Source organism: Taudactylus pleione, unplaced genomic scaffold (assembly GCF_031769625.1).
Source record: "Taudactylus pleione unplaced genomic scaffold, aTauple2 ptg000329l, whole genome shotgun sequence".
In the NCBI taxonomy this organism is placed as follows: domain Eukaryota; kingdom Metazoa; phylum Chordata; class Amphibia; order Anura; family Myobatrachidae; genus Taudactylus; species Taudactylus pleione.
In genome coordinates this window covers 5426761-5570939 of record NW_028284730.1, presented here as the reverse complement: position 1 = coordinate 5570939, position 144179 = coordinate 5426761, and the positions used below count along the sequence as shown (strand labels likewise).

General features: G+C 45.7%; 2 protein-coding genes across 5 annotated transcripts; both read right to left on the bottom strand.

Moving 5' to 3' along the window:
* Window positions 1-37608: 37608 nt before the first annotated feature.
* Window positions 37609-77349, bottom strand: IDO2 (indoleamine 2,3-dioxygenase 2). The gene is made up of 9 exons (XM_088443215.1): window positions 77260-77349; window positions 73032-73151; window positions 63619-63737; window positions 63355-63369; window positions 60117-60216; window positions 56932-57049; window positions 55714-55765; window positions 42905-43053; window positions 37609-38988 (listed from the first exon to the last, which is right to left on the bottom strand). Exons 1-9 carry the CDS (start codon window positions 77323-77325, stop codon window positions 38624-38626), a joined length of 1104 nt encoding a protein of 367 aa, XP_088299341.1. The 5' UTR covers window positions 77326-77349; the 3' UTR covers window positions 37609-38623.
* Window positions 77350-115502: 38153 nt separating this feature from the next.
* Window positions 115503-136969, bottom strand: STAMBP (STAM binding protein). 4 transcript variants are annotated; one of them, XM_088443359.1, is made up of 10 exons: window positions 136929-136969; window positions 130704-130928; window positions 124432-124507; window positions 124259-124354; window positions 123834-124176; window positions 122851-122975; window positions 121955-122092; window positions 120092-120204; window positions 118572-118671; window positions 115503-116147 (listed from the first exon to the last, which is right to left on the bottom strand). In XM_088443359.1, the coding sequence occupies exons 2-10, from the start codon at window positions 130904-130906 to the stop codon at window positions 116091-116093; spliced, it is 1251 nt and encodes a 416-aa protein (XP_088299485.1). In that variant the 5' UTR covers window positions 130907-130928; window positions 136929-136969; the 3' UTR covers window positions 115503-116090. The 4 variants fall into 4 exon arrangements, with proteins under 4 accessions (XP_088299485.1, XP_088299484.1, XP_088299486.1 ...); XM_088443358.1 differs by having other exon boundaries at window positions 136867-136945; XM_088443360.1 differs by lacking the exon at window positions 136929-136969 and adding an exon at window positions 136876-136906.
* Window positions 136970-144179: the final 7210 nt, after the last annotated feature.

Here is a 144179-nt window from a genome sequence, read left to right as displayed (position 1 = left end):
ATTCAGTAATTATTAATGTTGTGTAATAAAGGTTATTTGTTATCTAAGGTTTAGTACATGGTAAGTAGACCGTGTCTGGTGTTGTACTGATCCACTGTGTCTCCACAGATTTCCGGTACAATCGGTGAGAAGATCGAAAACCTGCGTCTGCAAACTATGGACTATAGAGAGTTAAAACATTAAAATGTACTCTGTAATGTTAGCAGCTTAAATTAGCATGCAGCGGGAAAAAGGACACAAAGGGCTGTTGGAGGCTGTTTGTGTCCATTTGAAATTGTCCTATAAACGATCCTGTAACAGAAATACCCTTAAGAAGAACCAATGGAATCATGCCAAACTTGTCTATTGAATTGCCAATCCCTGAAAGAGTATATAAGTGCACTCTCTGACCCCAATCGTGAGTCTTCTTGCTGTGCTGTTGACGGAGGTTTCTAATGCTGATGCTGGTATCTGGGCCCAGAGCGCGTGCTTATATAACAACTGTACCTTGGGTCTGTATGATTTATTTGCGCTAATTGTCTTTAGATCACAGCGTGTAACCATCTGTTTTTATGTTGAATAATAACTTTTTGTGCTTTGGAACCACATTCAAAGTCTGAAGGCATTTATTTACTGTGCTACTCCTTACGCTAAATTGCGACAATTCTAGAAGGTATAGGCAGAATTTAGAAGGTATAGGTAGGATTACATAGAGGTTTAAATTAGGTATCAATAGTTGGGGGCTCGCAGTGTTAATTACGCCACCGGTCACTCGGTAACACTCGGTAGCGATCTCTCAGCAAAAGGGTGGAGGCGCCTAACAGGAGAACACATTGTGCCTTCGAAATCTGTTACCACTGTTGTTGCTGAGAGTCTGCTACCTGTTATTGTGACTTTAGGAGCGCTGATTGAGAATCCAGAGACGAGGGAGGAAAAAGTTTGTTTTCCTTCATTGATAGATCTTTATGTTAAAAGGGGAAGTCGCACTATAGCATAAAAATCATAATACGTGTTGTGTAGTAGTCGCATTATTGTGTATGCAACTAGTCGCACAATAGCGTTATACGTATTTCCTGCATTGCTGCCACGTGTTTTAAACAAAGCCGTTGAGATTACATTATTAGTGTTGCCAATAGCTGGGTGAACGTGTATTCTTTTTCTGCGCAGGAAAAAAAAGTGTGTAGCAGTGAGCATTTGTTGGTTTAGGGTGTAACACGGTTCCTAAAATGTTAAGGGTATCGTAAGACCCTTAAGTGCTAGGCATATTAGACGGCCTAGTGACTCAGTAGTAGCTTACCATTTACTATACACATAGCAGGTGTATGGGTTGTTATTTTTGTTAGGGTTCGGCTCTCAGTGTGATTACAGTATTTAATAATCAGTTAGGCTTATTTGAGCACTGTAATTGAACCGCATAGTTTTGACTAAACTGTGATTGTGAACTGAAGAGAGGGTGGATGAAATCAACTGGAAAAGAAATGGTAAGTATTACCCCCTAGCAGTTGAAAGGTAGTCAAAAAGGGATTCTGCGTGGAAGCAGCTTCTTCCATAGGTGCGTGGAAGCATCTAGATATTCTTCCATAGGGTTTGTGGATACGCCCTGTTTCCAAGACGTCCACAGGTAAGTGAAAGTGTCTTGAGTGTCTTTCACTGGTTTAAATCTTTATTGAAAAACGTAGGGGTTTTCCCAGGATGGAAGCCATGCAAACAGTAGAGATGTTAGACAATGATGTGCTGCTGTAGGAGGCGCCGCTTGGGTCGGCACGCCATATTAATCATACGAAGTACGGTGCTTATGCAATTAGGTACTGTGATGTATGGTTTAAGATGACGATGAAGAGTGTTAGACAGTTTCCCAGAATTGGTAGCTTTGATAAGGATGTATTGAACAATGTCCGAGATAGCATCAGTATGGTGCGTTCTCAAGTGAAAAAGGTAAAATACAGTCAGGTGCATAAATATTGGGACATTGACAGAATTTTCATATTTTGGCCTCTATTCACCACCACAATGGCTTTGAAATGAAACAAACAAGATGTGCTTTAACTGCAGACGTTCAGATTTAATTTGAGGGTAATTACATCCAAATCAGGTGAACGGTGTAGGAATTACAACGGTTTCTATATGTGCCTCCCACTTTTTAAGGGGCCAAAAGTAATGGGACAAACTAAACAATCCTAAATCTAACTTTCACTTTTTAATACTTTGTTGCAAATCCTTTGCATGCAATTACAGCCTGAAGTCTGGAATGCATAGACATCACCAGATGCTGGGTTTCATCCCTGGTGATGCTCTGCCAGGCCTCTATTGCAAATGGCTTCAGTTCCTGATTGTTCTTGGGGCATTTTCCCTTCAGTTTTGTCTTCATCAAGTGAAATGCATGATCAATCGGATTCAGGTCAGGGGATTGACTTGGCCATTGCATAACATTCCACTTTTCAGCCTTAAAAACTCTTTGGTTGCTTTTGCAGTATGCTTTGGGTCATTGTCCATCTGCACTGTGAAGCGCCGTCCAATGAGTTCTGAAGCATATGACTGAATATGAGCATATATTACCCGAAACACTTCAGAATTAATTCTGCTGACAGTTCCATTGGCAGCCATACATGCCCACGCCATGGCACTACCACCACCATGCTTCACTGATGAGGTGGTATGTTTTGGATCATGAGCAGTTCCTTTCCTTCTCCATACTCTTCTCTTCCCATCACTCTGGTACAAGTTGATCTTTGTCTCATCTGTCCATAGGATGTTGTTCCAGAACTGTAATGGCTTTTTTAGATGTTGTTTGGCAAACTCTAATCTTGTCTTCCTGTTTTTGAGGCTCACCAATGGTTTACATCTTGTGGTGAACCCTCTATATTCACTCTTGTGATCTTCTCTTGATTGTTGACTTTGACACATATACACCTACCTCCTGGAGAGTGTTCTTGATTTGGCCAACTTTGTGAAGGTGTTTTTCTTCACCAGGGAAATAATTCTTCTGTCATCCACCACAGTTGTTTTCTGTGGTATTCCGGATCTTTTGGTGTTGCTGAGCTCTCCGGTGCATTCTTTCTTTTTAAGAATGTTCCAAACAGTTGATTTGGCCACACCTAATGTTTTTGCTATCTCTCTGATGGGTTTGTTTTGACTTTTCAGTCTAATGATGGCTTGCTTCACTGATAGTGACAGCTCTTTGGATCTTATATTGACAGCAACTGATTCCAAATGCAAATGTCACACCTAGAATCAACTCCAGACCTTTTACCTGCTTAATTGATAATGAAATAACAAGGGAATAGCCCACACCTGTATAACGAGTGTTTAAAATTATGGCAGCATGAAGGGGATGCGTGGGTTAAAGGTGTGCAAGCGACGCAAACTAGCATCGCGAGCACGTTACCGGAGAGTACACACGCAGCGCTAAACTGAGATAGCGTGCACATGCAGCAAGGTAGTGTTGTGGAAGGTATTGTCAGTGGTTCACGCGCACCACCGCCACCCTATGCGGACGGGGGTGCAGGTACAGTTGTTGAAAAACCCATAAAAATTTAACAAGTAACCTGTACCCTCTCTTAAGTAACCATAAGGAAAATGTTTATGATGTGGATGATGAGCCTATTGTTATGTCTGCCATTTCCCATGCTGTACACATGTTAGATGCTCCACCACGACAAGCACAAGTGGTGCCGCCATCTTCATCAGTAATAGTACATGAAGTGTTAACAACCACTGCACCTGTAGAGGAAGTTGGTAACCCTATACGTAGCAGTAATAGACTAAACCCCCAGCCAGGTAATAAGGTCAAAAGTAGCAGTGCGGCCGGTCTGCATCCTATCCGGACAATAACTGTTCCAAATGGGAATGCGGATGTGAATGGTGTAGTGTCCACAAGGTAGGTAGCTATGCATTGTCCTTGGACAAGAGCGGAGCTAAATTCCATAATGAATGATTTCCCTGATCCTAAAAAGGAATTAGCCAAATGTCAAAGATTTTTGAAAAATTTGGGTAGTTCTCACGAGCCAACCAATAAAGATTGGCGAGTGGTGTTAAGGGCTTGTCTTCCACGCAATACCGACGTGACAACATTTATCACGGATTGTGTATTGGATGGAGATGTTTCCTTAACAGATGAAGTTAACCAAGGTAACATTTCCTGCATTGTAACTCAATTGGGTGTATATTTTCCAGTAGTAGTTAACTGCAGCAAAATTTTCACCATAAAACAAAAAGAGAGTAAATCTGCAGAGGATTATTGTAACCGAGCTCTGCAGGCTATCACCCAGTACACTGGGTTAGAAGATATTAAAGATAGCACTCATCACAGGGGAACGATTGTCCCTGTACGTATGAATGGTCTAAAAGATAACCTAAAGACCCGAGTTCAGACCTCACAGCCTGGCTGGAGGGGAGTCACTGTAGACACCCTCATAGAATCCGCTATTGAACATGATAAGAACATCTCTAAAAAGAGAGAGACCCAGTGCGAGAAACTAATGGCTGTTAGTATTCAAGCTCTAGAAGGAATGACTGTAAGATCACAGCCAGCAGACACACCTGCACCTGTACCTGCACAGCTACACGTCCTCACCAATCCTGCACCACCGCAAACACAGCCCTACCCCACTTATCACACACAACCACAACACCCATACTATCCACAACCACCATATTTCCCTCACTATCCTTACCCATAACCACCACTTTTCCCTCCCGCTCAACCCACACAGCAATCCTTTCATCCACCCCACTCATGAAAGTGCTTTAATTGCAACCAACTGGGACATGTAAGTAGGAACTGTACGGTGAAGAGGGTAGGGCCCCCTAACCAGGGAGTACCTGGATATCTCCATAAGGGATATACACAGAGAACAGTAAATGTCCAACAGACACCAGCTCCAATTGTGGCTGTAAATGCTGTATTGGAGAGTGGGAGTCAACGCCAGTGGTCAGGTCATATCTGTAGTCTACAGATAGTCAGGTTAACGGAAAGTACTAGGGAAGAACCGGTAATGATGGTTGATGTAGCTGGTACTAAATATCCTTTTCTTGTAGATACAGGGGCGACCAGGTCAGTGATAAAATCTCCCATTAATTTACAGGTAACCAATGAGACAGTACCTGCAATGGGTGTAATGGGTAAAGTGCAACATTATCCTTTAACAAAATCCACAGAGGTCACTATCGGGCCATTGCATTCCAGGCATTCTTTTCTCCTGGCAGCAGCGGCTCCTACTAACCTACTGGGAAGGAATTTGTTATGTAAGATGGGATGTGTCATATATTGTACCCCTGATGGTGTATTTTTAGATATCCCAGAGAGAGTTGCACACGAGGTGAGGGATGCTCCCCAAAGGATAATGTATCACTCTATCGATTTAAGTGAAAATCCATCTCAGGTAGATCAAATGTTATCCCAAATTCCAGATTCACTTTGGAGCAAGGATGGACAGGACACTGGATTAATGGCAAACATAAGCCCTGTAATGGTAAATTTAAAAGGTGGTAGGCAAGCTCCAAAACTTCCCCAGTACCCACTGAAACAGGAGGTAGAATTAGGCGTTTATCCCATAATTCAGCGATTGTTACAGCAGGGACTTTTAGTTCGTACAGCTAGTGTAGCCAACAGTCCCATCTTTCCTGTAAAGAAGAGTGGTGGGAGGGGTTATAGGCTGGTACAAGACCTTAGAGGGGTTAATAAGGTGGTAGAGAGTCAATTTCCTGTAGTGCCAAATCCAGCTCTCATTCTCATGCAGATCCCACCAAATGCAACCCATTTCACTTTCATTGACCTCTGTTCTGCTTTCTTCTATGTGCCTCTTCATCCTGACTGTCAGTACCTATTCGCCTTTACATACAGGGGTGTACAATACACATGGACACAATTGCCCCAAGGTTTCATAGACAGCCCCAGTATCTTTTCCCAGGCCATACACGACTGTTTACAATCTTTTCAACCTGCCAATGGATCTGTTCTAATACAATATGTGGACGATTTATTGTTATGTTCTGATTTATATCATGTTTAAATGATACTAAACTTTTGTTGCTTCATCTCTCGTAAACAGGACACAAGGTTGCTAAGGACAAACTACAGCCATGCCAGTCCAGGGTTAAATATTTGGGACACTGCCTAACTCAAGGGTTACAACATCTCACAAACGACAGAATCCAGGCCATACAGAACATGACGCTGTGCAGAACCAACAGCAACAGGGGCGGATTGGGCCGCCGGAAAACTGGGGTACTTCCCGCTGGGCCGGACATCTCTCTCATTAGTAGCCCCTTCAGGGCCTTCACTCCTGTGGCCGCGCATGTGAGAAGCGGCAATGGAGAAAGCCGGAGATGTCATGCGGCTGGGCCATGCAGACTGCAGAGGCAGCTCAGTCTCTCACGGCTGCCAGTAACACTTCCTTGCAGTTACCTCTACCCACCACCAGGTGTCTCACTCCAGTGTGGCCTCCTCATTAGAAAGCACAGCTTGAGCGTCGTCGACTCTTCACTGGCTGAACTCCTGCACTTCGATCCAAACGCGGCGGCGGAGACATGGAGGAGTGTCTCACTGGCGGTTCCTGAAGCTTCAAAAAGAAACAGGCACCACTCCTCCTTCACCAAGGCCACGATGTGACTGTGGGAGCAGTGAGGCCAGCGTTGGAAAAAGGCTGGTAAGTGACCCTGGGGGGGGAGTGGAGGAGAGCGAGAGAGAGGTAGGGCGTGCTGAACACAGCTCCCAGCACACACTGCTATGTGGGAGAGGGAACAGTACAGTGACATGTTAGGGGGAATAATACAGCTCCCAGCACACTGATATGTAGTATTATATAGGGGACTATAGAGTGACATGTTAGGGGGAATAATACAGCTCCCAGCACACAGATATGTAGTATTATATAGGGGACTATAGAGTGACATATTAGGGGAAATAACGAAACTCCCAGCACACAGATATGTAGTATTATATAAGGGACTATAGAGTGACATATTAGGGGAAATAACAAAACTCCCAGCACACAGATATGTGGTATTATATAGGGGACTATAGAGTGACATATTAGGGGAAATAACAAAGCTCCCAGCACACAGATATGTGGTATTATATAGGGGACTATAGAGTGACATATTAGGGGAAATAACAAAACTCCCAGCACACAGATATGTGGTATTATATAGGGGACTATAGAGTGACATATTAGGGGAAATAACAAAACTCCCAGCACACAGATATGTGGTATTATATAGGGGACTATAGAGTGACATATTAGGGGAAATAACAAAACTCCCAGCACACAGATATGTGGTATTATATAGGAGACTATAGAGTGACATATTAGGGGGAATAACAAAGCTCCCAGCACACAGATATGTGGTATTATATAGGGGACTATAGAGTGACATATTAGGGGAAATAACAAAACTCCCAGCACACAGATATGTGGTATTATATAGGAGACTATAGAGTGACATATGAGGGGAAATAATACAGCTCCCAGCACACAGATATGTGGTATTATATAGGGGACTATAGAGTGACGTATTAGGGGAAATAACAAAACTCCCAGCACACAGATATGTGGTATTATATAGGGGACTATAGAGTGACATATGAGGGGAAATAATACAGCTCCCAGCACACAGATATGTGGTATTATATAGGGGACTATAGAGTGACGTATTAGGGGAAATAACAAAACTCCCAGCACACAGATATGTGGTATTATATAGGGGACTATAGAGTGACGTATTAGGGGAAATAACAAAACTCCCAGCACACAGATATGTAGTATTATATAGGAGACTATAGAGTGACATATGAAGGGGAATAATACAGCTCCCAGCAGACAGATATGTGGTATTATATAGGGGACTATAGAGTGACATGTTAGGGGGAATAACACAGCTCCCAGCACACAGATATGTGGTATTATATAGAGGACTATAGAGTGACATATTAGGGGGAATAATACAGCTCCCAGCACACAGATATGTGGTATTATATAGGAGACTATAGAGTGACATATTAGGGGAAATAACAAAACTCCCAGCACACAGATATGTGGTATTATATAGGGGACTATAGAGTGACATATTACGGGGAATAATACAGCTCCCAGCAGACAGATATGTGGTATTATATAGGGGACTATAGAGTGACATGTTAGGGGGAATAACACAGCTCCCAGCACACAGATATGTGGTATTATATAGAGGACTATAGAGTGACATATTAGGGGGAATAATACAGCTCCCAGCACACAGATATGTAGTATTATATAGGAGACTATAGAGTGACATATTAGTGGGAATAATACAGCTCCCAGCACACAGATATGTGGTATTATATAGGAGACTATAGAGTGACATATTAGGGGAAATAACAAAACTCCCAGCACACAGATATGTGGTATTATATAGGGGACTATAGAGTGACATATTAGTGGGAATAATACAGCTCCCAGCACACAGATATGTAGTATTATATAGGAGACTATAGAGTGACATATTAGTGGGAATAATACAGCTCCCAGCACACAGATATGTGGTATTATATAGGAGACTATAGAGTGACATATTAGGGGAAATAACAAAACTCCCAGCACACAGATATGTGGTATTATATAGGGGACTATAGAGTGACATATTAGTGGGAATAATACAGCTCCCAGCACACAGATATGTAGTATTATATAGGGGACTATAGAGTGACATATTAGGGGGAATAATACAGCTCCCAGCACACAGATATGTGGTATTATATAGGAGACTATAGAGTGACATATTAGGGGGAATAATACAGCGCCCAGCACACAGATATGTGGTATTATATAGGAGACTATAGAGTGACATATTAGGGGGAATAATACAGCTCCCAGCACACAGATATGTGGTATTATATAGGGGAAAGGGGACAATAAAGTTATATATGATGAGAGATAACACAACCCTGGCACACACTGATATGTGGTAATATTATTATATAGGGAAGAGGAAACAGTACAGTGATATATGAGGGGGAATAACATAGCTCCCTGCACACTGATATGTGGTACCTGTATTATTATTCTATTGGTGAGATGGGGCCGTACAGTAATATAGAAGGGGGAATAACACAACCACCAGCACACACTGATATGTAGTATTATTCTATAGGGGGGAGAGAAGAGTACAGTGATATATGAGGGGGAATAACACAGCTCCTAGCACACTGATATGTGGTAGTGTTATTATATAGAGGAGAGGAGATCGTACAGTGATATATTAGGAGGATTAACAGCTCACACTGATATGTGGTATTATTATTATATTGAGGTGAAGGCACTATACAGTGATATGAGGTTGAATAAAATAGCCCCCAGCACACACTGATATGTGGCATTATTATGATTATATAGAGGAGATGGGATTGCACATTGATAAGTGGATGAAGAAAAAAAACAGTTTTCAGCTCTCTCTATCTTACTATCTCTCTCTCGTTTGTTTCTCTCCCTCCCCCATCTCTCTCTTGAGATTTCTTGCTGTCTCTCCTCCACTTGCCACCTATATACCATCAGATCCTTTTAGATATGTCATCAGATCCTGCCCCCTTCGCAGACTCCACCTCCTCCCATTTAGGGCTGCTGCAGAAATTTCCCGGGCTGGTTTTCCATCCCAATCCGCCCCTGAACAGCAAAGTCATACCTTCTTGGGAATGTGTGGATACTGCAGAATGTGGATCCAAGGTTTTTCTATTTTGGCCTTGCCATTACAGGACTTGTCTCTTCCTCAAAGCCTGATCGTGTTATACACACAGAGGAATCAGAGCAGGCTCTCCTTAATCTTAAGGATAGTCTGACAAGAGCACCTGCATTGGGAATACCTGATTCTGAAAAACCTTTTGATTTGTATTGTATGGAAGCCGATGGTTGCGCAGCAGGTGTCCTCACACAAAAACATGGTGATGCCAGTAGGCCCGTAGCATACTACAGTGCACAATTGGACACTGTGGCAAGATCACTCCCAACGTGTTTAAGAAGTGAAACAGCCACTGCTCTATTGGTCAGTAAGAGTGAGGATGTGGTACTAGGCCATGAAATGATTGTCTATACTCCCCATGCTGTATCTGCTTTGCTAAACTCTGCCCAAACCAGGCATGTCTCCTCAGCTAGGTTCACAAAATGGGAACTCGCCTTAATAGCCCCTGCAAACATCACCATCAAAATGTGCAGTACATTAAATCCAGCTCCGTATTTACCATATGTGCAACATGATGCACAAAGGGTGGAGAGAGGTGAGCCACTGGCAACAGGTGAGTTCTGCAGGTATATTGATGCACCTGATTGTATGGAATATCTGAATCAAACCTTTACTGCAAGACCTGATATATGGGATACACCTTTAGAAAATGTAGATGTTACATTTTACACGGATGGGAGTTGTCATAGACAGACTGACACTGGAGAGTTATGTACAGGTTATGCTGTTGTAAATGACGAAGACATCATAGAAGCCGAACCTTTAGGATCACCACACTCGGCCCAAAGTGGCGGAACTGGTGGCACTAAAGAGAGCATGTGAACTAGCGAAAGGTAAATATGCTAATATCTACACTGACTCTAGGTACACCTTCAGGGTAGTACACAATTTTGGTGCCTTATGGCGTCTGAGAAAATTTATGACAGCAGCAGGCACACCAATTGCACATTCCAAACATATAAAAGGACTACTAACAGCAATCCAATTGCCAAAGGCAGTGGCAGTAATTAAGTGTAAAGCCCATACATGTGAAGATGATCTGGTGTCACTGGGCAACAACAGGGCAGACGAAGCCGCAAAATAGGCAGCAGGGTTAAAAATGAATGTACCAACTGAACAAATCATGACTTTCCAAACAACTAATATGCTGAAATTAATTGAGATGCAATTGTGTTCTATCCAATAAAAGTCAGTCTGAAGGACCAAGGGATGTTGGCAAGAGTCCTCTGGACTCTGGAGGGACAAACAAGGTAAGCCAGTGGCTCCCAAAGCATACTACCCCAGCCTGACTGAGGCAGCGCACGGTCTGACTCATTTGGGAAAGCAAGGTATGTGCAAATTGCTGAGAGTGTACTGGTGCACACCGGGTTTTTCTTCTCAAGAGGAAAAGAGAGCAATGTCCTGTCTGACCTGCTTAAGGAAAAACATTGGGAAAACGATCCCTACTGAACCATCCCACATTCTTCCGACTGACGGATCTTTCCAGGTAATACAAATTGATTTCATCCAATTACCACCCTGCAGGAATTTCAAGTATGTATTAGTGCACTGATGTGTTTTCCAATTGGGTTGAGGCATACCCAGCTGCCACTAATACTGCTGTGTTCACTGCCAAGAAAATTGTTCAGGAGTTTGTGTGCAGATACGGTATCCCTAAAATTATCGAGAGTGATAGGGGTGCCCATTTCACAGGCGATGTTTTTCAAAATATGTGTAAGCTGATAGGTATTAATAGTCGACTTCACAACCCCTAACAACAGCAAGCCAGTGCCAAGGTGAAAAGGATGAACAGAACTATTAAAAACATGGCAGAGACTGGACTAGGATGGCCAGAAGCATTAGCGTTGGTCCTACATAGCATAAGGACCACTCCCAGACCCCCTCTAAATCTGTCCCCCTTTGAAATACTGTTTGGTAGACAACCTCATTTGATTATAAGTCCGCAGGAAGATTTGAAAGGTAACAACGAGGTACCTGTAAGGTATCTTATAACAATGAGTAAACAGTTAAAACAGCAACAGCAGAAACTGAAATTGTTATCCCATGATATGCCTGAAACAAACTGTCATGATGTTGAACCTGGAGAATATGTTATGATCAGAAATTTCTTGAGTTCAGGTTGTTTGGCTGATCATTGGGAAGGTCCGTATCAGGTGTTGCTGATGAGAACCACATCTTTGAAGGTGGCCAAGAGAGATACCTGGGTCCATTCCACTCACTGCAAAAAGGTCAACCAACCGGTGGAGAAACAAGGCGGAGACGAGGCTGATAACGTGGACCTTTCGATCGCGAGCTTGTTCCGGGAGGATTAAACAGGTGGCAGTTAGATATCTGAGCTAAAGAAATTTGCAGGTCCTTGCTGCGGCAATGAACTGGTCTGCTGTGTTCATTTTTATATTCTCTTCCAGAGTTTCCATCATCCTGATATGTTCAGGGATTTCTGGTTTCTGTGACGGGGGCCAATAGAGAAGATGGGAGCTGATGGCAGTATTGATGGAGTGGAGTCGAGGAGTGCTATGCCAATCAGGGGAGTGTTTGACCAATCTTAGTACAGTAATTGTTAAGAGATCTTCTATTTTGGATACTTCGGGACAGTGTGAAGGTCTGCCGTCTGAGGATTATTGTATGTGTGAGTTCTGTGGGTCCGTAATTGATGAGGGATGCATCCAACGGTGTCAACCCAAGTATAATCAGTATTGGGGTGGGTATCCTTTAGAGCAGGGGTTCCCAACCACGGTCCTCAAGGCACACTAACGGTCCATGTTTTAAGGATAGCCACACTTGAGCACAGGTGACTCAATTAGTACCTCAGTTATTTTGATTTAACCACCTGTGCTGAAACATGGATATCACTAAAACCAGGACTGTTAGTGTGCATTGAGGACCGAGGTTGGGAATCACTGCTTTAGAGGATTATCACACCATGGTGGACAAAATTTTTAACCAAACCGACTGTTGGGTGTGCAAAAGAAATATGATACCTGGTGATGTGCACAAAGCCACACAGTTAATTAGTGAGACAACTGGCTTTCAAGTTTTGGTAGCACTGGATCCCACCAGGATCGCTCGGGGTACACTAAATTTTAGATATATCCAAGATCTTGCTAAACTAATAGATAATATCACCAAGATGTATGATGACACATTCAGGTATACAGGTAGGGAGTTGCAAGCGTACAAGAAAAAGAGTTGGTGCAACACAGACTAGTGTTAAATTATTTAACAGCTGTCACTGGAGGGTATTGCGTAACTTTGGCCACCCAATTTGGAGTAAAGTGTTGCACTTACATTGCAAATGATACCAGCGACCCCAAGGAGGTGATAGACCGGAAGATGGATGAAATTCTGCAGCTAAAATGGGAATTTCGAAAGAACCATAATGCTTCAGTGGCTGAAGTAGAGGAGAAGGTAGAGGAATGGGTTTCTTGGTTGAATCCAGTGAAATGGTTCTCAGGTCTAGGAGAGTGGGTCCAGGAAATGATTGCAAGCATAGGTAAACTCCTGATCCTCATACTGGTTGTCATCGTAGTAATTGGCATATGTGTCAGGTGTGTTCCTATTATGTTGAAGTGTGGAAAATGTAAAGATAAGGTAAACCGGAAGAACGAAATTATGATGGTGGTCAGTAGTGACAATATGAATACTGAGGTAAATGTAGAACTGCACTAGAACCCTGAACTAGGAAATACCATTGTATAATGTATTATATTTAGACATGCATAAAATGAATTATTAAAATTTTATTTTAAAACACTTTAAATAATATAAGTCCCTATTTCCCCTCAAGACTTCCTTTATAGGATTGGTGCATCCCCACATCTTTCCCATGATCTTCCAAGCTCTGCAGTGTGCGTATAAGGGTATTTTTTTGTCCCCTCCTAGAGACACATTATTGATGGATTAAGAACCACCTTGTGCCATCCCATAATATAACATTAAAATAATATGTCATAATGTAAGCCTAAAATTAATTTTAAAAATCAGAGTATGATAGCATGTTGTTTGCTATCAAAGGGTGGACTGTCGAAGCCGTATAATTGGCTGAGACAGGATCGGTTTAGAATCAGATCTGCGCTACGCCATTTTGCAAATGGCAATGAGACAACATTTTGCGACTGGCCACCCAGCGCCATTTTAGTGAAACTCTCCACTATAAGTACATACGGCGATGCTATTATTTAGCGTCATGCGATTCCCACGCAATAGAAAGAAGTTAAAAGTCCTCACAACATAAATACAGACAGTCGCTAAATCATATAAACTAATTATCCCTGCAAGACACGCACCATAGTGTACTACACAAAACACATAGTCGCACAACGCTAACTAGAGTCTTTTCCCAATTCCCCAATACTTACACACTTCACACTTACATGAAAGGTTCTCTAGTATTAAAGTATAATATTCAAGGTTTATTCAGTAATTATTAATGTTGTGTAATAAAGGTTATTTGTTATCTAAGGTTTAGTACATGGTAAGCAGACCGTGCCTGGTGTTGTACTGATCCACTGTGTCTCCACAGATTTCTGGTACCATTGGTGAGAAGATCAGAACCTGTGTCTGCAAACTATGGACTATAGAGATTTAAAACATTAAAATGTACTCTGTAATGTTAGCAGCTTAGATTAGCATGCAGCAGGAAAAAGGACACAAAGGGCTGTTGGAGGCTGTTTGTGTCCATTTGAAATTGTCCTATAAACGATCCTGTAACAGAAACACCTTTAAGAAGAACCAATGGAATCATGCCAAACTTGTCTATTGAATTGCCAATCCCTGAAAGAGTATATAAGTGCGCTCTCTGACCCCAATCGTGAGTCTTCTTGCTGTGCTGTTGACGGAGGTTTCTAATGCTGATGCTGGTATCTGGGCCCAGAGCGCGTGCGTATATAACAACTGTACCTTGGGTCTGTATGATTTATTTGCGCTAATTGTCTTTAGATCACAGCATGTAACCATCTGTTTTTATGTTGAATAATAACTTTTTGTGCTTTGGAACCACATTCAAAGTCTGAAGGCATTTATTTACTGTGCTACTCCTTACGCTAAATTGCGACAATTCTAGAAGGTATAGGCAGGATTTAGAAGGTATAGGTAGGATTACATAGAGGTTTAAATTAGGTATCAATAGTATACATCAGGAACATTGAGTAGCATCGGCCCGTCACACACAATGACCTTACTCAGAAATTGCTAACCTCATTGTATGCAGTGAGTACTCGAGTTTGCGTATGCCGTCACAGTGGCTGATTTATGCACGCCCATGCAATGGCTGCAGACAGGGATGTGATGAGAGCACTGGAACATCGCTGGTGGAACATTTGTGGAGTTAGGAGTAAGAGTGTGGTATGGGGATAAGGTGTATGCAAGAGAAGGATTAATTATTATGAGCAGCGATAAGTTTGGTTGTTGGCTGAAGTGTTTAGGGAAATATACAGTAGCTATTACTGAGTTCACCTACTGTTTTATTCTCCTTGAACCCTATCTCTCTTCTCTGTTGAGTTCCACACTATCCACCTTATGAAAGGTTTCCAACCATCCCTATCAAAAGGTGTCTCCGTGTGAGAATTGTTGGATGAGGAGCACTCTGTGCTGCCTCATATTGGACCATAGAGCAACAGAGGCTGTGGCCTCTAGGATCTGCTGCAGTTCAGCGGGAGGCCTGACCTCCGACATGCACTACTATGCATGTTGTGCACCCTGTTGGCGGCGTATGTCTTTCTGCAGCCTTGTAGGAGACTGGACATGCCCTCTGAGACTCCCAGCCATAAGAGCCATATAGAGCCCTACAGAGTACCGTAAGTACCCTATATCACCACTGCTAAGGGACAGCCCCACTAAGCACCAGGGCATACACCACCCTGCCGCCCAACACACTACAATGCCCAGCAGTACCCTTATGCTTCAGGCTATACCAGCATTGTTATTGTACCGGTTTATCCCGGTCTCTCTATGCCACCTTGTTAAACAAACCTAAGACCTGGATAAGCTGTACCACATGTGGACTAACAGCCACCAGCACCTCTGCTGCGCAGCTCACGTAATATCCTGCATACCCAGGGACCAGTGTACTGTCTGTGGTTATATACATATATTTACATCACACCATCTATCAAGTTACGGACCTCAGTGTCCTTCCCTGGTCATTCTGCCAATAGGTCATGTGCCCAGATCCAGTCCGCTATGCTCTGCTAATGGGGACACCTTTGATTGATGGACTACTGGGGAAAAGTGAAGGAGCACAGATGAGAGGATTTAGTTGACCACAGTCCACTGTGTAGCTTGCACGGGCCATCTTATCTATGTGCGGACCCATTGTTGGTCCCTCTAACTGCATTTCCTCATGGGACCTTCATGCCTCAAACTTACATAGTACTCTACTACTTATACCCTGTAACTAGACAGAGATTGGCAGAGGTGTTACTGTGTTATATGCTGCATACTTCTTCACAGAGCACACAGTACAATTTGTGATGTCAGCAATAGACTCCTTGTAATATAAAGTTATAGATGCTGAGAAGTGCTGTGTGTGTAAAGCCTTACCGTAACACGGCCACTGTGTATGCAGACTAAGATTCCTGGTGTGAGAAGTATCCAAGGCTCAGAGAACATACAGTATCAGTGTTGCGTGCTCAGACCTGCCAAGTCACCTGGCTATTCTGGGACATGGTAAACACATGGAACATGGCTACACATGCACCAGCCATAACAATACATCTATTTTCTATAGAGTTGATCAAATATTGATTAATATCGTATTATTTAACCTAAAACAATGATATATGCTAAAATGATATATAATCTGATGTAGCTTTAGTTTACTACTAATTATTACATCAGTAATCGCTTTGTAATCCTACAGGTGGGAATGCCAGAAATGCGTTTCTCATATGCACCAAGCTCCGGAATGCGATATATTCCGGGGTTTGATGCGGTGGGCAACGCCATGTTCAGATGGCGTTACCCAATAGAAGCCTTTGGAGTTTTTTTGGGAAGCCCCCCCTTGAGAGGGATCCAACTGGATTCCTCCCAGCACCCCCCACGGTGTGCGTTCTTCTGTCTTACCGAGACAGATGTCCTTTGCATTTTCCTTCATGCATACCGGCGTAAATAACACCGGCACGCATGTGAAGAGTGGTGGCTTGTATCGCATTATGCCTCCCGCCCCCTAAGATCTGCTGGACCTTGCCAGATCATTACTGTTATGCTGTGTTCTGCACAGCATCAAGTATGGAGAGCCAGGAACAGCCTAGAGCTACAGACGATTATACTAATGAGAAATGACATTACACTGTGTAGACTCACAAGTAAGTTCCAGTGTATTTCATGATCGCTTCCACATTGCATCAGAGCCGTGTACTGACCATGGTAACCTGTTATGATACATACTGACGGGGGACAACTCGCAGCATTTTCCCTGACACACCCCCGTGGATGAGAATTGGACATTCCTTGGCTCTATGCCTTTCTATTTTTAGAGCAAACCCCTAACACCGGGGACAATTTGGGGAGAAAAATATGCATCATGTTCCGGTTACACGAGCATACAACTTACACACCTGCAGATAATGTTTAATAGAAACAAATAAAAACTAGGAACAGTATATAAAACGTGTAAGAGTGCACCACTGTTTGCTCTTTATCAACTTTTATTTATTATTTATTTATTAACAGTTTCTTATATAGTACAGCATATTCCGTTGCGCTTTACAATTGTAAGCATTAATAGAACAAAACTGGGTAATAACAGACAGATATATAGGTAGGAAGGCCCTGCTCGCAAGCTTACAATCTTTATCAACTTTTATTTGACCAACTGTGAAACCCTTTTCCCCGTTGAAGTGGACGGAGCTTGTTTCACACCATATCATGTTATTGTGACCCGTCCTACTTCATAAAGCCACTTCATGCTTCATTCTGTGTGATGCAAAACAGCAGTAGGCAACATGATACTTTTTGAAGGCAGCTACCCGGAAGTAGTCCACAGATTACATTCTGCAGAAGAGTATCAGATCACATTATGATAGCCGAGCACATGGGAAACTCCTCACACAACCCAAACTGCTGGCTAGTCTAGTCTGTAATCAGGATCAATTATATACCGGTAGGAGGACCTCAAAAGAGATTAACACTGGTAATAAGGAATGTGGTCCTGATTCACTACGGATTGCTATTGCGATTACAGAGGTCTTCTACAAAAGTATGCTAATGGATGCAATCGCAAAGCCATTGCACAGCCAGCATAGAGACGCCCACTACCGCCATCTCACATCCGTAGTACCTTACAGTCCTGCCTATACATCAGGAACATCGAGTAGCATCGGCCCGTCACACACAATGACCTTACTCTGAAATTGCTAAGCTCATTGTAGGCAGTGAGTACTCGAGTTTGCGTATGCCGTCACAGTGGCTGATTTATGCACGCCCATGCAATGGCTGCAGACAGGGATGTGATGAGAGCACTGGAACATCGCTGGTGGAACATTTGTGGAGTTTAGGAGTAAGAGTGTGGTATGGGGATAAGGTGTATGCAAGAGAAGGATTAATTATTATGAGCAGGGATTAGTTTGGTTGTTGGCTGAAGGGTTTAGGGAAATCTACAGTAGCTATTACTGAGGTCACCTACTGTTTTATTCCCCTTGAACCCTCTCTCTCTTTCTTCTCTGTTGAGTTCCACACTATCCACCTTATGAAAGGTTCCCAACCATCCCTATCAAAAGGTGTCTCCATGTGAGAATTGTTGGATGAGGAGCGCTCTGTGCTGTCTCATATCGGACCATAGAGAAACAGAGGCTGTGGCCTCTAGGATCTGCTGCAGTTCAGCGGGAGGCCTGACCTCCGACATGCACTACTGTTGGCTGCGTGTGTCTTTCCTCAGCCTCGTAGGAGACTGGACATGTCCTCTGAGACTCCCAGCCATAAGAGCCATATAGAGTCCTACAGAGTACCGTAAGTACCCTATATCACCACTGCTATTACTAAGGGACAGCCCCACTAACCACCAGGGCATACACCATCTTGCCGCCCAACACACTACAACACCCAGCAGTACCCTTATGCTCCAGGCTGTACCAGCATTGTTATTGTACCTGTTTATCCCTGTGTCTCTATGCCACCTTGTTAAACAAACCTAAGACCTGGATAAGCTGTACCACATGTGGACTAACGGCCACCAGCATCTCTGCTGCGCAACTCACATTATATCCTGCATTCCCAGGGACCAGTGTACTGTCTGTGGTTATAAACATATATTTATATCACACCATCTATCAAGTTATGGACTCCTATGTCCTTCCTGGTCATTCTGCCAATAGGTCACGTGCCCAGATCCAGTCCGCTATGCTCTGCTAATGGGGACACCTTTGATTGATGGACTACTGGGGAAAATTGAAGGAGCACAGATGAGAGGATTTAGTTGACCACAGTCCACTGTGTAGCTTGCACGGGCCATCTTATTTATGTGAGGACCCATTGTTGGTCCCTCTAACTGCATTTCCTCATGGGACCTTCATGCCTCAAACTTACATAGTACTCTACTACTTATACCCTGTAACTAGACAGAGATTGGCAGAGGTGAGATGCCAGTTACTGTGTTATATGCTGCATGCTTCTTCACAGAGCACACAGTCCAATTTGTGATGTCAGCAATAGACTCCTTGTAATATAAAGTTATAGATGCTGAGAAGTGCTGTGTGTGTAAAGCCTTACCGTAACACGGCCACTGTGTATGCAGACTAAGATTCCTGGTGTGAGAAGTATCCAAGGCTCAGAGAACATATCAGTGCTGCGTGCTCAGACCTGCCAGGTCACCCGGCTATTCTGGGACATGGTAAACACATGGAACACGGCTACACATGCACCAGCCATTACAATACATCTATTTTCTATAGAGTTGATCAAATATTGATTAATATTGTATTATTTAACCTAAAACAATGATATATGCTAAAATTATATATAACACTGTACAACAAATAAATACTTTTAATTTGTTTCCTTTCTAAAAATAGTCATACATTACTAATTTGAGGTCAAGAAAAACTAAAATGATTTCAGAATGTTTTTACTAGCTTTATTTTTTGAGCTACACTACTTGCACTATACTGTATGTACATTAGTAATATAGTCATAGTGAAAAGCTATTTTAAAATAATCTGATATTTTCTTGATAGAAAATAAATAACAGTTTTTTTAATTCAATCAATCACAAATAAGAACACAAAACGAAACAAACATACAGCATATGAAACAAACATACAGCATATGAAAGTACTATCTAATATAGTGGCCTATTCATGGGGGTGCTTTCTCTTTGCTTGTCGCTTGTACTCTTCTGGGGCATCTCTTGTCACTGTCCAACAGTAGTGATCACCTACCCTGATATCTTTGTTCCATTGCTGAAATATCTTGGTGGAATCGCTCACTATGCTTGTCACTCAGTGCACCACAGTTATCTTGTGTGGGTAATCCCGTATATTGCATATTTTTGAATAGGGGAGGGGACAAATAACTGATTCATTTAATTGGGTCATTAGGCCCCGCCCCCTCTGCGTGGAACGCAGATTGCTGGTAAGATTCTCTCCATTCTGCCCCCCTCACTAGGAATACCCCTACATCATCATAAATGGGCTAGATCTCGGAACTCAGAGCTAACTGAGAGTTTTAAATGTAATTATTACATGAGTAATCGGTTTGTAATCCTATGGGTGGGAATGCCAGAAATGCGTTTCTCATATGCACCAAGCTCCGGAATTGATATATTCCGGGGTTTGATGCGGTGGCAACGCCATGTTCAGATGGCGTTGCCCAATAGAAGCCTTTTTTTTCTGGGGGGGGGGGGTTTGTGAAGTCCCCCCTTGGGAGGGATCCAACTGGACTCCTCCCAGCACCCCCCGCAGAAGGATGCAAGAGGGACTTCTGGGTCATGGACCCGGAAGTTCCTCACTCGCAAAGGTCAACTCTTACCAAGACAGCTGTCCTTTGCATTTTCCTTCATTCATACCGACGTAAATAACACCGGCACGCATGTGAAGAGTGGTGGGATGTATCGCATTATGTCTCCCGCCCCCTAAGATCTGCTGGACCTTGACAGATCATTACTGTTATGTTGTGTTCTGCACAGCATCAAGTATGGAGAGCCAGGGACAGCCTGGAGCTACAGATGATTATACTAATGAGAAATGACATTACATTGTGTAGACTCACAAGTAAATTCCAGTGTATTTCATGATCGCTTCCACATTGCATCAGAGCCGTGTTCTGACCATGGTAACCTGTTATGATACATACTGACGGGGGACAACTCGCAGCATTTTCCCATGACACACCCCCATGTATCGGAACTGGACATTCCTTGCCTCCATGCCATACTATTTTTAGAGCAAACCCCTAACCCTAATTTGGGGAGAAAATATCCATCATATTCCAGTTACATGAGCATACAACTTACATACCTGCAGATAATGTTTAATAGAAACAAATAAAAACTAGGAACAGTATATAAAATGTGAAGGAATGTACCACTGTTTGCTCTTTACAAACCCTTATATGAGAAAGAGTGAAACTGTAAAATATCATCTTAGGATTTTTGGGAATTCTCCACCCTGCTGGATACCCTCCTCTTCCTCAGTGAAACGGGTGGGGGATTGATTTGCAGTAAAATTGCACTATTGTGGCTCCAATGCCAATGGCATGATTCGTAGCATTGGGCAACAATGGCGCAAAGCAGGTCTCCAAATGCGCCACACTTCCCAGAGGGTAGGTATAAACAGTAGACATACAGTACCTCCAACCATCTGGATTTTGGTGGGACAGTTTAGCTTTTCAGTCTGTGGGCCTGATTTAGCAAGGATCGCAATTGCAAAGCTGCACGCAGGCAGCTTGCAATAATGCAAATGCATCAGGAGGTGTATGACACCCCCTGCCAGGGGCGGAACTAGCGGCGGTGTAGCTGGTGCTACAGCACCGCTACATCCGACAGCACCGCTGCCCGCCATCCTGGTCCCCTTTAATTAAATGGTTGGAGCCGGAGCGGGCCCGCTTTGGGTGCTCCCACTCCAACAAGACAGACAGCCGCCGCGGCCCGGCCCCTTATGACACAGTGCACGTGACATCATGACGTCTCGTGCGCTGTGTCATAACAAGGGGCCGGGCCGCTGGAAGGGATTGAGAGGAGCCGAAGAGGAAGAAGGAAATAAGGTAAGTGGTGGTGGTTTGGGTTGGGTTGGGATGGAAGAAGCTGACACGCTGGGGGTAGGGGGCAAGAAGCTGAGACATGCTGGGGGTTGGGGGGAAGAGGCTGAGACACACGCTAGGGGGGAGAGGCTGACACACTCTGGGGGGAAAGAGGCTGAGACACATGGGGGGAAAGAGGCTGAGACACATGCTGGGGCTGGGTGGGAAAGAGGCTGACACACGCTGGGGGTGGTGGGGAAGAGGCTGACACACATGCTGGGGGTGGGGGGGAAAGAGGCTGAGACATGCTGGGGCTGGGAGGGAAAGAGGCTGACACGCTGGGGCTGGGACACGCTAGGGGGAAGAACAAGGCAGAGACACGCTGTGGTTGGAGGGAAAATGAGACTGAGATGCTGGGGCTGGGACACGCACTGGGGCTGGGGGGAGCAGAGGATGACACGCTGGGGCTGGGGGGATCAGAGGATGACACGCTGGGGCTGGACAGACTGGATTTACTGACTGGGGAGAAGTGAGGGGTGGTGAAAAAGCAAGGCTGGGCAGCAGGACAGACACTGGATTTAATTACTGCAATTGAGTGAGGGGTGGTGAAAAAATGTTGTGGTGTGGGGTGCCAGGAAAGGGGGGGCCCAAAGCATATTCTTGCACCTGGGCCCACCACTCTCTTGTTCCGCCACTGCCCCCTGCTGCATTTGCGATACCAGCACGGCGACCATCATGACCATCAACTACCGCTGGCATCACCATCGGTGGTTGATGGTCATGATGGTCGGTAGTTGATGGTCATGATGGTGGACGACGCCGGGCGGCCGGACAGCTAAGGGTGACCAGCTTGTGAGCCCAGAAGACTGCGTACGTCCACGCAGTCACTGGGCTAGCCACTCCCGGAAAATGGGGCGGACACGCCCCGTTTCTGGAAACGCTGGCCACCCCCACACCGCCCCTTAAATGCCTCTGCCTGTCAATCAGACAAAGGCATTCAAGGGTTTGAGTGTGATTGAGCAGGATCCACTCTACACACTCGCAAAATGGATCCTGCACACGTTCAGATTCCTGATTATTGGGAATCTGCATTCAGCAGTGCACTTGCGTGCACTGCTGAATCAAGTCCTATGTCCTGTATTGGGGACAAGTTGGAAGGACTCTTTGAACTGCTGTTCTGTATAGAGCTTCGGTGAATATCGCATCAGCTGTCACCGCACCGGAGCAATGATGAATTGCTTCGGTAGCCGCGGCAAGTCAGAATGTTAATTATCGAGGTCCGTTCGGACCCTGATAATTAACATCATGAACATCATGAATAGGCCCCTAATATAGCAGAAATACTCTTTGTTGCTTTGAACACTCAGTTAATCTGATTGTCCACAGCTTCACCCCTCCTGGCACCTGCATTGACAGGGGCACTACAAGTTGATGGATCTGGTGACTTGTGATGTGCCTAGTCTCCTGGAATGTCCGGGAGGTTACTGAAAATTGGCCATATGACCGCATACTCCCGGACCTTCCCCCGCACTCCCACATACGCCACCACTGCGGGGAGGACGATGTTGTGATTTGCTCTGAATCGTGTCATTGTGGTCTCCTGTTTAATAATGCCAGTAATACTTGGTGGGGGCAGGCTCATGAGGACACGATTGTGCAGTCACACACCCCCATCCCGCCCCTAATGCTGTGTAATGTCCCCAGCCACGCCCCCATATGCCACATCACTCCCCGCTGTCCCGGAGGGGGCAGCCAGAATTTCAGCAAGTATGGGCAAGATAAGAAGTCCAACCAGGGAGCCAGGAGGATATGACCACTGCTTAGTGTGAGCACTGCCATTAAATATAACCAATGGATGTCCTCACAATCGGCCCCTGAGACAGCAGATTTTGTTGAAGCCTGATCTCTGGCCCCACTGCCATGTTTAGTAGCCAGGGGAGTAAGGAGGGCGGGGCACCTGTAGCAGGTGCTCCAGGCACCATCCACATTGGAGGGCACCGTTTACATTGTCCGGGGCGGCTGCGGACTACACACGCACACTGACTGCTGTCAGTATTTGTCACTGAAGAGTCATGTGACTTGTGCCACTGTGATCCTAGCAGGTGGCGTCAGGTCATATATACACTGACAGAAGTTACTGTGTTTGTGTTTCTGCTCTACTTCCTGGGGGTGGGGCACAGTCTGTGAGCGATCACACTTACCCCTCCTTTTCTAGCTGATCATGGCTCACATGCTGCTGGCTGCACCCCCCCGGTTCACCCCAAAAATAAGACTTCCTTGCACAGGGGCTCAGTGTCTACACAGTGGATGCACATTGCTGAAATTAAAGAAGGGGGCACTGCAGTGCAGGACTGCAGCAGACAGGAGCGCAAATCCGAGGGGGAATTCAATTAGGCTAATTACCGTGCCATGTAGGGAAAAGCTATTGAATGAAATAACCTTTTCCCCACGTCGCAAATCAGGGGTTAAGGCACAGAAAGCCACCGATTCCATGTAACCTGCAGAATCAATGGGTTTCCCTGCACTTTAAACCCTGTTGGTGCCTTTTTCTTGCAGACTTTTCCCTGCAGCTTCTGAAGCTGCGAGGTAAAGTCCATCTCTGCAGAATAACCAGGGCCGGCAACAGAAATTGCGGGGCCCGGCACACACATTGTTTTAGCCCCCCCCTCCCCCATCCCTGGGTGAAGCAGAAGAGGGTAAGTGTGGGCTGTAGCGCACACAAAAATGTGGATGTATGCTTTATTAACACACATAGAAAGCTAGATCCACACTAAAGTTACACAAAAATCCGGATACATACAAAATAAACTCACAAATTACCTTTCACTCTGCCGGGGCTGGTGTCACCACACAGTGACGTCAGCGACGTCACAGGGAGAGAGAGGGAGTGTATTTTTTAGCAGCCCATCCTTAGCACATGCTTGACCCACAGAAAGACCCTGGGAGGAAAAGGTCAACAGTATACACCTTGCTTTTAATAGACATCTTGAAAAAAGAGTGATTAACAGAACCCAGCTAGGCTCAGCCTCAGGCTAAAGATGACATAACACCTCCCTCAGGTGTTACCACTAACCTCCAGTACCATCATGCAGGGAATTACCCATCAGCCAGTTACTCCTCAGTGCCTGAGTATCAATTGTGTTCAGGGCCGGATTAAGGCTTGTGGGGGCCCCGGGGCAATGAAGTTGTGGGTGCCCCATCAATAAAATTGAAAACAGCCTCATGCTGATAAATTTGGTAGCATCACATAACCCATAGAAATCTGTGAGGGATGAGGCTGCCTGTGGGAATGGAGGGATCGCAACAGGTATTGGAGATACCTGCTGCGGCCCCTCCTTAATACATCCGGGGGAAACGTAATATTTGTGGATAACCCGTTTTCGGAGATTATACCTCGAATATACAATGATAAATGGGCCCATAGAGAGGAAGGGAGGAGAGCAAAATAGAGGGAGGGAGAGAGGGAAAACAAGAGAGGGAGGGGAAGAAAGAGGGGAGAGAGAAAGGGATATAGAGATAAGTCATGAAGTAGAGAGAGTCAGAGAGGGGAGAAAGGGAGGGGGAGAGAGAGAGAGAGAGAGAGAATGTGTGAGGGCCCCTGGACGACCTCCCCGTCTATAATCAGGCCCTGATTGTGTTCTACATAGATGCTCCTGCTCAAGAACTGTACTCTCCAGTATATTTTCTTCCAGTGTTTAACTACAGTGTTCGGTTTCCTAGACAGCAGCACATCCATACATTTTCATCGGAATCAGTATGAATGACCGCCAGCACACTGTTCCCACAGTGGCAACACATCCGTGCCTCTCATTGCACACAACATGCTGTTCCCACAGTGCCAACACATACATGTTTCTAGTTACAACAAGCTATGTGCTGTCCAAACAGTGCATTGTGGCACACTGCCAAAAACCCACACTTTGTGTACTCAGCTGTACCTTCGTCATTTGTGCATATTGTGTTAAACACCTCATGGTATTCTGTGTCTAGCACCTCTCGGAGTATCACAGCAATACATCTTTTGGTGTGTTCTCAGATTGAAGCAAAATCCCAGTATTCACAAAGACCTAAAATTTTATGCACTGACTGGGAATTAACTTGGATTTTTGCCACTTGATAATGCAGCCATGGGACTCTAGCACTTCCACTACCCTTAACATTTCTAGTTAAAGAGCATATTCTGAATCCGCATTAAAAGCAAATTGTCTAAATAGGGAATAATCTAGAACTGAGATGTCCCATAGAACTGAGTGGCATGGCCTTTGTAAAAAATATTATCTGTCTCTGTTGCTTGGTAACCCGGTTGAAAAATGTTCATTTTACTTAAAATCAATTTCTCTTAGTCTAAGATTTGGTCCTTTCGTTGACCTTTTAGATTAGGGCAGTCATCTACATCCTTTCAGTGCAAGGGACAGGCATCCTTGTTGTCAGATTTTGCACGTAGAGGGAGACAACCTATGATAAGTAGTAAGGAACCAAGGAAAATGTGAGGTGCCTAGGCTCCAGGATGGCAGGTGCCCATCTTCTGTCATTCACGTACTGCGGAGAAGATCCACTTCAGACAAATGGGTGACAGGTATAATAGAAAGAAGTTACATCCTCCATCTTTCAGGTAATCCATCAAAAAATGAGAGTTATAGTAAAACTTACCTTTGTTAACTCTTTTTCTTCTTCAGGGATACCATGGGGGGTGTAGCTGGTGAATAAGGACCGGACACCAAAAAGTTAAGCTTTCAACTGCCAGGATGCAACGGTCCCTCCCCCCTAAACCCCGCCCCTGAGTCTGAGACAAATCAGTATGTTAACAAGCCCAAGGCAGGAGGAGGAGAGGAGAGAAGGAAGACTTGTACACAGAAGAATCACACTCTCACATCAAAGAGACGGGAAACCAATGACCAGGAGACCCAACCTAGAGAAGCCAGGGGAGTCAGGGCGGGCGTCCTGTGGACCCTATGGACTTCAAAGAAAGAGTTTACAAAGGTAAGTTTTACCAAAACTCATTTTCTTCTTCAGGGTCCATAGGGATCCACAGGGATACCATGGGGATGTCCCATGGCAGTATTCAAGGGTGGGGACGCTCCTGAGCCGAGAGGAGTATCCTGCATCCAAATGAAGCATCCTGAGAGGTAAAGGTATCGAAGGCATAAAACCTACAAAAGGTGTGGACAGAAGACCATGTGGCCACCTTACAAAGCTGTTAAGCTGAGGTGCCACGGTGAGCTGCCTACGAGTGTCCCACAGAGCAAGTGGAATGAGCAGAGATGGTAGCCAGCACAGGAAGGCCTGTCTGTGTGTAAGCCTGTGAGATAGTCATGCGAAGCCATCTGGCCAGAGTCTGTTTGTTAGCTGGTCAGCCCTTCTTGTGGAATCCATAGAGGACAAATAGGGAATCTGTTTTCTGAAGAGAACTTGTACGGTCCACGTAGATCCTGAGAGCACGGACCACATTCAAGGAGGCCTCAGCTGTCGAGAGGTCCGGCGATTGGAAGTCCGGGACTACGATTTCCTTATTAATATGGAAATAAGAAACAACCTTGAATAGGAAGTCGGGACGAGTTCGAAGAAAGATCAGAAATGCGGAGCGACAGGAAAGCACCCCTAAATCTGACACCCTATGGGCGGATGCAAGAGCCAGAAGTTCCACAGATTCCAAGGGTTCAAACGAAGGGCCTGGAGAACCACTGACAAATCACATGATGCTACTGGAGGGACGAAGGGAGGTTGAATACAGAGGACACCCAGAAGGAAGGTGTGAACATCCAGCATTGGAGCAAATCTGTGCTGGAACCAGATGGACAGAGCAGAGACTTGCACTTTCAGCAAGGCCAGGCGGAGTCCAAGGTCCAATCCTGTTTGAAGGAAGGCCAGGACTCTGAGGGTCAAAACTTCTGGTAGAACACCACTGGAAGTATGTGTGTCACACTGTGTGATAGATCAAGGCAGAGGTCGGCTTACGTGCTCTGAGCATAGTCGCATAGTCTGGACCACCATGCTAGAAAATCCTTTGGACCTTAAGAGGGTTGTATCAAGAGCCATGCAGTCAAAGTCAGACGGGCCAGGTCCGGATGTAGACATGGACCTTGAGATCTTTGCATCTAAAGAGGTTTCATCCAAATAAACTGCTCTTATTTTAATATGTTCTGCAATGGATATATCTGAATATATATCTGACTGGATTGCTTCTATCAAAAAGTCAGCCCACTTTTCATTGCCTTAGCTATTCAAGCTGACGCTTAAAGTTGCCCCTGCATACAGTAAATTGCTTTCAAAATACTTTTGCACTGATCTGAGCTTTTACCAAGGAGGCACCATCCGGATTAGGGAGAGCCAAAGCGTTAGATAAACGAGCTACAGGAACATCCACGTTTGGTGTTTGTTCTCTATAGCCTATTTTGTTGTTAGATACTGGATACACCTAAGGAAATCTACGTAGGATCTGAAATGTCTTATCAGGATTTAGCCATGGTTTAGCAACCAAATCCAATAATTGTAAAGATGAAGGAAATAACACAGATTTATTTCCATTAATCTCTTAGATCTAAATAAATCATAAGTTGGAGTCTTATGATTTTCTACATATCTAAGATCTAAGACCTGATGAACACCTCTGTCCAGGTAATCTACCCACTGGACACCTACTCCTTCCTCTATTAAGGATACCGGGTCTTCAACATCAGACTCTTCCTGGTGTTCTCTCTCGTCCGAGGAAACACCAGACTCTTTTCTGTGAATTAGCAACTCCACCATTTTGTGAGTGCCAGCAATCTCACTCTGGGAGAGTGCTGAATCTGAAATTAACCACAGGGTGTGATGGCATACCATATCTGTATTGCGCAAGGAACACGTCCATTAAGGCTTCAGCCTTAATGATTGGAATTTCATTGCTTTTTTTAGTTTGAGCGTCACAAATTCAGTAGGTTTTGTGAAATTCCAGCTCATGACTAAGAAGCCTTAATGGGACATGTGAAACCATAAGGTTTTTTGTCTATGGAAAAAAAAAAAAAAAAATTATATATATATATATATATATATATATATATATATATATTACAATAAAGCTATGCTCTGATTTTTTTTCTAATGTGACAGTCTATCTTATTATATTCTGTTATAATTTTTTTATCATGCAAATAATTCATTTAGATTTATTTATTTATTTATTTTAAATATCTATAAACGATAAGATATGTATGTAAGGATGTACATAAAGTTGACAACATTTGCTGCCTCACTGGGGTCAATTCAAGCCCAATTACAATATAATAAAATACATAATAGTGAGGCACAAAATACACAGTAAAATAGAAAATGGTTCAGAGTTTCCCTTTAAAATGTGGTATTTATAATGAAAATAACTATTGCAGATAAACCAAAATGGAAAACGGAGAACAAAATAAAATAGAATAACAGCATTTGAATAAATAATTTCAATTAATCTAAAAGATTAATTAATGTAAAACTATCATTCGCCAATGAATAAAATAATGCCAAAAGAAATAGAAATGCTAATCTTGTAGCTATATCATAACTGTAAATATATCAAACATTTATTACATATAAATGCAACGTTTATTGATATTTTATAAATAAATAAATTTCTTAACTAGTTAATATGGTTTTGGAATAATAATGTTCATAAATAGACCAAAGTAAACTTTTGCTCAAATATAACAGTTCCAATTTATAGTCCGAAATTAGTCAGACAGGTCCCAGTTTTAATTACATTCAACCTCTCCCTCGATCAAGTGACCATAACAGGAATTGTAAATAAGGAGGAGTGACCAGAACCGTTATAAACATACACAGGTAATCTGTGCCCCTTACAGTTCAGTTATGCTCTCAACACCTAACAAACTTCATTATGAGTTCAGTGGTGGCCTGGGCTCGGGCCCTGCAACATCCACACTCCCTACACCTACTGTACCTACGCCCTTGCTTATGAGTGGCAGCCGCTCTGCCAAAGACTGGAATAGTTTGTAGTGACACAATGGCCTATTTATCAATATTATTTTTCACATTATTTTAATATCACATACATTTAATAAAGGGCTTCAGCAACACACTCTATCCCTTTAATTCACATATTTTTAGTATGCATATCGCATTTCCCATACTTGTAATGGGAAATGTGATCTTCCTGAAATGTACTAAAAATAAATTGTAAAAAAAAAAAAAGGGAAAGCCCTGTGATAATAACGCCACCTTCACCCCGGTCCTCAGACCCCTGCTCTGCTCTGACAAGCAAAGCGGAGCCGGCCCCTGTGATCAGCTGTGTGGTCTAAGTAGACCACAAGATGATCACTGGTAAAAAAAAAAAAAATTGTTTAGTTTAAAAAAAAAAAAAAAAAAACCACTAACCTAATTCCATGGACTGGTGATCGGTTCTCCGATGAGGTCCTCTGGAGCTCCGGTCAGCTGGTCTCCAGGCTCCTGCACTGTGACCCTGGTCAGCTGCTGCATAGAGCAGCTGACCAGGGTCAAAGTGCAGGAGCCAGGAATTTAGGCAAAAATATAACACTACAACCACATTTGAAATGCGGCAGTAAATAGGACCCACAATCTTTCAGCAGATGCAGATCTAAAATCTGCTGCAAAATTAGACAGGTGTGTAGACATATATTGGGAGTTGAATCTGCGTCCAGGTCTCCAGTAGGATTGTGTCAACAGTCTGGTCTGGAGTTGGATCCACAGAGGATTGGATAAGTGTGTGCTCAACTTAAGTCATGCAGCGTCATATCAATAAATAATTAGCTCTACCCATTGTATCTAAATTAAAAACTGCAGATAAAATGGAGGAAGTTGTATCTGAAGAGGTAAGGGTGACAGGCCAAATTTTGTTATATAGTCCAGTGGCAAAACTAGAGCAGGTCGGCCAGGGCTCGTGCCCTGGGCGCCGTGGGACCGGCAGCATGGGGGGGAGCCGCCGGCCATGGTTCAGGTCCGCCGGTAAAGTCGGTGTAGTGCGGACTGTAGAGAGTGCGGTCCGCACACATTGCCGCCGGCGCTGGGTAGTACACTCATACTTGCCGGAGGCGGTGTGTGTGTTTCAGCAGCCAATGAGAGTCAGACGGACTCTCAATGGCTGCTGCGCCCACTGCCGGAGCCGGGCTGGAGCTCACTCATGAGCTCTGTCTTCCAGCTCCTGCAGTTTGTGATGGGATGTCATGACATCTCTCCCATAGTACCGAGCAGGAGGAGCGGACAGCGGCGGGCGCGTCAGGTAAGAGTTATGTGTATGTATGTCTCTGTGTGTATGTGTTATGTAAGGGTCACTGTATAGGGGGCTCAATATCACTACTGAGGGCACTGTATAAGGGGCACTGCATAGGGGGGAATCACTACTGGGAGCACTGTATAAGGGGTACTACTGGTGGCCTGCATAACAGGGACCACTACTGGGGGTACTGTATAAGGGGCACTACTGGGGGCCTGCATAAGGGGGACCACTACTGTGGGCACTGCATAGGGGGGACTGTATAAGAGGCACTGCATAGGATGGCACAGTATGAGTGCACTACTGGGGGTACTGTATAAGGGTGCACTACTGGAGGCACTGTATAAAGGGCACTACTGGGGGCACTGTATAAGGGTGCACTATTACAGTGCGCATTGCATGAGGGGCACTACTACTGAGGGCATTAAGGTGCATATGGAATGGAAAGGAATGTTCACAGAGTGACGAGAAAGAGGGGGGGGGGTCATGTTGACATGCCCACTTTTTGGAGGCACGCACCCATTGGTGGGGGGATTCATTTTTCAACTTGCCCTTGGCTCCAAATACCTTAGTTATACCACTGATGCAGTCCTTACCTGAAGATGTTATACAGATTATTTTTCTGATGATATTGCTGTTCAAGGCATTATTGGAAGATATAATACAAAGTCCTTATCAGTAGTCTTTATCCAAAGTCGCTCAAATAAAGCAGAAACTACTCAGAGAGCATCAATGTAGGACAAAATGTCAGCACAAAATGGCTGCCAGTAACTGGGCATCCTTTATACAAGGCTGTGACCTGCATTGTGACATCACAATGCATGCAGGCTAAAATTGTCTGCAGCTTAGATCAGCTCTGGGTCCTACCTGCCACATTTATATAACATCAGTAAATGTTTGTGAATTTGGTGAATCTCTGATTTTCACCAGTGAACCCTCTATAGGGATTTGGGCTTTGCAGGTGGTAGGCTGTATCCCTATGCAGTGCCTTCAGATGTGACGTGCTGGTGCAGGTACAAAGAATGGTCACCAAGTTGGGTCTAGTACACAAATGGATTCCAGAAAGGAAAATCAAGACAAGCCCCATACAGATAATACTCACTGGTGTATCTGTGATGGGTGCAGGATGTGCGATGCACACAGGCCCCCCTAGACCAGCACACCCATATAATTATTATACTTACCGCTTCGTAGTCCCACGTTGCCCGGTGCTGCAGACTGAAAGCAGCAGGCCATTTTTCCCAGTGATTTGCACATGCGCACTAGAGATGTCTTCAAAAACATAGTGTGGACGCCATATTCCCAGAGATCTTTGCATTCAAACTAGATTCTGGCACAAAGCCAGAATCTACTGCGTTGCCGAAAAGGAGGGAGCTGGCATGGAGGTTGCAAATGGGCTTCCTCTCTTAATTGCTGCTGATAATACTGGATTCTGTAAGACCTTATTGGTTTCCTAAGAGAGGTGTTATAGATAGAAAAAAGCAGAGCACCTAGGACTGAGCCTTGTGGTTCTCCAAATGATAGAGGAAGAAGAGAGGATGTGGATCAAGTAAAGCGAACTCTGAAAGAGCGATGTGATAAGTAGGATGAGAATCAGGATAAGACAGTGTACTGATGACCCAGGGATTGCAGCTTTTGGATGAGAAGAGAGCGGTCACCATTGTAAAACCATCGAGTTTATGCACAACTCTTAATCAGGCCCTAAAGCCTGAAAATAAGATACATCATGACAGGACTTTATCCCCATTAACGTGATCTGGCAATCAACACAATTCAAGTAAAAACCGCACTATTTTTTCAGAAAAAAATTAATATAAAGACTACAAATAACTTAATTATCACTTATGCAACCACTGTGTTGTAAGTTTGTGTAATTCACTTATTTTTCTTAAATGTCTATTTGTGCTTCACATGATTTATCCTGAACTCATGCTTTAAATCACAAAAACTTACAAATTTCAGTAAAGCCGCGTATCCACCAGCAGATAGTGGAACGACAGTACGATTACATCATTGCAATCGGACAGTCGTTCCTCTTCCTCTGCAGTGCCTACGCTGAATGATATGACGTTCAGTGTAGGCACCCTCCCTCATCCCTGAACATGGCCAATCTGTCGTTATCGGCAAATTGACCGGCATGTTCAGGCGATGATTGATTTTGGAAACGACCAGCGGGAGCACGCATCACTGGTCGTTTCGGACATTAAACGGTCCGATTTATGCACGATTAATGAGCGATTGACGATAGTGATATCGTTATCGTTCAAACACTCATTTATATCTGCAAGTGTATACGTGGCTTAAGGTTGTGTAAACAATTTATATATAAACACTTTACAATAGAAAAATGTACCAGTTGATAAGCACAAAAAGTAAAAAAGTTTAGCAACACTTTTCTTGTTTATTATCCCCAGTATTTTCTGTTCTTTGATTCAGTGTTCTCAATAAAGAGCAGAGGAGTGTAAAGTCATGGAGGATCACCTCGGTGTTCTAATTTTTTCTTCCAATTCATCTCTGTGAGCAGGGACGTAGCAAGACCTAAGGCGGCCCCAAAGCAGAGTTTCCACTACCCTCCCCCCCCCCCCCCCACTCTTCCAATCATTTTTGTATTTAATAAATTTTGATTGCAAATTGTCTAATATATTCACTGTCTGCCTAATTGGATGACATGCTGGATTAAAGCAACAGTGATTAGCATATAGAAAGAATTCAAAAACATAAATAATATATATATTTTTTTAAAGTATATAGTATCCCTTATCCTAATTGTGTATGATATAACGTGGCCTATAAGAAGGCTATGATTTACTAATAAATCAGTCAGTGAGGAGAGATGGAGGTGAAGACGTCCAGAACAGTGAGAGCTGATGCCATGCAGCTGCACTCTGGTGAGAATAGAAAAGCCGGGTGTCAGGAGATGACAGTGTAACTCGGTGCAGGGAGAGGGTAAGGAGCCCAGAGGTGGCCCGAGCCCCATAGCAGCCGAACTCCCAGCACCTACTGTAGCTATGCCCTTGTCTGTGAGTGGCAGCTCGTCAGACAAACATTGGAAGAGTGTGTACGGTGACACAATCCTTTCAGCAGATGCATATTTGAGATCTGCAGCAAAATTGGACATGTATGTAGGTATATATTTAATGTTGACTCTGCATCCAGGTCTTCAGTAGGATTGTGTCAACACTGCAGTCTGAGTATTGGACAAGTGTGTGATCATCTTAAGTCATGCAGCGTTATATCAGATGAATAATTTGCTTTATCCATTGTTACTAAATTAAAAACTGCAGATAAAATGGAGGGAGGTGTCTGAAGGGGTAAGGGAGACAGGCCAAAATTTGTTATATTGTCCTTACCTGAAGATGTTATTCAGATTCTTCTTCTGAAGATGTTGCTGTTCAGGACCTTATTGGAAGATGTAATCCAAAGTCATTATCTGTAGTCGTTATCCAAACTCATTCAAATAAAGTAGGAACTACTCAGAGTATCAATGTAGAACAAAATATCACCACAAAATGGCTGCCAGTAGCTGGGCATCCTTTATATAGAGCTGTGACTGGCATTGTGACATCACAATGTATGCAGGCAGCAGCTAGAGATGGATGTAGCTTAGATCAGCTCTGGGCTCTACCTGCCACATTTATAGAACATCAGTAAATATTTGTGAACGCTGGTGCTTCCTTGGTGAATCTCTGATCTTCACAGGGAATAGTGCATGAGGATTTGGGCTTTGCAGATGGAAGGCTGTAACCCTATGCCATGCTTCCAGATGGGGGCGGTATGCAGCAATGTCAGAAATGCCGTTTGTGGGGGTTTGACTGCATATCTCATATGCACCAAGCCCTGAAATGCATTGCTTGGATGCGGTGGGTGGCGTTACCCTATAGAAACCTATGGGCTTCTCTTTGCAGAGTGTTGTGAGATAGATCCAATCAGATCCCTCCCAGCACCCCCTGCGGAGTATGTCATTCTGCGCATGCGCAGAATGACACCAGAGAGACTTCTGAGTCATAGACCCGAAAGTCCCTCACTCTCAAAGGACCACTCTCTGGAGTTCCACTTCGGTTGGTGCTGCAGACTGAAATCACTGGGAAAATGGCGCGGTGGCCATTTTCCTGGTGATTTGCACATACGCAATAGAGATGTCTCCAGTAACAGTGCAGGCACCATGTTCCCCGGAGACCTGTGCATGTGCAGTAGACTAATTTTTCAGCTGTTGTGGAACCACAAGTCCCAGCCTCTATTTGGCAAGGCATGCTGGAATTAAAGCTACACAGCGGCTGAATGAATAGGACTTGCGTGCATGCTCAAAACACACATACAAGGAAAATGAGGATAGATACATACTTAGGGGTAAATTTAGTAAGATTCGAGATGGTCCCGATTTTCAAAGTGATTTATCTCGCTGGTACTCGCCAAAATTCGGGTGATTTAATCCCTTTTTTTTTTTTTGCAAATTTACCAACAACAGGCGATTTGAGGCTAAACGAGTTTGCCGATGGTGAAGCAGAGCGAGATATCTCTCCCGAGTGACTCGTTTTGCAGGAGATTACTCACCCGAGATTGCAGTGCTTTCTCTCTGAATATCTCTCCCGAGCTAGCAGCCAGCACATATCAGTGAGATATGTGCTTGCTGCTTGTGTGTTAAAACTTGTAAAAAATAGATAAGTTTTTTTTTTAAAAAATTTTGTGAGGTCCCCCCCCAAAACACTAACCAGCCCCGGGCTTGCCAGCCTGTCCTGGGCGTGGGCTTGGCCAATGAGCGGCTCCTCCACGTGGGTCCCAGCCAATGAGCGGCAGCTAATGTTACCCGCCGCTGATTGGCCGGCGGCCCAGGACTGAAGTCAGCTCGTTCCCACGAGCAGACATTAGCACAGTGTAATAGCATGCAGAAGCATGTTGTTACACTCTATCCGGAGCCCGTATTTTATTTCTGCGGAGAACATCATGGGACATAAAGGTGAGTATTGGATCTTTTTTTACAGGTAATTCGTTGGGATACTTTTTTATGTTGACAAGGGGACATGAGCATCCGGAAACAGGTGAGTATGTGTAAGTGTGTTTATGTATGTAATAAAGCTTTATTTTCACGGTGTGTTGTGTGTTTTATTAACCATTTCTTTACAGATGAACTACAGGTACCAGTGGCCCCTTAATGCCCCGCATGCTGGTACTTGTGGTTCTCCAAGTACCAGCATGTGGGGGAGGCTTGCTGGGACCTGTAGTTCCACTGTAAAGACAATCATGAAAAATCTAATTTTTACACTACACCTAACAATATCCCACCACCCACCACCCAGGGGTGGCGGGGATAGCCCCGAGCTATCAACCTAGGCCAGGGGTACCCTGGAGAGAGTGACCCCTTTACTGGGGGGTCCCCAACTCCCCAGGGATCCCTGGCCTGGACTGACTAACGGCCAGGGCTGATGCTGCGGCTGGGTGGCCCGGTGAACGGGCACAACTGGCTGTGGCATCAGTCCCCCGTTAGAAAGGGTCCAGGGCTCGCTTTAAATATACGGGGTACCTCACGTAAATTTTTTTCTCTGTATATTTAAAACCAGCCCTGTCCCTGCTGCCTGTTGCTGGTTCGTAATTTACAGTGGAACCCTACACATTTTTTTCCCTGTAAATAAAGAACCAGGACAGGCTGGCAAGCCCGAGGCTGGTATAGTCTTTTTGGTGGGGACCTCACATAATTTTTTTACAAATTAACCCTATTTTAACCATTTACAGAAAGAAACATACACAAATCACAATGATTTGTGTATGTTTCTGACCATCTCGCAGCTCAGGGGGTTGAGAGTTTGAAATTTGAGAGATTTAGGTGAAAAGTACTTCCGATTTGGCCCGATGGTGATTTGATTCGAGAATGCTATCTCAACCGAGTTTTACGAGGGAGGTGAGAGAAATCTCTCTCTAACTCACCCGACTTTACCTTTAGTAAGTTTGCAAGCAGGAAAAAAATCAATAAATCACCCGAGATGGTCATCTCGAATCTTAGTAAATTTACCCCTTACAGTCATTCATACACAGTACTCTGCTTAAGCTTGAAAGGATTTTTATTCTGACATTTTGGCTCTAACTGAGACCTTTGTCCTTGATAAAATGTCAGACTAAAGACCCTGTTTTCAGTCCGTGATAGAAAAACAAATAACACATAGAAGACGTTCTAAGTAAATAGACAAATTTAATATATTACATTGATTACATTGAAAGACTGATAATATAATGGTCACAAACACTTGGAGGGTTTCCAGAACAGATATGCAGTCAGGTTAATGTCTATATTCTATATTGCCAACACGGTTTAATAAATATGGCAGTAGTGCCAATCCTTGTGCAGTACAATGTATAATAATAATACAAATTAAGTTCATAGGGGTATATTTACTAAAGCGCGGGTTTTTAGAAGTGGGGATATTGCCTATAGCAACCAATCAGATTCTAGCTATTATCATCTAGATAAATGTTAAGTAGAATCTTATTGGTTGCTATGGGCAACATCTCCACTTCTGAAAACCTGCACTTTAGTAAATATACCCTAAAATGTGAATAACATTAAAATAACCCACTTGTCTATAAAGATTAAATATCATCTGAAGAGCACTAGCTCCTGGCCGGCATTGATCACTAGACATTGGGTGGGTGCGCTTACCATGTACATGGCGCTAAGGAGCTAATTCAGACCTGATCGCAAGTTGCGGCCGCTCGCTGGCAAAAAGGGGCCGGAAATTTAAATGAAGCGTTCGCACTGCATCGCGTAAGGACGCCCTCTATGTCTTAGCGAGCTACGGCAAAGATCGCTCGCAAGTGTATAAAGACGCCCCCTTGCCACTCGCAAACATCATCACTGGGAAATGTAGGATTAATCAGGAACATCGAGAGCCATCGGAGCTGCTCGCAGCCCTTGACGTTGCCTCAACCCGACGCAAGCACAGCGATCAGCGCTGGCTGAAATACATGCAGGTGACGTGTACAATGACGCTACTTTGCTAATTATGCACGCCCTTTAAACTGTGTTTTGGCGGCCTGACACGCCTGCGTCCGCAACACCACTCCCCCGTTTACAAGCACCTTCCCCTGTAACCACCCACAAACGGCGCTATCTGTCACTCAAAGCAGAGACCTGATAGAGGCTTATGAGCAACCAAAAATCAGATCGCAAAGACTGGCTTGCGCACGTGCACTGCGAATTATAAGCATGCGCAGATGGGCGAAAATCGCTCAGAGCGAGCGCAACTTAGCAACCGGGTCTGAATCAGGTCCTAAATGCGCGCTTGCCACTACCTATAAATAAGCATGTCTGTGACGCTGTTAGCCCTGTGCATACATTTCTGAAATGACTTACACTTGCAGGAAAAGGTTTATGAGAAGAGGCTTGGCGCTTATCTGGAAAACACTTTGGGGGAGATGCACCAATCAGGTTCTAGCTATCCTGTATCAAGTACATTCTATAAAATGATAGCTAGAAACTGATTGGTCACTTTAGAAGATGATATACATCTCCCACTTTTTGAGGCACTATAACTGGAGGGAGGGTCTCACAGGGCTATATCAGTGGTCCTCTGCAGTACCTTCCCTCAGCATTCCCTCCTTGCAGGTGTCACGGACATTCTTTAGGAAACTTAGGACCTGTGAGCCACCGGTACCCCTCTCCTTCTGTTCCTGCCCCTGTATTTCATCCTGGCTCTTTTTCATCCTGGCCCGGATTCCCGCTGCATTCACATATTTGGAGACGATGCGGATGTGGAGGGAGCGGTGCTGTGTGAGGACAGAAATGCATTGATTGAAAGCGGACAGGATAGTAGGATCCCCAGATCTTAGCACGTACTCGGGGAGACTGGGCACCCCCTGGATCCATTTAATGAAAGCTCTGTGGGCCGGAGGCATGTACTGGCGATTCTGCAGGAGAAAATCAGCTGCAGGAGAGAAAGAATATGAATTATTGGGTACATCACTTATTAATCATTGCAACAACCCCCAGGAAATACAGGTACAGGATTGTTTATCTGGAACTCCTGGAATTTATGGTTTTTCAGATGAGGCTGTTTTTGTCTGTAACTTTGGGCAATATCTGTTAACATCTACTAAACTAGATTTAAAAATGACCCCAATCATTCCACTAAGTGATTGTAGGGAGGAGTGACCATGGGCTCTATTTATTAACATTATTTTTACTAAAATAAAGTGAAAAAGGGTGTTTTCACACCCTTTTCACATTATTTTAGTATCACCTATAGTTATTACAGGGCAATTGGAGTAGAATTAGTAAAATTCTACTCCAACCCCCAGTATCACTTATTTTTAGTAAAGCAGATCGCATTTCCCATAATTGTAATGGGAAATGTGATCCGACCTAAGTTACTAAAAATAAATTGTAAAAAAATACCGGGGGAAGCCCTGTGATAATAACGCCACCTGGAGGTGGCGTTATCCAGGGTCTCCCCCGGTTACCGGGCTCCCACTCTGCTCTAACGGGGAGAGCAGAGCCGGGAGCCGGTACCAGTAATCAGCTGTGTGGTCTAAGCAGACCGCAAGCTGATTACTGTAAAAAAAAAGAAAAAAAAAATTAAACATTTTTTTTTTTACTTACCTGACTCCAGGGACCGGTGATCGGGCCTCCGGTGATGGCTCCTCTCCGGTCAGCTGGTCTCCCATAGTACACTGGGGCCCGGTCATCAGGTGATCGGGCCCCAGTGCAGTATGGGAGATCACCGGAGGCCAGGAGGATGCAGGTAAGTGTAATGAAGGGAGGGGGGGTCGCGGGTGCCCGCAATCGCGGGGGCGGGGCTTAGCACCAGGGGGCGGGGCTTAGCGTCGGTGGGGGGGTAGTAGCGGTGGTCGGTCGGTGCATGCGCGGGCCCTTAGTTGCGGTATTTTTTCCGAAAATTCCGCGACTAGAGTGCAGATGGGATCCGCAGGGACAGAGCTTTATCGCAAGCTCTGTCCCTGCAAGGGATTTATAGTAAATCCCTGTGATATTGCCTGAATTCGCAATGCGAATTCACTCGGTAATATCACACTACAATCCGCATTCAATATGTGGATTGTAGTAAATAGAGCCCCATGCGTATGCGTCTGTCATTATCACTAAACAGCAGCAATCTTTTTGGTTTTCTTATCTTCAAAACTTCTTAGACAATCTCTGCCCAGCGCTTTCCTTTACATAACTGCGTTGCTTGGTACCTATGGCAATACTTATTACATCAGTTTACGTCATACTTGCCAACTCTCCCTCATTGTCAGGGAGACTCCCTGAAATAGCAGCAATCTCCCTGTCTCCCTGAAGAGTCTACCAATCTCCCTCATTTCACCTTACCCCCATTATGACACTGTTATATAAAATAAAAAACAGAGATATATACATTCAAATTGGATCATTAGTATAACTTCCCTGCATTGGTTATAAGGCACAATGATCCCTATGGTTACAGGCATATTCTGAGAAGAATCAGTGTGTTTTCATCGACAAGTAGATCTTACTAACTGCTTTGGGGCTCATTTCCATGTGGATGTAAGGCAATTTTATGACACGCCTCTCAGATGTAACCGTACACGCCCACTTTACCGCCGCGCTCATAGGTGCTGCTTTCACAATCTCTCTGAAATGCTTTTTCAAAAGTAGGCAAGTATGGTTTACGTGTCATTCCTGTTAGAACAATCTGAATGACAATGCGCTTGTAACAATATAGGCCCGGATTCCTAGTTGCACACTACTGCAGCAGTGACTGCGTCTTTATGCGAATACATAATGTAACGAATGGGATTCTTACAGAGGCGCCCACCAGCTGCGGCGACAATCAGCTGATGTGTGTATTAAGACGCACCATTGGCCACACCAGTTCTCAATTTCTCTGTCTGAACATGGCTGCCGTGGTCAGTGTACCTGCGTCCGTGACACGTCCACGTCTGGCTAGCCACCCCTGTTACCACCCAGGAACGCCCACTGACATTGCCTCTCTTTGCATCCAAATTCATTCTTATGGCTTTTGGCAGTATCCATCAGGACGCCCGCGCAGTGAGGCTCGGACACCTGTGCAGACAGAAAACATCATCCGCTTGTATGCGACATCGACACAGCGTGCACCTCTGCATCAGGCTCAAATTCTACATGCATAATTATTATGAATTTATTAGGTAAACTATTATTATTCTTAATAAATTCAGATTGCATTTAAAAATAAAAAATAGCAGCAACTTTCTGGATAATGGGTTTCTGTATAAACAGTCCCATAAGCTGCCTATTCCGAATGTTGGACATGTACACACATCAGAGTGGGCGCCTCTACTGCGCGTGTGACGGTGTACTCAGAGGGGGAGGCGGGCACTTTCTTGTCTGGGCCCGTTAGCGACAGCAGCTCCTGTAGTTCTGCCACTGCTAGCCACTAATATTAACTTCTTTTGTATGTCAATCATCATTTTTGATGACTGACTGTGTCACCATACAATTTCATTACACAGGGGATACTGAATTGTCAGAACCACCACTAAACAAAATCAATGGGATTACACTGGTTAATATAACAAAGCTTACCCTTCACACATGAAGCCTTTCCTCTGCAAATTGTTTAAATACAGCACAGAACAATATGAATGCTTTAAGACAAACATTTACCAGCTAATCTGTTTTCCACACAATTGATTGTACAATTTTGGCTACTATTGCATGTCAGAAACACATAGAAATATTCAGAGCCGTAACTAGACTTTTTGGTGCCCTGTGCCAGAAAGAGCATTGGCGCCCCCCTCATTTTTCAAAGGGACATAATGCACCCAAAAAAGGGCCATGGAAGAGATAGGAGAGGCCAGGAGATGCTGGGGATGAAATAAGAGGAAGCTACAAGCAAGAATGATAATAAACAGAAATTTTACAGGCCCAAACAGCTCCCCCTGACTTGTGGTGCCCTGTGCGATGGCACCGGCCGCACTACCCTAGCTACGGCCCTGGAAATATTTAGGTACAACTCAATCTAAATCAATCAAATTGTGTGACCGCATTGTGATGTGTGTGGGTGCTTCAAGTCAGATATACTAGTTGAATGCTTGTTTTTAATTGTGAGCTGCCCTTCGTCCTACCAATAGACACGGGTGCCAAACTTTGGCCCCCCATGGTTCAGAAGATACTCTCCACAGTTATGTCTGCAGGCCCCGCCCCACCCAGGCACACAGCCAAAAGCAAATGGCTCAGTGCTGGATTGTTGGCTGGGAGGGGGGCGGGATGCAGTGTCTGCTGGTAACTAGGGCTTAGGCTTTTGTGCCCATGGTTCTACTATGTGGAAGAGCAGGGGGGGGGGGTTATTAGTTGGGAGTACCTGGCAAAAGTCATACTTGCCAACACTCCCTGAAATAGTAGCAATCTCTCTGCCTCCCTGAAGAGTCTAGTAATCACCCTGACTACACCTTACCCCCATTATGAAGCTGTTATATAAACAGATACGACAGAGATATATAAATTTAAATGGCATCATTAGTATCTCTTCTCTGCATTGGTTAAAACTTAAAAGGCACAATGATCCCTATGGCTACAGGCATTTTCTGCAGTATCAGTGTATTTTCATAAACAGGTAGATCTTACTAACACCTTTTGGCTAATGTACATCTGGATGCAAGTAAAATATATGACACGCCCCTCAGATGTAGCAGTACACGCCCACTTTACTGCTGCGCTCATAGGTGCTGCTTTCACAATCTCCCTGAAATGCTTTTTCAGAAGTAGGCAAGTATGACAATAGGTTAAGCAAGTCTGAGCCTTTGATCACAACTTAGAAAAACACTTCCCTGAAAGCCACTTGCTGCTTGTTTACCTAATCCAAACAACCTGACACCCACTCTTACCGCTCTCTGGCTGGTGCTGAATTCCCAGCAGCTCATCATAAGCATGATACACAGAGCTCTGTGCCGCACTGCCCCCCGAGAAGAAGAGGGGCTCCTCTGACACACCCTCATAGATCAGACCTCCTGGCATGTTTGGATTATTCTTCCATCTAGAAGATGAGAGAACATGAGAACTGTTAGCAGCGGGTAATCCAGGACACTGTCTGGCCGTGTGGAAGAGGTTTTCATCGTGCAAGCTATTTACGCTGCAGCAGCAGAACGCATCTCTGCTGTCTATAATTTATTCTATTTTCTTAACAACTTAATAAAGCTTATACAGTATAGTAGATGTCAACATCTAATTACCATAGGCGGGATGTACTAAGATGAAAAATGCAGCAAAACCCCCGTATTCTGAGGTTTTACTGCATTTTCCATATTATTATTATTATTAATAACCTTTTTTTATACGGCGCCACAAGTGTTCCGCAGCGCCTTACATAGTACATAGAACTAATAAGTGGACAAGAAACAAGTAACTTACAGTACATTACAGTGCAGGACAAGGACACGACTTATATACATTGCTGCAATAGCCATTAAAGCACTCACAATAAGCTGCCGGGAGTTGGCAGAGATGTGTTAGGTGCACTAATGGGGAGTAAGGAGTAGAAGAAAGTGTAAAGAGAAGCACATGAGGGAAGAGGGCCCTGCTCGTGAGAGCTTACATTCTAAACACCAGAATGCGCTGAATTCAGGTGCTTCGTTCCAGTGGGTAACTGCATCTTCAGATGGCATTACCGAATAGAAGTCTATGGGCTTCTTATTGGGACGCCCTCTGAGAGGGATCCAATCGGATCCCTCCCAGCTCCCCGCACGGTGCACGCGCAGAAGGATGCCAGAGGGACTTCTGGGTTTTACACCCAGAAGTACATCTAGCTTAGGACTTTTGCAATAGATAGCTCTTATCAGGAGAGCTGTCCTTAGCAATTTAAATCACATTTCTAAATACATACCGCGGTAATCAACCCTGGTATATACCCGATAAGAGGCGGGATGTAAGCAGGGTGGGCACTGCACTTCCTGCACCCATTATAGATATTCCCATGCATTTAAATCCCATGTGCATATCCCATCCATTATATATATGCCCATGCATGCGAGTCCCATCTAGATACCCCATCCATTATAGATATGCCCATGCATGTGAGTCCCATCTAGGTACCCCATCCATTATAGATATGCCCATGCATGTGAGTCCCATCTAGATACCCCATCCGTTATAGATACGCCCATGCATGCGAGTCCCATCTAGATACCCCATCCATTATAGATATGCCCATGCATGTGAGTCCCATCTAGGTACCCCATCCATTATAGATATGCCCATGCATGTGAGTCCCATCTAGATACCCCATCCGTTATAGATACGCCCATGCATGCGAGTCCCATCTAGATACCCCATCCATTATAGATATGCTCATGCATGTGAGTCCCATCTAGATACCCCATCCGTTATAGATATACGCTCATGCATGTGAGTCCCATCTAGATACCCCATCTGTTATAGAGATACGCCCATGCATGTGAGTGCCACCTAGATATCCCATCCATTATTGATATGCCCATGCATGGAATTCCCATCTAGATATCCCATCCATTATAGATACACCCATGCATGGTCCAATCTAGGTTCTGCGTTATTCAAGCTTGGATCTTGCTAGTGGCTTTGTGAAAGCATCAATTATAACCAGCTAGTAAGTAAATACAGAGATGTCAGTCATCAATATGCTTGGTTCTAACATTGATCTTCTCATTCTCTGCAAGCTTTGGCTTATTTGTCTTTGTGTATCACTGACGAGTGCTCTAACGGGCCAGGGTACTGAGAGGGTGCATAACCAAAGCCGGTGTGACCATGCCCCCTCCAAATAAAACTTCAGACATTACTATGAGCGGCGCCACAAACTTGTCCTCTCTGCCCACTACTGCTGGCTGCACCTGTATAGCAGGACAGCCGCAGCTCCACATCGGGCAGTGAGAGGTTACACCTGCAGCAGTCTCTAACACTGCCTGATGTGCTGCTACAGCAGGGCTGCTATACAGGTGCAGCCAGCAGTAGTAGGCAGAGCAGTGAAAGCGGTCACTCACCCGGACCTCCGCTTGGCCCCTCCAATGGGCCTGGTCAAATATTACCCACTCGCACTCCCCACCCCACTCGGCGCCCCTGCACACAGTCTTCCAGAGTCACAATGCTGCTGCCAATCTATCTAGTTGGTGTCTTTGTGCAGAAGTAGGTGTCCTTTATTTGCTCTCACTGTAGCCTGGCAGAATCACTTCCTTTGCAGGAGTTTCCCATTTGGTACATGTACATAGGCCTTACTGATTATGCTGCAGCTCAGGTGGCTTTTTTGTTCCACAGTTCATAATAGAGTATTCCCTGTAGGGTTAATGGGTAAACAATGATTGGAGATAACAGGCTGTCATGATTGCGCCACCCTAATATGTCACTTGCATATATGCAACAACCAAGATGGTTTCATAGAGAGAGCACAGTACAGTACTTTTTGTCTGCTACAGGAATATACTGTATGGTACTGTGGTCTGGTCAGTCCCAAAACTTGTTGCAGGTAGACTATTAAATATCTCTACTGATTCTCAAAGAATGTGATAAAATACTTCTACCTTCCTGGATCGGTATGAAATACCGCCGGACCTATCAAATCCCGACGCCGGAAGACCAGCAGCAGTGAAGATCGCGACAGCTGCAAAGGCAAGTATTTACTAACCTTACCCCCCTAAAACCTAACCCTCCCAGAACCCCCCCACCCCCCGCGGCTGTACGCGCCCGGCTTACCTACGTTCGGTATGCCGGGCGTCAGGCTCCCAGCGTAGGTCTAATGACAGGCGTCGGGATTTCGACGCCTGTCATTAATTCCTTGCCGGGATTTGACAGTCGGGAAGCCAGCGGTCGGCATTTCGACCGTCGGCTTCCTGACTGCATCGGCTGAATTCATGTGCAGCACGTGCAGAAGTTATTCAGCTTTGCTATGGCTGTTTTTTTTTAAAAAAACGTTTCCTTGTCCCATCATGAAAAAGTAAAGACTGGAGAGTGAATGTAACCTTCCTTTATTCCTATTGCCTAGTAACTACAACAACTGCAATTTGTAAGGGAATATACTAGCACTATATGAATAATACATAGATAAGGTTAAACACTGTAGCAGGCACAATCCGCTCAATAAAATTTTCAGCAGTAGAGTATTCCTATTATCTGCGACAGAATATTACACAGTGAGCTGCAGAAATGGAGCAAAACAGTAAATAGTTATTAATATTTTCCTTATATAGAAACCTATTCTCCTGTAATACAGGCAGATCAGTCCACTGGAGTATACAGTATACATTCACTAACACAGGTCAGTTTAGTCACAAGCCAAATAACCTGCCTGCATGTGTGAGCTCCCATCCGAATACAACCCCAACTGAAGCACAGGATTAATCGCTGTCTGGCAGAACTGCCAACACCTATTTCTTCTAAATGCATCCAAAGTTTATCATCATCTAGGGAACAATTAGGACTATGCTGGGAAAATCAGAAAACTGGGGAACAAAGTTGTACTACTTTGAAAATCATTAGAACTGGAGAGGGCCCCAAAGTTTGCAGAAAAGTAACAGACTTACATCCTGGTCTTAGATATAACATGATGAGTTTTGGCTGCTAAAGGGTCACATTATTATAGGTCCCCAAGGGAATTTTTAGGATGCTTCCAAAAATAATCTTATTTTCCGGGGGGCTTGAGAGAGGGAGAAGGGAGCTAAAATTAACTTGAAACACAAAGTTGTGGCCAAGTAGTAAGGACAAAGTGGCCCGACATGGGAAAGGGAATGAAGATGCTTCTGGCATAGAAGAAAAACTAGAACGGAATGAGGATACTTTGTGCTAGACTGGTGCAGTGACAACCAAAACCCTCCTGCTGCTGCTGAAGTTTGACAAAAACTCCCAGAATGCTCTGTCAGCCCCGTATGAAATAACGTAGGTGTCTTGTCATTGTTTACACAACTGAAAGCCATGGGGATTGGGCATCTTCAGTACAAGAAGTTCATTTTAACATGTCCAGTGTAATTGTTTTTAGAAAGTGTAATTACAAATGTGCAAGATGTACATTCAAACCAGAAATGACCCACAACATATTTAATATATCTATGTTCAATCACTTTAACATTCCTTTAGTATCTAGGTCTGGGGCCATATGGAACCTCTTACACCATTACCTCCTAATACTCTCTTTAAGAGGCCTATTTATTCATTAATATTTATGGGATATTTGGAACATACTAATATTAAGGGCTCTATTTATTAACATTATTTTTACTAAAATAAAGTGAAAAAGGGTGTTTTCACACCCTTTTCACATTATGTTAGTATCACCTATAGTTATTACAGGGCAAATAGAGTAGAATTTGTAAAATTCTACTCCAACTCCTAAGTATCACTTATTTTTAGTAATCAGATCGCATTTCCCATTTTAGTGTGAAATGTTATCCGACCAAAGTTACTAAAAATAAATTGTAAAAAAAAACGGGGAAAGCCCTGTGATAATAACTCCACCTGGAGGTGGCGTTATCCAGGGTCTTCCCCGGTTACCGGGCACCTACTCTGCTGTAAAAGGCAGAGCAGAGCCCGGAGCCGGTCCCAGTGATCAGCTGTGTGGTCTAAACAGACCGCAAGCTGATCTCTGATAAAAATGAAAAAAAAGGTAAAAAAAAAATTGACTTACCTGACTCCAGGGACCGGTGGTCAGGGCTCCGGTGATGGTCTCCCATGGTGCACTGCGGCCCGGTCATCAGGTCCCAGTGCAGTATGGGATATCAGCTGACCGGAGGCATGGCAGACATCACCGGAGCACCGGTGACTGCAGGCAAGTGCTATTAAGGGAGGGGGGATCGTGGGGGGGTCCGCGATCGCGGGGGGTGGGGCTTAATGATGGGGCGGGGCTTAGCGCCAGGGGAGGTAGCAGCAGCGGCCGGTCGGCGCATGCGCGGGCACTTTGTCACAGTATTTTTTGAGAAAATACCATGACTAGTGTGCGGAGGGGATTCGCAGGGACAGAGCTTTCTCGCAAGCTCTGTCCCTGCAAGGGATTTGTAGTAAATCCTTGTGATATTGCCTGAATTCGCAATGCGAATTCAGTCGATAATATCACACTACAATCTTCAATATGCAGATTGTAGTAAATAGAGCCCTAAGTATCAGCCGAATGCGGCAGATATCGCAAAAGCAGTCCCCATAGAAACCTTTTTGCTAAATTTGCCAAATTTACAAAGCTCCAGAATGCAAAACATTCTGAAGACTGGCCCTGGTAGCTGACGCCATTGTAGCCTGTGGGCTAATTTCTACAAATAGTTCCCGGCACTCTCCATGCGCATAACAGTATCCGGCTCCCGAAGGAGAAGTGAAGTGATCGCATTACACACGCAGTGATGGACCTTTCAGAGCCACTGTCCCTGCAGGTGTATGTTAATAAATCCCGCTGGTGTTTAATTTCATATTATCACCAATAGTGGCTATAAGAAATTGTAATTATTGGGTCTGGAACCAGATAATTGATAAACGTGACCCTAATGGTGCGTACACATGGGACGATTAAAATGCTCAATATAAACTATATCGATCATATCGTTATCGTTCATATCGTGCATTTTTTAGTCCCTTCCAACCCACCAACGAACTGCAATGCGCAGGCACGTATGGATGATAACGATATCGCCCATCGCCAGTTCATGCAGGCCAACCTGGTCGATATCGAATGATCGCGGGTCGTTGGCCGTCGGTGAGTTGGTGGTGTGCTTTTATGATTGATATCGATCATTCAGCACTCCGGGAAGGAGCAGGACAATCAGTCAGCAATATCATTATCGCTGACTGATCGTACCATGTGTATGCACCATTATACCTTTCAGACATAACCAAAGACCTGGGAATATGCGACAAGTCAAACTGAGTCGTGCTTACTGTACATCTGAAAGGATCAGATCCAGGTTGACAGACCCGGGTCCGCGACCCTGCAATCGACCAGGGTTATTCCCGGGGCTTGCAACCTGGGTCATTGACCTGGCTTATGTCCGATTGGCGCAACCTGCGTTTTTAGACCCGGTTCGTGCTGAGAAGGAGCCAATTGGCTGTCTGGGGCTGCCTGGAGTTGTTACAGTTAAGCTATGCATGGTCATAATCAGTATACACATTTGTACTCAGTCTAATTTTAAAATTGTCTTACATTTGGTACAGTAAGTGTGGGTTTGGAAATTTGATAGCGAAGATCAATAAAAAAGGTTTTTCAGATCACAATATGCAGAGAAGATGTAAACTTAATTAAATAGCCAATAAGAAAATTCTTCCGCCGGAATCACAAAGCAATATTTACAGTATATTTAAAGCTGAAGAGTGATAAAAATGATGTCATCACGTTACAATTTAGAGACAGATGGTCTGACTTCTGACCCCTCCCACCTGTGTCAGTGATGTCACTTCCAGAGTTCCAGCATAACACACATCTAAAGTCTCCACACACTTAATTATCACATACCACCTCATGATGACAACACAGGGAGGAAAAGGTGGGAAGGGAAGGAATGCATAGGTCACATACAGAGAAGAAAAAACACTCTGGAGAGAAGAAAAAGGAGGAGAAAGAGGGAGGGAAAACCCCAGGTAGCGCTGGGGACAACATCTAGCAAATATATTCTCTTCTGAGAAGCTCCTGAAGCGTTTAGATATGTAGATGTTACTTGTGGCTCTTTCTTTATCTGACAACTTGTACTTTTGGTGTACTAGCCCTTTAAAGCCTAGCCTTTTTTTTTCTTAAAGTGTAAAATAAAAAAGTTTTTGTACAACGCTCATTAATGTATATAGGCCCTGTTTCAGAGCCGGACGCTCTGACCAGAGCGCTCGCTCTGAATCAGGGCCCACCTCCATTAATATGGAGCGTCCTCCTGGACGCTCGTATAGCTGTGGGTCACCACCCACAGCATATACGAGCGTGCAGAATGATGGTCGCGATGGTCTTGACCATCGCGACCATCGGAACTGCGAGTAAAAGCCTGCGGTTGGGTTTTTCAACCGCAAGGCCAGGAGTGATTTTGGCTCTATCAGAGCCAAAATCACTCCCACTGACATCACTAGTGATGTCAGTGGGGCCGGCTTCAGACGGTAGGCGTTCCCTTGGGAACGCCTTCGTCTGGCAGGCACGCCCCCGACACGCCCACCAAAGGGGGCGTGCTGTCAGTCACCATCGACAGCACGTCCCCTTTGATGAGAAACTCCGAGCGAAGGAAAGTCCTTCGCTCGTCGGGTCTCGCGCATGCGCACAACGGAGCTCCCTCCGTCGTGCGCATGCGCAGTGGGGACCATCGACCCACTTGCGAGCGGACAGCCGCTCGCGAGTGGGTCTGAATGACCCCCATAGTTCCTCCAAACCAATCATTGATGAGTAACTGTGCTATGGAAAACGTGGTTGTATAAAACATGTTGTGTAATTTTCTAGTCCTAATAATGCAACTTCCCATTCTCCTGTCTAATCTAGTAGTACTATCGCCTCTCCGAATATGTAGGTGAGAAGAAGGGCAAGTTTCCTGCAGGACCCCTCTCAGCTCTCCGTTCCTACAATACTCTTCAGGTAATGTAGCTGATCAGATTCTCAGTGACTGTTCATGCATTTAGGTCAATACATGACAGCAAATACTGGCACACAGGCAACAGCCTGGAGAACTTCAGTGCGCCGGACTTGAGATTGCTGATCTTCGCCAAACTACAACAAGCAAAGGGAGCTAGAGGCTGCCAGCAGTTCTACTATTTGGGGGACCAGGACAAACCAAATACAAATGTAATACAATGTAATTAATTGTATCAGTGTAAGGATTTATCTAAACAAGACAGCATTTTCCAATTATACTCGGCACGCCTCCTTTCTGGGAACTATAAAGCGTATTGTATAAGTATAACCACAACCGCTGTAAGTTATACAACTTATAATTAACATTGAATGAACATTTTAACCTTACAGAGAACATAAATGAAACCCAAAATAATGTATCTGAAAACAGTGTCTAACACTTTGCATTATTTATGGCCAGACTGGAGTGATATTGCCAGTGGTGCATTATACTGAGGTCCTATTAATATCAGAGGGCATCTAAGATTACAAGGCAAAAAAAATAAATTTCTTTAGAAACTTTAGGGAGGATCACAGAGCCAAATCCACCGCGTACTTCAGCATATCCATGATCTGCCAGGCATATGGTATTCTGCATTGCACCGCACACGACTACTGCAGTGCTATAGATGTAGCTCTATACAGTAACTAGGGAGATGCATCAAAGCTTCTAAAGCAGAGGTTATCAACTGACGGTCACATTAAAGAACTACGTACCGGGCAGCGCTGCCGCTGAGTAGGGATGGATATCGATGTTTACAGACCATCAATGTTTTTCTTTTTCGATGGTAGCGGTTTACCATTTGATGATGGTGTTTCGATGTTTACCACCAACGAATGGTAATTATTTGATGGTGTTCCGATGGTTTACTGTTTTTTCAATCCTGAGAGCTGTGCCTCCCCTGCCTACTTACTGGCTGCTACTCTCTGCATCAGGGGCATCTTGGGTCCATTGGAGGCTCTCTGTGCCTCAGACGTGACTGCTCAGGTCCCTCCCCTCTCTAGGCTGCTGCTGGGCAACAGAGCACATCAGTAGCTCTGATTCTTTCTCACTGTCACTATCAGAGAGCAGCCCTTACTCCTGCAGCAGCAGCCTTAATATAATGACTAACTTTGCTGCTACAACTACTTGTGTTGTGATTCATTTATACAGTAGTAGTGACAGTTGTGGCTGTCTGTCACTATCCGATGTGTCCTGCGTGAGTCCGTCTGTGGCTTCACAGTGTAGTCACACTCAGGGCCTGATTCAGACCCGCTCGCGAGCGCTATGCGCTCGCAAGCGGGTCGATGGTGGCCCAGTGCGCATGCGCACGATGGAGCCGGCTCCGTCGTGCGCATGCGCGAGACCCGGATAGCGACGGGCAAGCCATCACTCCGGGTCTCGTACCAAAGGGTGCGTGCTGTCACTCAACATCAACAGCAAGGGCCTGGGCGGCGTGGCTGCCCAGACGGAGGCGTTCCCATGGGAACGCCTACCGTCTGGGGCCGGCCCCACTGACAAGTGATGTCAGTGGGAGTGCTTTCTGCTCTTTTAGAGCCGAAAGCACTCTAGGGCTTGCGGCAACGAGACCCTACCACAAGGGTCTAGTCGCAAGCCCGATGGTCGCGTTGGTCTTGACCATCGCGACCATCTTTCTGGCCGCTCGCTATAGCTGTGGGTGGTTACCCACAGCTATGCGAGCGGCCAGGAAGCCGCTCTAAAATAACAGAAGGCCGGCCCTGATTCAGAGCGAGCGCTCTGTCAGAGCATCCGGCTCTGAATCAGGCCCTCAGTCAGCAGCACTGCAGTAAATCTGTCTGTCACTCTGGCGGAGGCGCCAGTGAGTATTGTGTGTTACTGTGTTGCTACTGTGCTATTGTACACTCTTGTCCAACCTGTTCTGCTCCGTGCCAATCCCAGGGGCCTGTTCAACAGCACTAAATTAATGGTATTAAGGACATTTTTCCTTCATTACCGTTTTTTAGTCTACTTCTATTGCTCTACAGTCCCCTCTGCCTGGCTGTCCTGTCCCCTTGATGCAGCCTATGAAGGTGGGAGTGCGGAGGGGGGTAGGGCGGAGCCACCCCCACCGACCGCCGACGACAGAACAGTGGACTCCCCGCTCCCGCAGCTACAGCCGGGCAGGATCCAGGATGCAGGCAGGGTATGCACTATGCAGGTAGGGAAAAGTATCTATTTTCGAAAAGCTGTCATTGCAAAAATGACAGCTTTTCAGAATAGACACTTATGGAGAGGAGGAATGATGAATTCCTCCGATAATTAGGTAGAACTCCATGCGAGTTCTAAAACTAATTATCTCCATCGATGTTTTAGCAATGATGAATAGGCCCCGTAGTGAGTGACAGACACCAGTCCATCTGACTTCGGACCGTGCGACCTGTCCTGCTCCGCCTCAAGTCCCAGTGATTGACAGACACACCAGTCTGTCCAACTCTGCCCACTTTTGCCTTGCTCTGAGGTAAATTCAACAGCTATTAGTCCTGTCCCCGGCAAGTCGCGCAGCAGGTGTATTGCGCATGCGCGAATGGTATTTTGCACATGCGCAAGTAATATTAATATTTTTGTGCATCAAATTCTTTTGATGTGATGAGTAGTTACCATTGCATCGAAAGTTTTGATGGCTGAAGCCTAGCAAGAATTTGATGGTGGGCTTCCAATGTCCATCCCTACCGCCGAGCTCCTCTGGGAGGCTCAGGCGTGCCCGGGCCGTGACCTGCCTAAACACGACATGCATGACCTGTGATGTCACGCCACCTGCCTGGCCTGCCCACCCGCCCCACCAGACTCAGCCAGCCCTACCCTCCCGCCCGCAGCTCTCCGGACACCCAGCCAGCCCTTCCCTTTTAACTGCCCACGGCCAGCCGGCCAGCCAGCCCCCTTCCTTCCCTCCCACCCACCCACGGCCAGCCAGCCAGTCAGCCCTTACCTCCCACCCGCCCGCGGCCAGCCCTTCCCTCCCACCCATCTGCGACCGGCCAGCCAGCCCTTAATGGACACTGCTGACAGCTCTGCAAGCAGCTGAGAGACGGCTCTGCACTGTGGGAACCCGCTTCCAATGAGGGGCAGGTAGGTCTAGAAAAATCTCAGGTGCACAACTCCAAATTATTAATAATATATAAATGCAATAACATTTTGCAATCAATAGAGGTTTTTAGCATAATCTTGGCCAAGGTTATGGGCCTACCCACCACATCCAGGTAACCTCTTTTGGGTAGGTCCCTAACATACTAGGATTCAAATCCAGAGCGCAGGACACCCCCAAACTGGCCCAGCTAAGCTGCCCCAGGGCACCGCCATAGTAAGAAAAGTGCAGTGTAAAAGAGATAGTTAAGAGCAGCCACAGCTGCATATAAAGAATGAAAATAAAAAAGTGAGGTACATGTATAATAAACAAACAGTGAAGGGTTCAAATGTGTTATAAAAGAAAAATGTGTTATAATGCAGTGCCCTGAAACAGATCAACCAAGGTAATCCAGGGGGACCCACGCCCCAAAAATGAACCAAATTTGCACTACAGTATATAAAACTTGTAGGACTTACCTAGAATTGTGCCTAATACCAGTGTGCATATCTATTACCAGTCCCCCTGGATTGCCTTGATTGATTGTTATTTGAAATACGGGAAAATAGCAATTATTTTGTCCCTGTTCCATTCCTATAATGAGCACATGGTGCATGGGTCTCTCACATATCAGTAAGGACACACATAGGAATGCACTGCACTCAGTCTAATTAAGTTACTCTCTTTCTAAAAAATGTCTTCATGGAACCCGCACGACATTACCCCATCATCTTTAACGGTCCCTTGGAATAGTTTGTCCATGAGTAACTGTAATCTGAAATATCCCTCATTTTACCAGGACATGGAGAAATTCCATTTATAGTACTGGTCTGCAGCTTATCGCCATCGCATGCATTTAAAAATGAAGTTTAATATTTGAGCTGAGAGGATTACGAAACAAAACACCAAAATAAAGACCTCCACTGGATATTAATCATGAGGCGCCACAAAGTGTTTTTGCAGCATTATAATTATGTAGCCCCAGTCTTAGATGGCAAAAACAATGGGCGTGATTCGGAGAAGTACGCAATGTGGATGTCAGACGCAGTCGAGCAATTTTTTGCCACCGCGCTTCCGTCTGTTTATTCGCAGAGTGAGTGACAGGTAGTCGGCATTTGGGGGAGTGGTTAGTAAACCGCAGGCACGTGGGGACAGTTTGCAGGGAATGCGCTAGTAAACCTCTGCGAGTTAGTTCGCAGCAGGAGAGGCCCCGGCCTCTTAGGACGGCTGCTCATTCTGAGATAGCATACGGTTGCTCAGAGGTTCTATGGTCCTGATTCAGAGGCTCACTCTGAATCAGGGCGGATTTTTTAAAAAAAAAATCCGCCTCCAGGCCACTCGTATAGCTGTGAGTGACCACCCACAGCTTGTGCGGGCAGCCTGGCGATGGTCGCGATTATCGCGCCCATCGCGCTTGCGACGAGACCCGTGTGGTAGGGTCTCGTCCACTGCAAGCCCCAGTGAACTTCCTGCTCTAAAAGAGCAGGAAGTTCACTACTGACATCACATGTAATGTCAGTAGGGCTGCCCACAAATGGCAGGCGTTCCGTCGGGAACGCCTCAGTTTGTGCAGCCACCCCCCCAACCCGCCTACAAAACGGGGCGAGCTGTCGATCAACATCGACAGCCGCCCCGTCTTGATTTCTCACTCCGGGGATCGCGCGTCTGTACTGCCTGACCATCAACCCGCTCGTGAGCGGGTCTGAATCAGGCCCTATGTGCGACTGATGTTTCCTATGGTTTAGATTTTGTACGCAAGCGGCAGATGTGAGCCGTCAGAGGTGGGTGTCTCTGTGTACAAGACGGCGGTGGAGTCATTAACATATTTCGCAAGTCCACTTCATAGGGAATATCAGCAGCGACAGATCATTGTGTTCATCTCTAAATCAGGCCCAATGTTACACTTGGGTTTAATACTGTTGTCAATGTTATCACATCTTGTCATGTCTGATACCAATAACTTATATAGTACTGAACTTAATTGAAATAGATTATCAACTCAAACTCACTCCTACACAGATCGGACACGGTTTATTACAATACATAAGGTCAGACTTACCCGGAGAGGAATGTGCGGATTGTATTATAATACACATCAGAATCCACGTAGCCTAAAGTAGAAGAATTTGCAAGTTTAGGAATAATCATAGGAAATATTGTATATATGTATAAGTTACAAGTGACATTGGTGAACAGAGAAGAAAAGTATTTATCATTGAGAATGTGGGTGTTAGTATGATTGTGGGTATACTATGAGCAGAGTAAGGAATAACGGGCCTCATTCAGATTTCTACGCTATTCTGATGTTTAAGCAAATGGAGCAAATTTTGCCACTGCGCTTGCGTTTGAGTCGCACCGTGCAAGCAGCACATTACATTACCGTAGTCGCTCGCTGCCAGTCTTTCATCGCAGTGTGATTGACAGGCAGGGAGTGTTTGAGGGTGGCAACGGGCAGTGGGGGTCATTCAGACCCGCTCGCGAGCAGCAGTACGCTCGCAAGCGGGTCGATGTTCCCCACTGCGCATGCGGACGACGGAGGGAGCTCCGTGGTGCGCATGCGCGAGACCCGGGGAGCGATGGGCTTTCCATCGCTCCGGGTCTCGCACCAAAGGGGGCGTGCTGTCGATGTTGATTGACAGCACGCCCCCTTTGGTGGGCATGCCGGGGGCGTGCCTGCCAGACGGAGGCGTTCCTATGGGAATGCCTATCGTCTGAAGCCGGCCCCACTGACATCACTAGTGATGTCAGTGGGTGTGATTTTGGCTCTGATAGAACCAAAATCACTCCAGGGCTTGTGGCAGGGAGACCCTACCGCAGGGTCTCCGTCGCAAGTCCGATGGTCGCGATGGTCAAGACCATCGCGACCATCTTTTTGGCCGCTCGCATATGCTGTGGGTTGTCACACACAGCTATACGAGTGGCCAGGAGGCCGCTCCATTTTCATGGAGGAGGTCCCTGATTCAGAGCGAGCGCTCTGGTCAGAGCGTCCGGCTCTGAATCAGGCCCAGTGTTAGCTAAAAACACAGGCATGTCTCAACCATTTTGGGGCCTGCGTCTGCGATCTCGTAACCATAGACTTACTGAAGGAATCGATGTTCGCATAACTGCGTGTGATTCTGTGTATGTGTATGCAGCCACGGACAGCTGCGATAACTTAGGTGGGCGTCTCAGTACAAGGCCCGGCTGCTGTCGCATTAGCATGTTTTCACACATCCACATCTACGAAATTAGCAGACAACTCTGAATCAGGCCCAACATATGTAAACCAATCACTAACCATACATGAGCTGCAGAGCATCACTCATCCCGTTTATGGACCGTTCCATGTCTTGCAGAGCTGAGAGCAGTGACTGTTTATCATCCTGCTGTACGGCTCTCACCGCCTGGATGATAGCCTGCAACCAAGTTATCAACAAACTAAAGATAAGTGACGTTACAGCATCATTTTGCACAAATTGAACTTTAAGGCGGGACAGGCAATTTTGCAACATTTTGGCGACAGTTTCTGGTCTAACAATAGAGCTGGAAAAAAGATGGCCAATTCACTTTGTGGTGTGGTTGGGATAAGACTGGGGTTTACTGGACAGGAGTAAAATGACAGGGGGAATTCTGCACGGAACACTTATGGCCAAATTCCATTTGGGAAACCTGAAATTCCTCAGAACCATTGTCAGGATTACACTCATCTCTATGGTGAACCTCATACTTTGATTAATCACAGCGAACCTTTATTATTTAAATAAGTATATTAAGTGAACTAACAGAAAATCAGTGACCACTTGGTACTAGTACCAGTAACATAAAACACATATAAGCATGTGGTTATAGTTACAGAAACCTTGGCTTTCTTAAATCATTGTCAAGTCTATTAAGTTCCATGTAATAGAAAAATAAATGTATATGGTACAGTAAACTTGGTATAACACACCCAACAGTAAGAGGTAACCAAGAACTATGCAGGAAAGTGTTTAGGTGCAAAACCTTCAACCACCTGCAGAAACAGCTCTTCTGGTAGTCTGCTGATTTTGAGCCTGATTCAGAGATAGACGCTAATGCATTTCCTGTTGCAAATTTTTGCAGAGTCTCAGCTGTGGTAATATGCAAATGCTAGTTCTAGCCTTCCCCTTGTGTACTCATGTGTGCCAGTCAGAGCAAGCCCAGAGACGCCCACTTTCAATGCCCGTGGACAGTGGAAATCCGCCAGTGGACTCAAACACCTCACTATTGACACATACGATGCCCCATGCCTGGCGCAATGCTTCCTTCTGAACTTTCTGTAAACATATCTCTGTGGTTGCGGCTTTGCGTTTGAGAACAGTGAGAGGGTTTGAAATGTTTACAGCCCCTTTGGGGAAAGTGTTTTTGCTGGTGTAGTCGGGAACAGTTCTGTAATATCTGACCCTATGCTGTTCCTCCGGCTAGTGCACGTTGTCTGCTCTCTAAACTTTCCAGGAAATTCTCACCAAATTGTTAGTTCTATGAAGATGAATTTAACAAGCCAAGACCTGAGGAAGAAGACAGGTGACCTGCTCCAAGATTATGGCTTCTACTACCTGGTTGGCTGCATTGGGAGCTGAGCAGAGTCACTTGGCTGCAAATTCTATGAGTTTCTATGCCAAGGCTTGAGGTCTGACAGCAGGGTCATAACACTGACAGAAACCCCTGACAATAAGTCTCTGGATCGAGAGTGAGATGGTCGCAGTTGATTAACTTTCACTTTTCACTCATTTGCAGCATGTTCGATGGCGAGTGCTACGTAGAATGTCTGGGGGTCTCCTGACAGTAGAATGAAAACTGTATCGCTCAAGAGTTTCTAGGCCATTCCAGAGCAGTGGCCATCAGCTCGAAGGTAGTCATAACAGAATCCACATCACCCCCGAATCTCATCTTGGGAATCATGGTGGACATCGGAAGGCTACCGGGATGCAGTATCCACCACAGCTCTCAAACTCCTCACCACATCTTTGTAAGCCATACTTTCCTCTCTATACATTGTAAGAAGACCTTCAGTCTGTCATGTGTGCCTGCATGGAGCTCTATTAGATGCACCACCAACTGCTGTATAAAAGACTCCATGTGGGTTTACAGGAGTCTTCAAGGACAGGACCCAACTTGCCTTCACTTCTTACACCAACTATAGGGGGGTTAGGCTCAAGTCACCAGGCAGGGATCTGCATTCAAGATCAACAGGGTCTTTATTGTGAGAAAACTCAGAACAGCATAACACAACACACAGGAACAGGAGTGGTGGAGAATATACAATTTTCCAAAACAGACAGACTTTCAGTGCAGAGATGTGAATAACAACAAATTTCCCATACCTAGTAAACCAAGGGACTGAGCTTGAGGCCTTCAATAGTCCACATATCCACCCTGTATGAGGGAAAGGATGAACTAACTTCTGAATCCCTGGAGGTTAACTCCTTCCTCAATATGTACTTATGCATGGCTAATAACCAGGACTTCAGGAACATTTAAGAACAGCCAAAGATTCTGTAATTATAACATGTTCATATATTTATTTTCTGGAACAGTTTGTGTTTACAATTTCTCACTGCCAGGTGTTTCACCGATTTTCTGTTCTATTAAGCACATTGTACATGTTTGGTGACATCTAAATGTAAACCACAGGCTACAGGACAAGGAGGGCTGGTAGCATTTTGAACATCTTCTGTAGCAATTCAACATGTCTGTCTAAGGCGTCATACCCATCATGGAGATTTATCTCTAGTGTAGTCATCTATGACCACGAAATGCTGGACAGTGGACACGGCTAGGACAGCTGCAGCTATAGAGATAATTCTTCTATGGTAAAATAGCCCTCTGGGCGCTGTAAAGAGCAGAACAGAGCATTTTCCCCTTTTGGCGAGTCCAGAACTTTGGTGATTGCGGAAGCTGTGTTTGCCATAGAGAACAATGATCCAGATAGTTGCGGTTTTTGTACTTGAGTCCTTTATGGAGTGATTCACTTCATTACCATAAATCTAATCAAACTATCTTTACCATAAATCAATTAATAATCCAGCAGTGGTCTCCAACATGGGTTTATCAGTTCTAGACAGATGCATTATTGCTGGCTAAGCACAGCATGTTTTTTTTCTAGAACATTTATTAAACAGTCACCTATAGTGAAGTCTGATTTTATTTACCGCTGTCTGATTTCATTCACTGCACTATGCTATAAGGTGATTATTACACACAGTCGTCATGTTTGTTATTTATCACTGTGTCCTTTGGAAGTATATAACAGTAGATAAAAGCTAATAATATCAATAAAGGCTGATGGAAACACAAACCAAACACAGATAAACTGTAACCAGGCATCCTACACTCTTTACACGTCATCAGAAGATTTACCCAAGATCTGTTTATCAAGCTGAATGCATAAGAAGGAAATACTGACTCCTTATTGTATCAGGGACGTGGATATAAGCCTTTCCCTTTTCCCTATCATGTACTCACTTTCAGTGCAGGGATTGCTGCCACCTCCACAAGCAATGTGACGAGGACAAAACCCTGCAGATTGTCACCCCCTGGGAGAGAGACGATGGTGGACAGGTTCCTATGGACAGGACAGTAGAGTCATGAGGTCTGCAGAGTATCTCAGCTCTCACTGCTGCAACATAGTTACTGAGATTTCACTGCATTGTTCTGATGTATCTGTTTCTAATATGCACAATGCCTGTGGTGCTCTGTACCTGGCTATAGAATAGGGAACTGCAACCCCAAATACATCATAAACGCTGCATAAGATCAAAACTCTGTTATAGATCTTAAATACTCCCTCAATAAATCTGATATAACATATAGAGAATTATATATTCATCATTACACAGAACTAGAGAAGTTAAGCTAGGTACACACTGGAGCAATGTCGGGGCGATATGCAGTTTCGCAACGACATATCTCCTACTTTGCTAAGTGTGTACCGGCGATTGCACGCTCCCACGGTCGCTAGCGGCGGTCGCCAGGTTTGATGTGCTGCATATTAAATCTAGTGATATCGCTAGCGGCCATTGCATTGTTAATGAATAACGTAACAGTGATCGTTACGTTGTTCATTAAAGTCGTCCAGTGTGGGCACTCAATTACTGTTGACGGTCATTTGTTCCAGTGACGGAACGAATGCCTGTCGCTCCAGTGTGTACCCAGCTTTATACTGTGTGTTTGGCCAGTTATCAGACATAGGGCAGCAGAAGTTATTTGCCAGCGGTAAGTCTATTTTCCACTTTGCCCAAGTCATCATAGGGGCTAAACCCTCTGGCAGTAATTATTATTATTATTATTGTAATTCATGTTTGTGGAAGTACATATCCCAGCAGTCCCTAGCTGTAAGGGCATACTGGTGCCTGTAATTCCACAACCTCCAGGAGACTCTAGCGACCTGTTATAAGTAGAGATGAGCACAGACGCCATGTTTTGGTTAGCGCAAAACCATCCTCAAGTGTTTTTGTTCATTTCTTTTTTAAATGGATAAAAAACAGCTAAAATCATGTAACTGGGACCTGTTTTTATTCCAATATCCAGCCAATGTTGACCAATTTTGGCACCTGAAATCATGAGGGAGGGACCTACATGCAATCAAAGACACATGAGAGCCAATTGTTTTATCCAACGTCCAACTTGCGGGAAGACACGAGTCGGGACTCTGGCCTTGATTCAGAGCCGGTCGCTCTGACAGAGCGCTCGCTCTGAATCAGGGCCGGTCTGTTTTTTTTTTAGAACGGCCTCCTGGCCGCTCACATAGCTGTGGGTGACCACCCACAGCTATAGCGAGCAGCCATGATGATGGTCGCGATGGTCAAGACCATCGCGACCATCGGGCTTGCGACGAGACCCTTGTGGTAGGGTCTCGTTGCCGCAAGCCCCAGAGAGATTTCGGCTCTAACAGAGCCGAAATCTCTCCCACTGACATCACTCGTGATGTCAGTGGGGCCGCCCCCAAACAGAGGCGTTCACATGGGAACGCCTCCGTTTGGGCAGCCACTCCCCTGGCCCGCCCACCAAAGGGGGCGAGCTGTCACTCAACATCGACAGCTTGCCCCCTTTGTTGCGAGATCCGGAGCGACGGAGTGCCCGTCGCTATCCGGGTCTCGCGCATGCGCACTGGCCCACCATCGACCCAGTTGCGAGCGCCCAGCGCTTGCGACCGGGTCTGAATCAGGCTCTCAGTTCAATTTGGAACCCCAAAGTTTGAGTGTGTTTCGGTTTTCAGCAAAACGAACCGCTTATCGCTAGTTAGAAAATAACATTTACATAAATTTGCATATGAAAGCTTGACTAGTTGTGCACTTCTGCCTATCAACTGAAAATCTGCTCATTTATAGAAATCCTAATGGTTCATCTGATATCTGCATGTACCTCAAAATATTTAATAATAATGTCAGTAACCTGCAGAATATAATGATTACCCCCTCTCATGTCAGTAACCTGCAGAATATAATGATTACCCCCTCTCATGTCAGTAACCTGCAGAATATAATGATTACCCCCTCTCATGTCAATGACCTACAGAGCATCACTGTATGGATCCCCTCTCGTGTCAGTTACCTGCAGAAAATAACTATTGCCCCCTAATGTCAATGACCAGCAGAGCATCACTCCATGATCTCCTCTCATGTCATTAACCTGCAGAGCATCACTCTATGATTCTCTCTCATGTCAGTAACCTGCAGAAAATAATGATTACCCCCCTCTTATCAATGACCTACACAGCGTCACTGTATGGATCCCCTCTCATGTCAGCGATCTGCAGAGCATCGCTCTGATTCCCTCTCATGTCAGTAACCTGCAGAGCATCACTCTATGATCCATCCTCATGTCAGTGACCTGCAGAGCATCGTCTCCTCTCATGTCAATGACCTGCAAAGTATAATTCTGTTACCCCCTTGCATGTCAGTGGCCTGCAGAGCATCACTCTATTACCCCATCTTATGTCAGTGACCTGCAGAGCATCACTCTATTACCCCTCTCATCAGTGACCTGTAAAGTATAATTCTGTTACCCCCTTGCATGTCAGTGGCCTGCAGAGCATCACTCTATTACCCCATCCTATGTCAGTGACCTGCAGAGCATCACTCTATTACCCCTCTCATGTCAATGACCTGTAAAGTATAATTCTGTTACCCCCTTGCATGTCAGTGGTTTGCAGAGCATCACTCTATTACCCCATCTTATGTCAGTGACCTGCAGAGCATCACTCTATTACCCCTCTCATGTCAATGACCTGTAAAGTATAATTCTGTTACCCCCTTGCATGTCAGTGGCTTGCAGAGCATCACTCTATTACCCCATCTAATATGTCAGTGACCTGCAAAGCATCACTCTATTACCCCTCTCATGTCAGTGACCTGTGGAGCATAACGATTACCCCCTTTTATGGCAATAATCTGCAGAACATAACTCTATTATACCCTCTTATGTCAGTGGTCTGCAGAGCATCACTGTTATTCCCTCTCCTGCAGAGCATTACTATATTACCACCTTTAATATCAGGGTCCTGCAGAGCACCACTGTATTACCCCCCTCTCATATCACCAAAATGAATGAAATAATAAATCTTTATAAGCATTTCTTCATTAACACTACCCCACTCTGCATCTATGGCAACAATATTGTGCTGCCCAAAACTCCGAGACCCAGCACAACATACCTTCATTAACTTCAAAGAAATGTATAAATGTAATGGAATTTCACTCACTCTATTGTCAGAGGCCTGTGCGGGAATCCCAGGAGCAGAGAGAGGAAGGAAACAAGCAGTTAGTATAGACAGACATTTATCACTGGGTATCCCGGCCCTGTAAATGCTTTCAGTGCGGCCAAACCTTATTGTGTAAATTTTCACAATAGAAAAAAAAAGTGCCCCGATTGTGTAGCCAAGAAAAACAAATTATATATATATATATATATATATATATATATATATATATATATAGATACACACATACTAATAGAATGATATTACCCTGCTGGGTCCTTCCGTCTCCAATTCGCCAGCACAAAGTCAGCATGGACCATAATCAGTGGCAGCCCGAGCACTAGTGATATTTGGTGATAAGGTACAGCCAGCGTGCGAGGCAGCACCTGCAGAAGATAGCAGCAGTGTCAGTAGCCCTAGTGAGTAGAGCCCTCTCACTATCTGCCTCATTGTATGTTACATACTGTTACATATGATTTTCAGTCTGTTCACTTAATTGTCCAGCACTGAGGAATAAAGTGGCGCTTTATAAAGATTCATAATGACACTGACATTAAAGTAGATCACGTAGCCTTGGCTTGGGCTATGAACACCAGGATCTGATTTTAAACTCCTATATTCAGTTTCTTCTAGGCCACCACCACAAAAGTCACCATTTCTAATCTAAGACAAAGGCCATGGTCCATAGTGGACTACACTTCAGAATGCCAACATATATCAGAATAGGGCAGTCCAATTTCATCTATATCGCAGCAAGCTAAAGGGGGTGACATGAAAGACAAACTGGAGTGTGTGGACTTTCCATCGAGCCCCTTATCTAACAAAGATGGAGCCTGCAGGCATTCATTTATCCATTTTATGTATTGTGCCAACTTTTCCTTAGAAGGGGAAACAGGGAGCTGAGGGGAAAGACCCAGACTCCATGGAAGGGCAACATCTGGGTCTCATCATAGGTGATCCTCAACAGCTAATCCTCTATGTCACCAGCTATAATCCCAGGGCACTATGTATCATTTCAGCTTCGGATCATTTCTCCACATTGGATCCTGAATGCTAGAGAACGAATGGCTTATGGCTTATTTTATGAATCAAGGTATTACACATAAATATCTTATTTATACTAGATTGACTTAACATGTAATAATTTGACAAATCTTGACAACTTCATCTGGTTCTGACTTTTTGGCTGTCACCTCTGTCTTACTCTACAGGAATCAGCCATTGGGGTCTCCTCCTTTCACACCCTAATAGCATTATCTCTATCAGCCGCTGTACAGTGTGTATGTCGTGCTGTAAGAGGAAGGGAGCTGCTCAGCTGAGAGATGCAACAACTACTGTCAGTGAGGGTAATAGAGGAACAGGTCCCCCAAATTGCACTCTGGCACAACCTGTTGCCCTAAATAAGGCTCAACCTACAAGACTGCAGTTCTGCTCCAACTACAAGTTAAAATCAAACTTGCTTAATTTTTATACAGGAAGGGAAGTCCAAGTGGGATTTGTGTCATCCATGTCCCACCCTCGTCATAATCAGCGATTTGCGTTATCAATCCCTCGTTCTGCCCACTTCACTGTGGTAGGGGGTCAGAATCCGTGGCAGCTCCTACCACAACGCGTGAGGGGGGCTGCCTGCACTGCAGTCCGGTCGGAGGTGCGGACTGTTGCGGAGCCTGCCAGGTGTATTGTACATGCGCAATGGATCTGGCAGGCGCTGTGATTGGTGCATTCTATGGATTGGCTGCAGCCCCTAGAAGTCCGCTAAGGCTGATGGAAAGGCAGGGAAGTGACTTCCCATTAGATGTGCTCTCTCTGCTAATCGTGGTCCAGACTAGCTGTCCCAAAGGGAAAAACACCTCCCAGTAGGACTGCCTGTCTGACATTTGACTAGTAGGTAGCACATCCAATGAGGAGCCACAGCCAGGGAAGGCACCCAATACACAGACACTAGTTAAGTTCATTGGGGGTGGCAGAATTTAATGAAAGAGGAGGTGGGGGGCATCAAATCTGTCACTGAGTGGTCTACTCTCAAGGAAATCTGGAAGCCTTCTGGACATTTCAGAAGAATAGGCAAGTATGTGTTAGATACCAGGGGGTATATTTACTAAAGTGCGGGTTTTTAGAAGTGAAGGTGTTGCCCATAGCAACCAATCAGATTATACTTAACATTTATTTAGCACCTTCTAGAAGATAATAGCTAGAATCTGATTGGTTGCTATAGGCAACATCTCCACTTTTAAAAACCCGCACTTAAGTAAATATACCCCCTGGTGAGACAGCCGCAAAGATTTGGTCCTTCTGCCTGTCTCTGCAAATATAATATATTCTTCTTCATCTATAGTATGAAATACCGACGGACGCAAGTTCTATTCGCAACGCTGGAAGACCGGCGGTTCGAATCCCGACAGGTAAGTATTTTAGTGTTTACTAACCTAACCCCCCTAACCCTCCCTTAGGGGTGCTTAACCCTAACCTATCCCCAAGTGCCTAACCCCCCCCTTCCCCGCAGCCTAAACTTAACCCTCCCAGGGGGTGACTAACCCTAAGTCGCCCCGGGAGCCACTAACCTAACCCTCCCCCCCCGCACGGCTGTCCGCGCCCAGCACCCGGCTTACCTTCGATCGGGATGCCGGGCGTCAGGCTCCCGAAGTAGGTAAAATGACAGGCGTCGGGACACCTGTCATTAGACCCTTGCCGGGATTAGACAGTCGGGATGCCGACGGTCGCCAGGACTGACCATTCTAACATTTGTTGAGAAAGTTTTTCCACAGAGGAAAGATGAAATTCCTCTCCCAGATGCCAGATACTGTAAGGTGAATATTTCTCGGACAGTTTTGGAAATATCACTTATGTCTACCTAGGGTGCAATCTTTCTATAAAAGCCTTTTAATCATGGAACTAAACTGATTAGATCATGTTTTCCTTACTCACTGAACTGACTCATGAGTGAGTGTTAAAAATGCATTTGTTTGTTAATCTATCCTTTAATTAGCGATAAGACAGCTGTCTATTGTTCATTAGAATTTGCTGACGTTAATGCTGCAAAGACTTAAATGAGGAAGAAACAGAGCAAGATTAGAAAACACAAAATACTGCTCCAATAACCGTAAAATGTCCTAAATGTGTCTCAGAACTTGTCATAAACATTTCCTCATGTACAGTGTATCAATATATGTAGAATGGCCACCGGCATGGCCTGTAATGAGGCAACGAGAATTTGGGGGCATGAGGCAGACAACAAACTAAAAGGAATTCATATAAAACAAAATGCTGACATTTTTTTAATGAAAAGATCTAAAATAATGTTATTAACTTGCTGGTAGGTCTAAATGTTATAGGGTACTGTCGTTTGTACAGTTCATGAGAAAAGAGCCATTTAAACTTGGCGTATCAGGATTTATTTTGATCATAATCCAATGATATCAGCACCATAAAATATTTCAGTTTTCCCATTGAATAACGAACTGTCCACGCCGGAGACTGCTGTAGTCATTATGTCAAGAGAATGGAAAAAATTGTGTATGTTGTACAAGATGGAAAACAATGAACAGATCATTTATTTTTAGTAATATATAATTTTTTTAGATAATATTGTTTACATATCATTTATATTCTTTGTTTTATCTCTTTTTTGGCAAAGTTTTTTTTTATCCTTTGTATTTTCAAGTGAAATTAAAAAAACAAAACAAAAATGCATTTGCAAATTTTAGGTCAACCTCTGTGAAATGATTTTTACAAATGTATTTGGGTCATTTATTGCAAAGCTAATAAATAAGCAAAGCACACATTGGCCCTGATTCAGACCCACTCGCAAGCGGCTGTCCGCTCGCAAGTGGGTTGATGGTCTGCACTGAGCATGGGCACGACGGAGGGAGCTCCGTCGTGCGCATGCGCCAGATGCGACGAGCGAAGGAAAGTCCTTCGCTCGTTGTGTCTGATCAAAGGGGGCGTGCTGTCGATGTTGATTGACAGCACGCCCCCTTTGGTGGGCGTGCCTCCCTGACGGGGGCGTTCCCAAGGGAACGCCTCCCGTCAGAAGCCGGCCCACTGACATCACTAGTGATGTCAGTGGGAGTGATTTTGGCTCTGATAGAGCCAAAATCACCCCGGGCCTTGCGGTTGAAAACCTCAACCGCAGGCTCCGGCTCGCAGTTTCGATGGTCGCGATGGTCACGACCATCGCGGCCATCAAACTGCACGCTCGTATAGGCTGTGGGTGGTGACCCACAGCTATACGAGCGTCCAGGAGGACGCTCCATTTTTATGGAGGGCGGCCCTCATTCAGAGCGTGCGCTCTGCTCAGAGCGTACGGCTCTGAATGAGGGCCATTGTTGCTACATTTTCTGCATGGACTGAGCAAAACCAAAGTTGAGGATGTAATTGAATTGGTAATTGTACAAAGTCACAAAATAGCAAAGCTGCCACTTGCAGTAGGTAGAGTTTGCTACAACCTTGAGATGTGACCAATCTGCATAGGTAGCACCATGCCAGTCCCCAGGGGCGTCTTAAAAGAGGAGGGACCCCTGTGTAGTCTCCATAGGGGGCTCTCTCATCTCATCCTGGCAGCGCACTGAGCACTAGGAACACTAGTAGACTCTAGCGCAGTTCCGGGGAAGAGGACACAATCATCTTCAGCTTGCAACTTGCACCAGTGGTTATGTACCCACACGTCATCCCACTCTAAACAGGAGCATCCAGGGCTACTTGGTGGTAATTTTGGGATGCATTTTGCATTGACACACCCTTAGGGCCATATTCAATTAGCGGCAATAAGACGTTATCGGCGATAATTTATCACCGATGACGTCATTTTCGCCATTTTGACTTTTCCTCATATCCAATTGCAAAGAGTCTTTGGCAAAAATTGGAGATCACTTTTCAATTATGATTAGGTGGTGATAAAAAGTGCAGAATTGGTGTTTTGGGGTACAAAGTAAAATAAAAAAAAAATAAAAAAAAAAGTACCCTGAACCCCTTGCAATGTCCCCTAAAGGTATTCTGTGTAAAAAAAAAAAAAAAAAAAAAAGTTCAACAGGATGCCTTCTAAAATGTACTTTCGTTTTGGGGGCAAAAAAAATAATAATTGGGGGACAAACTTATAAACTAGCAAAATAGACTCAGGGGGGGGACCCCAAGTATGCGGCAGGTGTTTTTTAGAATGCGGATGGTTGCGGCAGGTGAATTTTAATAGTTCACTTTATGGACTTAAAAATATGCTTGCACCCATTTTCATGTACCCCAAATTTGATGGGACTAGTTATTTTTTTAAGAAAATGTTGCTAAATGCTATTCGTCACCACTTTGTTAAAGACACATTAAAGCACCTGCCGACACCGTTTAAAATCCCTAAATACCTTTAGCAGGGCTTTTCGGGGGTATCCATAATGATCCCCCATGTTAGTACATCTTTTGGGGGTTGACAGGCTAATTTCCCCAAAAAGTGACAGGACTTTTCATTACTTACCTTTCCGCCGGGTCCCGTTTTTGCCGATTCCTAATTGAATACGGGGATACGCGGGCACACGCCCAATACTTTATCCCCAAGAAAACCTGCGATGACGGCGAAAAGTCCGGCCTCAGACTTTTCGCTTCTAATTCTAATTGAATATGGCCCTTTATGTACTTTGGCCTACACTCCCCCTCCACCCTCTGGCAGTTGGAAGTGGTATTTACATACGTCATTAGAGTACATATTGTGAATTGATGCTTAAGAAAAAAAGAAAGAGCAGTTTGTGGGAGAAGAAAGGTGTGTATGATGTATGAGTTTCTAACAATAAGTTGCATTTTTTCTCTTTTTCTGCCATCTAGTGTTGTCAGCTGACACAAAACAGAACCAAACTGTAAATGGGATTTTTTGTTCTCTTATTACAGTTAATGATCTCTGTCTTAGGCTGTAGGTGGACGCAGAAGGTGGGTTAGGTCACATATAGGAGGCAGGGTAATGAGAGAATGAAGAACAGAATCCCTACAGCGCACCTGCTCTTCCTTTAGCTCACTAGTAGCCCAGCAAGGAGACACACAGACCACAGAAATAAGATACACATCCCTGGGTTTGTTGGTCTATATCAGGCAAAAACCCTCAGACAAAAAAAGAATTAAAGGGAAATGCAAAGGCTCCCTGTTCTCCTTCATCAGTAGTAGGACACATACAGTGGGATGCCCCAAAGCAACCCTCATGGGAGGAAGAAAGCCTAGGAATAAACAGCCACGTGGAGCACCCTCCTGCTAAGGGCAGAATCCACGTATTCAGTTCATGTTCAATTTGTACTGAACATGAACTGACAACCAGATAGCTGCTCTACAAGCCTGGTCTGCAGACACTCCATGATGTAGTGCCCAAGCAGGGCCAACAACCAGGGCTGAGTTTGGCCTCCACCTAGTTATCAGGTGCCATAGGTGCACCCAGAGTCGTAACTAGACTTTTTGGTGCCCTGTGCCAGAAAGAGCATTGGCACCCCCCTCATTTTTCAAAGGGACATAATACACCCAAAAAAGAGGAATGGCCTCATGGGGAAGGACCAGGGAAGAGATAGGGGAGGACAGGAGATGCTGGGGGTGAAATAAGAGGAAAATACAAGTGAGAATGATAATAAACAGAAATTTGACAGGCCCAAATAGCGCCCCCGGTCCTGTGGTGCCCTGTGCGATGGCACCGGCTGCACTACCCTAGCTACGACCCTGGGTGCACCTCCCTCTCAGGTGCCTTCCCTAAGTACTAAGGTACTTCCGTTTGGAATAAGAAGGCGGGTGTCAGGCTGCAGAGGGGGGATGTTAGCTCCTGTAATGTTGCTGCTGCTCCATGCCAGTGTCTGGGTGCATGGAGCTGTGTTTTATCATCACAGTACAGGCCCATGCTCTCACCCTATTACCAAATTGGAGGAGCAGCAGCTGGCAGCACCACTGGACTAGGCAGAAAGAGCATTGAGCACACTCAGGGGGTGCAGGACTAAACGTAATGATGTTAAAAATAAACATTATGATGACATGCTTTTATCACATGCTCGGAGACCTCACTGCCAGCCATTCACGCAGCCCTTCCGGCATATGCAACAGCTGCATTCTATAAATTAAATGTGCACAAATCAGAAGCTTGACATTTGGTTTTGCCCAAGATCTACTATAATGTCTTAAATCTAGATATCTATATGATTGGCCATCCACATCTCTGAAGCACCTAGGTATTCAGATTACTTCTGATTTATCTGCTATTATAGAGGATAATTACTATCACATTTTAAAACAATTTTCCTCCTTAACAAAAATCTGGGCCCTCTGCGCAGTCCCGTGGCTAGGACGTTTAGCTGCCGGAAAAATGACGCCCCTGACCAAAATCCTGTATCTATTTCACTTCATTCCGTGCATAATCCCCCTAAAATGTATAAACCAATTGTACTAGTTTCTTCATCCTTTGTCTGGAAGGGGAAACGTCCCAGACTTGCCAGGGTCCATATTAAAGGTGGCTTACTGTAGCTGTGCTGAAATTGGAAAACGCTCAGTTGGTACACCTATAACATCAACTTAAAGACTGGTTTCTCTCTCCCAACACAAACCATGGGTGGACTAGACATATAAATACACTCGATGTCACCTTTTACCTTGGAGGATCTCCTATGGATTGATTATTAACACAGGCCAGTAAATAGTACCACACTTAAAAGTACAATAAATCCCCTAGCAGCATGGGAGAGAATAGCGAAATCTTGTAGTGTTTTGGTTCCCTTTTCCTGATTTGCAATGCTTGCTGTTTTTGAGCTAATCCCAGAACTAAATCTGTATAACCAGTATAGTAAGGGTATTGTATTGTTGTCAGGACCTGTTTGAGAATTTGGATCTTCAGTCCTTCACCGAATTGCAGAACCAAATTGCTATTTCCTCCAGAGTCTTCTATAAGTACCTGCAGGCTTCTCACACATTGTTCTTCAGCGCACGTGATGTCACCTTCCTCAGCCAGCACCCAGACCCCATCACCATCCTCAGTCAGCCCCCATCACCTTCCTCAGCCTGCCTCCAGCCCCATCACCTTCCTCAGCCAGCACCCAGACCCCATCACCTTCCTCAGCCTGCCTCCAGCCCCCATTACCTTCCTCAGCCTGTCTCCAGCCCCCATCACCTTCCTCAGCCAGCTCCCATCACCAGCCCCCATCACCTTCCTCAGCCTGCCTTCAGCCCCCATCACCTTGCTCAGCCAGCCCCCATCACCTTCCTCAGCCTGCCTCCAGCCCCCATCACCTTCCTCAGCCTGCTTCCAGCCCCCATCACCTTGCTCAGCCAGCCCCCATCACCTTGCTCAGCCAGCCCCCATCACCTTCCTCTGCCTGCCTCCAGCCCCATCACCTTCCTCAGCCAGCCCCCATCACCTTCCTCAGCCAGCCCCCCATCACCTTCCTCAGCCTGCCTCCAGCCCCCATCACCTTCCTCAGCCAGCAGCCAGCCCCATTACCTTCTTCAGCCAGCCCTCAGACCCATTACCTTCCTCAGCCAGCCCCCATCACCTTCCTCAACCAGCCCCCATCACCTTCCTCAATCAGCCTCCAGCCCCCATCACCTTTCTCAGCCTTCCTCAGTTATTCACAAGCCCCTCGCCACTGCAACCAGCCTTAGCACAGGCGGGAACGACATGTGTCGACGTGACCTTCAATGTGACCTATGACGTATTTGCACTGCATCTCCGATGCTAGAGCCATGACTGAGCCTGTAAGAGCCCAGTACAGTGAGCACTGTGCATGCATTGCATGCAGAGGGAGCAAGGAGAGAAGGGAGGAGGGGTGCTGCTCTCTGGTCGAATGGCCCTTGAAATTGCCCTACGGTGCCCCCTCAAATCTGGTGCCCGGGCCTGGCCCTGATATCAGTATGGTATAGAACTGTTCATTATTGAAGTCAATAAATTGGCAACCCAAACTAAATGGGAAATAGCATTACAAGTATCTCTGACTGATCAGCAATTAGAATATGTGTATAATGTCTAAATGCATTAATCATCCTGAAAAGATCATAAAAACTGTTCAGTTTGTGCCATAAGCCAGGTAAACGCCAAGAATAAAATATACCCGGATTCCTCTCAGTTTTGTTGGAGGAACTGTGGTGAGGTTATCGAATGTATGTGCTCTGGGACTGCTGATTGTTGCCCCCTGTTTTGTAGGTGTGGAGAGCCCAGGTTCTGCGTCATCAGATGCAGACTTCCTCGACCCGGCTGACCAGTTGCGATGGGCAGTCTGAGTAAGCTTCGACTTACATAGACTGGCCGAGGGCTGCGACCATCGCGACAGGGGATCTGGTGCAGCGTCTTAAGATGTAGCACTCAGATCGCAGATGCATTCAGGAGGTGTCTATTTCCTACAGACACCTCTTGCTGCATTTGCATTTTAGTTATACGGTAGTGCATAAGCCGCTTCCCTGTGACTGTGCAATACATCATTAGTATTCTGTTTCTTTTTCCTTTTAACTGTTTATTGTAAGTGGTTTTTTTACTAACGAATGGCTGCTGGGGTGAGTGGTCTGAAGAGCGCATACCTCAGCTTTGAAGACATTTCTTAAGTATCAGTAGTTCTGGTAATAACAGCACATGGTGTAGTGAGGGTATCCCGAAAACCTGTACTGCTCAATGTCTTTGAGGACTGGTAAAGGTAAAAAAGAACTATAATGAGTGAAGTCATTCCCAGGCCCCACAGCTATAATGCTATTCTCACCTTCACTCCGCCAGTCTCTCCATCCTGCCAGACATAACCCATAACCATATGACTAAGGATCACCCGGGCCAAGCGCATCTGTCTGTGCCCTCTCAGGTGCAGTGTATCCAGCTCTGGCATCTAGAGGGAGAAAAGGGGAGTTCCCAAATTACACCCCTGAAACCATTTCAGAATGAACAGCTCAGCTTGGAACATATTGAGCACATGTCACATGTTAACAATAAATCACACAGGTATCATGCCCCAGCCAATGTAATGTGTAGATTTAACTCATTGCTCCATGCCAGTGTCTGGGTGCATGGTGCTGTGTTTTATCATCACAGTACAGGCCCATGCTCTCGCCCTATTACCAAATTGGAGGAGCAGCAGCTGGCAGCATCACTGGACAAGGCAGAAAGAGCATTGAGTACACTCAGGGGGTGCAGGACTAAACAAAATTATGTTAAAAATAAACATTATGATGACATGCTTTTATCACATGCTCGGATACCTCACTGCCAGCCATTCACACAGCCCTTCCGGCATATGCAACAGCTGCATTCTATAAATTAAATGTGCACAAATCAGAAGCTTGACATTTGGTTTTGCCCAAGATCTACTATAATGTCTTAAATCTAGATATCTATATGATTGGCCATCCACATCTCTGTAGCACCTAGGCATTCAGATTACTTCTGATTTATCTGCTACTATAGAGCGTAATTAGTAATTACTATCACATTTTAAAAAAAATTTCCACCCTAACAAAAATCTGGGCCCTCTGCGCAGTCCCGTGGCTAGGACGTTTAGCTGCCGGAAAAATGACGCCCCTGACCAAAATCCTGTATCGATTTCACTTCATTCCGTGCATAATCCCCCTAAAATGTATAGACTTCCTCGACCCGGCTGACCAGTTGCGATGGGCAGTCTGAGTAAGCTTCGACTTACATAGACTGGCCGAGGGCTGCAACCATCGCGACAGGGGATCTGATGCAGCGTCTTAGGACGTAGCACTCATATAACTCATACAACAGAACGATAATGATGTAAGTTTGACAGTTAAAATATTGACACAGACACGCACAATGGGGACACTGCAAGGTCGGACTTGGCATATCAACACATTAATAATGCGATTGTTAGCATTTTAACAGTACTGGCTTTACAACTTGAAATATGATGTATAAAGCATCATGTTTAAATTGCAACTCCGACACTGTTAAAATGCTTTAAATCACATTATCAAAGTCGGCATGCCGGGTACGACCTCAGAGTGTCTTCTCATGTGAGTGTCGACGTTCTAACTGTCCAATTTGTAGCAGCATACCGAATGAAAGAATAGGCACAAATGCACAATATTGTAATGTTCTCCTGCCCTCTAGTGGTCAAAATTACCACTGCATGTTGCTTTTAAATAAAGCTTAAAAAAAAAAAATCAAACAGCCGCTAAACCTGGAATACCAGTCAGCAAAGCAGTCTCCCATCCAGTACAGCCGTACTCTTTAATCTAAAAATGGCTAATTAAACTCTTGCACTCAGCTCCATATCTAGGGCTCCACAGACTTCATAACAAGCACCACACTCCCAGTGTAACACTGACATGGAAGATCAGCTGTCAAGATATCTAGAAGTTGCTGGGTCTTCTCCCCCATGCCAGCGGCTCTCGTGGAATTAAAGATACCACTGTATTATGTCACTCAGTCAGTGGTTTAGGTGCCACCTAACCAATGGTGAATTAGGTTGCCAAGGTCTGCCTAATGGTAGAGCTGGTTCTGTCCTTAGCAAATTTAAAAAAAAAAAAAAAAAAAACATAAAAAAAAACATCTGAAGCCTGGTCAATGTGCGAGAACTAAAACTATATATTTGTTAATGTTATCAGTAGCTCTTTTATAATGTACCTGTAATTCTAGTATATGCATAAACTCCTGCAAACAATGGGCCCGATTCAGACTTGGGAATAGAGTGAGATATCTCTCTCTCAACTGATCATCTTGGTGAAACCTTGCTGCACTGCAGGTGGGGGAGATTTATAATGTGCAGAGAGATTTAGATTTGGGAGGGAGGTGTCCAAACTGACATCTAAATTGTAGAGTAATAATCAAGTTGTGCTGTATTTGTGGGTTACATGTAAAAGCAGACAGTATTTACACCACATGCAAAAAAAAAATATGTATTTACACCCCTTGCATTGCAACATGGTTTGCCCGGGTACACAGTTAAGTGCTATCTCTCTCTTTATTCCAAACTCTGAATCAGGTCCAATGTCTGTATTAATGGTAAGTTACTATTTGCATGATGGCTTTAATTACGCCGATATGTATTTAGAAAAACGCAAAGGACAGCTCTCCCAGTAAGAGCTGCCCATTGCGAATGAGGGACTTCCAGGTCTATGACCCAGAGGTTCCTCTCTAGTCATTTTGCACATGCGCAGAAGGACAAGCGTGCCGCAGGGGGTACTAGGAGGGATCCGATTAGATCCCTCCCAAGGGGGCTTTGCGAATAGAAGATGTGAAGATGGCATTGCCCACCGTTTCCAAGCTTGATGCATATGAGGAATGTGGTCAGACCCCTGAAAACTACATTTGCAAACTTCGGGGGTTTGACCGCATTTCTGACGTTAGTGCATCCTACCCAATGTCTCTGGTGCACTAGGTACAATAGTACCGTGCACTGTAAGTTATTCTGAGTATTAAGCTGCATACACACACAACGATTTTGTTACCAACGATTTTATGAACGATTTTCTGTCAGATTATCTGTCAGATTTTTTTAGTGTAATGAATGATATTTTTGAACTACAAACGATTTTTGCACATTCCCTTAATGAAAATGAAAAGTTGACAAGTCTGACTGAACTACAAACGTGAACGCGCATGAACGATAATCATTCATCTTTGACTCAGAAAGTGAACGATTTTTTCTAACGATTATCGTTAAATGATATCGTTTAACGATAATTGTTCAGAAATAGTGTGTGTATGCACCTTTAGAAGTCACCTTGGGTTTTCATGACCTTAGGAAAGAGCACTCAGGGCCTGATTCAGAGCCGCTCGTAAGCGGCCGCTCGTTCGCTCCGAGCGATGTTCGCACAACTGCGCATGCGTATGGGTTGTAATACGCATGCGCGAACCAGTCATTGCGGTCGGAAATTGTGTGCTCGCAAAATAGCGAATGTCTGCTAATTTGAGTGACAGAATGAGGCGTTTGTGGGTGGTAACAGGGGAAGGTGCTTGAAAACGGGGAGTGGAGATCCGAACGCAGGCATGCCAAAACGGGCATTTTAAGGGTGTGCATAATTAACAAAGCAGCGTCATCGGCCACGTCACTTGGTTGTTTCTAAGCCTGAACTGTTCGCATGATTGCGGTAGGAAAATCCAACCACAAGCACTGCGAGCAGTTCAGATGCCTTTCGATGTACTCGATTAATCTAATAGCGGAGATGACGTAAGATGCGAGCGGCCAGGGGGCGTCTTTACAAAATAGCGAGCGCATATTTCGTTCACTCGCTCAGACATAGAGGCGTCAACAGACCGCAAAGAGCGAGCGCTCAATTTAAAAAGCCGGCCCCTTTTTCTGAACGACCGTTCGCAAATAGCGTCCGGCTCTGAATCAGGCCCTCAGCCTGTTGCCTTGTTCATTTATATAGTCACAGAATGGCTGCAAGGAACCCATACTAATATCTTTATTATTTGAATCAACATATGTACTGTGCTTTTTTTTTTTCTATGAAAGACTAATCACGTAAAATTACAAGTTAATACAAGATTTATAGAAGCTCCCATACTCCAGACAAGGCTTCCATTGCTTATTTTATTCATTTCTGAACTGATGATCACTGATATTTTCACGTTTCTGGAGCTACGGTTGTTATCAGGATTAAAAATTATAATATAAAAAAATATAGGTGCTGTGTATGTGGCTTGTTTACTATTGCCATAGCTGCATATTGTTATGGGATATATCCTGAAGAAATCAGAATTATGGCAAGACCTCCACAAGGACGCTTAACTGCCTGCAAGGTAGGAACGTGCCGCAATGGTGCTGATCAAGTCTTAAAACAATGATCACACTGAGCAGGCAGGGACATGATACATAACTTTTTGCCATAATGCGTCCTGTCCTGCCCACTTAAAGTAAATTATACCATCATATCTATTGTCCATATCTTCTGGAAGGGGTAGCCAAGTATGATCATAGCTCCTCACAGCTACAGCATCCAACCATTCCTGGTCACAGCAACCATACTCACCCTTCTAACTTCATCTCGCAGTTTCTTTGTTTCAATCAAGTCAGGTAAATGTTCTGCGATGTCCATCCAGGGTCTGTAATAGTCAGGAAGTTTGTCCTATACCCAAAATAAATGGGGTCAATATTAAACAAAATCTAATTATGTCAAAGCAAATTACACAAACATAGGGCCTGATTCAGAGCCACTCGTAAGCTGCAGCTCGTTCGCTCCGAGCGATGTCTGCCAAACTGCGCATGCGTACGGATCGTTATACGCATGCGCGAACCAGTCAGTGCGGCCGAAATTCATGTGCTCGCAAAATAGCGAATGCCTGCTAATTTGAGTGACAGGATGAGGCGTATGTGGTTGGTAACAGGGGAAGGTGCTTGAAAACGGGGAGTGGAGATCCGATCGCAGGCGTGCTTAAAGGTCAAAACGGGCGTTTTATGGGTGTGCATATTTAAAACAGCAGCGTCATTGACCACGTCACTGGGTTTTTTTTTTAGCCAGAACTGCTCGCAAAATTGTGGTAGCAAAAACCAACCACAAGAATAGCGAGCAGCTCATACCCTGTTCGATGTACTCGATTAATCTAATAAATAGCGGACATGACGTAGGATGCGAGCGGCCAGGGGGCGTAGTTTCCAAAAAAACGACCGCAAGTTTTGTTCGCTCGTTCAGACCTAGAGGCGTGAACAGACCGCAAACAGCGAACGGTTCATTTGAATAGCCACCCCTATTTTCTGGACGAGCGAGCGCAATTAGTGACCGGCTCTGAATCAGGCCCATAATTCCTTATCCAGATTATTTTCATAGAGCACTGTCATCAGCATGAGATTGCACCAGAACAAATTGGTGCAATTCATGCCTCAGTGGCAAATGCAGGATTTCAAGGGGGGGGGTTCCAAATGCTTAATTTTAGAGCGAGTGTGGCATGCCAATGAAGAGGGCAGAATTAGTACTTAACCAGCTTTAATTAGAGTCATACAAAGTGTATTGTTTGTATTAATTCCAGCATATACAGGACCAGTGATCACAGTAAGCCATTAGATGCGTCAGTAGGGCCATCCTGCCTGAAGTGAACATATTTATTTTAGATGTGGGCACCATTCCAGACAATTGGAGCAAGTTCGGGAGCCTGGAGGAACAGAAGAAGAACCTAGCACTGCCCTGGACATATATGTACATATTGGGCTCTATGGCAGTGCATCTCTAACAGTGCATGTTTTCCAGATCGTCTAGTTGGCTGATACATGTTAAAAGATCCACAAGTAGTGCTAATTATTTCATTTGTGATACTGAGAAGAACATGCAGCACTAGTAATCTATTATATTACTATTTCTATTGTGGTCATGGTATGTGCTGGGGAGGGGCGTTTCCAGGCAGACGGAAACCCCCCCTGCGTTTGCCTATGCGACTCATCAGTAATACTGTCCCAACATCAGTTGTTAGATGGTGGAGCTGGCGGAAACATGGTCAAACATTGAGGTGCTTAGTGTGATCAGATTTCTGCTTCTAAAGGGCACATCAGCAGCTGAAATTCATCGACAACTTGTCGTGGTGTATGGAAATAACATCATGTCATGGAAACATGTTTGGGTTTGGTGCACTGCCTTTGATAATGGCAAGACAGACGTTCAAGATGAGAAGCGATCCAGCCGGCCAAGCACATCCACCACAGATGACATTTTGTGCCGAATTGAAGGTTTGATTCAAGAGGACAGATACATTCGAGTTAGTGATATTGCTGACGAACTAAGCATCTCAGTGGGTACTGTGTGCAACATCGTTCATGAGTAACTAGGATAAGGGGGCCTGTGTGCAGTCTACAACACGGGTCCCCTCCTCTCCACCCGGCGGCTGGCTGCACACTGAGCTGTGCGCGGCCAGCACTGGAGTTATAAACTCTGAGCACTAGAGTGTGCCCAGAGTCTATAATGTATGCACAGGTCACCGGGAAAATGGCCAGGGCGGCCATTTTCCCTGTACTGCGCATTCCCAAACAACGGGAAAATAGCCGCCGCGGCCAATTTCCAGTCGTGTTACAGTGCCAGACCCCCCCCTGGACCCAGGAGCCCGTGTTCCCCGCACCCATTATAGATACGGCCCTTAGTAGGATACAAGAAAAAAAGTGTTCACACTGGGTACTGGAGCAACTCACAGAAGTTTACAAAGCCAATAGGATGGGAATGTCTCGTATACTTGATGTGGTATCATAAGGGAGTGTAGTTCCTGCAGGCTACTGTTACAGGTGATGAAACGTGGCTGCATTATGTGTCACTGGAGATGAAGCAAGCATCCATGAAGATATGGAAACACGCATCGTCCCCATCTTTAAAGAGATTCAAAACAACTCCATCAGCAAAGAAGGTCATGGTGAGCATGTTTTGGGACCACAAGGGCATGCTTCTTGTTGATTTCCTCGCCAAGGGAGATACTGTGAATGCTGCCCATTATTGTGACACATTGAGCCAGTTGCGGTGGGCAGTTCGTCGAACACAACCTGGGTTGCTGTGAACAGGTGTCATATTGCTGCACAATAATAACAAGCCACACTCAGCCAACAGCACACGAGTGTTGTGGCACTACCATTGGGATGTACTGGACCATCCTCCATAAAGCCCTGACCTGGCACAGAGCGATTTCTATCTCTTTGGACCATTGAAGAAGCACCTGGGTGAAGGCAATTCGCAACCAACAGTGAAGTTCAGCAACCGCCATGTCCTGGCTTCAGGCGCATGACACTGATTTCTTCAATGCCGGGTAGATGCCTTGGTGTACCGTTGGAACAGGTGCTTAAGTATGGGAACTGTGTGAAAAAATAATGTGTACAAAGGCCATACTATTGATTACATGTATATGTACAAGTTGAATAAATTCACGCAATGAAGTCTTCTTACCTTATTTATTAAACTGCCCTTGTAGATTTGCATTAGACATGCCCCCCTCACATTTAAATCTACCCTTCTGCAGTGCAGCATGGTTTTGAAGAGGTGCAAAGTTACAGTACTTGATTTTTTTTTTTTTATTGCTTTGCTCTTAATCTTGATCACAATGTGATTGGTAGGGATGGCAATCGGTGGGTTAAAGATCAACAGTGCCAATGGTAGTTAACCTTGATGGTGTGTAACCATCGGCATGAAACCATTGATGGTTTCGCTCACCGATGGTCATTCCTACTCTATTAGTCAGCAATGCTCTATTGAGCAGCAGGCCAATCAGATTTGGGGGCGGGGCTTTGCAGATAGCGATATGCTCTGTGTCCCGGCATCAGGTGGGGGGGGGAAACATCGGGGGGCTATGTGCCATCGATGGCAGAGAACTATTATATCTCCGCATCAATGGCAAAACCATCGGCCATCAGTGGTTAACCATCGATGGGTTGTAATCATTGATGGTCGACGGCCATCCCTAGGAGTTGGTCTCTGAGTGGGGCCGACCTGGTAATTGTAACTAGTATACCAGGGGCATCCTAACTTTTTCATATTAAGAGAATGAGTAAATTGAGGACCCCAAACAAAATTCTCATAGTTTGCCTCCCAGCAATCAAGAGAAAATCTTATTCTAAGAAACACTATGAAGCATTTATTAATTAGACCCAATAATTATAATTTCTTATAGCCGCCTATTGCTGCATTTAGAAATTAAAGATTGATGAATGTCTTAAAAACCATTTGCGGGGGCTCCACTGTCCCTGCGATGCGTTAAAAGTGAAGTGAACGCTAATGAGATTATTTCACTTATATTTCAGGAGCTGGCACCACTACTGCACATGCATGTTTAGGTGGCCATTGCCGGGTAGGGATCCATAGGATCCCTCTCCTAGTAAATTTTGTGTTACGTATCCCATAGGCTACAAAGGCTAACGCATTAAGGAGCATGGCAAATTCGGCAACAAAGCAGCCCCCAGAGGAACCTACAGTATGTACATAGGCTGCTTATGCGTAGGGCCAGATTAACAGGGGGGGGGCAACAGAGGCGGACGTCCCGGGGCCCCCACACCCACTAGGGGTTAAAGTGGGCCAGAACAGGAGACGGAACCAGTTCCACCCTCCTCCTGCCCACCTATCCCCAACGCCAAAGGGAGACTCCATTTGCCAGGCGCCAGATGAGATTTTGCTCCAGTGGATGCCTGGCTTCCTCCCTGCAGTGCCAGTGACAGCTGGAGGCTGGAGCTCACACCTGAGCTCCGGCTTCTGGCTCCCGCAGTGTGCGCGTCTCTCCCATAGTTCTGACGGGCGGCCAGCCAGACGGACGCGGGAGCGGGGCTTAAGGTAAGTATTGTCGTTTTGTTTTTTTTTCTTTGTACAAGCGGCTTCACTACAGGGGGCACTACTACAGGGGGCACCACTCCTGGAGGCAATACCACTGTGGGCACTGCCACTACTGGGGGCATTGCATAAGGGGCACTGCTGTTATGGGCATTGAATAAGAGGCACTACTACTGTGGGCATTATGTGTATTAGGGACACTACTACTATGAGCATTGTGTATAAGGGGCACTGCTGTGGGCATTGTGTAAAAGGGGCACTTCGCTGTGTCATAACATGAGGGATACTACTATGTGGTGTAATGTGAATCGGGCACTATGTGCGGTGTAATGTGAATAAAATTGCGCAACTGGTGAGTAACATTTCATGTGGGTGCCTATATGTGTTTTTTTTTCCTGTGGGTGTATATTGTTTATTTTCATGTGGAGCCCATGGGCCCCATTTCACAATGAGACATAACCCCTTTAGCACTCACTAAAAGGGGTTATGTCCTCCTTTCAGTATTTAACAAACAGCGCTAAGCTTAGCTTACCGCTGTTTGCCAATGTAGCGCTTATGGGCAATACGGTCCCAATTGCGTATACCCCCATTTTGTCCATATTTAATAGGGGCCCCCACGTTTGTTGTCCAGGGGCCCCCACAGACCTTAATCCGGCCCTGCTTATGTGTTCAACTGAGGACATCCCAGGGATACTTAATATTTACAGGTACACCAAAAAAACAAGCGGAAGTAATTGTATATAAATGTGAACGGAGGAGATGTGACTTTGAGGTGGGTAGGGACCAGGAGTAGTGTTTGCAACCAGATATTGCCATAGTCTCTATTCTCCAGGTCAAGTGCTGATTTTGGTCCTTAGCTTGTCTGCCATGTGTCTGTGGCTGGATGGGAGGCCTGGAGCTAGTTTAGGGTGAATGGGTGGCCTAGGAGGGGGATACCTGGGTGGACTGCTATTGCAACTCAGGGGGCGACCTCTGATCTCTCAAGCAGGGTGGGCAGAACTGTTTTCGCTCTCTCTCTCTCTGAGGTTTATCGCTGCTAATGCAGAGGTAGAGGTACTGAGGAATTGTGACGGATCAATGACTCCAGAGTGCAGTCCATATAGAGGCCTCGATTGGAGCAGGTGGCAGCCTAATGTTGGCCCGTGAGCCATAGTTTGGATGACCCTCTAGTAGACCAACATTCGGTGTCTAGTGTTGTCTGGTGAAGGATCTCAACCAATGCTCTACCAAATGACATATATGTCCGTTGCCATATCTCCTCGTTACATATGCATACCTCCAATTGTCCAGATTTAGGTGGGACAGCCCAAATTGGAGGTCACTGTTCTGCTATTCCACACAAATTCAGGGATGGTTTGGAGATGTGACCTGCCAAGCAATGACCCTTCAATGCTGCTTTTACACAGCTTTAGAGGAGGGAAAGGGAGCTAAGTACTGTTGGATGAGGACTGCTCTGCTCTACCTCCATCCATATTACTGAGAGCTGGTGTCTCTAAGACCCAAATAAGCTCTGTCAGGAGGCCCGACTTGCGTTACAGCATGCCTTAATAGGCTACAGACCCAGTGTCCTAGCCCTGGTCACTCTGCTAATAGGTTATTGGCTCAGCCTAGCGCAAGCATGATCTGAAACCAGGCCATTACCGCGCACAACTCTGACTGCTGAAATATCAGATTCCATGGTGTGGAGCAAGCAGATACCAAGAATTACAGACTGCAGTGACGCAAAATAAGAGGATCTGAGTGAGTATGGACAGACCCTTATTCACCTGCATGAACAGTGCAGGGATCAGCATCAGTTTTGAAAAGCAGATAGGTGCAGAAAATTATGCTACATGGAAGTTTGCCATGGAAATGCAGTTAAAGCTATGGAAAGTTACTAACAACCTTAGTTGATAATCCAAGCTCAGAAACAGTAGACGGAGCTATGGGAACAATAGGTCTAGCTGTGGAAACACATCTATATTCCAGTATGATATGTGGGTGATTTTACAGATGGCTTATGAAGTTAAAGAGCTACTGAGAAGAATTAACAAGACATATTTTACATAAATTACAAATCATAGTGTAAGGACATGAACAAGTATATAGACAGAATGTTATCCATCTCTCAGTAATTGACTACAGTTGGCATCATAGATGATGATGAGGAGGTTGCAATGGTGATGCTGCAAAACATAATGCCAGAATACAACTAGGGTAGCCAATCCCGCCTCATTATTTCAATCCCGGGATTTGGGATTGAAAAAATTTCAATCATGAATACCCGGGGTTAAGTTGATCAATGAAAATAACCCCCCTCAGGAATAAAATAACTTAACTTTTATGCTCCCCCCGGCACACAGGCTGTGTGTAGACTGTGATGTGACAAACAGTGTGTGACATTGTCATACTTTCACTTGACTCACTTCACCCTGTAGAACAGCAGGCTTGTTTTGCTCTTCTTCAACAAGTTAACTTTTGCAGAGTTCAGGCAGGGCACTGACTCCCATAGCAGCCAATCAGTCCTTCTCAAGACCACCTCCCCAGTCAGGCCGCACTAGCACTGCTCACCTCAAACAGGGTTCAGAGTGACAAGAGGGAGTGAGAGAGCGAGTCAGACTCAGACAGAGCTGGGCCTCCACTTAGCATCAATACCGCCCAGCCATCCACACAGCAGACTCCAGTGTGGGCGGACGAGGCTGAATAAGGGGCAGGGCTGATGTGTGGCTGTGCAGCGTGACTCCTGATGTCACACGCAGCCGCAGGAGACCCGGGGGCAAAGTCTGAGATGACTGAACTGGTGCTCAGCGCTGCCCCCGGGCTGAAGGTTTAATGCCCAAAATCCTGGGATTAGAGGCACTAATTCCATGATTCAAATCACAGCTTTTTCCTGCTAAATCCCAGAATATCGACAATCCTGATCACAGGAGTGGCTTCCCTAAATACGATTATTTGGTTGTGGCATTAGATCTAGTACTATGAAGCTAACTACAGAGACTGTATGAGCTAACAGGTTCAAGAGCACATGCCTATACTATAATATTACAAATTCCTATCTAAAAGCACAAAGCATAAAAAGTCAAAGTATAGATTTTTCAAATGCCACACGTTGGGACATAAGGCTTAAGAATAGTGCAGATCAAGTGGCACCTCATCACCTAAATGTGACAGCGGGACTGAGTCAGCCTTAAATGTAGCAAACAGCCACTGCAAAGACTGCTGAAACATGGACTCTGGAGCCACAGGTTTAGGTTTTTAAAGCAGTGTTAGTCAATAAGCATTAGGGGAATGGGATGCAAGGTCCTAAATGCCACCAAAGTTGGGACAATTACTGTACGTTTGAGAATTAAAGGCAAAACAGACTTTGAAGATGTACCAGGGGCATATTTATAATGGGTGCAGGGCAGGGGCGTTTTAAGCAAGGAGGGGGCCTGTGTGCACTCCTCGCGCGGGGCCCCCTCCGACTGACGCGGCTGGCCAGCCACCGGAGCATTAGTAGACTCCGGGCACTAGAGCAGGGGTGGGGAACCTTTTTTCTGTCGAGGGCAAATTTGATATATATAACATTATTCGCAGTCCCGATGCAGGCCACGCACCCTCAATGTGAAGTCATACGGGGCGGGGCCACTATCGCCGGTGATTACAGCAATGCCCGGATCATCCTGGGGATGCTCCATGGAGCTGTAAGGGCAGCGGTGTAACCATCTGAAGCATCCTAAGGACGCTCCTGGCGGCACTGCTGCATAGATTCTGGTTGCAGGATGCCATTCTAGGAAACCTGCTAGCCAGATGAGGCTAGCAGAAAAAAGCTCAAAGGGCCAAACCAAATGATTCCGCGGGTCTTATCCGGCCCCCGAACCTGAGGTTCTCCATCCCTGCACTAGAGTGTCCCTGGAGTCTACTGCGCATGCGCAGAACGCCGGAAAAACGGCTGCGGCGGCCATTTTCCGGTGTTCTATGCATGCGCAGTCGACTCCGCGCACACTCTAGTGCCCGGAGTCTACTGCGCAAGCGCAGAACACCGGAAAATGGCCGTGGCGGACATTTTTCCGGTGCTCTGAGCAGCAGTGACACCCAAAGCGGGACCTCGGATAGGTACGTTTAAAAAAAATATGGGTGCAGTGTGTGTGGTGCGGGGGCCCCCTGGACCCAGGGGCCCGTGTGCCCCGCACACACTGCACCCATTATAGATACGCCATTGGTGCAGGGTGTGCCGTGCACACGGGCCCCTGGGTCCAGGGGGGCCTGCCTCGCACACCTTGCACCCATATTATACTTATCTCTCAGGAGCACCACATCACGCCGGTGTCAGCGCAGTAAAAACACCTGGAAAATGGCCGCCATGGACGTTTTCTTGTCATTTTGCGCATGCACAGTACAGGGAAAATGACCACTGCACCCATTTCCCGGTGACCTGTGCATATAGACTCTGGGCAGACTTTAGAGCCCAGAGGCTATCATTGCGGCACTGCGCTCAGTGCACTACCGGCCGCCGGACTGAGAGGACGGGCCCCCTCCTCTCTTGAAATGCCCCTGAGATGTACTATTTGTGTCTGATCTAGGAACTAATCCAATTGCCTTTAGTATACTGGAGAAAATAAGATACAGTGGGCTTGATTCAGACCCGGTCGCAAGTGCTGAGCGCTCGCAACCGGGTCGATGGTGGCCCAGAGCGCATGCGCACGACGGAGCCAGCTCCGTCGTGCGCATGCGCGAGACCCGGATAGCAACGTGCAATCTGTCGCTCCGGGTCTTGCACCAAAGGGGGCGTGCTGTCGATGTTGAGTGACAGCACGCCCCCTTTGGTGGGCGGGCCAGGGGCGTGGCTGCCCAAACGGAGGCGTTCCCATGAGAATGCCTACTGTCTGGGGGCGGCCCCACTGACATCACAAGTGATGTCAGTGGGAGAGCTTTCGGCTCTGATAGAGCCAGAAGCTCTCTGGGGCTTGCGGCCACGAGACCCTACCACAAGGGTCTTGCCGCAAGCCCGATGGTCTTGACCATCGCGACCATCATCCTGACCACTCGCATTAGCTGTGGGTGGCAACCCACAGCAATGCGAGTGGCCAGGAGGCCACTCCATAAAAAAAAAAAAAAAAGACGCCCTGATTCAGAGCAAGCGCTCTGTCAGAGCGTCCGGCTCTGAATCAGGGCCAGAGTCCAATTTGCAAAGGGTCGGTGTGTTGTGTTGTGTACAACCAAAGAGGGACTGTAATTGCTGCAGCAACCCAGTGCCAACAACTTTACACCCTAGCCACAATGGAATGTAGTACAATGATAGCTACTGAGTACTGTGTGGACCAATGGAGGTAGAACCCATGAGTCATCGATGACACTTCTAGGAGGACACGTTTATTCTCTGACAAACAAAAGTGAAATAACAGACAAGTTCAAAGAGTACAAAAGCCTTGCACAGAAACAAACAAGTCTGAAGGTACAGATCTTACAATGGCTGAGAATACGAGGACAGAGATCTAACCAACTATCTAAAAATTAATGGCATACAGCATCAGCTATCGCTTATTCACCAGAACAAACTGGCATGAGTGAAACAGTGTGATGCAGGTCTTGACAAAATATTTTGGGCAGGTGCAGTGCAAACAGTTACAGAAGGAGCACACATTGTGATCATTGCTAATTTGTACTAGTATGATATAGGACATCTATTAGCAATCCCAGTTTCCTTTTTTGTTTGCAGGACTGGTTTGCTGTGAACCTCAGATACTCCATGACCCAAAACCAATTAACGACTGGCAAGAGTGGAAACCTACTCTCCCGGTATGGCCAGGAGGCTCCCGGAAGTGTAGGCAAGTCTCTCGGTACCAGCTGCTGCACATCCGAACTCACCCCCGCAAGCGTCCACTTGCCAGGCACAAGTGGCTGGTCCAGGGGGCCAGTGACCAGTGCCAGATTCATGTCCACAAGGGCTTGGAGCTGAAAATTATGAATGGCCTACTGGTGTGACTAGTGATTAGGGAGGGAGGGGCTCATGGCTTGTGGGCAGCATCGTAGAAAGGTGGCACTGCACCTTGTGCCGACCCTGCCCACTACACCCATAACATCATTAAGTCATGCAAGTCACATGCAGGTGCCGTTATATTAAGGTGCCAGCGCCTGCTGCATTTATTCTGTGGTTCTGGAGGTATCAACACTTTTCAATGGAGCATTGCTGACAGTACTACACTACCTCACCCATCACAGAGCATCGCAGTGACCAACGTATATATTGCAGAGAGCATCGCAGTGACTGACATATCATACAGAGAGCATCACAGTGACAGACATATCACACAGAGGGCCTGATTCAGACCCACTCGCAATCGGGTCGATGGTGGCCCAGTGTGCACGCGCAGTGTGTGCGAGCCCCGGAGCGAGCGCAAAAAGCACATATCATACAGAGAGCATTGCAGTGACTGATGTATCATACAGAGAGCATCGCACTGACAGACATATCATACAGAGAGCATTACAGTGACCAGACCCTCCAACATGACCCATTCCATTAGGTAAAAAATGCTCTGCTCCTGGACTTCCCTCTTAATTTATGATTGCAGCCACCTGTGCTGAAACACTTGTCCCATCAATTACCTAGTTCAACACAGGTGACTGCAATCATACATTACATGGGAAGTCCAGGAGTAGAGTGTTTTGTAGCTAATGGAACGGGTCATGTTGGAGGGTATGCAGTGACTGATATATCATAGCATACAGAGAGCATTGCCGTGACCAACATATATTGCAGAGAGCATCACAGTGACTGACATATCATACAGAGAGCATCACAGTGACAGACATATACAGAGAGCATTACAGTGACTGATATATCATACAGAGAGCATCGCAGTGACAGACATATACAGAGAGCATTACAGTGACTGATATATCATACAGAGAGCATCGCAGTGACAGACATATACAGAGAGCATTACAGTGACTGATATATCATACAGAGAGCATCGCAGTGACAGACATATACAGAGAGCATTACAGTGACTGATATATCATACAGAGAGCATCGCAGTGACTGACATATCATACAGAGAGCATCACAGTGACTGATATATCATACAGAGAGCATCACAGTGACTGATATATCATACAGAGAGCATAGCAGTGACTGACATATACAGAGAGCATTACAGTGACTGACATCATACAGACAGCATTACAGTGACTGATATATCATACAGAGAGCATTACAGTGACCAACATATATTGAGGAGAGCAACGCAATGACTGACATATCATACAGAGAGCATAGCAGTGACTGACATATACAGAGAGCATCGCAGTGACTGATATATCATACAGAGAGCATCACAGTGACTGATATATCATACAGAGAGCATAGCAGTGACTGACATATACAGAGAGCATCGCAGTGACTGACATATCATACAGAGAGCATGCCCAAATTGTGGCTTCAAGCACCTACAACACTATGTGGGCATTCAGACCCGCTCGCAAGCGGGTCGATGTTGCCCCACTGAGCATGCGCACGATGGAGGGGCTCTCCGTCGCTCCGGGTCTCGCACCAAAGGGGGCGTGCTGTCGATGTTGATTGACAGCACGCCCCCTTTGGTGGGCGTGCCAGGGGCGTGGCTGCCAGACGGAGGCATTCCCATGGGAACGCCTACCGTCTGAAGCCAGCCCCACTGACATCACTAGTGATGTCAGTGGGAGTGATTTTGGCTCTGATAGAGCCAAAATCACTCCAGGGCTTGCGGCAGCGAGACCCTACCGCAGGGTCTCCGTCGCAAGCCCGATGGTCGCGATGGTCTTGACCATCGCGACCATCAACATGGACGCTCGCATAAGCTGTGGGTGGTAACCCACAGCTATGCGAGCTTCCATAAGGCCGCTCCATTTTCATGTAGGAGGGCCCTGATTCAGAGCAAGCGCTCTGGTCAGAGCGTCCAGCTCTGAATCAGGCCCTGTGTCCCTAGTTCCTGGCTACAGCTCAGCATCAGGACAACGAGCATCAGGTGTGTGAGAGTTATAAACCCGTCCTGTGCTCCAGTGATTATTTCAGCTGGGTCTGTGTAAGTGTGAGACTCTGGAGTTCCACACCTCCACTGCTACTGCAGAACGCACAGGTTTCACTCCAGCCTTCCTTGGAGGGAGCTGATTCCACCAGAATGTGGGTAATTCAGGCGAGAGACAATCCCTCTTCTCACCACAGTACATATACCTAAACGTTAAAGCCCGGAGGATTGACAGGCTCACAGTGTGCCATGACCACACCCCCATATAGTGTAGCTTAGGTCTGTGTATTCAAACTTTTTATTAGGAAACATATTACTAGTTACTGTATTTTTTTCTGTTCAGAAGGTGAAGAAACTAGCATAATGGAGTGGCAGAAAACGGAAATGCTGCTTATTACTATCATTTATTTACAAAGCACCAACATATTACGCAGCACTATTCATTGAGGGGCCATGATACAAATAAATTGCATACAATAACATGAAGCAGAAGCTATAAGTATTACATATAACATGTATAATGACTCTCCTCCTATTTATTTCTGGAATGAAAACTATTTGTGTATGAGCAACTCCAACTCACACTCCTGCCCAGTGCCTAGTGGTGATGCAGGGTATAGCGCTCACTGCCACAGGGCTTTGGGTAAGTAACACCATAGGCAAACGCAGGGGAGGTTCAGTCTGCCTGGAAACCCCCCTCCCCAGCCCACACCATGACCACAATAAAAATAGTACTATAATAGATTGTTACTAGTGCTGCATGTTCTTCTCAGTATCATAAATTAAATAAATTGTACCACCTATGGGTCTTTTAACATGTATCAGCCAGTAATAAATAACCTGTGCACCAACTAGGGGATCTGGAAAACATGCACTGTTAGGGAAGCACTGCTATAGAGCCCAATATTTACATATATATCCAGGGCAGTGTTAGGTTCTTCTGCTGCTCCCCCAGACTCCTGAACTTGCTCCCATGCTCTGGAATGGTGCCCACATCTGCCATAAAAACATTCAGCTCAGGCAGGATGGCCCTACTGCCGCATTTAATGGCTTACTGTGATCGCTGGTCCTCTATATGCTGGAAATATGACACACAATACACTTTATATGACACATATTAAAGCTGGATAAGTACTAATTCTGCCCTCTTCATGGACTGTCCACACTCGCTCTAAAATCACGCATTTGGAAACCCCCCTCTAGAAATCCTACGTTTGCCACTGAACACAGTTGATTTAACAAATATTATGTCAGTGGGGTCCGCCTACAAATTACACATCACTCTACAAAGAATACTTAATCACTCAGTAGGTCCGCCTAACCAACCACACAAACATACAAACACTAGAGGGTAAATTTACTAAAGGTCGATTTTAATCGATTAAAGCCGATCCATACCGATGTTTTCTTTCAGGGGCTAAATAATGCATTTGCCAACACTTAAAAATCAGTATTAAGAAATAAAGTCTATTAGTAAATGTGTGATTTATCTCCTGAAAGACATCGATGTTGATCGATTTAATTGAATTTGAATCTATTAAAATCGAATAATATATCGACCCATAGTAAATTTACCCCTAGGGATCATTTTACCAGAAGCAAAGCAACCTACCAGTATGTTTTTGAACACTGGAGCAGCCAGAGGGAACACCCCCCCCCATCTCTCATCTCTGGGCCCCATAGCAGCTGCACCCCTTGCACCTATGGTAGTTACCCCCATGATTGCTGGTAACTTTGGAATCATGTCTGTCTCTAAACCAGAAGATGAAGATTGGATAAATCAGACAGGTGGCATCTGAAATACCCACAGACACTGGGTCCTCAGTCATTAGCAGGCACCAAAACTTATAGTACATTGTCATATTAGGAAAATACAATTCCGTGCAACAGATGAAGAACTACAAGTGATAATCTCACCAGAGGGTCCTGGAGTATGAATCCATATTCCTCAGAGACGTAGAAGTCTGCCAGTGATTGGCTCTCCATTTACCCTTTTATTTTACTGAACTTCTCTACTCCAAGTGTCCTGAGTACTTGTGATTGCTCACTACCCCCCCTTTGTCCTTATAAGAGAGGATCAGTGCCGATGAGCCTGCAGGGTCAGAGTCTAATGACCCACCTGATCTCTGCCACTGAACAACGTCCATAAATGTATCAGAATCAGTTGGAGTCCCTTTAATAATGAGTAACAAATGCCGGTCAGGAACAAATACTTCCCACCTCAAGTTACATCCCATTGTGTCAGATAAGGTGCACCAATAATTACAGCCGCTTTACACTATGTGAGACCGATGAGAGATGGTTCTGGAGATTGCATCTCCCCTGTAATCCCTACTCTGCCCATAGTGCTTACATTGGGTAATCTATTAACCAGAGATACTGTATATAGCTGGTGTGTGTGTCATTAGCGCTATAAGGTTATATACCCTCCTGTCTAAGATGATACTGGGGGATTATAGCAGGTTCAAGAGCTCACTCTCTCCCCTCTGCAGTGACTGCTAGTTTAAATATACACATAAAAGGCCATATCAGAGTTGGACATTAACGTTTTCGAAAACACAGGACCAGTAACAAGTTGCATTTTGATACCTATTCTTCTGAGTTGGTAGCAGACTTGAAATGTCACCAACCTAAGTACAGCGCCATAACAGGAAGGCAGTGCGCCCTGTGCCGACCCCTGCCCCTTTAACTTGTGACGCCACGACACGACACTACACTACACGACATGACCTAGCTCTACGGAAAATATAGTTTTCCATTGATGGAGGGAGCGCATTGTGCCCTATCTCCCCCATACTAGCCCGCACACACATGGGGGTACAATTGTTTGAAAGAGAGGAGTCACCCCTTTCAAACAATGTTCCCTTTAGTAGTTATTGTCTGGTGATCACCAGACAGGACTGAAAAAAAAAAACCACACAAAAAGTAATAATTTTACAAATTGTATAGGGGGATGGGAAACCTACACATTGAACCCTGCTTTTTGCTATTTTGGAAAGGTAGATTACTGCCGAAAAAAGAACCGCAATGAATTTCTTTGTGGTGTTTAGAAAACAAAAAGAAAATCATGTTTTTTTGTTCATTTTCTTGAGATTTCAATAGAAATTTCATTAAAAAAACAAAAAACAAAACTTTTTTTTTGCTATTTTGGATACATTTTATTTGTCGTGAATGTACAAAAAAGGACTAATGCTATTTTACGCGCATTCAATGTATTCTAAAGAAAAAGCTATAATTTGTGCGGATACAGCATAAAATTAAATCAGTGATATTAATGATGGAATGTAAAGAGCGCCAACATCAAAAAATGGTCTCAGCACAGGGTTGCAAGAACCTTCAGCAGGGAATACGCTAAAACACAGTTGCAGCAATTGAACTTAATTTGCATGAATGGGTGTGTCTTCTTAATACATTCAACTAATGAAATGCAGCCTGTGGTGGCTGTTGTCATTATAATCATCAGCTTACATTTTGTACCATGGTTTTAGGGCCCGATTCAGACCCGCTCGTAAGTGGGTCGATGGTGGCCCAGTGCGCATGCGCACAACAGAGCCGGCTCCGTCGTGCGCATGCGCAAGACCCGGATAGCAACGGGCAAACCGTCGCTCCGGGTCTCATACCAAAGGGGGCGTGCTGTCGTTGTTGAGTGACAGCACGCCCCATTTGGTGGGCGTGGCTGCCCAGACGGAGGCGTTCCCATGGGAACACCTACCGTCTGGGGCCGGCTCCACTGACAGCACAAGTGATGTCGGTGGGAGTGCTTTCGGCTCTATTAGAGCCTAAAGCACTCTTGGGCTTGCTGTGACGAGACCATACCACAAGGGTCTCGTCGCAACCCCGATGGTCTAGACCATCGCAACCATCATCATGGCCGCTCGCTATGGCTGTGGGTGGTCACCCACAGCTATGCGAGCGGCCAGGAGGCCGTTCTGAAAAACCAGTGGGCCAGTCCTGATTCAGAGCGAGCGCTCTGCCAGAGCATCCGGCTCTGAATCAGGCCCTTAGACCAGTCCTTCCAAACAAGTGCATCGGTGGCACTCAGCGTAGTAGTGAGAATGTGCAGTCCTCAGAAATCTCTTGCGGCAGCACTAAGCTGGCAGAGAGAGACAAACTGTGTACTGCAGAGACAGTGGCGTAACTATAAATTTTGCTCCCCCATGTGCCCCCCCCACCCAAAGATCAAACACACCCAAAGACTACGTTTAAGGTGTGTGGTTACATGATACAGCAACGTGCCTTACACATTAGGACACACTAAGTAATGCCACTTATAAACACAGTGTGCCACACCGGAATGCCCCTTACAACACATTATGCCACACAGCAATGCCCCTTACACATGCCACACAATAATGCCACATATGACATACAGTAAAGCGCTTATAACAAATTTATGCCATGCTGTAATGCCCCTATTTCACTTTATGCCACACTGTAATGCCACATACAAGACATTATGCCACACAGTAATGCCCCTTACACATTATGCCACACAGTAATGCCCCTAATAGCACATTGTGCACACAGTAATGCCAAATACACATTATGCCAAACAGTAATGCCCATTACATCCCACCCTGACAGATCTACTTCACCAACCCTCCTTTCTGCTCCTGCCAGTCCGTCACCTCAGCTCAAGACAGGTTGCACAGTTTTTATGTCCGTGTAGAACCAGATTATTGGGAACATAGTTTATAACCTGTAAACTGTGTATCAAATTAGTGCCCCTTATACAGTGCCCCAAACTGCAATGCCCCCTATACTAGTGCCCCTTATGCAATGCCCCCTGTAGTAGTGCCCCCTTATGCAATGTCCCCTGTAGTAGTGCCCATCATGCAATGTCCCCTGTAGTAGTGCCCCTTATGCAATGCCCCCTGTAGTAGTGCCCCTTATGCAGGGCCCCCTGTAGTAGTGCAAATTATGCAGGGCCCCCTGTAGTGCCCCTTCTAGTAGTTAGCCCCCTGTAGTGCCCCTTCTAATAGGTAGCCCCCTGTAGTGCCCCTTCTAATAGGTAGCCCCCTGTAGTTGCTCCCCCCCCTCCGCGCGCACACAAACAAACACACACTCACAAAAGAAAAAAAACACAAACACTTACCTTTATCCCCACTCCAGTGCTGCTGCCGTCCATACCCCGGCGTCCACTCCTCCGCACTATGGGAGTGACGTCATTACGTCACTCCCATAGTGCTCTGCGGGACCCGGAAGACGGAGCTCACTCCTGAGCTCCGTCCCCGGCATTATGGGAGTGACGTAATGACGTCACTCCCATAGTGCCCTGCGGGACCCGGAAGTCGGAGCTCACTCCTGAGCTCCGTCCCCGGCATTATGGGAGTGACGTAATTACGTCACTCCCATAGTGCCCTGCGGGACCCGGAAGACGGAGGGAGCTCCGTCCTCCGGCTGCCACTGGGGGTTTGAATAGGAGCCGGGCGCCCGCTGGTAAAACACTCAGCGGATGCCCGGCAGATGGAGGGTGCAGGGGTTCTGAGTGGCGTAACTACTGCCCCCGTCGCCCCCAAGCTACCCAGCGCCTCCAAGCCACCGCGGGGGCTGCGGGGGCAGTAGTTACGCCACTGTGCAGAGAAGTGGGGGGAAATTTCTGTCCTGATATATCCCGAGACGTATCAAGTCACAATGTCGACATGTATGTTATGTCAACAGGTACAATGTTGAAAGTACATTTTAGTACTACATTTAGGTTTAACTAGTGGAAATAAAAATAAAACCCCTGAGTCTCAAGGCCAGAACGTGACAAGTAAAGGCCCCCATACATCTGCGATGGGCATTATATGGGTAGGGAAAACATATACAGCTGATAACCTGTTGGATTAGTTATTCCTATCACATTGTCCTCTTTCAGTTGTCATTTATTTACATTTAGATACACAGGAATGGACATAAATGTGTGTAACATTGGGCAGGGAAAGATAGTGGACATGTTTAGATGTGTTTTGATTCATAGTAGAACTAAGGTAAAGCCATTGAAAAGTGACTGGTGCAGAAATGCTTAAAGGAGAAGTGCATCCTTATCTATAAAGCAGTTCCTGTATCTCAAACCTTTACAGTTCCAAGGAAAATCACATATAAATAAACTTAACATACAGTGGTAAGTATTCACAACGATTCACTTTTTCCACATTTTGTTATGTTACAGCCTTATTCCAAAATGGAATAAATTCATTTTTGTCCTCACAATCCTACACACAATACCCCATAATGACAATGTGTAAAGTTTTTTTGAGCTTTTTGCAAATTGAGTTAAAAAAAAAAACCTAAGAAATCACATGTACATAAGTGTTCACAGCCTTTGCCATGAAGCTCAAAATTGAGCTTGTTTCCACTGATCATCCTTGAGATGTTCCTACAGATTAAATGGAGTCCACCTGTGGTAAATTCAGTTGATTGGCCATGATTTTGAAAGGCATACACCTGTCTATATAAGGTGCCACACTTGACAGTGCATGTCAGAGCACAAACCAAGCATGAAGTCCAAGGAATTGTCTGTAGACCTCCGAGACAGGATTGTCTTGAGGCACAAATCTGGGGAAGGGTACAGAAAAATATTTGCTGCTTTGAAGGTCCCAATGAGCACAGTGGCCTCCATCATCCATAAATGGAAGAAGTTCGGAACCACCAGGATTCTACCTAGAGTTGGCCGGCCATCTAAACTAAGCGATCGGGGAAGAAGAGGTGACCAGGAACCCGATGGTCACTCTGTCAGAGCTACAGTATTCCTCTGTGGAGAGAGGAGAACCTTCCAGAAGGACAACCATCTCTGCAGCAATCCACCAATCAGGCCTGTATGGTACAGTGGCCAGACAGAAGCCACTCCTTAGTAAAAAAGCACATGGCAGCCTGCCTGGAGTTTGCCAAAATGCACCTGAAGGACTCTCAGACCATGAGAAACAAAATTCTCTGGTCTGATGAGACAACGGTTTTACTCTTTGGCGTGAATGCCAGGCATTATGTTTGGAGGAAACCAGGCACCTCTCATCACCGGGCCAATACCATCCCTACAGTGAAGCATGGTGGTGGCAGCATCATGCTGTGGGGATGTTTTTCAGTGGCAGGAACTGGGAGACTAGTCAGGATAGAGGGAAAGATGAATGCAGCAATGTACAGAGACATCCTGGATGAAAACCTGCTCCAGAGCGCTCTTGACCTCAGACTGGAGCGACGGTATATCTTTCAGCAGGACAACAACCCTAAGCACACAGCCAAGATATCAAAGGAGTGGCTTCAGGACAACTCTACGAATGTCCTTGAGTGGCCTAGCCAGAGTCCAGACTTGAATCCAATTGAACATCTCGGGAGAGATCTGAAAATGGCTGTGCACCGACGCTTCCCATCCAACCTGATGGAGCTTGAGAGGTGCTGTAAAGAGGAATGGGTGAAACAGCCCAAAGATAGGTGTGCCAAGCTTGTGGCATCATATTCAAAAAGACTTGAGGCTGTAATTGCTGCCAAAGGTGCATCAACAAAGTATTGAGCAAAGGCTGTGAATACTTATGTACATGTACATGATTTCTTAGTTTTTGTTTTTCTTTTTTTTTTATTAAATTAGCAAAAATCTCAAACTTTTTACACATTGTCATTATGGGGCATTGTGACAAAAATTAATTTATTCCATTTTGGAATAAGACTAACATAACAAAATGTGGAAAAAGTGAAGCACTGTGAATCCTTTCCGGATGCACTGTATCATCCCTTTAAACCAGGGCACTTATGAATTACACAGGTTCTGTGGCTGATTAATACAGGTGAAATGTAGGTCTGAAGTAAGCCAGCCACAGAACCTGTATAACTCGTGAGTGTCCCGGTTTAAAGGGATAGCATGGTAAGCCTAGATATAAAAGTTTGACAAATACACCACTTATTACAATGTGTAGCTAAAGCTAATTAGACAAGACACCACGGGCAAATTCAGCTGCATACAATTTAGCCGGAATTACGCTGACATTGCAGCATAGTACTAAATATGCATTTGCACACATCTAAGCCACTGCACTAACCCTATATAAACCATTGGTTTTCCAGCTGTAATTAAAAGTGCACATTTTCACCAGCCCTATCATCTGCATAATCCTAAATCTGTCTACACGTCTTCACTAAACTTAGCCTATGTGCAAAGTCCTTGTTACCAAGCATTTACCCACCTGCAGTTGCAAGAGGAGATGTAATGGAGATGTGTACAATTTGGAATCGCCCGTAGATGCGTATGATTGGCTATGGAGCAAGCGCAGTGCTAAAAACCCGCAAGACGTCCGCAAAACGGACTTACGTGCAACTCTGCCTCTGTTTAATCCACAGGTTCCCATACTTGGTTCTTGAGGCACCCTAACGGTACAGGTTTTAAGGATAATCATGGTTGGGCACATGTGACTCACTTAGTACCGAAGTCTTTTGATTTGCCCATCTGTGCTCAATCATGGATATCCTTAAATTCTGGACCGTTGGTGTGCCTTGAGGACCGAGTTTGGAAACCTCTGGTTTAATCAGATTGCAGTGAGCATTGTATTCACCCAAACTTCTCTAACAGAAAATCTAGAGCAGTGATTATCTAACTCAGTCCTCAGGGCCCCAAACAGGTCACGTTTTACAGGTCACTCAGCAGGTGCACAAGTGTATTCATTACTGACTGACACATTTTAAAAGATCCACATGTGGAGTAATTATTTCACTTGTGAATCTGGGACCTATTCATCATCGAGGCCGTATGGCCTCCGATGATGAAGGATTGCACTCGCTGCAAGGGATACTTAAGTATCCAACTCGCAGCGAGGGTAGCCTGACACCGGAGCAATTCATCATTGCTCCGGTGAGGGGACAACTGCTCCAAAAAGTAATTGTCCCCATGGTTAGTATCGCAGCTACAGAAGTAGCTGCGTTACTTACCTGCTGCCCGTCGTCCCGGCTACGCATGCGTGACCTCTGGTCACGCATGAGCAAAGCTGCCGGGGAGCTGGTGAGGAGGTGGTGGAGGGAACCGCTCGGATCCCTCTTCGCATCCCCGAAACTCCTTCAAATAGGATCCAAGAACAAGCGCCGTCTGAAGATGGCGCTTGTTCTCAGGCAGCAAACTCCGAAAACGTTCAGTTTTCAGAGTTTGCGGAATACCAAAGGGGTCTTATCGGACCCCTCATGATGAATGGCCAGGTAACTTAAATATCCGCATGGTTACTGGGCCATTTATCATTTGATGAATAGGCCCCTCTGTGAGGAGACCTGGAAAACATGAAGTGTTTGAGGTCCTGAGGACAGATGTCCATTGCTTAATACAGAGGTTCCCAAACTCGGTCCTCAAGGCACCATATGCTTGGGCATAGGTGACTTAATTAGTACCTCAGTCTTCTGATTTAACCATCTGTGCTCAACCATGGATATCCTTAAATTCTGGGCCATTAGGGTGCCTTGAGGACCGAGTTTGGGAACCTCTGGCTTATGGGGCGGAACTAGCGGTGGTGCAGCCGGTGCCTTGCACTGGGGCCCGCTGTGGTGCAGGGGCCCATGGCCGCCTGCATCCGACAGCGCCGCTGCCCGCCGACCTGGTCCCCATTACCTAAATGTTTGGAGCTGGAGCGGGCCCGCTTCGGCCGCTCCTGCTCCAACATGAGAGATACCCACCGCGGCCCCGCCCCTTGATCCAGCAGCCCGGCCCCTTGTTATGACACGGCGCGCGTGACGTCACGTGCGCCGTGTCATAATAAGGGGCCGGGCTGCTGGAGTAAGAAGATCGAGAGGAGCCGTGGATCGAGAGGAGCAGAAGATGAAGAAATAAGGTAAGTGGCGGTGCTATGGAGGGGGGGGAGGGTGAAAGAGGCTGCCGCTGGGGGGGGGCAGGCTGACACACACGCTGGCGCTGGGTGGGGGATGAAGAGGCTGACACACGCTGGCACTGGGGGGGGATGAAGAGGCTGACACACGCTGGGGGGGGGGGGAACAGGCTGACACACACACTGGGGCTGGGGGGTTAAAAGGCTGACACACACTGGGGCTGGGGGGGAGGCTGACATGCTGGGGCTGGGGGGGAAAGAGGCTGACGCACGCTGGGGGTGAAAGAGGCTGACACACGCTGGGGCTGGAGGGGAAAGAGGCTGACACGCTGGGGCTGAGGGGGAAAGAGGCTAACACACACCGGGGCTGGGGGGGAAAGAGGCTGACACACACTGGGGCTGGGGGGGAAGGCTGACATACGCTGGGGCTGGGGGGGGAGGCTGACATGCTGGGGGGAAGAGGCTGACATATGCTGGGGGGGGGAAGAGGCTGACATATGCTGGGACTGGGGGGGAAAGAGGCTGACACATGCTGGGGCTGGGGGGGAAAGAGGCTGACACATGCTGGGGGGAAAGAGGCTGACATGCTGGGGCTGGGGGGGAAAGAGGCTGACACATGCTGGGGCTGGAGGGGGGGGGAGAGGCTGACATGCTGGGGGGGGAAAGAGGCTGACATGCTGGGGGGGAAAGAGGCTGACATGCTGGGGCTGGGGGGGAAAGAGGCTGACACGCTGGGGCTGGGCGGGAAAGAGGCTGACACATGCTGGGGCTGGGGGGGAAAGGGGCTGACACACACTGGGGCTGGGGGGGAAAGAGGCTGACACGCTGGGGTTGGAAGGAACACACGCTGGCGGGAAGAACGAGGCAGAGACATGCTGGGGATGGAGGGAGAATGAGGCTGACACGCTGGGGCTTGGGGGGAGAACGAGGCTGACACACTCGGGCTGGACAGACTGAATTTACTGACTGGGGGGGCAGTGAGGGGTGGTGAGAAAACAAGGCTGGGCAGTAGGACAGACACTGTATTTAATTACTGGGGAGGGGTGAGGGGTGGTGAAAAATGTTGGGGTGCCAGGAATGGGTGGGATGGGGGGGCCCAAAGCATATTCTTGCACCTGGGCCCACCACTCTCTAGTTCCGCCACTGTCTGGCTTAGTACCTTAGTGCTGAACTTCTATGTATGTCTACCTCGATGATTGCTTTCCATGTTTCCCCACACTGCCCCCAACACCTGGTCCATATCCCCTTCCATACTCCCCAAACTAACCTAAACCCCTCTTCTCTCCACCTTCCCTCTAGAACAGTGGTTCTCAAACTCGGTTCTTAGGACCCCACACAGTTCACGTTTTCCAGGTCACCAAGCAGGAGCACAGGTGTATTCATTACTCACTGACACATTTTAAAAGATCCACTGGTGGAGATAATTATCTCACTTGTGATTCTGAGAGGAAAACATGCACTGTTTGGGGTCCAGAGGACCGAGTTTGAGAACCTGTGCTCTAGATCTCACATGTCGGGTCCTCTAACCATCTACCAATAATGTCCCTTGTTGTGGTGATGCTGAACGTGTTCTGTATGGCATGCAATTTGTTCTGTTAATTACATCCATGCATTTTTTTTTACTCTGCTCATTTATTATTCCATTAATAGAGCTGTGCCTGCAGGGTGGGCTCTGCACCACCAGACAATGTAGCCTCCACATAGCGCTCTGCATGTCCTTGCTGTCTACAAAGGGAGAGTGTGATGTGTGCACATAAAGCTGCATGTATGTATATATGTCTTTACAGGTTGTAAATTATTAACGGAATTTGTTTTAGGGTTATTTAAAAGGTGATATATGCCCAACCATTATGTTTGATGGTATTTTGTGCACAAATTGGAATATTTTGATATGATTTCTAATTTTTAAATAAAATTTACTCCACCCCTTCAGGACCTCTTTTGTTTTGCCCCATATGAGGTTTTCACTATATAAAAAAATAAAGCCTAACTTTAAAGAGGAATACTTTATTTTCTTATTTTATACTACTGTAGCTGGGATACCCGGCATTGCCTGGATTGAAGACTGGACCCTGAAGTATACCTGCAGCCTTTATTTGTTCCATTGTCCTTGCCGGAATGGGTATGTAAATGCCGGCTGTTGGGATACCTCCTGTCAGAATGCCGGCATACCGGTGACCACCCACAGCTTTAGCGGGCGAACTGGCTATGATCGCGATCGGGCTTGCGACGAGACCCTTGTGGTAGGGTCTTGTCCACTGCAAAGCCCCGGGGAACTTCCTGCTCTAATAGAGCAGGATGTTCACTACTGACATCACTGGTGATGTCAGTAGGGACGCCCACAAACGGCAGGCGTTCCTTCAGGAACGCCTCCGTTTGTCCAGCCTCCCCCCATGCAAGCCTACAAAACGGGGCGAGTTGTCAATCACAATTGACAGCCGCCCAGTCTTGTAGTGAGTCCCGCAGCAAGTGAAAATTCACTCGCTACGGGGCTCGCGCATGTGCACTGCCCAGGCATCGACCCGCTTGCGAGAGGGTCTGAATCAGGCCCCAGGTTCAAACCTAGGCAAAAACCTAATCCTGGCCAAACTACACCACCATGCCAAATTTGGTGGGGCTAGGTCCAAAACTCTGGCCGGGCAAAAGGACAAACAGACGGGCAGACACGCTTTCTCGTTAAGTGCCGCTATAATACATCTACCCCAATGATCTCTATGGCTAGGCTATGTGCATTTTCACATAAGGTTTGCTGTGGCCACTTACATGTAACCCCTTGTAAAACACAATATATGAGCAAACCCTTAAAATATCAGTGTGTTTTCATCATCAAATAGAACTTAGTAACTGCTTTGGGGCTCATTTACATAGTCTCAGTCCTGTCTATTACAGGTATAAACACGGCCTCCTGGCCTTCACACAAAGTCTCTCTTGTAGCCCTCCCTGCCTGTCTTGCACGTCTGGACATTGGCCTCCTGGCCTAACTTCCACAAACTCACACAAACAGTCCCAGAGATTTGCGGACTGCAGGTCTGGACACCGGCCAAGTCTGGCCCCCACTGGCCTCCTGGCACACTGGGCTCTGTAGCTGCCAAAGTCCCACTTGAACTGTCTCCTTCAGTAACCTGACTGGTCTGCCTCGTTAGCCCTCACCTGAGCTCTTTCTACAAGGCAGCCTCTAGGTGTGGTGACATTTCCTATTTCTACCCTGTGTGGGCAGATCCACCACACAGTATACAAGGCTCATTAAATAAAATGATGATCAACCAGCCCTGGACTGAAAGCCCAGGGGTCTTCCCCGCACAAATGGTGGTGGGTGCAGGGGTAATGTGTAAATGAAAGCTCTTGTTGAACCACAAGTGCCAGCAGGCCGCTGGCACCTGCACCCTCCACTATTAATTTCTCCTATTCTGCTCAGTGTTCTATTGTGTTTTTAAACACGATTCTTAATAAATCTGTGAGTTGTAATTCTATCTTTAGACAATACTCGCGTGTTGGTTCGATAGTCTATTTCCGTGCGGAATCGTGTTTTTGCACTCAGGTTTGCCTTCGTACAGTGAATCTCAGAGAAACAGGAAAACTCGCATGAGAATGCAATCTCAGTCAGTAAATATGCCCCTGGGCTGAGTCGGAGTAGCATGCAAGTTCATTTTTGCAGATAGATCTTGGACCTTTTTGCACTCAGCATGCATCAGAGCTGCGCACACGCAACTTTCCACAACTACGATTCAAACGCATTTCAGTTGCATCTCAACTTGTGGGTTGAATGGATGTAATTGCACAGCAACTGGGCACGTGCACATAGGCGGTATTGTGGGCTGTTCAGATTTGTGCTTACACAAAGATCTGTCGGATTACGGACATATCCTTTGTACCAGGTATAGGGCTGGCGCAAATGTGCGCGCTAGTTTTACAAGATGGATGCGGGAAGTGCGGCTGCATAGATGTGAAGAGATTTGTATTTATTTCCCAGCACACAATATGGCGGCCTCTGCTGCTGACCTTAGAGAAACTCTGAATCAGGGCCTCTGTGTCTTATTCATTAGACAGAAATGGAGAATACGGTCGGCCGATGACTACCGCCAGAAAGAATGTGAAGCCACTGAAAGAGCTTATGAAGTGATCACCCAGAAGTCGGCCATTGTGAATAGAGATGCACAAGTTATCCTGCAATTTAACAAATGCAAATCTATTTACTAAGCCTTGGATGGAAATACAGTGAACACATCTAAACGTACCAGCCAATCCGCTCCTAAGTGCCATGTTATAGCCTGTGTTTGAAAAATGACAGTGAGAGGAGCTGATTGGTTGGTACTTTATTGCTGTTCACTTTATCTCCATTCAAAACTTAGTAAATAGACCCCGCAGTCCCCATGCAGGTCCCCCCCCACTCTCCCCAGTGCATGCAGACTGGTTCTGTGCCAAAGTCTACTGCACATGTGGGAAAATGGTGCCATTACCACTATGATTTCTCTACTGCGCATATGCAGATCTTAAGGAAAATGGTGCAGATGCCATTTTCCCTGAGATTTGTGCTGCGTCACTGGAGAAGTCGAGGCTCTGGGTGCAGGGTGCACCATTTATAGATGCATACCTCCCAACTTTTAGACACCCTGAAGAGGGACAGTTCGCGCGCCTACGAAAGGGGTGGGACTTTACAGAAAAGGGGTGGGGTTGTTTACATCACTATGGGGTCGTGCCCAGCACTCTCCGACATGCTGGTCAGCCCCCAGGCTCTCCGTACACTGGTGGGCATATGCCATGCACACGGCATCTGTTCTCCTTCTGCTTACCCGCTGCTCTGCTATGTGATCCCCCCAACTTCCCCCCCACCACAGGACACTGCGGCCTGCGGGTGGGACATCAGGACAGTCCCAGAAAAACGGAACTGTCCCGCTGAATGCAGGACAGTTGGGAGGTATGTAGATGCACCAATGGCTAAACAACTGAATTACATACTGTGTTACCAGAAGAGAACAGTGCTACTGTACTTTACAAAAAGATGAGTTTCGGATTATGTCTGCCATCAGCATTCTATTTATAAATATATCGGCATTACATGGGGGGAGAGTGATGTCTAAAATATCACATTTAGCAGAGGAAGAAAATCTGAGCAATTAGTGACCTTTACTCAGTTTTGGAATGCTTGCTGTGCACTTAGAACCATACTATATAGCCTTATCTAAAGCTTTAAATCCAATGAGCAAACATTGTGCCTTCAGTGTCATAGAAAAAGTCTGCAGAGACTACACGGGTCCGATGGGGGAAGGGACGCGCCTTGTGGCATTCTGCAGCATGGCATAAATAGCGACGTCTCCCATCGGCCCGACGGGGGATGTCGCTAACGACCCGTGGGAGTGAGCATATCATGGGTACACACTAGACCAGCGTTTTTCAACCACTGTGCCGTGGCACACTAGTGTGCCGGGAGCGGTTGTCAAGTGTGCCGCGAGGTCAGTGCAGTCAGAGATGACTTTACTTGTACTGCTGGCCTGGGCAGTGCTGGGCTCTTCAGGGAGGCTCAGGCGCGCCCGGGCTGTGACCCAGGGCCGGATTAAAGTCTGTAGGGGCCCCTGGGCAACAAACTTGTGGGGGCCCCTATATACCACTGTTTCTGGTCACCCTAGGAACATTTTTTTTCCTTTTTATTCACCTTTATGTCCCCAGTAGGTTTGCCCCTCTTGCAAGGCTCACTGTAGTAGTGTCCCTTATGCAGTGCCCCCAGTAATGGTCCCCCCCATGCAGTGCCCCCCGTAGTAGTCCCCCATATGCAGTGCCCCTGTAGTAATGCCCCTTATATAATGCCCCTAGTAGTGGTCCTTATATAGTGCCCCAGACCCAGTAGTGGTCCCCCCTATGCAGTGCCCCTTATATAAAAGCCCCCAGTAGTGGTCCACCTATACGGTGCCTCCAGTAGTGCTCCCAGACCCAGTTGTGGTCCCACCCTATGCATTGCCCCCAGTAGTAGTCCCCCCCTATGCATTGCCCCCAGAAGTAGTCCCCCCCCTATACAGTGCCCCCAGTATTTGTCCCCCTATGCACTGACCCTAGTAGCACCCCACAGTACCCCCATGAAGCGGCCCCCTATACAGTGACCCCTGTAGCGGCCCCCCCCCCTATGCAGTGCCCCTTACACACACACACAAAAAAAATCACAACTTACCTGAATCCTCGCTCCAGACACGACCGCTGCTGTCCGCTCCGAGTCCCGGCTCTTCTCCTACACTATGGGAGAGACATCAGTGTCATGATGTCTCTCCCATCATCACCTGCTGCAGGGGGAGGCGAAAGGCGGAGCTCATGAGTGAGCTCCAGCCGGCTCCCTCCGTTGTGCAGCAGCCAATGAGATTCTGTTTGACTCATCGGCTGCTGTAACAAACACACAGCTCCCGCCGGCGGCTGTGTGTTTGTCACTGTGTAGTGTGGACCACGCTCACTGCGGACTACACTAGCGACGGGGACACTAGCGGCGGGTGCAGACATCGGACCACTGTGGCTGGCTGCACCACTGCTAGTGGGGGCTCCTCCATGTGTGGGGGCCCAGGGATGACCGCCCCTGTCGTCCCCCCTTTAATCCGGCCCTGCCATGACCTATAGCCTGCCCGCAACCTGCTCCCAGCTCTGCACTGTGTGCTCAGTCACTGAGTGTGACTGAGCAACCCCAGCCAATGAGGGACCGGACAAGGACATCAGTGAGCCTTCTCAGCTGGTTATTTTATTTTTTCTGTGGGGGCCAATGTGTGTATTTGTTTTCTTTCTGTGGGGACTATTTTGTTTTATATTTTTTTCTGTGGGGACATTGTTGTGTTTTATTTTTTTTCTGTGGGGCCCAATGTGTTTGTTTTTGTTCTGTGGGGACATTGTTGTGTTTTATATTTTTCTGTGGGGGGCAATGTGTGTAATTGTTTTTCTGTGGGGGCCAATGTCTGTTCTTTTTCCTGTGGGAGGCCAATTTGTGAGTGTTTTTTCCCATGGGTGCCAAAGTGTGTATTGTTTTCCCATTAGGGACTAATGGTGTGCCTTAAAATTTTTTTCAAATCTTGTTCGGTGTGCCACGAGTTGAAAAAGGTTGAAAATCACTGCACTAGACGATGTACCAGATATGTTGTCCGATCCCACAGATCGTCTAGTGTGTACCCAGCTTAAGTCGAAGAGAACTAGGAGTTCAGGCCGGTGAGACTAAAGAGAAAGTGTAGAGTTAAGGTGGGGCTTAGCCCTGGAGAGTTAAGGACTGGACACTGTGCTGAGAATGAAAGCGCTGGATGCTGGACTAAAACCCACAGTATTGTGGCTGGAGGCCAGACTGGTACCGGTGGTTCTGGACACTGTGCTGAGAACAGCGGTACTAAGGCTGGACAATGGGCTGGTACCGGTGGTTCTGGACACTGTGCTAAAAACAGTGGTACTGCGGCTGGACAATGGGCTGGTACTGGTGGTTCTGGACGCTGTGTTGGGAACAGCGGAACTGCGGCTGGAGACCAGGCTGGTACCAGCGGTTCTGAGCAGATACTGTAGCCAGCACAGGAAGGACAGTCTGCATGCAAGCCTGTGAGATAGCCATGCAAAGCCATCTGGCCAGAGTCTGTTTGTTAGCTGGCCATCCCTTCTTGTGGAATCCATGTAGTACAAAGAGGGAGTCCAATTTCCGGATGGAACTAGTATGGTCCACGTTGATCTTCAGAGCACGGACCACAACCAAAGAGGCCTCACCTGCCGATTCAAAGGCCGGAACCACAATTTCCTCATTAAGGTGGAAATGGGAGACCACCTTTGGCAGGAAGAGAGGGCATGTTCAGAGAACTGCCCTGTCCAGATGAAAGATTAGAAATGGGGAGCGCAAGAGAGCGCCCCTAAATCCGAAAACCCTACAGGCAGATTCTATAGCCAGAAGAAATAGAGTCTTCACAGTGAGTCATTTGACATCTACTGACTCCAGGGGTTCGAATGGAGATTCCTGAAATGGGTGGAGAACCACTGACAAATCCCACAGGAGGGCCAAAGGGAGGTTGTATACTTAGAACACCTTGCAGGAAGGTGTGAGCATCCAGGAGAGGAGCAATTCTGCGCTGGAACCAGATGGATAGAGCAGAAACATGTACTTTGAGAGAGGCTAGGTGGAATCCAGCTTGAAGAAAGGCAAGGACTCTAGAAACCTTAAAAACCTGAGGGTCATAGTTTCTAGTAGTACACCACAGGAAATATGTATGCCACAGCAGGTGATAAATCCTGACAGAGGCCGGTTTACGTGCGCTGAGCATGGTCTGGACCACAGAGTTAGAGAACCCTTTAGACCTTAGGAGGAATGTCTCAAGAGCCAAGCCGTTAAAGACAGACAGGCCAGGTCCGGATGTAGATAGGGATCCTGAGAGAACAGGTCTGGTCGCAGAGGAAGTTGGAAAGTAACGTCTATGGTGAGACTTTGAAGGTCGGAGTACCAATGGCGTCTGGGCCAAGCCGGAGCACCAAGAGGACCGTTCTCCCTCTCTTGCTTGGACTGACGAAGAACCTGGGGCAGACGGGAGACTGGCGGAAAGAGGTATGGCAAATGGAAGGTACACCTCACAGATAATGTGTCTACGAAGGCTGCATCCCTCGTCCTGGCCCTGTACACTGGAAGCTTGTGGTTGTGTCGTGAGGCCATGAGGTCCACGTCTGGTAGACCCCATTTGTCCACCAGGAGCTAAAAGCCTTCTGGATGTGGAAATCCGCTTCCCCATTGAGAATCCCCAGGATGAACACTGTGGAGATGGCTGGGAGATGGCGTTCTGCCAATGTGAGAATGCGGGACACTTCTGCCATTGCTGACCAACTTGGTGATTGAGGTGGTCCACCGCCGTGGCATTGTCGGACCCTTGTTTAAGTGGGACGTCTGTAGCCACCAGGAGAGGGACAGGCTAACCTTCAGAGAGAGACCCATTGTCTGGGATCTGATCAGATGGGGCAGCCCGTTCCACCTGTATAGGATCAGGTGTTGTTAGGGCCTGGAGTGAAACTGAGCGAATCCACAATATTGAAGGTGGACACCATGGATCCCAAGGTCTGCATTGCAGACTGTCTATACACTGTCCACTGTCTATAAACTGCAGGGGGAACTTCCCATTTAGTGCAATCAGTAGCTGGAAAGTGGTAAATGGAAATTAAGCATTTAGGCAGCTAAAACTTTTTACTTGGCATATTCCATGCCTCACTCATATGATCAGAGTGAGGAAACTCTGGCAAAACTACCTTTTGTCACTTAAATAGTGGCTCTTATGCCTTTGGAGTGGTTTCTGCCTCTTCTATTTGAAGAATAGATTTTACAGCTCTCACTAGTGCAGGTATATTCAATTTAGAGGGGGGGGGGTTCTCGTCTCCCGAAGGGGAATCAGAGTGAGAGAGGTCTGCGCCTTCTGCCTTCCCAGATGATATCTTCCCAGTCCACCCAGCTATCAGATTCTGAGTTAACACAGCACGCATAGTAGGTTTACTAGGTAAGGGTCTCTCTTTTTGCAGCATTTGTTGAAAGGCTGTAGAGGTATCCGCCAGACTTTGCACTGAGGTAGAAAGTACGTCTACCCATAGGGGAGGCAAAGGATTTGCAGGGCGTGCCTGCTGTGGCCATCCAATAGGGGGGAGCTACCACAGGGACCGCAGTTTTTTCCAATACCTGTGAAAAAGAAGCCCAGTGGGGGTCCTGAGGAGAGGACGCAGTACTTACAAGACACCAGAGTGGGAGCAGCAGGCTGCTTGTTATTCTTGCCTTTGCCAGACATAGCTGCAAGATAATGTAGCACACGATCTGCAGTGAGCAACCCAGATATATGTGCAATATGGCACAGTGTAGTGTGCAACACCGATGTACAGTATGTGATAGCTCTCCCAAATATAGGGAGATGTGAGGTACAATAAACCCCCTATACCTCAGTATTCCAGGGTTTAGAATAAAAGGAAAGGTATAAGCTGACAGTTGTGAAAAAATAAACAGCAGCGCTAGCACAAGTCACATACAATGCAGAGCATACCATATAACTGCAGTGCGCACTACTTCAACAACACAGACCAGTAGGAATAGCGCTATATAACCTGGCCCTTGGGAGAGGTATACAGGGAGAACGGACCCAGCGTTCTCGGAGACCTGAATGCAGAATATGGCTGCCATGAGTCTCAGAGGGGACGAAGGGTGAGGGAGGAGCAGCTCAAGGGTGGCAAGACTGCAGTGGAATGGCGCCCTGAGCCGGGGGAGGGGCTGCAGGGAGAGGGGCTGCAGGGAGAGGGCCATCTCCCCTATGCTGACATCAACCACCAGGTCCCTGGCCTTAATCTGTGCCCTACGCCAGTGCTTGTAATGCCCTGGTGATCTAGTGGAGTCCCGGACAAACCAGCATCTACATCAGCGCCTCCGGTCTGTCTCCCGTCACCAGAGGCAAGACTGCGCATAGACGCGAGTCCCCGCAAGCAGGGATCCGCCTTACAGTGCATGCGGAAAGTATTCAGTGCGTCACTTTTTCCACATTTTGTTATGTTACAGCCTTATTCCAAAATGGAATCAATTCATTTTTGTCCTCACAATCCTACACACAATACCCCATAATGACAACGTGTAAAAAAATTTTTTTTAAATTTATGTATCACATGTACATAAGTATTCACAGCCTTTGCCATGAAGCTCAAAATCCTGTTTCCACTGATCATCCTTGAGATGTTCCTACTGCTTAATTGGAGTCCACCTGTGGTAAATTCAGTTGATTGGACATGATTTTGATAGGAATACACCGGTCTATAGGCATACACCTATAGATCCCACACTTGACAGTGCATGTCAGAGCACAAACCAAGCATGAAGTCCAAGGAATTGTCTGTAGACCTCCAAGGAAGGATTGTCTCGAGGCACAAATCTGGGGAAGGGTACAGAAAAATATCTGCTGCTTTGAAGGTCCCAATGAGCACAGTGGCCTCCATCATCCATAAATGGAAGAAGTTCGGAAACACCAGGACTCTTCCTAGAGTTGGCCGGCCTTCTAAACTGAGCAATCGGGGGAGAAGGGCCCTAGTTAGGGAGGTGACCAAGAACCCGATGGTCACCCGATGGTCATTCCCCTGTGGAGAGAGGAGAACCTTCCAGAAGGACAACCATCTCTGCAGCAATCCACCAATCAGGCCTGTATGGTAGAGTGGCCAGACGGAAACCACTCCTTAGTAAAAAGTACATGGCACCTCGCCTGGAGTTTGCCAAAATGCACATGAAGGACTCTCAGACAATGAGAAACAAAATTCTCTGGTCTGATGAGACAAAGATTGAACTCTTTGGCGTGATTGCCAGGCGTTATGTTTGGAGGAAACCAGGCACCGCTCATCACCAGGCCAATGCCATCCCTACAGTGAAGTATGGTGGTGGCAGCATCATGCTGTGGGGATGTTTTTCAGTGGCAGGAACTGGGAAACTAGTCAGGATAGAGGGAAAAATGAATGCAGCATTGTACAGAGACATTCAGGATGAAAACCTGCTCCAGAGCGCTCTTCACCTCAGACTGGGGTGACTGTTCATTTTTCAGCAGGACAACGACCCTAAGCACACAGCCAAGAAATCAGAGGAGTGGCTTCAGGACAACTCTGTGAATGTCCTTGAGTGGCCCAGCCAGAGGCCAGACTTGAATCCAATTGAACATCTCTGGAGAGATCTGAAAATGGCTGTGCACCGACACGTCCCATCCAACCTCATGGAGCTTGAGAGGTGCTGCAAAGAGGAATGGGCAAAACTGCCCAAAGATAGGTGTGCCAAGCTTGTGGCATCATATTCAAAAAGAATTGAGGCTGTAATTGCTGCCAAAGGTGCATCAACAAAGTATTGAGCAAAGGTTGTGATTACTTATGTATATGTGATTTCTTAGTTGTTTTTTTTTTATTAAATTTGCAAAAATCGCAAAAAAAAAAAAACTTTTTACACGTTGTCATTATGGGGTATTGTGTGTAGAATTTTGAGGACAAAAATTTATTTATTCCATTTTGTAAATAAGGCTGTAATATAACAAAATGTGGAAAAAGTGAAGCGCTGTGAATACTTTCTGGATGCACTGTACCTGTCCCCTTGAATTCCGGTTGCAGTATGGGGTTACGAGAAGCTCTGCTAGCTAGGTCCCGGAGCCCCGCCGAGAGTACCTAAACAAGGGCTGGTGTCGCAGCGCCACGGAGGGGTGATGGAGCAGCAGTGCAGACGTCCAGAGGACTGTCTAGTGCTGCTGCTCTTGCAGTAAAAAAAAATTAAAATAAATCTTGGGCTGTTTAATAGCAGCCCCACTGTCTAATGGTGATCCAGCTCCTGCCGGACACCAACAAAACTGATTTGCCTTCAGGGGGAAGGACCAGAGCATCCTGGGATACGAAAAAGCTTTGCTGTTGGTGTCCGGTCCTCCAAGTACCACCTACACCCCATTGTCTCCCTGTGGAGCCCTATGGACCCTGAAGAAGAAACAAATGTTTTAACAATAATCATTATTATTACTATTATGGTAGACACCAGGATCACTTTTTTATATGGTGATTGAAACATGGCTGTGACTACAGGTAATCTTTCTCCTCTGTAAATCCTTTGTAAGCTTATGGGTTGCTGAATACAAAATGCTTTGCTGGCCAAAACACATAATAGGATTTTTGCAATCATCATCAAGCAATTGACTCAGTTACAGTGGGACCATTATCAGACATTTTTGTGAATGCGTCCAGAATATGACCACAGATCATCGCAAAGCAAGTTTGGGAAGAAATCCTCATTTCCATAATGTTTCCCTACAACCCGGATGTAGACGTCCTGTGCAAACATACAATAACAGACAATCATACCTTACCCTGCAAAGTCCATAATTTGGTCTACCTAAAGGCTCAAACACACTGAACAATATATAGTTCAACAATATCGTTATCATTCATAAAAATCGTCCAGTGTGTACGGGCCTTAACAATGTGTGTGAAATTCCCCACTGCAGGAATGGATGCGGCAGAAGGAATGTATGGGGAAATACAGACATAGAGAAAGATATGGGAACTAAATAGCATGAACTTGTACAGAAGCTGTGTGTGTCATCAGTAATTTAAGGAAAGGGTGATGTCAGATCTACTGCATTTAGAGTCCAGCTCCCTCCAAACATCTAATCAAGGACTGTTAAATATGGCCAATGATTCTAACATCAAATGCTTCTCAGAGAGGGCCAACAGCGATGCTGAATCAGAATCTGTGCACCCATTACGGTAACCTACCTTACATAGTACAGGTGTGTCAAAAATAAACAATAAAATACAATTTAATTGCTTTGTACTGTACAACACTATGATAATAAAACTCAGAACACTAAGACGGGGGTGGGAATGGTGGAGGGGCACTTCTAAGAAATAATTTATCATGAGAGAAACGGAACTGGGCAGAGTTAATAATTGCTATAGAACAAAGCATACAGTACAGTATATGAGCTGTTTACAGCAGCTTAATAATCAATCCTAACCTCTACTAGAGAACCAATAATGCTAAAATAATGTGTCCAGGGTCTCTCAGACATTCAGCACAGCGCTCACATCACTATTTTTGTTGATACACTTCTATTATTATTATTAAACTTTATTTATAGGGCGCCACATATGGTCTGAAGCGCCGTATAGAGGGGAACGACAAGACAGTACATGGCAACACTGTATAATACAGTAGACAGTACAATACAGTATACAACTAACAGATAGCACTACAACAAAGAGGGGAAGCTAATGCTGATTCACTCTGTGCTGTGACATGCTCTTGATGTTAGGATAAATCAATAAACGTAGATTAAAATGAAGCATTTTCTGACATTAAATATGTTCGACCTCTTATAATGTATTTCTGCTTGTATATTACAAAAATAAAAAAAAATCAGCCAACATGGAAGAAGAACAGAAATGACTTGTAAAATCCAACACACAAAATAGAGTATTTTTGCACTTCTGGTAAAACGTCAGTGTTCAGTGGGTGCAGGAGGAGGGCAGGGCACAGTCACTGTAAGCACTCGCCAATGCCCTCCTCCCCCCATGCTTGCGGACAGCATCCAGTTTTTTGAACCTAGCAACACAGGAGATAAAGTAGAGCAAACAAGAAAGAGTAACAGATAACAAGAGCGTAAAGAGCAGGCGGACAAAGTACAAAATTCCTATTTTCTAAGTTGGATCCTGGGAACATGTTGGGGACAGCCCAAAATTGCCTATAAGGGAGGGCATGATAAATAGAAGCAGTACAAAGCACTGTCGTTCCAAACGGTCACCCCTGGAGCAAGCACGACACCTACAGTATAAGATATGGTAACTGTATGTGTGAACATACGACCTGGTGGGGTCCCTACTCTGCTGCTCAGCCGCAGCCCCTTTTCTATGTTTAGATGCCTGTGTGCCATGCTCCCTTGCCACTGGAGGGAACAATTATAGGAGTTGAAAGTCCCATGGCAATGAAACCCCTTTGGATTCCTGATCCTGGAGACTTTCTGCATATTGTGTTCAACCAAGACCGCATCTGTCCACCAGCTGAGGAAAGTCTTTGGGTGAAGGGACCATTCCCCTGGATAAGGATCCTGACAGACTGAGAAAATCCACTTGCTATTTTCCTATGCCCAGAGTGACCATGCACCCCAGGGGCTCCATCCCTTCCCTGCTCTGATCCCTCACACAGCTGTCAAAATCAGCACTAATGCAATGCCCCCGCATTGCCGGGCACTTACACCAAACTGAGTACTCCTGGCAGGCATGTAGTATGTAGGGGAGATGCTCCTGCCCCCACTAAACTGCGTTTCCCCAGTGTCCCCTAACTGGAGGACTAAGAAAAAGCATTAGCATTAATGTTGTCTGTATGTACTATCATTTTATGTAAAACAAGAACAAAAAAAAAAAAAAAGGATGGTTAATCTGCAACTGGCTGTAGGAGTTCAATAAGTTTGTGTTCAGTGAAATGGCTGCCCAGGGGGATAATGTGTGCTCGGGGGGGGGGCTTTTCCCTGTACTGGATGGTGTAAACCACAGGGGAGAAATACCAATGTAGTGTAGTGTGTAACAGAGATGTGGGGGTTATGCATGGTGTAAGAGATTTAAGAGGCTCTGAGGACTGTACAATGGGGGACGGGCTGAAGCTGGACACTCGCCTGGGAACCATTCTCTTAGACCCCAAAAGAATGTCTCCAATTCAGTGTATTACACACCTGACAATCAGTGGACCCTGAAGACGAATACTGGAACCACACTCTGCTACACAATATACATTAGAAGATAGCAGCACATTATATATAACAGACGTCACACAGGGGGATCCACATTGTGTAGTGGGACGAAGACGCATACTTCCAGTCTAAGCCAGTTGTGGGCAAGCTGCCATTTCTGCAGCCCTTAACAACTACCGGGCGTTAATTGACAAGGAATTACTACTATACAACTTTGATGGCAAAGTGCACATACCTGGTCATTCAGGTCTGTCCTGAGGAGGAAGATCCTATGGTGCTGATGAGCGCCTCCTTCTCTGCACTCATCTCCTCCCCTCCTTCCTGTAGCTGCACCATGTAGAAGCGGCTTCCCCAGGTCAGCTCTTCTTTCACAGATAGCGTGACACACGGCAGTGAGGGCAGAGGTATAGTCCTGGATAGAGCTGGGGGCTGATGGTGAGCACTCCCCAGGCCACTTGCTGCCCATCAATGCTCTCACCTGTACTACCTAAATGACATAGAGCCTGAGTCATGGGCGTAATGCCGATGTTTATGTAGTTGAGCGATTATCGGTAATCTGCGCATGCACTAAGCTTCATTACCGATGTCTCTGTGAGAATTTATTCGCAGAGTGATTGACAGGCAGGGAGCGCTTGCGGGTGGCAACGGGGAGGTGGCGAATAAAATGCAGGTGTGATGCCACCGTATTCAAGGAGTGTGTGTCTGCAACTACGATCCCGTACACAGTCAAAATGGCTCCAGTGTCTCAGTTCTGCAACCATTCTGCGCAACCGTAGGGTTATTCAGTAGACCGATAATCAACTGATCTGCGACCGAGCTGAGTCTTTGTACATAGATGCTTGGATCTGCAAAGCCGCCGGTGGGTGTCTCAATACTAATCACGCTGGCTGCGACATTTGCATATTTTTGAATCAGGCCCACAATCTGATCTTTCATTAAATGTGTCTCCACTACGTCTCATCCTGGGCCTGACCATCCTTCCACCCCAGGTCTCACATTAACCTCCAACAGTAACTCACCAACGCAGGACACATTCAGGGAGCACTGAAAATATTTAATGTTGCTAGAAAATAAACATTATACAGAATTATCCTCTTTTATCAAACTATGAGATATATTCTCTCTGCCATTTTGTAGGAAAAGGATCAAATAAATTAATTTATGTACAACGTATCAATTACTAAAATAACATCTGAAACACGAATGCAGAAAACTTGCTTAAAAACAAAAAAAACAGACTAAAGCCGGGATATGACAAAAGCAGAAAAAAAAAAAAGAATCATTTGGCGGTAAGTGCACAGCCTCAAATAGCGAGGAAAGAAACGTTTTGAAGATTTAGCACCAAAAATGTGTCACGGGCTGTTAAATTTTGCAAAGAGAAAACAAACTCCACCAACCCTTTACGAGTTTTGAAAGCTGGTTTCATTGTTACAAGTGCACTGTACAGCCAGGAACACCGAATGGTGCCCAGCTAATAATGGGTCAGCTTTGTGGGCAACAGGAGTCAGATCACCATGGCCGCAATCTCCACAGATTCTCACTTTGTCACTGTATGGTTCTCCTCTACAACCAACTCTAATTAGAGTTTAATGACGAGTCCGGGGGTAAGTATGCAAGAGTGGGAGTTGGCATACACCTTGCAGGAATTATCGCAGATCCATGACTATAACGTCCTGCTCACAGACTGTAGTGTGGTTGCTGGCCTGTAGAGGGAGACAGGCAGGGAGAGAGGAATTATGATGAGGGTACATAGACGGAATGCCCAGGTTACAAGAGGCTCCATCTCCTCAGAGACAGGTATCACCAAAGCAGAGAAACATCTGGTGACATGATTGTGGTATAAGGATACATTGAGAAACTGCCCAGGAACGCAATATGTGTAAGCAAATAAAGAGAGTAATTTCATGTTATTATCTGTAAGTGTTCAGCAAAAATAAACAAGTTATCCTGACCTGAAGCCGTATTTCTCAGAGTTTACACCTTTAAATAGAAGTGGGAGCTGCAGTTGTTTTGCCCATTCACATCCCCCGCAGCTTGCTAGAATGAATATTTCCTGCCGCCTTCTAATATCAAACATTCTCACCAGTAAAGGTTACCCATTCTAACTGTAAATAATGTAGAGCAAAGAGTATTGCAATACACTGACAAATAAGGAAGAGAGCGGCTAGACTAGTATCTAAATTGATACATAAATCCATTGTCTGAACAATCCGAACTGTATGTAAAATGGACCTTTAATCAAAGCCTTTAAACAACTCCCTTATAAAAAGGAGTACAGGATAATGGCAAAAATCCAAGAAATGTACTTTACTGACTTATTTGATAAACCCACCTCACCCCCCCTCAGCCTGGTGAGCCACTCTGACTGAGAACCACTTGGCTGGTAATAAGTATATATTATATTTGAATTAGCCATACAGATCTGTAATCCATGACACCGTTGTGACTCGTCACTGCCATAACTGTATTAACCTGTCAGTGACCAGACCATTGTCACATTCCTTTTTTTTTTTCTGTGTCTTCCTTTAGCCCAGTGGTTCCCAAAACTTTTTGAATCACGACACCCTTGAGTATCAGCACTGTTTTCACGGCACCCATAAGCCAAAATTTGTTATTGAACAATGGAGAAAAAAAAAAATGTAGTGAAGTAGTAAAGTGAAGTAAATTGTGCTGACCTGTCATCCTTAGGGTCAGTTATGTGTTGGTGGACAGGTTTGCACTTCTGTTTGTCCACATATTTACATTACATTGACCATAAATAAGTTTGATCATCCTGAGGCACCCCTGCAAGTGTCCGGAGGCACCCCAGGGTGCCTCAGCACACAGTTTGGGAACCACTGCTTTAGCCAAACAAATATAATATTTTTTATTTTTTTTGAGACATGTACTGTATATTCCTCTCTTGACCATACTTGAATATATATTTTAAATTTGGGAATACATTTTTTTTTTTGCTCATCTTTATGTAAAAGTTTTAAAGCGCCAATATATTCTATGGGGCATATTGAATTAGTTGGAAAGGTTTCGCCTGCCGTACTTTTCGCCGACTTTGCGTGTTTTGGAGGTGAAAACTTTTCGTGCGTGGCCCCTCTTTTCGCCCTATTCAATTCCAAAGACGCGAAAACGGGACACGGCGAAACGCAAACAGGCGAAAAGTGCTGTCAGATTTGGTGAAATCAGCCTGACACCCCCCAAAAGATGCACTAACATTGGGGATCAATGTAGCTGCCCCCGAATAGTCCTGCTGAAGCCGTTTGGGGTACTTAAATGGTCTCAATAGCTGCTAATTAGCGTCTGTGCACAAGTGGTGAAGAATAGCATTTAGCAGTTTTTTTGGGTGAAAATAAGTAGTCCCAGCAAATTTGGGGCACATGAAAATGGGTGTAAGCATGGTTAAAAATCGCAAAAAAGTTACGTTTTAAAAAACGCACCTTCAGCAAGCACCTGCAAACAACAAAACACCACCCCCATACTTGGAGACCCCCCAAAAGATTATTTCGCTAGTTTTTAGGTTTGTACCCCAAATTTGTACTTTTTCGCCCTCATTTTTTTAAGTTATTGGGGTGTACTTCACTTTTTTTTTTAGATTTTTTTGACGCAGTTAAACTTTGGGGACCTGTCCCAAGGGTGCAGGGCGGTTTCCCCACCATTGCACCCCAAAACCGCAATTCTGCAATTTTTTCCGCCTGGTTTCATAGGCAAATCTTTTTCGCCTATGCCAATGCATTGACTTTCCGCGTAGGCCGAAAGTCTTTGGAATTGAATACGGGAAGAAGTTTTCACCTGACGAAATGACATCACCAGCTAAACTTTTTCGACAAAAACGCCTTTTTGCGTCTAATTGAATATGCCCCTATAGCTCTTGCTGGTACAATTTTACCTAAGAAAAGAGTTTGTGAAGTGACAATCTCTGTCAGTGAAATGCGATTATTACAGCGCCATCTAGTGGGCCAGTGGCAGAATGGTTACCTTAGAACTTTTGGAGATAAGCTACACGCACTCACACATAGAAGTTGTGTTTCTTCAGAATAATTACACTTGGGCAACAACACAGTAAGCAACTCTAAACTCAAGTCATGTTTGGGCCCTGGAATCGATATTATTGCAGTGTATGAAGGACAACTCACACAGAACAGAGCGGGGTCTTTGCAGTGCGGGTGAAACCCTTTCTCTCGACAGTCACCAATCTCCTTCATGCCATAGTCCGTCAGCTTGAAAATTCCTGTTCTGTAACACAAGAGGCCACATCACTGTTGAATCCTCACATCCGCACTGACCCAGCATCTATACGGATAGAATCTGGCACATCAAAATCATGACATTAAAGACATAAAAAGACTAAATCAAGTCTATATTTACTCTCCGTAGATTTGGCAAAGCCGCCGATTTAGCATTATTTCCTAGTTTTAAAACAATCGGTCAAAGTCGCCAATGAGTAGCGTATTTGATAAACGTAATGTATAGTAACTACGGGATGCAGTCAAGAAGCCAACGGTCGAAATGCCGACCGCCGGCTTACCGACTTTCAAATCTCGGCAGGGTACTAATGACAGACGTCGAAATTCCAATGTATGTCATTATGCCTACGCTGGGAGCCCAACGCCCGGCATACCGAACGAAGGTTAGCCGGGCACGGACAGCCGCAGGGGGGGGAGGGTTAGGCATCCCCGGGGAGAGGTTAGAGTTAGGCACCCCCCAGAAGGATTAGGCTGCGGGGACTGGGGGGAGGTTAGGGTTAGGCACCCCTAAGGGAGGGTTAAGGTTAGTTATACTTACCTAATATCCCCTGTCGGGATGTTCACTGCTGTCGGTCTGGCTGCGTCGGGATTTGAACCCCGGGTCATTCATAGCGACTCCGTAACTACACCCCCCTGGGGTTTCTCCAGAAACTCACGAGTCGCTAATCTCCTTTAAGAAATCTTGGTGGGTTTAACTTCAAAATATTAAGTCTCACTAATATTAAGTGCAAAGCCCGGCTTGAGCCCTTGCACTTAATATTAGCGGAGCTTTTAATTATTAGGTCAAATCCACTGAGAACCGCCGTCTCTCTGACCATAGACCTGTTACAAGTCTCTGGAAAACTGACAGAACAAGGGCCTCGAAAGTCAGAATACGTGACATCATGTACCCAACATTAATAAGGACATTTGTAAATGCAGCTCTACGGCTCACTAATTAGACCAATAAAACTAAAAGATTTTGGAAACTATTTTTTTATAGAACATATGGTTTAGTTATAAGTAGCATGTACACAGAATTCAAACAATTTGCAATTTAAATAATACACAGTGCTCTCTATTTAGATATATTACAGGGGCATCTAGTGTTCATTCTAGCACCCTGCACCTGTCACAACCTGTGCAGTTCCTCTTTCCTGCCTGGGGTGTTGCTCTCTGTTCTGGTGCTTCTAGTACACTCTGGTCTGTATCTCAGCAGTTTCTTGCATCAGCGGAGTGTGCTAGAAGCACCAGAGCAGAGAGAGACACCTCAGGCAGGAAAGAAGAACTGCACGGGTTGTGACAGGTACAGGGTTCTAGAATGAACACTAGACATCTATTTGTGATGACAGCTTAATCCACATGCTACAAGATTTCAAATAGCACAGTAGACAAAGGTAAAGAGATGAATATATGACTCAGGTACGAACTCCTGGAATTTTGGGGAGCAGACAATGGCGATGGATTCTGGGAGCATCATCTGGTATGAGCAGTGAGTGTGCAGGTCGACACTGGAAAGGAAGGCAGTCTGCGTGGGATGCGTCTGTAAAACATGGAGAGGAAGTGTTAGTGCTGACCCGCAGGTAGATCTTTCTTCCATGTACAGCACTGGCTCTTACACCTGTCCTCAGGCCTCTCGTCCAGGGTATGTTTGTGGGATACATACCTGGGGGATAACCACAAAGCAGGCCCCATTGGCGTGGCCTGAGAAACAGTGCTTAAAATGATCTCTGTTCTTCAACCTCAAACGCCAGATTGCATCACTGCCAAGGTTTTCAGTGACACAGCCCTCCCTGATGACTATGCAATAATTACCACGCACAGTGCATGAATCGCTTTAAATGGACAATGAAAAATAGAGTAATAAGCTCTAGATAAAGGAGGAAAGGTTTGGTGGTGGAAGGCAGATTCTGGGGACCAGACAGGCTACAACAAAATGTCCCACTTTGCAACCCACCCAACTCTCCCCCTGTTCCTTGTATTCACACATAGTAAATTGTGGAAGTAATTACGTTCCCAGCTCTGAATTCGCAACAGCTGTCAGAATCCCGGTGCCAGAATCCAGACCTTCGACAAGTATTAGGGTTAGGAGCAGGGTTAGGGGTTAGAACATTTACCTAGTTGGGTCGGGATGCCGCTGTCACAATTCTGACCGCCGGGATCCTGTACCCAACCCGTAAATTGATGTCAGTGGCTGGCAAAGTATTATTTATCCTACTCCTCCATGGTAGCATGGCCCTAGTTATATATACAGATACCTATTGTGGCTGGTTGATTGCTCAGCCTCTGTAAGTGATTGGTTGTCCTTATGGTTGGCTGATGACTACCAGTTCTAAGTTCCCAATCACTTAGTTCACCCTCTGGGGGAGAAAGGATGATAATGTTGCAGTTGTCTGTTCACCGCCTGGCTCTATTAGAGTGGAATATCGCATATTTATACTATCACATGGAAAGCAGATCCTTGCCCACTTGTTATGGTGATTCACAAAAATAAAAAAACAAATTCATTAAGGGGTGAATTATAAGGGTACAATGCATGGTGTATTTATGATTTTTTTTAACTAACAATTTCAGGACTATAGTGTGGCTTACAATATCACGGATCCTAGTTTAGAATTCTATAGGGCATCCAGTTTTACATATTCTATGGTTTGAGAGCAGTACAATTAAGTTTAGATTCAATATTACATGCTTTGTACTGATGTGTACAATGTCAGTAGACAGATTGGCAGCCAAAGGGTTACCAGCCATACTCTGCACTGACAGAATAATATTATCCATTCAGGATTCCTGCAGCAGCGGAGCAGACATAACCAGTGCTGATAGGTGACCTATAGGCTGCTTGGCAGTCTCTGCCATTACACAAGTAGGTAATAGGCAGACACTGTGTCTCTGAGCATCTAGAAGTTGAGTGTCCAGATCTTTTTTTCAAACCCTGGGGCCTGATTCCGAGTCGTACACAAGGCTGAGACTTGTTAGCAAACTGCGCAGGCGTCACGTGCTTTATCTATGCAAACTTAGGATGGATTCAGAGTCATAGGCATCTCTGTATTTTCTCTGGAGTCGCAAAATGGGCTTTTCTGGGCAGCAACTGGGCTGAACAATGCAAACACACACAAGAGTACCATCTTTTGTGTGTGTGTGTCATGGGCATATAGCCAGGGTTGCTTACTATGCCAAGTTGTGCTTCTCTAGTTAAACCACTGCCCGGAACACTAGTACTCCAGTTAAGGTCAAACATAGATGAACAGTGATGAGTAGTGGGGGGGGTTTGGGATTGGTGGGTGACATACATGTATCCAGCCCAGTGTGATAAGTCCATGCTGGTCCTGGATAAGGAATAATTCCTCCTCGTTCTCTGTGTTGCAGTAATCGGGGCCTCCACACTGTTTGGGCACAATGACGTGAGTGATGGTAAATTCATTCTGCATCTGGAAAATGAGCATGACAGCCGGATTAGATAGAGAAAATGGGAGACATAGGTAACCCAGGAAATCACCTACAGGAAAGCAGAACCAAAGTGTGGTGACATCAGAATGTAGCTTACCCTTCCACGTGCCAGGGTGATGCCACCTAATACTAGTGAACAATCGGCTGCACTGTGATTATTTGCATTAGGTACAATATAAAACTCCCTTTATATTTCTTAATCATCGGAATCATTAGCTGGTCCTGTTGTCACTTACTTGAACTTACAGTGAGGCTGGGTACACACGTAAAGATTTTCTGTCCAACCATCCAACTAGTTGATTGGTTGGAATGAAAATCTGGTAAGGTATGAAAGCAAATGACAATCAGTAATTTGCTCCCAAACGCCGGAAAATGGACAAAAACTGTTTGAACAAATTGTTTAGATCAAACATTTAACAAACTTGTCTGAACGACCATTTTCATCTGTTTTCTGGCATTTAGGTGCAAATTGCTGACCATCATTTACTCCCATACGTTACCAGATTTTCATTCCAACCAATCAACTAGTTGGCTGGTTGGACAGATAATCTTTACGTGTGTGTACGCAGCTTAAGTATCCCCCTTATAAATGACATACACCTTTAGCCATCCTTATATACAGTGAAGACTGCATACTAATGTCTTACACACCACACACTACAGGCAGTACATGAAAGGGAAAGATAGCTGTGAAATGAAATCTGGTTGGGAAGGTGAGATTATATGGTCACTCTCTTACCAGCTTCCCGCAGAGGATCCCGCAGGTTTCCACCGCTCTCTGTGTGTTGGCCTCTGCCAATCTCAGAAACCTCACACACACTTCCCGAGGAATCCTTACATGGCGCAAACCATCAGTGGACACAACTGGAAGCAACAAAGAGAGTGCCGTAAGCATTCATTGTAATTCTGTCAAACTACTGGACAAGCACCCTGCTTATCTGCATATAAAACTCAAGACCTCCCATTGTATGTATCACACAGCATCTCTGTAAATGAAAGCTAAGAGTGTAAGAATACAACATATTTGGTCATACTGTGCTCAAAAGTATAACAATTATTCTATTCATCATACATAAAGGGAACAATACGCACAGTCTCACCTGCACGCTGCCATATTTCTGCATTTCCTCCTGACATTGCGGACTATGGTTTAGAGCATAAATGGCACTTTTTCCCATTCTACTATTTTTTACAGCAGTTGTTTTTTTTTTTTTTTAAATATATATACTGGCTTACAAACATCCTTTTCCAACAACAGAAATGTTTTGAAATTGATAGTATATTACAAGGGGTTGTGTAAAAGTCCTTTCCCCAAACAACTATTTAATGGCAGATCCCAATTAGACATGGCCACACACAATGAGGTACCAAATACCCGTGATGCCAGGTGATGACCATAAGGGAATCCAAAGGACCATCAGGTCTGACAGTAAATATGGTGGGAAGATAACTGCTATACCTGTGAGTACAGTCATCTTCTGATACAGTGATTCTGATTCGTTAGAATACAGTTTTGTTAAGGGAACAGATGTTAATACGTGAGGGGGCGGTATACAGAGAACGTGCAGTAATACACAGAACAGAATTTTAGCATACACATATTCAAAATGTAGTATAATATATGAATTATTTAGACTAAGCATACAGACTTAGCAGCAGCCCACTAATGCACTGGCACAATTGTATTCCACATTGCTGTAATATGCAGTGATCTACACTTACAGCCTTCATGATGACTGATAGACGCTGGCTTCAGAGTCCTATCTACAACAGGTGGTCGTGGCAGGACAGTATCATTTGTAAGGGGCAGTGGAATAATAGGGGGGGCATTGACCCCTGGAATGAGGGGTCCCCCAGGCATCTGTGAGTTGGAGTTGTCAGTAGAGAACTGGTGTAGGATTTGTAGCCGCTCATTCTCCAGTTCCTTCCTCCTGATCATCTCTTCAAAGACCTGGAGCTGCTCCTGCTGTTCCTGCTGCTGCTTCATGCGTGCCACCCGCTGCTTCTCTGCTTCCAGCTGCCGCTGCAGTGCCAGGTGGCGGGCACACTCTTCTTCCTCGCATTTCTAAAGCAACAGCATGAAACCTGGTCACCAGCCAGTCACATTACACTGCGCTTCGCACAGAGCCCTTTATCGCATAACTCACCTTTCTCTCTAGAAAGTCAGCGTACTCTTTACCGTAACGCTTGTGTAGTTCTTTCTTTAGCTCTTCTGCTTTTGGGAAGGCCACTTCCTTTAGTTTCTACAAGAGAAAAATCAAATTCAGCTCGCTCTAGAAAGCCCTGCTAACGGCCTGTGCCTCCAGATAACCCTCCTCACCTTCAGTGTTTCCTTCTTCTCTGGAGCACTGGCTGTTTTATAGTCCCGATGTTTAGGAAGCTTTTCTATAAACAGTCTAAGAATAAACAAGAAACAATAAAAATACCCCATTTTAATTGCTTATCTGTTTCCAGTGAAACATGGACTGGCCTGCGGGAGAGACTTCTAATATAGTTATGATACATCCATCTCCGCCTGTTACCCTCAACTCCAAACACATCTATTCCAAGAATAAAAAACACCAGTAGCATCTGCAAATTGAATCTTATAAGGGAGGGAGGAGGGATCCTTCAGTGACAAAATGTATATACTGTTCTAAGTAAGCATTTGAGCCCCGCTGGTCAAATTGCATGTTTTACCGAATCTCTAAGTGAAAAGAACTGAACACAACCTACACAGGGTGCATGTCATACTTCTGTACAATTACCATTTATAGCATGAATTCATCAAATTGGAATAAAAACAAACCATGAATGTGGCATGTGGCATCCTGTCAGTCAGTGCGATGCCTCGTTAGGCAGAATCACAGCTTCCAAGCACTTCTTGTAGCCAGCTATTTGTCTATTCTTGCTTGATCTTCTTAAATGTTTTAGACATGCAGAGCATACAAGAAGACCTAAGTCTGGGTGCTGTGGCCATACCAGAAGCATAATCTTTTCTTAGTGGTTGAATGTGAGGTATGCTTTGGATGGTTGTCTTGCTAAAATATCCCATCTCTTTTCAGCTTCAATTTCCTCACCAACTCTTGGACATTAGCATCTAGGCCTGGTTGACATTTCGTGGAACCAATTCTTTGTTCCACATGGACAATATTTGGCGTTGGCCTCTTCACAACGCCAAAGTATAACAGGCCCATCCCAATGCTTAATTACCGGCAATGTTCTCTTTTCTGCAAATGCTTCCGCTGTTTTTCTCTAAATACATTTATTGACATGGGAGAGAAGATTCGGCCGGAGAGGAAGGCACCACGGGGGTGGCGCAAAGGACAGGCTGAGAATGCTTGCATAGCAAGCACTCCGTGGCCAGTCCGGAGCAATGAGAATGGCGGTGACGCCTACCTGCTTCTACTTGCAATCGGAGGAAAGAGGTACACGAGTGGAAATTTCCAAGATACCACAAGCACGTCCACCAAGGAAGCTCTCGGGTCCCTGGATCGGAAGCTGTAGCGAGAAAGTTTGTGTCGGGAGGCCATCAAGTGAATGCCCGGACAGACCCAGCGATAGATCAGCATCTGGAAAACTTTGGGATGCAAAGACCACTCGCCAAGAGTGAACATTCTGTCTTTTGATAAAGTCCACTTTCCAATTATGGCCTCCAGGAATGTAAACTGATAAGAGTGCTGGAAAGGAAGCGTTCCGACAAAAAGAGGATGTGACTGGCTTCTTTCATGGCTCTGCGATTCTTGCTACCGCCTTGATGGTTTAAGTAGGTGACCGTCGTTGCGCTGTCTGACTGCACCTTCACTGCTTTGTGTTGAAGGAAGGGTCTTGCGTTACACAGCGCGAGGTAGACTGCTCAAGGGGGAGCCACATGTGATCCTGAAAAATGTCCAGAAACCTGGTTAACAGAAAAAGCTTGTTTAGGTATAGCAGGATTCCAACTCCTCGGCTACAAAGATCAGGCGCCATCACAGCCTTGAACGCTCAAGGTGCCGTAGACAGGCCAAAGCCCGAAATTGGGAGTGGTCCAACAGGGCAGCGAACCGGAAAAAAACGTTGATGATCCTCCCGGAGGGGTACATATAAGTATGTGTCCTGAATGTCCAAGGAGGCCATGAAATCGCCCGACATTATGGCCTGCATGATGAAGCGACTCCATTCTGAACCTGGAAACCTTGAGAAACAGGTGGAGTGTCTGCAGGTTGAGGATGGCTGGAAGGAGCTATCTGGTTAAGGAACAGATTTGAATAGGAACTTATAACCCTCTGGTGAAGAGGAACTGTAACTATCACACCTCAGGTCCAGAGAGTCACAATGGCGAAAGTCAAAGTCCGAAGGGCGGCCGCTTTGCTAACGTCGACTGGTAACCCAGTGGAAAGGAACTGAACTGGAGGGCGTTCCTGAAAGGTCAAAGAACAATCATGGGACACGATGTCTGACGGCCTCTGGATTTTGGGCTTTTGGAGAACAGGACTGACCTCTCGCCTTTCTGTTTGGGGCGAAAGAAGAATCCTTTGGACTTCGGAGCTGCGGAGGGAAGACAAGCTGTCCTGGACGCCGCTACTGTGGCTACAATTTTATTCAGTTCAGGGCCAAAGAAGCCCTCACCGGAGAAGGGGAGAGCCTCCAGAGCCTTCTTGGACTCGCTGTACGCTCTCCAAGCATAAAGCCAGAGTGTATGTCTAGCAACCACGAAGGCAGCAGACACCTTTGAGGATAGGATTCCCGAACTGATTGCGGCCTAGCCGAAGTAAGACCCATCTTCCCTGACGTTAGCCACTGAGAGGAGGTCCAATCGATGAGACCCAGAGCACAGTCCTTCCACCAGGGAATCTGCCCAGCGAACGAGGGCTTTGGCAACGCATGCCGAGACGTGAGCGAGCTGGGCATAAGGCTGCCCCAGAAATAGTAAAAACGGATTTAGGGAAATGTTCCAACTTCCTGTCTGTGGGGTCCTTGAGAGAAGCCACATTGGGGATGGGCAGTGTGGTTGACTTCACTGAGTAATGTGGGCTTCCACCAGGGGAGGTGATTGCCACTTCTTCCTCTTTTCAGGAGGGAGTGGATAAAAGGACGAGATTCGTTTTGAAACTAAGCATTTTGTATTAGGTGCGATCAGGCTTCCGCAAAAATTTCCTCCAGCTGAGCAGAGGGGGGAAAACCATTGGCTCCTTCTTCTTTCATTTGAAGAGGGGCACTCACGAAGTCGGAGAGGCATACGAATCCTTAATAAGTAAGGCAGAGTTAACCGCCTTAACTAAAGCATCAACGTCAACATGAGCGATGTGCTTGTCGTGAGCTGAAACGGAATTCACCTCCGATGTCTGGGATAACTCACCCTCTTCCGAGGAGTTGTCAGACTGATTCATAACCTGAAAGGTGCCTTGATTTTAGCCGAAAGCTCCATCATGTGCTGCAGAGAGCTGGAGAACCCTGGACCGATTGGGACAAACCTTGAACCCACTCTGGTTCTGAGAGGGTCGGTTGCTGTTCCCCAAGGGCAAGGTGAGAAGAGGGTAGCAGGGGTCTGTTGAAGGTGGTGCTGTGCAGGTAGCTATTAGCTGTGTTTCGCCAACACCCTCATGGCAAGTGACAAGGAGGCTGTCCATGCAGGTTCCTGTGGGGTTACCACCTCTGAGATGGGGCAGCACAGACGGTGTAATGGTAGCATTACTGCCTCACAGCACTGAGGTCATTGGTTCGATACCCACTACGGCCCTAACTGTGTGGAGTTTGTATATTCTCCCTGTGCTTGCGTGGGTTTCCCCCGGGTACTCCGGTTTCCTCCCACACTCCAAAAATATACTGGTAGGTTAATTGGCTCCTAACAAAATTACCCCTAGTGTGTGTGTGCGCATGTGGTAGGGAATATAGAGTGTAAGCTCCACTGGGGCAGGGACTGATGTGAATGGCCGAATATTCTCTGTAAAGCGCTGCGGAATATGTGTGCGCTATATAAATAACTGGTAATAAATAAATAAATAAAAATAGACTCGTCCTGTGCTTCCACAGAACACCGGTCACAAACGCCAGTGTGATCCTGAGCCGAGCATGAATAATTTTCTTTGCAGGTATAGGCGTGCAGCACAGAAGTACTCCTCTCCCAGGAAGCCTTTCCAGAGGTTTCCTTTGAAGACATAGCTACTGCAAATTAATACACACAGTAAATTGTGTTTTGTGTGTGTGTGTGTGTGTGTGTGTGGTGGAGGAGGAGGGGGGGGGGGCTACAGCACTGAGCTGCGAGACCACAAATAAAATAAGTGGTCTAGTGGAAATAAGTACAGTGTAGTGACTACAAAATAGATAAATAAGTAGGCACAGGGAGAAAAAAAACACATCTAAAGAAACTATCTAAAAGTAGACTGCAATGTGCACTATCAGCGAACAGTAACTCTGAGTGGCAGAAAGAAATATTATCACAATGTGCAAACTTGGCAAATACAGATAGTGTTCATTGTAGCACCCTGCACCTGTCACAACCCATGCAGTTCCTCTTTCCTGCCTGGGGTGTCACTCTTTGCTCTTAACGAGGTCTAAAAAAGATGTGCCCTCTTCCTGGAGGCACCAAGAAAAACTGGGTTCAGGCGGGATATAGGGGAGGAGGAGCCTGTGCTGCCTACAAAAGAAGTTAACTCTTTGGTGCCCAGGCTCCTGCATCTCACCTTATACCCACAGTCCAAGTGTCCCCCACTGAATGACTGAAAAAAGGTGTGTTTAGCAGTTATTAGCAGACGGCTGTAAGCAGGTACTGATTGTCAGATGTTGCAAAATAAGAAGTGTAAATTTGTTTTGCTGGCTGATTTTACATGCAGCACACCTCACAGCTGGGCAGCTTCATTCTAACATTGTGATCTGCGATATGAGCTGTCTTAAAATTTGCCTCTTGCAGCAGAAAATGGTTTTGTAGGCGTTCAAAACTACTCCTAACTCTAAATGAGGCAAATCATAAGATAAAGTGTGGAATAATTTGCCAATTCTTTTCCTAAGTATCCTACATACCGACATTAGTTAGCAAACTGCTACACTGTTTGCTATATTATTATTCTGCTTTATGTATAAAGGAACCACAAGGAGTCCACAGTGACTTAAACGTTCAGATACAGTGTAAGTATAACAGGACAATCTGCACTGGTTGAACATTTAACCCAGATTAAGGGCTGTTTGTTGAGTGAAGTGGACCCTGCTCGTGAGAGCTAACAATCTATGGGGGAGGGGTAGACTGACATATGTGACACAGACAAGTGAGTCAGTGTACAAGGACAAAAGGTAGTGGTTGAAGCTTTAGAAAGAGGTGGAGAGTCTGATAGGATAAGGGAGTTAGGGCCTGATTCAGAGCCGGACGCTCTTACAGAGCGCTCTCTCTGAATCAGGGCCGGCCCTCTGGTTTTTTTTTAGAGCGGCCTCCTGGCCGCTCGCACAGTTGTGGGTGACCACCCACAGCTATAGCGAGCGGCCAGGAAGATGGTCGCGATGGTCAAGACCATCGCGACCATCGGGCTTGCGACGAGACCCTTGTGGTAGGGTCTCGTTGCCGCAAGCCCCAGAGTGCTTTCAGGCTCTAACAGAGCCGAAAGCACTCCCACTGACATCACTTGTGATGTCAGTGGGGCCGGCCCCAGACGGTAGGCGTTCCTATAGGAACGCCTCTGTCTGGGCAGCCTCGCCCCCGGCCCGCCCAGCAAAGGGGGCATGCTGTCACTCAACATCGACAGCATGCCCCCTTTGGTACGAGACCTGGAGTGACGGTTTGCCCGTCGCTATCCGGGTCTCGTGCATGCGCACTGGGCCACCATCGACCAGCTTGCGAGCGGGTCTGAATCAGGCCCTGAGTTCCAGTAGTGAGGAGAAGCATAGGCAAAATCCTAGAAGTGAGAATGGGAGGATGTTATCAGTTTGGGAAAAGAAGCAGCAAGCATTGGCACATCATAAAAGGGACGAGGACAAGAGTGAGAAGGGAGATGACGTTATATATGTAGGAGTGAGAAAGTAGCCAGTAAAGATATGTCGCTGGTCAAAGCGTTATCTCCTTGGCTGCAAGAATGGCCAGTTGATGCTGTCATGCAGCCTCGGGTGGATGATCACACAGCTCTTCACCCATAGACTGTATGTGCAATTCAGCAAAAACCAAGCTGCATATGCAGCCCCTTCATATCAGCCATATTCATCCTACAGCCCAACTACCGTTTACCCACACCCACTTCCTCCCTAGCCGCCCCAGCCTGCAGCCATAGCTTGTGAAAGCAGTGACCACCGCCAGGAGGTGGGAGCAATAGGCTCAAAAGGGCCTCATACCCACTGGTGCCAATGTAATGAGTTTATCGCTGATACTACGCACTACAACACACACATATACTAAAGACTTCAAATAACCCCAGACACACTCCCCTTTTTCAGATTGGCAGTTTGCCCTATAATGCCTGTTCCAATCTCTCTCTGTATGCTGCAAGTGAATGCGTTGGGGAACCTGAACTATTATTACCCTGCAATTAACGACTGCATGCCAAGCACATTTGGGGTTATCTTTACTACATAAAGCTATGAGCAGAGACAATTGTTGAGGTCACTGTCCCATTAATTACAGAACGTAAAACGTGCAACTGAGCCAATACTTACGTGATATACTTGTTGTACAAGATAAAGGCATTTTCTGTGTTCCCCTCCCCTGCGTACACATTGGCCATACGAATCAATTCAACGCCGGATCGATAATAACGCTTGGGAGGTATATCATCCTTGACTTCCACGGATATCCCCGTTATTACCAGAGCCCGTATCCTTTCCTCTGGAGGGAGGCTGGTATCGGTGTACTCTGGCATGGTGAGATACTGGGGGACGGAGCTAGAAACAAACAATAGTTTGAAAGTCACCCAAATGTGCGCAGACCAGCAATCACCTTATAAAGTGAAATAAAAGCTCACAGTTCTAAACATAGGTCTCAAGAGCAAAACTGTGGCAGGGCATGCTGGGATGTGTAGTTCCACAGCAGCTGGAGGGCCGCATGTTGAATACCCCTGACATAGGTTGTCGAATAATGTATTTCACTTTGACAAATAGACATCTTACAAGGAGATTTAATTACTTTGCAGAAATATATTCAATGGGGATGCGGTCATAATCTCGACCGCGGGGATTCCGGCTCTCAGAATGCCGGCGCCGGAATCCAAACACCTTCCAGAATCCTGGGGCCGGCAACCCGACCGCCAGAATCTCGAAGGTAAGTAGCGGGTTAAGGGGAGGGTTAGGCACTAGGGGGAAGGGGGGGAGGTTTAGGTACTAGAGGGGAGGTTACGTTCAGACACAGGGGAGGGAGGGTTAGGATCCCGAGTGCCGGCATCACATACTCAACCCATTCAATGAACCTACAAAATAATATCTGGACAAATGTCTAATGGAGCATACACATGGTCAGATGTGTCAGATGAACGATTGAACAATTTGAACGATTTTGCAAACAATTTGAACTACGAACGATTTTTGACTGCATTAAAATGACTGAAATCGTCCAAAACTGACTAAAAACACATCAGATGTCAGATATCGTTATCTGATCATCGGGAACGCGCATCGTTCAGACATGTCAGATATGTCAGATTTCCCTTCAGATATGAACGATTTTTTAAATCGTTATCGTTCAGATCTGAAGAAAAATCTGACCGTGTGTATGCACCATAAGAACTCAGGATGTAACGATACTGCCAGCAATAAAAAGTGATGAGCATCAGCAGTATCGAAGGCCCATTCAGACGAGCAGTCTCGGTACTTGCACGCCACTGCTGGTCACAAGTGATGAAGTATAAACTGCTGGTCAGTCGGAAATTCGTAAAAAACAGTTGCCAGTTCTAACCCGTAATTTACACTTGTGTTTGTTTTAACAGAAGTGGATGTTTAAAAAAGTAACATGATCAACTCCCGCAAAATTGCCTGAACAAGTCATTAAGGGTACAGACGGTATCTTATGTTGCGTTCCCCTGCTCATACAGTCAGCATAGTTGCACAAGCTCTAATAAGCTCTGTAAATATCCCTATCATTTAAGGAGCAGTTTGCTCACATGGAAAAAGACAGACAAACCGCTCCCCAGAATGAAGACTGGTGCAAGGGTCGTCAGTGTACTTGAAATCTCAGTGATCTTTGTAAATCTTTGCAATTAAAATTCAATATATTAAAATGGTCATTTATATTGGCAATTTGAACAAAGTATGATTTCCCTTTTCAGAGTCTAGAATGAATTTATGGCAAAAACAGGAATTTTGTTTTATTCTTTGAAGTCATTTGGTGCTACTGGAATTATCGGGTATAAAAGGTTCAGGTAGGTGTTTGTGCACTTTACCTACCTGACAGAAATGTAAATTGCTTCCACCTCATTATCACATAGCCTGCTGGGAAACAGCTGTTTCCTAACTAAGCCTCCACAGGACGGAGAGTGAAAAAAAAAAAAAAAAAGAGACAAACATTGTCCCTCCTACTGCCATCAATATGAATTTAAAGGACAACCAGGGTATAAAGGGTGGGTGTCCAATGTCCCACAAAAAATCTATTTTTCTCCATCACCCTAATGGGGGACACTTGAATTACAAGGAAGTCTCAAAGCTTTCCCAACATACGTGAAGAGTGAGATTCTAAAATTCTCTTAAGGACAAGCCTTGGAGAGAGATAAAGTTTATGGAGCTGATTGGTTGGTACTTTATCTCCATCCAAGGCTTAGTACATAGACCCCCTTAGCCATGCTTTAAACCCCCTTAGCCATGCTTTAAACCCAAGTCAGCACCTTACAGGAATTTGGAAGGGGATTGAAGATCCCAGGGAAACCTCATCCCTCTGAAGAGCCTCCTTATCTTAAGACAGAGGTTCCCAAACGCGGTCCTCAAGGCTCCCCAACAGTTCAGGTTTTAGAGATATCCATGATTGAGCACAGGTGGTTAAATCAAATTGACTGAGGCACTATTTAAGTCATCTGTGCTCAACCATGGATATCTCTAAAACCTGAACTGTTGGGGAGTCTTGAGGACCACAAAGCCCACATTACTGAATGTACCCCATCTGATATGTATCCCATCTGATATGTATCATCACACAGCTTTACATTACTGTATATATTCCCTCATATGTGTAATTTCATACGGCCTCTCCTCACATTCCATTATTGTATGTATCCCGCCTATATGTATCACACAGCCTTTGCTCAAACCCCCTCATTTTACTGTACGTATCCCGCCTATATGTAACATCACACAGCCTCTCCTCACACCCCTTCATATTACTGTATGTATCCCGCCTATATGTAACATCACACAGCCTCTCCTCACACCCCTTCATATTACTGTATGTATCCCGCCTATATGTAACATCACACAGCCTCTCCTCACACCCCTTCATATTACTGTATGTATCCCGCCTATATGTAATATCACACAGCCTCTCCTCACACCCCTCCATATTACAGTATGTATCCCGCCTATATGTAACATCACACAGCCTCTGCTCACTCCCTCTCATATTACTGTATGTATCCCGCCTATATGTAACATCACACAGCCTCTGCTCACTCCCTCTCATATTACTGTATGTATCCCGCCTATATGTAACATCACACAGCCTCTCCTCACACCCCTTCATATTACTGTATGTATCCCGCCTATATGTAATATCACACAGCCTCTCATTACTGTATATATCCCCTCCTGTATGTAATATCACACAGCCTCATTACTGTATATATCCCCTCCTGTATGTAACATCACACAGCCTCTCATTACTGTATATATCCCCTCCTGTATGTAACATCACAGCCTCTCATTACTGTATATATCCCCTCCTGTATGTAACATCACACAGCCTCTCATTACTGTATATATCCCCTTCTGTATGTAAACATCACACAGCCTCTCATTACTGTATATATCCCCTTCTGTATGTAAACATCATACAGCCTCTCATTACTGTAGATATCCCCTCCTGTATGTAACATCACACAGCCCCTCATTACTGTATATACCCCCTCCTGTATATAACATCACACAGCCTCTCATTACTGTATATATCCTCTCCTGTAACATCACACAGCCTCTCATTACTGTATATACCCCCTCCTGTATATAACATCACACAGCCTCTCATTACTGTATATATCCTCTCCTGTAACATCACACAGCCTCTCATTACTGTATATACCCCCTCCTGTATTTAACATCACACAGCCTCTCATTACTGTATATATCCCCTCCTGTAACATCACACAGCCTCTCATTACTGTATATACCCCCTCCTGTATGTAACATCACACAGCCTCTCATTCCTGTATATACCCCCTCCTGTATGTAACATCACACAGCCTCTCATTCCTGTATATATCCCCTCCTGTATGTAACATCACACAGCCTCTCATTACTGTATATACCCCCTCCTGTATGTAACATCACACAGCCTCTCATTCCTGTATATATCCCCTCCTGTGTGTAACATCACACAGCCTCTCATTACTGTATATACCCCCTCCTGTATGTAACATCACACAGCCTCTCATTGATGTATATATCCCCTCCTGTATGTAACATCACACAGCCTCTCATTACTGTATATATCCCCTCCTGTATGTAACATCACACAGCCTCATTACTGTATATATCCCCTCCTGTATGTAACATCACACAGCCTCTCATTACTGTATATATCCCCTCCTGTATGTAACATCACAGCCTCTCATTACTGTATATATCCCCTCCTGTATGTAACATCACACAGCCTCTCATTACTGTATATATCCCCTTCTGTATGTAAACATCACACAGCCTCTCATTACTGTATATATCCCCTTCTGTATGTAAACATCATACAGCCTCTCATTACTGTAGATATCCCCTCCTGTATGTAACATCACACAGCCCCTCATTACTGTATATACCCCCTCCTGTATATAACATCACACAGCCTCTCATTACTGTATATATCCTCTCCTGTAACATCACACAGCCTCTCATTACTGTATATACCCCCTCCTGTATATAACATCACACAGCCTCTCATTACTGTATATATCCTCTCCTGTAACATCACACAGCCTCTCATTACTGTATATACCCCCTCCTGTATTTAACATCACACAGCCTCTCATTACTGTATATATCCCCTCCTGTAACATCACACAGCCTCTCATTACTGTATATACCCCCTCCTGTATGTAACATCACACAGCCTCTCATTCCTGTATATATCCCCTCCTGTATGTAACATCACAGCCTCTCATTACTGTATATATCCCCTCCTGTATGTAACATCACAGCCTCTCATTACTGTATATATCCCCTCCTGTATGTAACATCACACAGCCTCTCATTACTGTATATATCCCCTTCTGTATGTAAACATCACACAGCCTCTCATTACTGTATATATCCCCTTCTGTATGTAAACATCATACAGCCTCTCATTACTGTAGATATCCCCTCCTGTATGTAACATCACACAGCCCCTCATTACTGTATATACCCCCTCCTGTATATAACATCACACAGCCTCTCATTACTGTATATATCCTCTCCTGTAACATCACACAGCCTCTCATTACTGTATATACCCCCTCCTGTATGTAACATCACACAGCCTCTCATTCCTGTATATATCCCCTCCTGTATGTAACATCACAGCCTCTCATTACTGTATATATCCCCTCCTGTATGTAACATCACAGCCTCTCATTACTGTATATATCCCCTCCTGTATGTAACATCACACAGCCTCTCATTACTGTATATATCCCCTTCTGTATGTAAACATCACACAGCCTCTCATTACTGTATATATCCCCTTCTGTATGTAAACATCATACAGCCTCTCATTACTGTAGATATCCCCTCCTGTATGTAACATCACACAGCCCCTCATTACTGTATATACCCCCTCCTGTATATAACATCACACAGCCTCTCATTACTGTATATATCCTCTCCTGTAACATCACACAGCCTCTCATTACTGTATATACCCCCTCCTGTATATAACATCACACAGCCTCTCATTACTGTATATATCCTCTCCTGTAACATCACACAGCCTCTCATTACTGTATATACCCCCTCCTGTATTTAACATCACACAGCCTCTCATTACTGTATATATCCCCTCCTGTAACATCACACAGCCTCTCATTACTGTATATACCCCCTCCTGTATGTAACATCACACAGCCTCTCATTCCTGTATATATCCCCTCCTGTATGTAACATCACACAGCCTCTCATTACTGTATATACCCCCTCCTGTATGTAACATCACACAGCCTCTCATTCCTGTATATATCCCCTCCTGTATGTAACATCACACAGCCTCTCATTCCTGTATATACCCCCTCCTGTATGTAACATCACACAGCCTCTCATTACTGTATATACCCCCTCCTGTATGTAACATCACACAGCCTCTCATTACTGTATATATCCCCTCCTGTATGTAACATCACACAGCCTCTCATTCCTGTATATATCCCCTCCTGTATGTAACATCACACAGCCTCTCATTCCTGTATATACCCCCTCCTGTATGTAACATCACACAGCCTCTCATTACTGTATATATCCCCTCCTGTATGTAACATCACACAGCCTCTCATTGATGTATGTCTCCTCCCTCCATAGTTCTACTACTCCTCATTTCCTATAAAGTTGTATAATACGCTCCCTGCCACTCCCAGACTCCTGTTCTGCAGTGCGGCCATGTCATGATGCCCCTGCTCTGTGACGCCCCGCGGTGCCCTCTTGTTACCCCCCGGCTCATCCCCATCACCTCGCTCACTGACAGTGCCGCTCAGCTGCTCACGACATACTTCCGGGTCACATGATCCTCACCTCACAGTCTCTCATCGTCACACGGAGAGCCGCTGTCAGAGAGTCACGCCATGCTTCCGTTACACTGCGGCAGCCATTTTTAATGAGGGCAATATTGAGTACAGTACAGTTGCTATGGTTATCAGGTTATCCCATCAGATCAGCTAAATATATATGGAGATAGTAGTGTTTAGAATTCAACAGTAAAATAATTTACTATGCATTCATTTACTGGCAATATATGGAGAAAGACAATATTTTAATGCTAGTATACATGTCCTGGATATATGTCCAGTTTACATTTTAGCATGGCCAGTTCATTTTATTATGATTATTTTTATTATGATTATTATTATTATTATGAATAATAATAATATTAATAACATCTCTTGCCAACTGATTACTTCCTCCCACTCCCGCATCCGAGATTTTGCCCGTGCTGCTCCCTACCTTTGGAATGCTCTCCCTCTCCCTATCAGACTCTCCACCTCTCTACAAATCTTCAAACGGGCTCTCAAGACCCACTACTTCAACAAGGCCTTCCAGCACTCCTCCTAACCCACCTCATGCTCTTTCCTTCCTATCTTCCCCTTCTGTGTCACGCCTGTCTGTCTGCCCCTCCCCTTTAGAATGTAAGCTCTCATGAGCAGGGACCTCTTCCCTCATGTGCTTCTCTTTACATTTTCTTCTACTCTCTACTCCCCATTAGGGCACCTAACACGGGACCGCCAACTCCCGGCAGCTTATTGTGAGTGCTTTAATCACTATTTCAGCAATGTATATAAGTTGTGTCCTTGTCCTGCACTGTAATGTACTGTAAGTTACTTGTTTCTTGTTCACTTATTAGTTCTATGTACTATGTAAGGCGCTGCGGAACACTTGTGGCGCCATATAAATAAAGGATAATAATAATAATAATAATAATATAAATATACTGATTGCCCCTGCTGGACAGGAACATGTACTGCGCTATGGAACCCTTGTGACGCACTGGCCTAGGGATGGGTTACAGCTATATTCGCTACAGTTTCTGTACCCTGACGTCATTAGTTACTGTCAAACTTAATTCCCTACTATCCACGTGGGCAAAGAGGGGGAACATAACCTTGTGGCAAGCGAAGCGAGCCACCGTGCCCGAAGCGTGGTGAGCGTAGCGAGCCCACGAGGGGACAAGTTTCTTTTTTTAGTGGACTGTGTGGTCAGGGAACCACACTTCTGCCCTCACTGCACGTCACTTCCAGGTACGAAAACAAAAAGGGAAATATACCTTACCTCTAGGCACTGGCGTATCTATAATGGGTGCAGTGTGTGCGGGGCACACGGGCCCCCGGGTCCAGGGGGCCCCGCACCGCACACCCTGCACCCATATTATTTTAAACTTACCTGTCCGTGGTCCCGCGTCGGGTGTCAGCGCTGCTCAGAACACCTTGAAAATGGCTACTGCGGCCTTTCTTCCGGTGTTCTGCGCATGCGCAGTAGACTCCGGGCACACTCTAACACTTGGCTACTTTGCTCTGTTGCTTATCTGGGTGTTATGGTCACTAATGTAGCAATATATATTATCCATGTTCCTTGTCCTGTATTGTATTGTATTGTACTGTAAGTCACTGGTCAACTTATTTGTTTATGTACTTTGTTAGGCGCTGCGGAACACTTGTGGCGCCATATAAATAAATTATAATAATAATAATACTGACAAAAAATTTATTTTCGCAATTCTGACAATTTTTATTGTATTTTTCACTTTATCACAAAATGTAATTATCTAGGTCTCCTGATTACACACTATTCAATTAATAATTTTTTTTTTTTACTTTTTATTCTCAAAATTGTTTGTCTTTTGTCCACAAGGTTTAACATTGAAGAGATGCACTATATGTTCTTAGCCCCCACCCACTGTTCAAATTCCTTGTAAATATGGACAGACAGACACACTTGCAGAGCAATAGCTCAGCTGTATGTGGCAACCAGGGGCGTTTCTAGAGAGGAGGGGGCCCGTGTGCAGTCTCCATCATGGGAGGCCTCTCCTCTCCGTCTGGCAGCGCGCTGAGCGGTGCGCGGCCAGCGCCGCACTTATAGACTCTGGGCACTAGAGTGTGCCCAGAGTCTATAGCGCATGCACAGGTCACCGGGAAAATGGCCACGGCAGCCATTTTCCCTGTACTGCGCATTAGCAACAACAGGAAAATGGCCACGGTGGACATTTTCCAGCCATTTTGTACAACGCAGACACCGACATCGACAAGGGGACTCCGGAGAGGTAAGTATAATATGGGTGCAGGGTGTGTGGTGCGGGCCCCCCTGGACCCAGGAGCCCGTGTGACACTGCATACCCTGCACGGCATGCAACCCATTCAAAGTGAAGGCACACTCCAGGTGATGAGATGAGGTATGGCACAGAGGGGTGATTTATTAAATCTTGTCAAGAGGTAAAGTGGAGAGAGATAAAGTACCAACCAATTAGCTTCTAACTGTAATTTTACAGGCTCTGCTAGAAAAAATGACAGTTAGAAGCTGATTGGTTGATACTTTCTCCAAGATTGGATAACTCCACCTTAAGCAGGGCACACAATGAGCGATTTGTACCAGTACAATATGTCATCATCATCCAGATCTCACGAATTTCACATATTTCAGTGGTAGTTGTAGGTTTAGAATAGATATATTTTTTGTTATGTAGACTCTGAAGACCTTGCCTCCTGAGGTAAGGTTGGTGGAGTTCTCCAATCACTATTTTCTGAGTGTTACCTTGAATGTTGCACAATCCCTTCAGAAAGGGCAGGGTGTATGGCAATTTAATTCTGACCTCCTAAAGGAGGAGAGAGTTAGACAATCTTTTAGGGATTTCTTTCAGGCACAGGAAACGCTGTTGGAGGCAGGATGGAGTAGATTGGAGTGGTGGGAGGAGGTCAAGAAAAGTACTTAGAGTTTCTTTTGCCGACTGGTAGCAAAGAGGGGCTTGAGAAAAAGAAACACCTACCATTCTTCGAGAATGAAACTGGACTTCTTGATCTCTGTGCAGGGAGAGGATGGGGAAATCACCCGAGTGAAGGCTCAGATGAAAGAGCTGCAGTAAAGCCGGTTGGCCTCCTTGGTTCTGGAGAGGGATTATGGGATTTACCACTCGCCCGATCCTTACCAGAGCTGCAGGTGGACAGTTGAGACAAGGGAAATTAGAGGTCTGTGTGAGTTAGGGTGTCCTTCAGGAGGCGAAGGAAGGCATCTTGGGTGTCATTGTGGACTATTACTCCGATCTGTTATTGTTGTTATTATTATTATTATTATCATTTATTTATATGGCCCCACAAGTGTTCCGCAGCGCCTTACAAAGTACATAAACAAATAGGTTGATTTACAGTGACTTACAGTACAGTACTATACAATACAGGACATGGATAATATACTGTACATTGCTACATTCGCGACCTTAACACCCAGATAAGCAACAATACAAAGCAACCAAGTGTTAGGTGCCCTGGTAGAGAGTAAGAAGTAGATGAAGGTAGAGTAAGGAGAAGCACAAGAGGGTAGAGGGTCTTGCTCATAGGAGCTTACATTCTAAAGGGGAGGGACAGACAAACAGGGGTGACACAGATGGGGTAGGCAGGGAGGAAGGAGTATGTAGCAGCAAGTTAAGCTGAGAGCTGGAAGGCTTTGTTGAAATAGTGGGTCTTGAGAGCCCGTTTGAAGGAGACGCCACTCGTCAGGGAGAGGATGGAGGTTTTTCTGAGGGAAACACCTGGGCTCAAAGAACCTGATGCTTTGATTGACTCTTTGGAGAGTTATATATCGGTGGAGGAGGTCAGGAGAGTTTTTGATGAGTTATCTGTCAAGGTCCAGGCCCGGATGGGTTAACATCTGAATTTTATAAGACCTTTTCCGATCTCCTGGCTCCTAGGGTAGGTGGAACAATTCATGAGTATTCTTAAGCTTCGTGCTGCAGAGTAAAGCAGGAAAAGTGTGAAGCTTTCTGGATGGGGGAGGAAAGTGATGAATTTGGCCTTCCAGACAGCCTCCTCGAGGCCAGTTCACAGATTAAAATCTTAGGAATCTATTTTGATCATGGTGATAATGGCACCCTAAATTGGGAGAAGAAGCTGGAGATTGCATCTCGGAAGGTAGCGTGTTGGAGGAAGTGGTAGCTTTCTTATAGGAAAGGCTTACTTAGTTCCAGTGTTCTTGTACATTAGTTATGTCTGTTTTTTGCCTCAATCATTGTGGTCTAGGATAAATTCACTGTTTTATCAGATGTGGGGAAACAGGATGAATATAGTCAAAAGAGGCATCACCTACAGATTGAGGGAATAGGGGGGCCTGAGTATGGTAAACCCTGTGGTATTCTTTGTAACAACTTTTTTGAAACTCAACCTTGGGAGTCTTTTTTTAAAGTGATGAGACGGTGGGGACTGGAGGTGGGTGATGTAAGAAAATCAACCAGGAGGGAGATGGGGTTGAGGATTCTGTGGGCCTACTTTCATGTCCCACTGTCACTGAAAGACTGCCCGGGAGAGATGTGTTCAGAGGGGCTGACTCTGATTAATTCTCTTAGGTTCCCCCTGAAGTTTAGAGACATTACCTGGCTCTCCTTCCATGGAAGGCTTTATGTGAGAGGGAATTTCAAATGGAAAAGTGCCGATGATCGTGGTTACCCACGGGAGGAGTGTCAAGGTGAGGAGGAGACCATGGACCACTTTTTCTGTGAGTGTCCCTTTAACATAAAGGTTTATAAAACAGTTTTCAAAAGCTCAGTGCATCCCGTGCCTTTCGGGCCTACCCTGAAAATGGAGATACCCTGAATGGGCTTATTCAAGAGATATGGAAGGTTTGCTATTTTAGTTAGCTTAGCAGTTCGGTTTTGCACGTGGAATGCATGGTGTCAAATTACCATTCGGGGCAAAGTCCTTCCCCGTGGGGCAGTGGTGGGTGAGATTCTACACAAGGTGAAACGGATGATGGATATTGACAAGGGAAGAATGGACGCCGTCAGTTGGTCCCGGTTGTGACGCCATCTGATGCCCCCTTGATTGGGTGGCGGAAATCCTATTCTTGTCAGTTCTTGTGGCTTCTGTTCTGTCACATGAGTGGTGTAGAGCAAATTATGGAGAAACGCTTAACATACATCTAGATGACTGTACTTAAGTTTCCGCTACTTAAGGGTTAGGTTAAGTTAATAGTGTGAGGGAGGAGGAGTTCGGGGTGTGTTGGGGGTTTGGGATGTGGTGGGTTTTTTATTTGCTATTGTTGTGTGGGTCTAACAGGAGGGTAGGGGAGGAGGTGACGTGTGAGTATCTGTGAAGTAATGTATTACTGTATTATTATGCAACAATGTAAAATGTATATATGTATCTATGTATTACATATTTTTATATTAATGTTGTTGCAATCTTGTCTTTTAATAAACAAAACCAGAACGATATGTCGGCCCGAAGTGCCGGCATATCGTACCGTGGGTGCATATTAGAACGAGGTAATGAACGACAGAACAATCCCTCATTCTGTCCTTTATTACTTGCAATGGGGCCGCATTCGATATCGTCCGGTTGGATCTGCAGCACGGCCGACCAGACGATGTCGCATGCGACTGCAGGAGCGCGCATATTGGCCGTACACACTGAACAATGCGGCTTTGTTATTTCGATTCGCCCAGAAACGACATATGGTGCTGACATTGTCTCAGTGTGTACCTAGCTTTAAGCTGGGAACACACCACATGATGGTGGGACCCAGTTACGATGCAATTGATGACATATCGCTCGCACCATACACACTGCACACTGAAGTTCCAGATTCTACAGAACTTCCTATTTCTATTTTGCCCACTGAGGGCAGTATGTAAGGCCCTCAGGGCCTGATTCTGACCCGTTCGCAAGCGCAGACCGCTCGCAAGCGGGTCGATGGCTGCGCGTGCGTGAGCCCCGCAGCGAGCGAGAAATCACTCGCTTCGGGGCTCGCAACAAAACAGGGCGGCTGTTGATGTTGATCGACAGCTCGCCCCGTTTTATAGGCGGGGAGGGGGGGTGGCTGACCAAACGGAGGAGTTCCTGAAGGAACGCCTGCCGTTTGTGGGCGGCCCTACTGACATCAACAGTGATATCAGTAGTGAACTTCCTGCTTTATTAGAGCAGGAAGTTCAATGGGGCTTGTGGTGGACGAGACCGTACCACAAGGGTCTCGTCGCAAGCCTGATGGTCGCGATAATCGTGACCATCGCCAGGCCGCTCGCACAAGCTGTGGGTGGTCACCCACAGCTGTGTGAGTGGCCTGGAGGCCAGACCCAAAAAAAAAAGAAACGCCCATCAGACTGAATCAGGGCCTCAGATCATAGACATTTACAATGTTGAAGTGGTAGACTTCGTTGACTTTAGTGTGGGTACCCAGAGAAGCGACTATTGATTAAAACTTTTGTGATAGTTGCCTTTGTTTCGAACTGAAATGTCCATGTGATGCATCAGTTTTATCTCCTCTGGCTCTGCTTCTGGGCTTGGCATAGCGCTTGATGGTTGGTTTGGTTCCTTTTAGAAAACTGGGTGGGTTCTGCCACTGCCAGCTCTTTTCTGCTGATGCTCCATGTTATTGATAAGCTGGGTGAGGACAAGGAATAGGCAGAGAAAAGGATAAAAGTAAAGAAAGGATGAGACACAGCCAGAAGAATAATGCAAAGGTCATGGATCACCTAGAGGCATTACTGGGTAGAAAGCATTAGTTTGGGTCGGTGAGCTAGTGTGCTGGGGGCCCATGTTGGGGAGGGTGATTATGCAGAGTTGCATGCGAGCATGTTTTGCGGATGGATTGTGCAAATCTTTCGCACTGCGCATTCTCCGTAGCCGAGCATGCACAACTACGGCTGAAGCAGAGTCATGCACCTACTCAGTTGCATCTTAATTTGCGGCTGAATGAACGTAATTTAGTGATAACGGGGCATTTGCCCTTGCACATAGTACAGGTTTTTATTAGAAAAAACAAAGAAAAATGTGCTTATAGAATCACATTAAGCAAATTTGTTGTAGAACACTATGGACCTGATTCAGCTTAGGACAGAATTGCACAGCTGCAGCCATGCAGCTTTGCAATTCCGTCCTTGCAATTATGGCAATGCAGCAGGAGGCATCACACCTTCTGTGTGCATACATTACTTATCCGAGCTGTGTTACAATGCAGCATCGGATAATCTCCGGGAACATGGGCCAGCTAAGTGACCTATGGGCTCATTGCAAGCTGGCCACAGATAAGGGAAAGAGGCCAGGAAATCTCGTTCAGCCGACAGATATCCTG

Coding starts and splice junctions, on each gene's coding strand:
- IDO2 (XM_088443215.1), bottom strand. CDS start 77,325: ATGGACATCGCAGAACATTTACCTGACTTGATTGAAACAAAGAAACTG. Junction 55,766..56,931: donor TGCTCTGCAGCTCATGTATG/GTTAGTGATTGG, acceptor CTTCTACTTTAG/GCTACGTGGATTCTGATGTG. Junction 38,989..42,904: donor TCAGCACCAGCCAGAGAGCG/GTAAGAGTGGGT, acceptor TCTCTCCTGCAG/CTGATTTTCTCCTGCAGAAT.
- STAMBP (XM_088443359.1), bottom strand. CDS start 130,906: ATGCCAGAGTACACCGATACCAGCCTCCCTCCAGAGGAAAGGATACGG. Junction 124,508..130,703: donor TTGTACAACAAGTATATCAC/GTAAGTATTGGC, acceptor GTTTATTCTTAG/ACTGTTTATAGAAAAGCTTC. Junction 120,205..121,954: donor TCACACTGGGCTGGATACAT/GTATGTCACCCA, acceptor CATGTTTTACAG/ACGCATCCCACGCAGACTGC.